At 41.9% G+C, this 144,179-nt stretch overlaps 2 protein-coding genes across 3 annotated transcripts; one reads left to right on the top strand and one right to left on the bottom strand.

Moving 5' to 3' along the window:
- The first annotated feature begins 29,706 nt into the window (after nucleotides 1-29,706).
- On the top strand, nucleotides 29,707-55,857 carry CST7 (cystatin F). Its single transcript, XM_089669832.1, has 4 exons — nucleotides 29,707-29,843; nucleotides 41,983-42,143; nucleotides 42,236-42,352; nucleotides 54,096-55,857. The coding sequence occupies exons 1-4, from the start codon at nucleotides 29,774-29,776 to the stop codon at nucleotides 54,216-54,218; spliced, it is 471 nt and encodes a 156-aa protein (XP_089525958.1). The 5' UTR covers nucleotides 29,707-29,773; the 3' UTR covers nucleotides 54,219-55,857.
- Nucleotides 55,858-64,140: 8,283 nt separating this feature from the next.
- APMAP (adipocyte plasma membrane associated protein) lies at nucleotides 64,141-142,161 on the bottom strand. Of its 2 annotated transcripts, none has more exons than XM_089669780.1 (9): nucleotides 141,998-142,161; nucleotides 122,959-123,075; nucleotides 118,339-118,454; nucleotides 114,025-114,117; nucleotides 96,510-96,626; nucleotides 91,935-92,109; nucleotides 89,864-89,998; nucleotides 81,861-82,053; nucleotides 64,141-68,838 (listed from the first exon to the last, which is right to left on the bottom strand). In XM_089669780.1, exons 1-9 carry the CDS (start codon nucleotides 142,087-142,089, stop codon nucleotides 68,629-68,631), a joined length of 1,248 nt encoding a protein of 415 aa, XP_089525906.1. In that variant the 5' UTR covers nucleotides 142,090-142,161; the 3' UTR covers nucleotides 64,141-68,628. The 2 variants fall into 2 exon arrangements, with proteins under 2 accessions (XP_089525906.1, XP_089525907.1); XM_089669781.1 differs by lacking the exon at nucleotides 141,998-142,161 and adding an exon at nucleotides 132,825-133,011.
- Between the last annotated feature and the right edge of the window lie 2,018 nt (nucleotides 142,162-144,179).

Here is a 144,179-nt window from a genome sequence, read left to right as displayed (position 1 = left end):
CTGCCTGGCTCTCTCTCTCACCTCTTGAATCTCCTGGCTCAGTGCTCCTTCAACTCTCCCGAGTCCCATCCAATCATTCCTGGCCCACCGTCACGTGATCACTGCATGCCTCTAACAGCTGATCACTCTACCCCCTATCAACCGGAGCTGTAACATGTGAAGTGAGTCAGGGGGGTGCTCTACCCTGCACTGGGAGCCAGGTACCTATCGGTGTCACACAGCAGTAAGTATTTTACATGTGTGGGGACACTGAGAGTACCTGTTATGGTGATCAGGAAGGACCATTATGTGTGCAGTGTTCAGCAGACAATGTACAGGGCTAGGAGATCAGACAGTACCAAGGGTGGAGCAGTCGCTAACATCGCCATTCTCCTGTAGTACATCTGCAGTCTCCACCTGTCAACTATATCATGACTGCAGTCTCTGACCATCCCTAATGATGTGCAGTATCCTCTAGCAACCAATCAGTGAGTGGTAAGGATGTGCAGTAACCTCTAGCAACCAATCAGTGAGTGTGGACTTGTTCTTAATGTTTACATTACTAAAGTTTTTTTTAGATAAGTCTATGTGTGTGTGTTTGTTTTGGGGGATGTTGGGGTGGAGAACAATATTGTAATGGGGGGGGGCAAGAAAATGTTTGCCCAGGGTCCAATCAATATTAAAGATGGCCCTGGCTGAGTGTTGTGGTGCTGACCATGGGGGTGCTGGTGGGGTGTTGGGATACCCAATTTTACTGTTGCCTAGGGCTGCACAATACACCACTGTTCATTATGGGCTGACTTTTACATTCTTTTGTGTGGTATGCTATATAGATCTGACCCCTGTACTCTATACATTATGTTATGTATTTATTTCTTCAGTGGCTGCTTATTGCCATGCAGTTTACAGCAAATTAAATGCTTATTTCAAGTTGAAGAAAAGTCTGTTCTTGAATATGTTATATTCTTGTTATGTTATGTTATATTATATGTTATATCTATTCTTGAATATGTTCTGTAGTATAATGCTACTAAAAGGAGTATGACTATCCTGCTCAGACTGGGCAGAAAAAAAAACAGAACAGAGCTTTTATAATTTTAGGATGTTGCCATTACAATTCATAGTCTTTTTTACTGAGTCAGTGTGGCTCACAGGGTATCCCTGTTCAAATAAGTGGGAAAGTACATAACTTCCATCGTTGACAAGGAAGCAGAAGTCCGTGGCATGGGGTTCATGCAACTGTGTGTATTGCAGTAAATTTTAACTTTATTTTTAGTTGCTTCATTTATATTGGTTCATAAGCCTAGCTGCATATATTACCTTAGCAAAAAAAAGAAAAGAAAAGCTCAAACGATTGTTTTTTAAGTAATGCATTCTGTTCTTATTCCTTACTGCTGATTAATGTCAGGAAACTTGAACAGTGACTTCAAAACAAGGTTTCTTCTCACTTTTATTGAACTTCTTAAAGCTATGGAAACGTCATGTCACCTCCCACACTCGAAGGGAAGAGACAGTTCAGAGCACTGAAGAATCTACAACAGTCAGAACATTGCATAAATGTACCATTAAAAAATTGAATAGGAGCTCCAAGAGAAACTATTCCAAAGCAGCAAGCTTGCCCCCTGCAGGTTTTCAATTTACACATTAACGCGTCTTTTAATACCACATGAAAGTATTCAGATTTTAATTGAAAACTGTATTCTCTGTAATCACCAACTGGATTAAATTTGAATACATTAATTTAGAAGGAGCTGATATACAGTAGATTAACCTGTACTAGTTGCACATTTTCAGAAACAATATAAAATACTATATCTTCTCTATATGATATTGGATTATTTGCTTCTGGAGTACAGTTTTTGGCACAGCTTCTATTGTTTTTGTCAATTTAACATATTGAAAAGAGGATTGTAAGCTTTTATCACACAAGGGTAATTTGTATCCATTTTCCAGTGTTTGTTGCTGTGATATTGTATTTAGTTTAATATCACTTAAAGGATAGGTTCACCTTTCGTAACATGTTACACCCATATTCAGGCTGTAACGTGTAGCATGTTACGATCTAACCAGTTCACTGTCCCTCAGACCGTTGGAGTGCCGGACTATAGTATGAAAAAAAAACTATGAACAAATGCGGACACAGTACAGGAGATGACCAGAGGCTGCAGACACAGTACAGGAGATGACCAGAGGCTGCAGACACAGTACAGGAGATGACCAGAGACTGAAGACATAGTACAGGAGATGACCAGAGACTGAAGACATAGTACAGGAGATGACCAGAGACTGCGGACATAGTACAGGAGATGACCAGAGACTGAGGACATAGTACAGGAGATGACCAGAGACTGCGGACAGTACAGGAGATGACCAGAGACTGGACACAGTACAGGAGATGACCAGAGACTGCGGACATAGTACAGGAGATCACTAGAGACTGCGGACACAGTACATGAGATGACCAGAGACTGCGGACACAGTACAGGAGATGACCAGAGACTGCGGACACAGTACATGAGATCACCAGAGACTGGAGACATAGTACAGGAGATCACCAGAGACTGTTGACATAGTACAGGAGATGACCAGAGACTGCGAACATAGTACAGGACATCACCAGAGACTGCGGACATAGTACAGGACATCACCAGAGACTGCGGACATAGTACAGGAGATCACCAGAGACTGTGGACATAGTACAGGAGATCACCAGAGACTGTGGACATAGTACAGGAGATGACCAGAGACTGTGGACATAGTACATGTGATGACCAGAGACTGCGGACATACAACGGCGGCGGGAATACTGGGCCGGCCGTTCCATAAGACGTACAAACATTTCCCCCAAGTGTGTCTTATGGAGTGAAATATACGGTAAATGCAGGACACCTTGTTGGGTCAGATCTGGGTACAATGTAAAGAGAGAGAGGGGAGGGGGAGATAAGGAGAGGAGAGAGAGAGGGGGGGAGAGAGAGGAGGGGAGAGAGAGGTGGGAGGGAGGGAGAGAGGAGGGGGGAGAGAGAGGAGGGGGGAGAGAGAAAGAGGAAGGGGGAGAGAGGAGGGGGGAGAGAGAAAGAGAGGAGGGGGGAGAGAGGAGGAGGGAGAGAGAAAGAGAGGAGGGGGGAGAGAGGAGGAGGGGAGAGAAAGAGGAGGGGGGAGAGAGACAGAGAGGAGGGGGAGAGAGGAGGGGGGAGAGAGAGGAGGGGAGAGAGGGGAAAGAGAGGAGGGGGTGGGAGGAGGAGAGAGAGAGGAGGGGGAGGGGGAGAGAGGAGGGAGGGATAGAGAGGAGGGGGGGAGAGAGGAGGGAGAGAGAGAGACCGAGAGAGAGAGAGGGGGGGAGAGAGGAAGGGAGAGAGAGAGAAAGGGGGGAGAGAATGGGTGAAAGTTCTGTGAATCCCGAGTGAAAAAGTTGGTAAGTAGACCCCTGTGGGTCACATGTACCTGTAGATTGGGATGCATGCACTTTTCACTGTGATTCCAGCCTGACACAAACATGCAGTGTGCTCCAGTGGCGGTTTTCTGTAAATCTAAGCATTGATGAGCAGGGAGGCCCCTGACACTTGGCAGCCCCTGTGATCGTCTCACACGTAACAGTCCCTTAAGCTCCTCCCAATTACACTGGCCGCTCTGTCACCGAAGCAGCGGCTCGCACATGACAGCGCCCCGAAAAGACCACGCCCCTTATTTAACTTATCGCTCGCCCTCCCCACCCCATCCTCTCACTAGCCCCGCCTACTGCCATCTCTTAGTAACCCCTGTTCTAGAATTGCTGATCCCGCCCTCCTGCCTCCCGCTCTGGTTTGGGCCCCTTTTGCAGCAATTACTGCCTCAATGTGGCATGGCATGGAAGCTATCAGTCTGTGGCACTTTTGACGTGTTATGGAAGACCAGGATGCTTCAACAGTGGCCTTCAGCTCTTCTGCATTGTTCGGTCTCATGTCTCTCGTCTTTCTCTTGGCAATGCCCCATAGATTCTCTATGGGGTTCAGGTGAGGCGAGTTTGCTGGCCAATCAAGCACAGTAATCCCACGGTCATTGAACCAGGTTTTGGTGCTTTTGGCAGTGTGGGCATGTGCCAAGTCCTGCTGGAAAATGAAGTCAGCATCCCCATAAAGCTCATCTGCGGAAGGAAGCATGAAGTGCTCCAAAATCTCCTGGTAGATGGCTGCATTGACCCTGGACTTAATGAAGCATAGTGGACCAACACCAGCAGATGACATGGCTCCCCAAATCAACACAGACTGTGGAAACTTCACACTGGACTTCAAGCATCTTGCAGTGTGTCCCTCTCCATTCTTCCTCCATACCCTGGGTCCTTGGTTTCCAAATGAGATGCAAACGTTGCTCTTATCAGAAAAGAGGACTTTGGACCACTGAGCAACAGACCAGATCTGTTTTTCTTTAGCCCACGTAAGACGCTTCTGACGCTGTTTGTTGTTCAGGAGCGGCTTGACAAGAGGAATACGACATTTGAAGCCCATGTCCAGAATCCATCTCTGTGTGGTGGCTCTTGTTGCACTGACTCCAGCCTCAGTCCACTCCTTGTGAAAGTCCCCAACACTTTTGAATGGCCTTTTCCTGACAATCCTCTCCAGGCTGCGGTCATCCCTGCTGCTTGTGCACCTTTTGCTTCCACACTTTTCTCTTCCTCATAACTTTCTATTAATGTGCTTTGATACAGCACTTTGGGAACATCCAACTTCTTTTGCAATTGCCTTTTGAGGCTTTCCCTCCTTATGGAGGGTGTCAATGATGGTTTTCTGCACAATTGTCAGGTCAGCAGTCTTTCCCATGATTGTGATTCCTACTGAACCAGACTGAGAGACCATTTAAAGCCTCAGGAACCCTTTGCAGGTGTTATGGCTTAATTAGCTGATTAGAGTGGGACACTTTGAGCCGAGAATATTGCACCTTTTCACAATATTCTAATTTTCTGGGATTGTGGATTTGGGGTTTTCATGAGCTGTAAGCACAATTATGACAAATCACAGCTTGGACTATCTTGCTTTGCATGTAATGAGTCTATTAGTTTCACCTTTTAAGTTGCATTACTGAAATAAATGAACTTTTGCACGATATTCTAATTTTTTTAGTTTCACCTGTACAACCTGACTGATCCTAACTAAATTAGGAGCAGGAATAATGAGCATAGCACAATAACTGTGTGGATGAAACAACAACATAGTATAAGGATAAAAGTATTGCTCCCTAGAAGGAGGCCCTTCATCAGCAACATGGAGTCTTTGTTCTTGCAGGGAAGATAGCTGTCCTGGGACCTGCAGAACAGTAAATAAGTAAATAATATAAGAATAAGTAAATGGTTGTCTAACCTTCACAACTACTACCTGGGCCCTGTAAATGGCCCGGCCTTTATTCCACTCACTTTTTATGTCCTGAAAGAGGGGCCAGGCTCCTTCCAAGTGAGGCCCTCTCAGGTGTCTGGGTACATGCATGGTCCCAGATCAAGTCCTCTTCCCATTGTGCTCGGGATTCCTCAACCAGATCCATGATGTCTTGAGGGACAAAGGGGTAATCAAGCCCCCACTCTACAGCCACTCTTCTCCCACTGCAGATGGGAGAAGCGGGACAGGTTTCTCTTGTCCCCCAACCCCGATTGCACACAGGATTGCGGTGAACGAATGACCCATTCCTGCACTTTAGTATCTCTGGCCCTGGGGCTTTTGAAGGAATCATGACAGGCTCTGACCTACAGGATCATCAAGCAGAATCTGGTGTGTAAGAAGGTTCTGACAGTCCCTTTCAGTGAATCCAGCTCTACTGTGGTACCCCCCCCCCCAGTCCCATTCTTCCTCTGTTTCCTCCAGGGACCATCCCTCCTGCTCAATCTCTAGGGGGCCAAACCTTATTAGCAGTCTGAGTGACTCCACATCTACCTGAGGACTGGTCATCCCTGCAGCTAGGCTCCTTGCAGGTAGAGAGGTAAGGGAAAGTAAGCGAGGATGGCTGGTCTGGGGCATGGACAGGTTCCTGCTGATCAGCATCTGTTAGCACTGGCCCTCCGTCACCTTCTAGCAGGCAAGACATGGCAGTGTGTGGCCCTTCTCCATTGTAAGGAGCAGTGATGGTGGCAGGGGAGTTGCAGTCCTGGGACTCAATAAAAATAAAACAGTGTAATATTACTTAAAGTATTATGTAAATGGGTGATTACAAAACACAAAATAAATTAAATAAACATCCCCTGAATATAAACATCGGGGAAAAAAACACACACATATATAGATAATAGTGTCATGCGTGAATTCCCTCATAAGGGAATATCCAGTGCATAGGGTGACAAATACAACCCTAGATCAATACTGTGAAAAAAACACAATAGTGCACAATATTAGTGAACAAATAGTTTGTTCACTTGTCCAAAGTCTGAAAAATAAATGCGAGTCCTGGGACTCAACCCCGCTCTGTATAGCAGACTCTGAACATCCTCTGGCTTTCTCGTGCAGAGTTCCATTTGCAGATTTACACTGTAGTTAAGGAGCACCAGATCGCTAGGCAGCAGTTTGTTCAGAGGTTCTCCACAGTGTCCGCACCTGACCCAAGCTCCGATCCGGGCAGTCGGACTTTTGCACTCAGGGCAGACTAGACATACCTTCTCAGTGCCCTCAAGTATCCCTAGAGCATGCAGCCGCGATGCTCAAAGTGGACTCCTGTGTCCACCAGTGTAAGTTCAGGCTAGTAAACGTTGGAGTACACCGAATACGCCATCCATCTTTCTCTGCTCAGGCTCTCTCTCCACTTGGTGGGTGTAGAGGGCAGTTCTTAGGGCAGGTGTCTGGGCATGAACTTGGGCGTGCATATAGGCATGACCATGCCCCTTCTCACGACTTGTCGGCACCAGCCAGACTGCCGTATAGGGACTTTCCCGCCACTAGATTAACCCCCAATGTTCCGGCTTGGGATGTATGTACTGGACTGCAGATACAGTGATGGCTGTATCCAGATGGCAGGGCATAGACAGTTTGCTGCCTGGCAATGGACATTGATTTCCAGCCACCGTTGAATAGCTTGATAGTGCTGGCAGTATGAGTGTTGGAGACGATGCTACTCTGCGGCGGGTTCCAGGGGCAACAATGGGGCATGAAGCACACCCCCACCTGAGTGCAAGGTCAATATTATAGTCACTGAATTCAATTAACACAAAACAATCAAGCATTTGTAATCCATGTTTTGGCAGATCTTTCCAGTCGACAGGAAGATCACGGTTATGGCACAGTCATTTGTTAGCACCACCTGTTGAGCAACGTGCAGATTGGTATGCAGCAATAAACCGTCCTGGTTGCTCTGGGTGACGGCAAGCACATACACGGTAAACAATTCACTGTCACATGCAGTCACGTAGTCTCTGTTGGTAGCCACCTGGGATGCAGCATAAAGACTCTTAGATAGGTCCGGCATGGTTGGCTAAGTTCCGTGGCACACTTTTTTTCTCTGGCTTGCCTGTTGCTAGCGGTAACGGCAGGAAGGTTACCATAGGCTAACCCCAGATTTATGAGCCCCCACATGTAGCACAACCCGTTAGGGGTTGAGGATGAATATAGTCCCCCTATAGTCCTACACAGCCAGGCAATCTGCACACAAGCTTACATTCAGAGTCAGAAATCAGTCCTTGAGTTTTTGTTTTGTTGTTTATTGAGGTGATCTAGAACTGGGATACGGTAAGGGGGTATAGGATGCCCAAGGAAACCAATACCTGAGGACAAACTTCCTGAAACTATTCACAAGCTTCTGTTCTGCAACACAGTCTCTGTTGGAGAGCTAGCCAGCATATCCTTGATGTATCACTCCAGACCCTAGATAAAATTCTTCTCTTCACCCAGCAATCTGGAGATTTTCCTGAGCAAGGGATCTGGCTCCTGTTCCTTTAAATAGCTGAACAGTAACAAGTAGGGGGCTAATCTGGTTTCCCACCAGAGTGCTCCTTCCCCTATCCGCCCAGGAGGTGCATGTGTACTCAGTCAGATGCTCTCTTGTACCACTTGTGGGTTGGCTGCTGCCACCAGGCCTATCAGCTGGGCTGCTCCTTCCCTGCTGTACAGGTGGTCCTTGCTCAGGGAGCAAGTTTTACTCCTTTCCAATAATCAATAAAATGCAGCACTTGATATTGCAGATAAAAATGACATAAATAAATGAATAAGTAAAAGTCTTAAAGAGTGCAACGTGGCAATCGTGGTTTTTTAGATGGCTGTTAAATTATCGTGACTTCGTGGTTTGTGAGAAGTGAGTATACAATGCAGTAACCAGATAGCACAAGGTTTTGTGCGTTGGAGTAAATAAGACCTACTCCAAAGGTACTCTGGGAACCGGAACTCTGCAAACAGGTGAAGTCGTCAGGTGGGGTTGAGTCACCAGATGTCATCAGACCAGCGCAGATTTCCTCATTCCAGTATAATGTGTGATCATCACATTGGATACATCATGCAGTATGGATTTCAGCCACCAGGGGGGATCATGTACTTTAGTGTAAGTCTCCTACCATGGAGCACCTTAAGGGAGGGGGGCTCACGATTTCCAAAAAATGAGCCCAGAGAGAGAGAAAACTCCAATAGTGTAGTATTTATTATAACAGAAGGAGTTACAATTGCAAGCAGGTACAAAATGGAAAAAAGAACTGACACTTACATCCAGAGGTAATAAGGTTAGCATATAGGTCAATAATCCTTGTACAGGGGGAACCCACAGATTCGTTTCGAGTACATACTCGTTTTCAGGGGGCACTCAAAACGCATCAGTGAGACCGCCCTGTACAAGGATTATTGACCTATATGCTAACCTTATTACCTCTGGATGTAAGTGTCAGTTTACCTGCTTGCAATTGTAACTCCTTCTGTTATAATAAATACTACACTATTGGAGTTTTCTCTCTCTCTGGGCTCATTTTTTGGAAATCGTGAGCCCCCCTCCCTTAAGGTGCTCCATGGTAGAAGACTTACACTAAAGTACATGATCCCCCCGGTGGCTGAAATCCATACTGCATGATGTATCCAATGGAATGATCACACATTATACTGGAATGAGGAAATCTGCGCTGGTCTGATGACATCTGGTGACTCAACCCCACCTGATGACTTCACCTGTTTGCAGAGTTCCGGTTCCCAGAGTACCTTTGGAGTAGTTCTTATTTACTCCAACGCACAAAACCTTGTGCTATCTGGCTAGTGCATTGTATACTCACTTCTCACAAACCACGGAAGTCACGATAATTTAACAGCCATCTAAAGAACCACGATTACCACGTTGCACTCTTTAAGACTTTTACTTATTCATTTATTTATGTCATTTTTATCTGCAATATCAAGCACTGCATTTTATTGATTATTGTACATTCCATTAGAGGATTCAGATATTTCCTCCTTTTCTGCTGGCGGTTGATTTTATATATTTACTCTATGTTACCCAGCGCTTGTATATCCATTGTTTTTTTCCTCCTTTCCAGCTCGAGGCTCACAGGCAGGCCCCATTTCACTTGGCCTCCTAGTAGCCTCCTTCCTCACAGTGTTACATCTTCCTCTCTCCTCTCCCACACGCCACACTACTGCTACTGAGCCGGCTCCAACAATTTTAAAGGAGTCCCAACCCCTTGCCAAACCTTCCATTGGGGACTGGCTGAGGACCCTCAAGAGTGCAGCCAGTCACTCCTCAAATCCACCCACTGCCTCCAAGGCCTTCCTCCAAAAGCCTCAGAGCAGAGGGAAATTCTAGAGGAGCTGGCCTGCATAGCCCGTCAGCCCTGACCACAATTTTACTCCTCTGGCTATTTTACCTGAGCTGCTACTCAGCTCCTGTCTACCCTTTAGGATCTAGCTCCCCCTAGCTAAATTAGGAGGCTGCTACACTGAAACGGCCAGGACAGTGCTCTGCATGGAATTTTATCGGTTTGCTTGGCTTTGGCTCTTACCCTGCTGGCCAGAGAAGAATGGTACAGCATAACATCAGCATCTCAGTAGAAAGTGAAATTAAACTGATTATAAATATATATTTCTGTAGTCCAGCACCTGGCTATATCTTCATATTTCTACACTATTTCAAACAGTACTTTTATGGGCGTTTTCCATGTATGATATTGTCAATATGTACGATATTGTCTGACTTCTGTCTAGAAGTCTATTTGCCATCCTTAGTTCTCCGCAGTACAGAGCAGAAAACCAATAGAGAAGTGCAAAAAGTGACACTAGACAATATCCTTATTCTAAACGAATGTGAGCTATTTATATGAAATAATGTCTGACTTTTTTTTTAAAACATACTCTGTAAACCTCTCCATTTCTTCCTCACTTCTGTTGTTTGGAATGAGCAGTGCATGTTAGGTGAGGACATGTGCACTGCTCTATGCACACTACAAATCCCATAGTCCATAGTCTCAAGTACTTCTCCAGAGTGGGCAAGAAGTGAGACCATGGAGAATGAGCCTAGCCACCCTCTAACAGGAAGTCAGACAAGAGCAGCAAAAAAAAAGGAATTTGGTGAGTTGGAGGCAGCTGAGAGCAATAAAGAAAACATCCTCTGCAAGCCCAAAGCCTCTCCTTTTCCCTCTCATTTCCTTTTGTTAGAAATGATCACACACTTTAGTTACAGTCATGTGTGGCTGCTCTATGCACACTACAAATCCCATACTCCTTCTCAGGAGCAAGCAAGAAGGGGTGGATGCATTCCTACATGCAGCAGGACCATGGGGAATGAACGTAGCCACCCTTTAACAGGAAGTCAGATCACAGCAGCAAAAAAAAGGAATTTGGAGAGTTGGAGGAGGCTGAGAGGAATAGAAAGTACATTTTTTAAATCAGAAATATATACTTAAATAGCATCTATATTTTTAAAATAAGAGTTCAGTGTCACTAAAGGCCTTTTACTCTAAAATGACATATATTTTTCAGGGTGCTGGAAGACTGTCAGAAGGGCTAATTTCTTATAGGTTTCTGACCAACCTACACTTGAAGCGAACCAGTTGTACATGGTGCAGGAATATACATAACTTCAAAATAGAAAAAGAGGGGTGGGACTTTATAGATACCAATAATCAAAAACTATTGTAATAAATATACATAGCTTTATTAACAAAGTTTAAAAAAGTTATCATACTGTACATAAAGCAATAAATAACCCTGTACATCAATGGTTATGGTATCTAGCAATCAGATAAAGTACAAGGGAGGAAGTCACAGCTAATTTCATAAGACGGCTGAAAAAAATCTACCAAAAATAAAAATGAATACAGCATATTAGGACAGCTATACATTATAAGAATATGAAAAAAAGGAAAAGTTCACAGCAGCTATACGCTCTAGATGTCACCAATAGGTCATCAAACACCAGGACTTCTGTGATCGTTTAGATAGCGTCAAACAGAGCCACAGTAACAACAGCACTGATTGTACAGCAAGAAGGCAGCCTAATAAGGCAGCATTTGAGGTCAGCTGGTCGTCAATGACCAATCACAGCGATAGAGTGCTTAATCTAAATATACAGCTGGGTAATACAGGGAGGCTCCTTGGATGGGAATAACCTCCCAGGGTCGTCCCTACCTGCCCAATGAGAGATGCTGCCATGTACATCCAGGAACGCCGGTCACATTCACCGCCATTCGTGGGGGTGATGATTTATGAAATGTCACTTCTGGCGTGCCAGATGTCACTTCCATCGCAAGCTGCAGAGATGGAAGGATAAAGCAACACGGCCATCTAGGGTAAGGGCAAAGCAAAGCACCAGCACGACCAAGGAGCCATCATGCTTCCCAAGGAGCAATCACCCAGAGGCCAAAGATGGAAACAGGCCTACGGAGGACAAGATAAAAGGCAACCCCCATATCCCAGATGAACCAGGCATGGGAGCTGCACATGCTGGGCACTCAAACGAACCTCACGATGGGGCCTTAACAGAAAAAAGGGGACCTGCATGTATCTTTACAAATAGCAATGAATATTTAAATAGTAATACATCAAAAACCAAAGTGACAGTAAATCGATTTTCCAGTCACCAAGTATAAGTATAAACACAGGGCTGCCCTACATTATAACATACAAAAAAAAGAAAAACACAACCATTTACATTAAATATCTGGATATTTTTGGTCTGAAGCTCAAAATGTTGTTAAGGCCAGGATGTTGTGTGGCCCTTAGTTTATGAATCCATCAGGATTCACGTTGTAAAACGGACTTCTTTCAACCTCCACCTCTGGCATCAAGAAAAGCTTGTTCCAAAATCCAGAAGCGTAAACCAGCCATATGATAATTATGGCTGCGGACAACATGTCGACCAATGGGGAGTAAATGTTGCCCGCAGCAGTGGCAGTTAAGTGCTCCTCGATCCTTCTTCATAGTTCACTAATGGTTTTGTCAATATAAAATGACCCACAGGAACAGGTCATAATATATATGAGAAATTAGATGAGTCATCAGATAACAAAATCATTCGCTCCCACTCCCCCAAGTACAGGTTAGCATATGATGGTGCACAGCAAGTCCCCATCACCACTTCCTGTACCAGGAGGAAGTGGGAGTCATTGAAACTGAAGACTTTATGGTACACAATTAAAGAAACCTACAATGCCAACTCAAAAAGATCCATTGAATGTTGATTGCTTTGACTGAAAAAGTTTTTGATAACCTGAAGACCTTTCTCATGGGGAATTGAGCAATATAAGGACTCCACGGCAATGGTAACCAGAATTGCCCCATGGAGAACTGGGATATTTAGTAAGTTGAAGGAAATGTATCTTATCCTTAACATAAGATGGAAGACTTAAAACAAAGGGTCTAAGAAATTGATGTACCCATTTGCTTGCATTCTCATTAAGACTCTGATTGCCGGATATAATCAGATGACCAGGAGGAAAAGGGGTCTGCTAATGGACTTTGGGGAGGGCGTAGAAAGAAGGGATTCTGGGAAATAAATTATAAATAAATTCCCTAGTCGATTTGGAAATCAGACCTTCATTCAGTGCATCAGTAATCAGGGACCAAATTTTTTTGTTATACTGGTCAGCCCAGGGCAGGGGTATTGAAACATATCAATCTTTATTTCTTAGAATATCATAGCACATTTTCATGTAATCATAATTCATAATAACTATATTTCCACCTTTATCTGCTTGTTCAATTACAAGAGAACTATTGTTCAGAAGATTGGTCTATAACTGGCCTTCACAGGAAGGAGCACATGGTTATAGACAGTTATAGACTGGGGCAGTGGCCATTTTTTGTACTGTTGAATTGTTGGTCGAGGGGAGCACTGGACACCTTAGCTGCCATTGTGCTACGTGCTGGGTGTCCAGTGCGCTCCTGTACCTTTAAAGATGGGTGGGCTCCCTCAGGTCCATCTGCCCTTGGTATATCCATTAAATACATGTGCTTTTACTATGGGGGCTCTTAAAATTGGAGAGTCAGGAACTACAAAATACTGGGGTGCCATTACGAGGCTCTGTAGCTTACACATGTTTGCAAATATGTGCTAACTAAACCCCTGTTTTTAACAGTTTGTTTTCAAGCTGGCTGGCAAGTTAAAGCTGGGAATTTTTCTTTTTTGTTGTTTGACAAGCGTCGCCCTTCCATGTGCTCCTTGCTGTGAAGGCCAGTTATAGACTGGGACAGTGGCCATTTTTTGCTCCATCTTCTTTGTCAGCTTCTGTATCACACATGCCTTTCTTTTTTTTTTAATACTTGTAATACAGATAGAGGATTAAAGCAGACAGCCATCTTTTTTTAATTAGGCAATTAGCACATATCATTGAGCCATTCTGAGGAGATCTCAAATGTGCAATTCGTGCAAGATGACCAAAGACTTTGCATGACCCAGAGGCATTTTGCCAAGATGAATGAGCAGCTATACCACCTGCAAGAATTCAAGGCTTCATAGACAACTATTACAAGACTGCATGCTTTCATTTATGCTAAAGGGGGCATAACAGTATTACAAACTAAGGGTATGCAGACATATGAACAGGGGTCATTTCATTTGTTTACTTGTTGTCATGTTTTGTTTCATGATTTTGCTTTTCTGGCATGACCTACAGTTGAATATGCATTCCATAGGAAATAAAAGAATTGTGTTTTGCGTGCTCACTCATGTTTTCTTTAAAAATGGTACATACTGTATATTACCAATTCTCCAAGGGAATGCAAACTTCTGAACACAACTGTTTGTGGCACACTGCCTCATCAAGGTCCCTTTAACTCATATCTAATATGTAACAGAACACCTACCTTCATAGAAAGGCTGGAGTCCTAGACTGAAGACATGTTTCCTCCGGGTACTCCGGTTTCCTCCCACATGCCAAAGACTTGTTGGTAGGTTAGTTGGATCCTGTCTAAATTGGCCCTAGTATGTGTATGAATGAATGTACATTAGGGACCTTAGACTGTACGCCCCTTGAGGGTTAGGGACTAATGTGAATGCACAATATATATGTAAAGCGCTGCGTAGATTGACAGCGCTATGTAAGTACCTATAATAAATAATTAAAATAAATAAATGTTTCATGAGACTGCTAAAGATCACTGCTGTCACAGGCCATTTACAAGTCAATGCTTCCACAATAACCCCCTCATAAAAAATTACTTGTGTTACATCTGATATTTTTCTCAGCTAGATTCATTACGAAAAATTAGAATAAAAAATATAGAGGAAGGAATAGACAGCAGAGAATATTAAAATAAATACATTAAACCATTTAACAATTAGAATCCAGTCTAAGAAATGTCAAAGGGCCAAAGAGCTATATGTGGCCCTAGATTTCAGGTTGGGCAATATGGAACATTTCAGAAATATCATCTTTATAGAGGCTGTAAACCCCCCTATCCTCTTACATGACCTATGGGATCTACTATTAGAGTATGGTCTAGACTCTGGGTGCTTCCCCTGTCTCACAAATGGTCCCTGCATATTCCCCTCTGGAACAACCCAAATCTCCAACATCTCTGTCAGCTCCCAGAGGTGATTATTTGGTCATTAAGGGGGATTAAGATCCTGTGAGACTTGTTTCTAGATGATAAATTTCCTTCTTCTCATACCTTGAAATTGAGATATTCCGTTCTAATAGACTCCTATTCCGCTATATTCAGGTATAACATTCCTACACTGCTCAGTTTTATTTTTCCTCTTTTAGATTAGGGACAATGAGCACAGAATCCATCCTGAGAAGTAAGTCCTTAACTAAATTTCATTCAACTTAGTATAAGGCTATTCATCAGCCTACATTGCAAGGCCTAGCTAAATGTAGGTAAAAACGGTTTCTGGACTTCCCCACCTTGGATAACAATGATTGGAATGACTGGATGATCCTTGATTTCGGCTAGACATTGACATACCGTTTAAAATTGTTCATCATTATTATCTTACTCCAGACAGGGTGGGAAGATTTTTCATTTACCTAGTCTACGGAGTGTTGGAGGTGGTCTTCTCTCTGTACAGACTTTGTCTGTATCTTATGGACTTGTACAGCTATTCATGACTATTGGGCACAGCTTCTGAGCTCCATTTTTACAGTCTTGGCAGTCAGGGTACCAAAGGGGTTTGGTTACTGTTTGTTGTTTGTTGGGCCTTGTAGAGTCCCTGTCTGTCAGGGCTCCGGGTATGACCAGAGGTATGTGAACTGACGCAGGGAAACGCAGGCTTCAGATATGTTATAAACAATATAATTTATTAATACGAACAATACAAAACGCAGTTCAATACTAAAACATAAACAAAGTGCAAACGAACCAAACCAAACCACCCACAGATAACAATACATACAATGCAAGCGTAGTCAGGCAGGCCGGGTCAATAACAATCGGGCAGGTAGGAACAGGAGGAGCAGGCAGAGAGTAGTCAGGTCACGAGCCGGGTACAGCAACTAACGGGCAGGTAGGTACAGGGGGTCAGGCAGAGAATGGTCGGGGTCACAAGCCAGGGATCAAACAGGAGAAGTCAGCAGAGGTCAGGATCAAGCAGGGTCGGCAACAAGTCAGTCAGGCAGGAACAGGAACAGGAATGCAGGTAACAAGATACAGGGGCCCATGGAAAAACACACACCAAGGCACAGACTGCAGGTCTGGCCATCCCTTAAATACACCTCCGTAATCAGCTTCAGGTGTTTGGCTGACTGCAGGGTTGAGTCTCTGATTGCTGAGAGCACCCGCTGGCCAGCCCTGGTACTGCAGCCCACAAGGCAGGTGAGTCCCACCATTACTGGCAGGTCCATTCCTGACACTGTCTGTTGGAAGAGCAACCAGAACTTTGCTTAGTATTTTACATTTTTACGCCTTTACTAGAAATCTTCTCTACCATGACTAGATAAATGAAAATCGATAGTGAATAATGCTCATCTCTTGTATAGAGCCACGTAGAACAGCAGAGGATGCCCTTCCAAACTTGGTAAAGTGTGGTCCCCATGGCTTGCGAACCCCAATACTGCGATTGGGACTTGACTCTCTCATTGGAAGGTAGGTCACTGCTCTACAAGTTGGGGTCTTTCTATAAACGTCACCTTTTCTAAATTACGTTGGATTGCACTGGGTCTTCCTTCGGTAGCTTCCCATGGGACTTGTCCTCTATTGTTGGAGGGCTTGATGTTTGCTCTGTGGTGTTCCTTGCTTTGTGTGCTTACAATGAGTTGCCTATTCTGTATAGCTCCCTGTTTTGTGTGATTTTTAAGGAAGTAATGCATCATCACTTTCACCGTTAGTAATTTAATGAGGGTGCCAGGTGGTGGCGTACAGTTTTTGTTACTTTCTCTGCCTTTTGTAGCCATGTATTGAAGTATTGAATCTTTTCTATGTTTTTTTTGGAAAACTCAATAAAGTAGAATTTATTTTAAAAAAAATCTAGATATATACTGTATGTGTGTGTATATATATTATATATATATATATATATATATATATATATATATATATATATATATATATATATATACACACACACACACACACACAGTATCACACAGAAGTAAGTACACCCCTCACATTTTTGTACATATTTTATTATATGCTTTCATGTGACATCACTGAAGAATTACAATTTGCTACAATGTAAAGTAGTGAATGTACAGCTTGTATAACAGTGTCAATTTGCTGTTCCCTCAAAATAAATCAACACACAGCCAATAATGTCTAAACCGCTGGCAACAAAAGTGAGTACATCCCTAAGTGAAAATTTTCACATTGGGCCCAATTGGCCATTTTCCCTTCCCATGGTCCTGAGATTCGTTAGTGTTACAAGGTCTCAGGTGTGAATGGGGAGCAGGTGTGTTAAATTTGGTGTTATCACTCTCACGCTCTCATTCTGGTCACTGGAAGTTCAACATGGCACCTCATGGCAAAGAACTCTCTGAGGATCTGAAAAAAAGAATTGTTGCTCTACATAAAGATGACCTAGGCTATAAGAAGATTGCCAAGACCCTGAAACTGAGCTTGCAGCATGGTGGCCAAGATCATACAGTGGTTTAACAGGACAAGTTCCACTCAGAACAGGCCTCGCCATAGTCGACCAAAGAAGTTGAGTGCACATGCTCAGCATCATATCCAGAGGTTGTCTTTGGGAAATAGATGTATGAGTGCTGCCAGCATTGCTGCAGAGGTTGAAGAGGTGGGGGGTCAGCCTGTCAGTGCTCAGACCATACGCCGCACACTGCATCATATTGGTCTGCATGGCCATCATCCCAGAAGGAAGCCTCTTCCAAAGATGATGCTCAAGAAAGCCCGCAAACAGTTTGCTGGAGACAAGCAGACTAAGAACATGGATTACTGGAACCATGTCCTGTGGTCTGATGAGACCAAGATAAACTTATTTGGTTCAGATAGTGTCAAGCGTGTGCGGAAGCAACCAGGTGAGGAGTACAAAGACAAGTGTGTCTTGCCTACAGTCAAGCATGGTGGTGGGAGTGTCATGGTCTGGGGCTGCATGAGTGTTGCCAGCACTGGGGAGCTACAGTTCATTGAGGGAGCCATGAATGTCAACATGTACTGTGACATACTGAAGCAGAGCCTGATCCCCTTCCTTTCAGAGACTGGGTCGCAGGGCAGTATTCCAACATGATAATGACCCCAAACACACCTCCAAGACAACCACTGCCTTGCTAAAGAAGCTGAGGGTAAATGTGATGGACTGGTCAAACATGTCTCCAGACCTAAACCCTATTGAGCATCTGTGGGGCATCCTCAAACGGGAGGTGGAGGAGAGCAAGGTCTCTATCATCTACCAGCTCCGTGATGTCGTCATGGAGGAGTGGAAGAGGACTCCAGTGGCAACCTGGTGAACTTCATGCCCAACAGGGTTAAGGAAGTGCTGGAAAATAATTGACACTTTTGGCCCAATTTGGACATTTTCACTTAAGGGTGTACTCAATTTTGTTGCCAGCGGTTTAGACATTAATGGCTGTGTGTTGAATCATTTTGAGGGGACAGCAAATTTACACTGTTATACAAGCTGTACACTCACTACTTTACATTGTAGCAAAGTGTCATTTCTTAAGTGTTGTCGCATGAAAAGATATAATAAAATATTTACAAAATTGTGAGGGGTGTACTCACTTCTGTGAGATACTGTGTATATACAGTGGGGCAAAAAAGTATTTAGTCAGTCACCAATTGTGCAAGTTCTCCCACTTAAAAAGATGAGAGAGGCCTGTAATTGGCATCATAGGTAGACCTCAACTATGAGAGACAAAATGAGAAAAAAAATCCAGACAATCACATTGGCTGATTTGGAAAAAATTTATTTGCAAATTATGGTGGAAAATAAGTATTTGGTCACCTACAAACAAGCAAGATTTCTGACTCTCACAGACCTGTACCTTCTTCTTTAAGAGGCTCCTCTGTCCTGCACTCATTACCTGTATCAATGGCACCTGTTTGAACTTGTTATCAGTATAAAAGACACCTGTCCACATCCTCAAACAGTCACACTCCAAAATCCACTATGGTGAAGACAAAAGAGCTGTCAAAGGACGCCAGAAACAAAATTGTAGACCTGCACCAGGCTGGGAAGACTGAATCTGCAATAGGCAAGCAGCTTGTTGTGAACAAATCAACTGTGGGAGCAATAATTAGAAAATGGAAGACATACAAGAACACTGATAATCTCCCTCGATCTGGGGCTCCATGCAAGATCTCACCCCGTGGGGTCAAAATGATCACAAGAACGGTGAGCAAAAATCCCAGGACCACACGGGGGGACCTAGTGAATGACCTGCAGAGAGCTGGGACCAACGTAACAAAGGCTACCATCAGTAACACACTACGCCGCCAGGGACTCAGATCCTGCAGTGCCAGACGTGTCCCCCTGCTGAAGCCAGTACATGTCAGGGCCCATCTGAAGTTTGCTAGATAGCATTTGGATGATCCAGAAGAGGTCTGGGAGAACGTCATATGGTCAGATGAAACCAAAATAGAACTGTTTGGTAGAAACACAACTCGTCGTGTTTGGAGGAGAGAGAATGCTGAGTTGCATCTAAAGAACACCATACCTACTGTGAAGCATGGGGGTGGCAACATCATGCTTTGGGGCTGTTTCTCCGCAAAGGGACCAGAACGACTGATCCATGTACAGGACAGAATGACTGGGGCCATGTATCGCGAGATTTTGAGTGCAAACCTCCTTCCATCAGCAAGGGCATTGAAGATGAAACGTGGCTGGGTCTTCCAACATGACAATGATCCCAGGCAACGAAGGAGTGGCTTCGTAAGAAGCATTTCAAGGTCCTGGAGTGGCCTAGCCAGTCTCCAGATCTCAACCCCATAGAAAACCTTTGGAGGGAGTTGAAAGTCCGTATTGCCCAGCGACAGCCCCAAAACATCACTGCTCTAGAGGAGATCTGCATGGAGGAATGGGCCAACATACCAGCTACAGTGTATGCCAACCTTGTGAAGACTTACAGGAAACGTTTGACCTCTGTCATTGCCAACAAAGGATATATAACAAAGTATTTACATGAACTTTTCATATTGACCAAATACTTATTTTCCACCATAATTTGCAAATTAATTCTTTCCAAATCAGCCAATGTGATTGTCTGGATTTTTTTTTCTCATTTTGTCTCTCATAGTTGAGGTCTACCTATGATGTCAATTACAGGACTCTCTCATCTTTTTAAGTGGGAGAACTTGCACAATTGGTGGCTGACTAAATACTTTTTTGCCCCACTGTATATACAGACGAGCTGAACCTGTTGTAGCTGCAAAGGGTGGGCCAACTCAATTTTGAACCCTATGGACTAAGACTGGGATGCGATTAAACTTTATGTGTGTATAAAGGTAGGCATCCCAACACTTTTCGCAATATAGTGTATATATATATATATATATATATATATATTTACTGTATATTAGGGATGACCAATACCAATACTGGTATCAGTGCCGATACCGAGTATTTTCATGAATAATCATACTCGTGAAAATACTCCCTGTAGCAATCGTGCACACAGAGATGGACGCGGTTATCCATTTTGCTCCAAACCCCTCCATCTTGCATCTCTCTCTCCCAAATCAGATTCCTCCGATATCCCCCCTCCCTCTCTGTTGAGTGACATGTGGTCTGTTTGATGCAGAGATCACAGGCAGCAAACTCATTGGGAGGGCGTCATGGCTATAAACCCCAATTTAGCTGTTGCCCATATGTCTGTGAGACTCTTGCTTGGAAAGGGATTGTAAAGCCATAAACCAAGTCCCTCGCTGAGCCTCAAAGACATTCCAGATAAGCAATAAAGCAGACATCACATTCAAGACCCACTTTCCCCTATGATTACATATCTTGGAATATGAGAGACTTACATAAAAACCAGGCAGATATTCAACCCCGTCACTTTAATACAAGTCGTCTGATATATTACACCTCCTATCTGACATATGCAGGAAAGCAGAAAATGATATCTCCTTAACCATCACAACTGGTATGTCATATTTCATATGTAGACATTCAGAAGAAGATTCTGCGTATTAATCTATTCGTGGATAGAATGTTATATGTATCCAGGGTAAGTTATGAACCATGACATCAACTGGGAGGGTTTTTGGTCATAGCTTGGGTCTCCGCCTGCAACACCTGCCCAAATGAGGCGATTGGTTCTCTGCTTCAGGGAGACACCCTGCTGAGTTCCTAGAAAAAGATAATCTAAGCTGAGTTGAGCTAGTTGAAGATTCTCCATTTTAACATTGGAACTAACTTTAGGAGATAAGGCATCCTTTTGGCTCAGGAAACGTGATCTGCTTAAACCAAGGCTGACGGCAAGTACTTTATCCCTCTAAACCTCTTTCTGTTATCTCTTTGCTGTGTTATTGCTCTCTGTATATTTATATATATATATATTGGCTACATCTTTTTCTGTAAATATTTTTATTGCACACTTTTGACCTTTTAGTAATAAATCTTACTTTCTGAAAGTGTTGAACTGTTTCTAAAGCTCTTTAATGCAAACTAAGAACCCCTGCCTCTGAAGAGCGCTACTTTGTGTTTTAAACTTTGGTATATCTCTGCCTGTGGTGACAGTGGTATACCGACGCTTATGCAAACATCATAGTGTTATTGCTGATATTGCCGAGTTTCCTCCTTCTCTGTACAAAAAGGAGGTGGTGGCAGTGTGAAGGGTTAATTGCGTAATTAACCTGACCCAGTAACAATCGCTCTCAGGCTGCGGTACATAGATTGTGGTTCATTAGCTGGAAAATCTTTGTGCAGGGTGCAGCTGAGCGTGGCAGTGTTACACACGTGACAGCGTGGTTTGGCTAGTCCTTAGGTCATGAGTTTGGTGAGAAGGGCTGGGATCTGACGCCGCGATCGTCACACTCCCAATACCTTAACTGATACTTTGCGGTGCGATTTGTGTTGATGGACGTAAATTGCACTGCAAAGATTGGCATGCGATTTGAAGAAGAATGTGATTCCTGTCCAAATCAAGTGTGGTTTCCCTACTGCTCCTGTGTGAACCCAGGCTTGTAATAGCCCAAATTCATACAGAAGGAAGGGAAACCTCCCTGCAGGCATCCCATGCTGAGTCTCAGTGGTAGGAGAGGAGAGAAAGCGTCGAGGATTTTAAATCCCTGCTGCTTTCTTTCCTCTCCTTGCAGGGATGGCAGAGGTCAACACTGTCACATGGATTTCAAATTCCCAGACCCGTGAAGTGGCTTTTTATCCTCTCCCTGCAGCAATGACATTTTGGGCTAGATGGCATCTGATTGGTCAGCACTGTCCATGTGACAGTGCTGCTGACCAATCAAAAGTCCTCTAGCCAAACTGTCATCCCTGCAAGGAGAGGAATGAAAGAGGAGCGGATTTCAAATCCCCGCTGTTTTCTCTCCTCTCCTACCACTGAGAATATGGAGCATCTGCCTCCATAGTATACATCCCCACTCACCCACTCTCTGCTGTGGGAAACCTCCCTGCACCTCTCCTGTGTAAACACAGGCTATGACAAGCCTGGGTTCACACAGGAGCAGTGGAGAAACCGCATGTGATTTGGACAGGAATCGTATTCATTCGTATATGCATGCTATTCCTTGTAGTGCAATTTGCATCCATTGATCGGTATCGGTGAGTACACTGTATGTGTGTATATATATATATATATATATATATATATATATATATATATATATATATATATATATATATACACTGTATATATATGAACCATCTTTGTATTAAGCCATTTGCTTGGAGTGTAGCTTTAATAACACATGCTCAGTTAATCTCTAAATGCAGAAGCACTGTCGTGCAGTTTATAGCAAGTAATCTTTGTCTCTTCAGAAGATCAAAAATTACTTTAAATATGTATCGCAAGCACAAAGCAGCCGGAGGCTTTTGCATGCACACTGTTCTCACTAGTTAAGTATTCATTTGATAACTCAATTACTGCTGTTGGCATTAGAGCCCAGCAGGCATTTCATTAACAATTCAATATGTAGGTCATTAGATCTTGCAAAGGCTTGATTTGACCTATGATGTGTCTGTGTTACAGTCCTAAATTGGAAATTACACTTTATGACAGTATTCATTTCACAAGGGGATAAAAATAGTGAAGGGTCTTTGGCAAATCTGATGCATCTTACATGCTAAAAGTGAAATCCTTTATTCCTTAAAGTTACAATGAGAAGGTCAACAAATAAAATAAATGACTTTAGAACAAGCAGGAGGCCAAGCATGCAATTGATGAAGGTTAAATAATGTTAGCTCAGCAATGAACACATTATAACCAGCCACAGATTTAAAGGAAAACTAAACCTATCAAACCTATCGATTTAACGGTTTCCCAAAACAGCTTCATTCAAGATATGCTGTGAATGATGACTGTCAAATTTGCCTGTGCTCTCAACAGAACTGTCAAGCCATCAAATGGTTGGTTCTAATTGATCACATGTGCAGCACCATGGCAACTGCAGAAGCTAAGATGACTGCTTCCTTGGCTGTATGATAATGATAGAAGGGTTTAGCTCCACTGTAAGATTGGTTTTCAGCAGCAAATGATGTAGCATCATCTCTAAAGCCTGAATTCTTGTAAACGCTCACATTGATATGCTTTGTTTCTGAGTACTAAGCTACATAACACAATGTGGCAAATCAGAGTTGGCCCCAGATAGTAACCAAAGTGCTGGCATTACAACCTTAAATTAGTGGAAAACCTTATTAGCAATGAAAAATAGAAATATATAGTATACAATAGTAAAATGTATAAAAAAAAGTATAATAAATACTGTATAGAAAAATGAATGTAAAAGTAAAACAACTAGCACCAAACCAACATTTAACAATGGAAATGGATTTGAAAAGGTATAAAGCTCAGAGAGTAAGATACAAAGCAGTCAGAAAGAATACATGGAAGATTAAGTGGCACCCTCCTAGGATAGAATGCTAGGCAAACTTAGTTGTTGGCTTGCCCTATAATCAGAGGAGCTGAGATTGATTGCCTGGGTCTGTTCATAGCTCCACATGCCTGATTGTTTCCCCTGGCCTTTGAGAAGAACCTTTCAGTTTAGGGCCAGAAATTCAAATGTCTAGGCTGGTGGTTTGCCATACTGTAGCCAATCCCTGGGGAGATTTACCCTGTAGGTGGTCAGAGAGATGATAAATTGACTGGAGCCCTGGTCAGACTGTTTTTCCTGGGAACTGGTCTGCAAGCTTTAGCAGGCTGTTTACCCCTGATGCACTTCTTGACTGGCTGCTGGTCTATTCTGCTATGGAAAGAAGCCTATTATCCTAGATTGTAAGCTCGAAAGAGCAGGGCCCTCGAACCTCTCATATATTGTCTTGTTACTGTATTTTCTCATGTACTGTCCCCCACTATATTGTACAGTGCTGAGCAAACTTTTTGGTGCTATATAAACACTGTATAATAATAATAATTAACTTGTCCTACCCTGGGATCTATTAGTAAATCCTAATCCCTGTCCTGCAGTCTATTCATGGTCCCCAGCTGTAAAGACTTGGACTGTTTCAGTCTGCTGGTTTGTGCTACCTATCTACTTTGCAGTCCCCAGATGCAAGGACTTGGACTATTTCAGTCTGTAATTGTCTGTGCTGAACTTTGTCTCATGGTCCCCTGCTGTGAGTGAAAGACTGTGTTACTGCTAATTAAAGAGAGGAGTGTCCTCTGAAGAATTGTGCTCAAGCTTTTAAATGTATCCCATTCCCCTTTGTCCTCCTCCTGTTACAAGTTTCCTCAGTAATAAATACTAAAAAGACATCCCCTAGACTGGAGTGAGTAGACTGTTGCTGTGTGCATTGTTGTCTCTGCACTGTTTTGGGAGAAAACCTTTTAAACCTAGAGCGGACCCTTAGGGGGTAGCGCTACATTATACTGAACTCCTTTGCAGTCCTTGATGGCAGAGTTTTGATATCACGGAGGCTGGAAAATCTGTCATGGTGAATGCTGAAAACCCCTGTAAGGGAAACCTTGTTGCCTAAGAATAGAAAGAGCAGAAAAACCCCAAAATGACAAGAGCACTACAGTACCAGGTAGAAAAGTAGACTGAGGTAGGCCAAGGTGTGGCAACCAGTTGATTAAGTGGTGTCAGAATAGTCAGAAGACTAAGGTTCACCAACCAGCAGTGTACCGGCACTATATATGCGAAAGGATAATCCATATCGAACACCATACAAATATTGGAGGTATTTTGGGAGTCCCTATTCCATAGCTTATAACCATAAGCAGAGAGCTGCTGGAGGGGAGATATTTCTTGAGAGGATGGATTCCTATATGACCAAAAAGCGCATCTGACCACCTTAATTGGTGTCAAAAGGTCTGGTGAGTGAGCAATCTTTACTTGCTCCTGCTGGCACGTGGTGAAGATTCAAGATTCAAGTCACTCTCTCTTTTTTGGTTCGGATCACAGTTTAAAGAAGTTGAAAGGACTGTCACCTTTATTCAAGCACAATTATACTTGTGGACTTTTTTACTTTTGGTTTATATGTTTTCTGTATAAATTATGGGAATACAGTTTACACTTTGAGATACCTATTTAAACTGGTTCTATTTAGGGACATGTAGCGAGTCCCCCAATAATTGCACATTTCACCTATCTGTATTTTATTTTTATGTAGCACCTACCTACTTATATCACACATTGTCACCAATGTGGGCATCCACTAAATTAGCGGCAGCTTCATACTTTATATGTAATTAATATTTTCTTTGTCACAGTAGGCACCTTAAATAATAATTTTTTAATTTTTATGATCAGATTTCATATCCACCCCCCCCCCCCCCCCCCTTCTAGCACAAGTCCTCTGTCCTCCCAAAGCACCCCCTAGCACATACAATATTCTCTTCCCCATCTCACTGCAAGTATTTATTTTTGTCAACTGGCCCCCTTCCCTCCTTGTGTTCCCCACCACGCAAGTGTAATCTATATTGTAATAATCACAGACCTCAGATTAGCACGGAACTTGCACAGCGGTGTCCCTCCTTCTCTTGTCTCTGTACAGGAAGACACCAGGGCCGAGGAGGAGGCTGTGGCTTCACTCTAGTCTGCACTGTCTAGCCAGCAGGCTGCTATACAGGATTGAGATCGCAGTGCATAAGACATTAAAAACCACACTAGCACACCCCAGCCGGGCAAGTCAGTGCTCCAGCAGGATTCAACCTGAATTCACTTGCAAGGTCCCACTTAATGCAGAAGGTATGAGAGTTACCACCCCCCCATCCTGGCGCCCTCAGGCAGTTGCCTGAGCTGCTTTATGGTGGCGCCGGCCCTGTTAGTGTGTGAAGTGTACCTTGGCTATCAGTAGCCCATGAGGTAATGCCAACGGTACTAGTTGTGAGGCACTATGGGTAGGGAAAGCTGGCTGCTGATCATGGGAAGCAGTGTGAGGAGCAATCTACATAAGATGTGATTGGTGAGGATTCAATTCCTGAAGGCTTCCACTTAGGGGTAAGCAGGGGAGAAGCGATGTTGAACTTATGTTGGGTCTCAGCTCTCACCTTTGTTACCTGTATTGAGCTGAAGAATGTGTCATCACCTTGGGATTAGGATGACTGTAGGTATGTAAAATATGTAATTAACTTGCTAAAAGTAAATGTTGGTGTATGTATTCTTCCTTCTCCTAACATCAAGATGGGAATGTCTCCTGGTAACTAAACTTGTACAAGTGCTGGCTGCAGTGTGGACATATTGTAAGACCTGTAGCAGGAATATGGAAGCACTGCTGGAGAATGCAGCATAGGTCTTGCCAGGTATCTCTGAGGGGCTAAGCTTATGCAAAGGGACGAGACATAGGAAATAATAAATCCTCACATATCCCCAGGAGTCCCAGGCAAGTGCTTAGGGGACCTTATTCTTGTATGGGCATGAATGAATTAACAAGTACATGTGCTGATCATGCAGCCCAGTGCGAGGAAGACCACCATTACACAATACTACCACAGATGTAAGGTATCTGATGCTTAGGCCCCAAAGCAAGCAGCAAGGCTAGCACGGTGGCTTAGTGGTTACCACTTCTCAGTTCAAATTCAACCAGGACACTGTCAAGGTCCTACCTTTCTTCAGAGCTTGTGCATCTCCATGAGCTGGCATCCATCTTGGTTTTCTGCAAAAAAAAAGCATGGTGGGAACCTTTATGCCTTCAGGCTTCTGCGGCTCCTCCTCAGAAGGGTGTGGTTGAGCACATTTAAACCTGCTGTCTGCAAGTGTGCTCTGCACTTGTGTCCTGTATGTTGCCCTGTTGCAAGCTCTTGTGTTGTTTCCTTTGCTCTCCTGGTAACCGACTCGGCTTGGACAAGACTACTCTTTGCGTTAACCCTTTATCTGACCTCCCGTTGCTGAACCCGGCCCGTGACCTGAGTATTCTTTGCCTACCGTCTAGTACTGTCTGCTCTGTTGTTATTGACCCGGCTTGTCTGACTACTCTACTCTTGTTCCCATCTAGCTCCCACCAGCTGTACGCCATTGGCGGCAGTCGTTATCGCAGCTGGGGTCACTCGGGGGCCGCGACCTGGTCTCAGGCTGCGTCAAGTCCATCCCCACCATCAGGGGCCCTGGTGAAGGGTAGCCTGGGGCTTAGACTCCGCGCCCTGAGGGACTCTGGTCTGTGGGTAGTGGCTGTTGTCAGTCGCAGCGTGACCGTACCATAGGCCTGCCTGCCCATTCCAGCGTTCCTGCCCTGACAGACACTATCTGCACGAAGTTGCTTTTTCCCCCTGTGCTTGTATGGGTTTCCTCTGGGTACTTCGGTTTCCTTCTACACTCCAAAGACATGCTAGTAAGTTAGTTGTCTTCTATCTAAAATGGGCTCTTGTATGATATTCTACTGACTGCACCCAAGATTACTGCCTCACCATCTGCCCCAGTAGCAGATAAAGTGATATAAAAATATAAATCAATCAATTAATACAAATAATACTATTAAAGTAGGCCTATAACAGGATAGATTATTTCATTATAAGTTCATGCTTACTAAGCACTGCAAGTGTAACAGTTACGAGAGATCACAGTATGCCTGACAATGTCTTGGCCTGCTTTTTTATCAAGAAGGTTGGTGCCATATTTGTTCAGGCATCATTCAAGATTAGCATCTATTTTCCCTTGAAAAAAGGGAGTTCTTTCTCCCAAAACGTGTTGACTTGATGTACTTGTTGCTATTCTTAATAAACGCCTCTTAATATACCATCAACTTGCATTCTTCTGGACATCGGGTGCTACTTCTTTTCTGTTATCCCAAGTATTTACTTTCTGGACGTAGTATCGTGTTACATATGCATTGTTGTTTGTTTGCCTTTAAAATTATTTTGTTGCTAGCTGACTCTTTAGCTAGAAGATGTTGTGTATAGCTAGTCCCACCCACTTATCAGTGTGTCTTTGATTTCTGTTCTGATCACATGTAAAGGCTGAAGCTAGACACACTATACATTTTGACCTATCAGATATTCATCTGTCAAGATCTGCACAAGTTTTCTGTTAAAGCTTTCTATGATCTGCAAGAGGTCATTTGGATTGAGTCACTGTCTGCCAACACTGCTGAGATTGTAAACTATGGCTATCTCACCACAATTGGATCAGTTATGGAAATTACACTTCAGAACTTAGATTGTGGAAGCAGGACACTGAGAGGCTAGCTTACAGATGACATAATCATGTAAATCCTGCTGCCTGGGTAGGTCTTGGCTGTGTTCACAAATGTCTGACACAGACCAGATCCTTGTTGCAGCCTTTTACCTTGTGACTTGCTACTGAGTATATTATTACTTCTGCCTGCAGCAGACTGATGACATTATCTCAACCTATGCAAGGCTACTGGAGGAGAGGTCAAGGGCTGATTTTTAATGATAGAAATGGATCTTTTTAGAAATATTATACTTCTGCTGCATGTTGTGCCATGTTATAATGTTTTCATTCAGGCTTGTAAACATACTGAAAGGTCCACTTTAGGTTCTGTTCACTCCACTGAGGTGTAACTGAGCGCTCTTTTTGGCACATTTCCACTAGTTCCCTCACGTTGTCCTGTGCATGAGTAATGTGCACAAACAAGGTGCCTGCACCATTTTAAAAATTGTGCCACACCAAAATGCATGGTACTGCAGTACTATGTGTTTTGGCACATGCAAACACGCATATATTTGCAAGATATGTGGAGGTGCCATTAGAAATTATGATACTGCCACATGCCTGCAAGGGGGCAGCACATTTTTGTGCATTGCAGGAAAATGCTCAATTTTGTGTGCACTCTTGCAACACACTGATGTGATAGAAGCCTTAAGGATGTATGTAGAAAATAAAATCATATGCTATTACAAAAGCTTTTTGTGCATATAATTGAGAAAGCCTAACATTATCTATTCTTAAAAATGTTCCCTCCCTCCAACCTATCCTGTCTAGCCTGTATAAAAAGATCTACTGTATATACTTATCTTTTTTTAAATTTTTTTTTCCTCTGGTTCAATAATGCGATCCCACTGCTCCAGCTTCCCTGTGTCAGAGAGCCAACAGCTGAGCCATGGGAGCTTATTAGTGATGTTGTGGCTCTCTGAAATCCCAGCTGCCATTGAGTGCTGAGCTGATGTTGCAGGATCATGTGAGCGGACCAGAGCAGAATTAAAATAGGTAAGTATACAGATCATTTTTAAGAATAGTTAGATTTAGGATTTTCTTCCACTTTAATGTAAGTGTATTGATGAGTAATATACATTCTATGACTGTGTGAAAGTGTGGTCTTTAGCAATGCACTGACTGCCAGCAACAGGAAGAGTGCAGTAAAAACCAAAAAAATCAGTAACCAAGAAGTTCACACTCACAGCTAGCTCTTCTTCCTGTAAAACATTTATCAGGTCTGATCACTGCTAAATTTTCACCATTATCTTCTCTTTGAACGCGACGACATGTCTGCTCTGCTGGGTTTGGTCATCTTGTTAATGTTAGATGCAAGAATTCAAGCTGGGACCAATGTTGGTAGGCATATAAATAATTTCTACTCATTTTTGTTTTCTCTAATGTTGCAGATTATGTGCATAAAATGGTTCGCATGCGGAGATATGTCCATTCTGGGGGTGCATTCTCAGTTTCATGCTTATTATATTTACATAACAGTTGTTTCTACTGGTTATGACATTAGTGCCATGTAAGTTACATAAATTACATTTAAGGGAAGATACACAGAACATCTATTTAAAGGGGTTAAACATGGCATTAGCAGAGACAGAAACCAGCCTAGCTGATTAATACTGCACAATATATCTGTGTTGCCTCTACTTTCTGAATATTTTTCTTTAAAGCTGACACCTAGGCAGATATACAGTAAATACACAAAGTAATGCAGCTATGTGTTCATTAACACATCATTAAATTTTTGTTTTAATGCAAGCAGTTTACGTACCTGAATGCTACTATCAGCCCTTTAGCATTTTTTTTTGCAGAACACAGACTGGAAAAGAGAAAAGCAGAACAAGCTTTATCAGTTGATGCCCTGACAAGGAGCATGCTAATAGGAGGAAAAGCAGAGTGACAGAGAGATAAGCTCATTACTGTGCTGTTTATCTTTCACAGCATGAGGGCTTACTCATGACAGCCTGGGCTGAGAGGAAGTGGGTTGATTATAGATATGATTCAATGCATATGTATTCGGTATAATTAAAACATGTTGGGCCTCCAATATGTACTGCTGTTCTGATCCATCCCCTTCCAATGTTCCCCAAGGACTACTCCTCTTCTCAACCCCCACTGCACCACATATCATATGTTTCCTCACCTTCCACTGTCCTCCCAGCCTCTTTTCTCTTCTGCCTCCAGTGTTTCCCTTGTACTGTACTAACCCCCCCTCCTTCAGAGTCCCCCCAGCACTGTTCTCCTCTGCCCCAAGCACCTCACCTCACTCTTCAGTGTTCTCCCCCAACACTTCTCTTCTTTTCTCCCTCCATCTTCTCCCTGTACAGTACCTCACCTTCCCTTCACTGTCCCCCTGGCACTGCCCCTCTTTTCTGTCTCCAGGCCCAACCTATACTGTATCTCACCTCTCCCTCCAGTTCCCCCAGCACTACCTCCAGCATGCCTATCCCTCTTCCTTTCCTTGAACTGTGCCCTACTTCTCCCTTCAGTGTTTCCTCTGCACTGTACCTCATCTCTCATGTCAATGTATCCCACACCTCTCCTCTCTTCTGCCTCCAGTTTTCTCTCTGTGCCACACTTTGTACTCCACCTGCCTCTTCAATGTCCCCCCAGCATTGCTCTTCTACTCTGCCTCCAGCTCCTCCTTGTACTTTGCATCACCTTTAAGTCCATTGTTTCCCCAGTGAGCTGCTCCTCTTTTGTCTCCAGTGTATTTCCACGGTACCAGTGGTACCATGCCTCACCCCCCTCTCCAGTGTCACCATCAGCACTGCTTCTCTCTTCTGTCTCCAGCACCCTCTTGAACTATAACACACCTCCTCTTCCCCTGTCCTCCCAACACTTCTAGTCTCTTTTGCCTTGTTTACTCTGTACAGCCTCCCACTAATGTCTCCAGTGTTTCCACTGTTCTGTACCTCAACGTCCCCTCCAGTGTTTCCCTTGTACTTTACCCCACCAACCCCTCCAGTGACCCTGACACTGTTTCACTGGTTTGAACCGCATCCAATCTGCATGACATGTGAAATAACATTGCTTCCTATGGTGCCTGTTCACATATGTCTAGTATACTGGCAGTGTGGATTCAGTGCAGATTGAAAAGTCCTGTACGATTTCTGAGCATTGCTCACTGGTTCAGGTGCAGATTACAGGCTATTGGCTTCTATAGGAACCATTTCTAAACTGCACATGTCACCAGTTGTGAACAGGATAAAATCCTAACCTTTCCTGAACCTGATGTAAACCTGATCTGAACCACTGAAAAACTACTGTATCAATTAGCTGTGAAACCTGAGCTTCAATCCGCACCGCACATATGAGAATCAGCAATCACTCCTCTGTCTCCAGTGTTCCCCCGGTACCATACCCCACCTCCCTCTCCAGTGATCCCAGCACTGCTTTTTTCTTCTCTCTTTAGACCGTGGTCACACTGGATGCGAATTGGCATGCGATTTGCATGCCATGCGACTAACAAATTGCATGTCAAATCGCAGCCTATTGTCCACAATTAGAGCGGTCATATCGGTGCGGTTCCGACTTGGTCAGAGCCACACCGATTTCAAAAGTAGTACATGCACTACTTTTGGTGAAATTTGCATAGACATCTGTATCATATATCTTACAAATCGCACCTGAAATTAGCATGTTCTCCGACTTTGAAATCGTGCAACTTCACTATAATTCGCACGATTTCAAAGTAGGGTTTGATGTGGCCGGGTGCTAGTGTTCCTCCTGTACTGTGCCTCAGTTGCAGAAGACGAAAAAAACGGTTTATTTCTGACACTTAATTATAGTTGTTAGTAATGCTATGGTGTAGCAAAATGTGGTTTCCTTTTGTGGTGAAGGGTCTTCTATTGATATATGCTATTTGCAGCAATCAAGTAGATCAGTTGATTTTATGTGCAGGCAGATCAGAGATGCAATGGGTGTGTTGTCGGTTTACTGGATATTTCTTTAGGAGACAAAGCAAAGGTCATTTTTTTAAATTATTACCAACAGAAGTGTAATAATAACATTCAATTTGCCTTATGGGTGAATTTTGTACATTGAGTTTTTTGTGTAAGCAATTTCCTTTAGCAGAAGCATGGTGTATTTTTATTGAGGCCTTAGTTTGTGGAATTATTGTAGTGTGTACCTTAAATAGATTTTTTTATGTGGCTTGCACATTATAACAGCATTGCATTTCCATGCATTTGTTATTGCAATAAAGGATAACTGTACTTTCAGATTGCTGTCTTATACTCACTTGTCCATACTCTTGACAGGCTGACACCATGTAGTTCCCTGGGAGTCACATAGCCATTGCTATGATCTCTCTCACTTCTTTCTTTTGCGCATGCGTGGGAAACATCTTATTCATTTCTATGGCAAGATCTTCTATCTTGCATCGCAACAATAGATGATATCCATAGAAACAAGGAAAAAAACTGAGGATAGTGACCAGTGACCTTTCTACATTTTCACAGATAAAGTTTATTAACAATAATATTACATTTACAATGAATGAAAAGTGAATACACCCACGCATAATCCTGGGGAGGAAATGGCATCTGACAGCATTCCATTACCAGCGGTAAGGAACTCCATACTGGATCTCCACTATATAAATACAACAGATCCCCTGAGCAACAAAGGTTGCTATGGCAGCATGTTTCAGGGGGCTTCAGCATGTTTCAGGGGGCTTCTATCTATTTATATATATATATATATATATATATATATATATATATATATATGTACAGTTGCAAGAAAAAGTATGTGAACCCCTTGGTATTACGTGGAGTTTTGCATGAATTGGGCATAAAATGTGCTCTAAACGTCATCTAAGTCACAACAATACAAGAACACAGTCTGCTGAACATAATACTACACAAACATTAGATGTTGCCATGGTTTAATTGCACATAACATGTAAACATTCACAGTGCAGGGAGGAAAAAGTATGTGAGGCCCTAGCTTAATGACTTATCCCAGAGCTAATTGGAGCCAGGAGTGAGCCAACCTTGACTCCAATCAGTGTGATGATATTGGATGTGTTGCTGACAGCTGTCCTGCCCTTAAAAAACACACACCTGTTTTGGGTTTACTGGTTTCAAGAAGCACTGTCGGATGTGAACCATGCCTCGCAGAAAAGAGCTCTCAGAAGACCTACGATCAAGAATTGTTGACTTGCATGAAGCTGGAAAGGGTTACAAAAGTATCTCCAAAAGCCTTGATGTTCATGTGTCCACGGTAAGAGAGACTGTCTACAAATGGAGAAAGTTTAGCACTGTTGCTACTCTCCGTAGGCGTGGTCGTCCTGTAAAAATGACTGCAAGAGCACAGCGCAGAATGCTGCATGAGGTAAAGAAGAATCCCAGAGTGTCAGCTAAAGACCTACAGAAATCTCTGGCACATGCTAACATTATTGTTGACACATCTACAATAAGGAAAACATTAAACAAGAATGGAGTACATGGGAGGACACCACGGAGGAAGCCATTGCTGTCCAAAAAGAATATTGCAGCACGTTTGAAGTTTGCAAAAGAGCACCTGGATGTTCCACAGCACTACTGGCAAAATATACTGTGGACAGATGAAACCAAGATTGAGTTGTTTGGGAAGAACACACAACACTATGTGTGGAGAAAAAAAGGCACAGCACACCAACATCAAAACCTCATCCCTACTGTAAAACATGGCGGAGGGAGCATCATGGTTTGGGGCTGCTTTGCTGCCTCAGGGCCTGGACAGATTGTTGTCATTGATTGGAAAATTAATTCCAGAGTTTATCAAGACATTTTGCAGGAAAAAGTACGACCATCTGTCCGCCAACTGAAGCTCTGCAGAGGATGGGTGATGCAACAGGACAATGACCCAAAGCATACAAGTAATTCAACAAAACAATGGCTGCAACAGCACAGAATACGCCTTCTGGAGTAGCCCAGTCAGAGTCCTGACCTCAACCCCATTGAAATGCTGTGGCATTACCTTAAGAGAGCAATTCACACCAGACATCCCAAGAATATTGCTACACTGAAACAGTTTTGTGAAGAGGAGTGGTCCACAATTACTCCAGATCGTTGTGCAGGTCTGATCTGCAACTACAGGAAACGTTTGGTTGAGGTTATTGCTGCCAAAGGAGGGTCAACCAGTTATTAAGTCCAAAGGTTCACATACTTTTCCTCCCTGCACTGTGAATGTTTACATGTTATGTGCAATTAAACCATGGCAACATCTAATGTTTGTGTAGTATTATGTTCAGCAGACTGTGTTCTTGTATTGTTGTGACTTAGATGACGTTCAGAGCACATTTTATGCCCAATTCATGCAAAACTCCACGTAATCCCAAGGGGTTCACATACGTTTTCTTGCAACTGTGTATATATATATATATATATATATATATAGTGACAGTAGGCAGGTAAAAATCACCTGGTTGCGTCCAGTATGGCAGGTACATTTGTCCGAGATTCAGGCTCTATGTGGATTTGTTCCACTAGGGGGAAGTGCTGAGCCCTTCAGCAGTGAGGTAATGAGTCCAGCTGAAGCAAGTGGGCTCATTAGGGCCTTTATAAAACTTCCCAGCCTGCGAAGGGAGTTGCTCCATCCTGGAACCAGTTCTGTGCCTGAGTAGACTGGGGAGCGGCATATCTGTCTGTGCAGTGAGACAAACGCCTGTGTGGCTTTCCTCTAAATAACAGGGAGATAGGGACTGGGTGCAGCACAAGGCTGGAGATAGGGACTGGGTGCACCTAGTCAATAGCGAGGGAAGCTGTGTGTATAGTAAGTGGCCAAGTTGGCAAGGATTTATTTTCATGTTTCTTTTTGTTTTGATGTTTTTCCTCTTGTAAATAGTGTAAATAAACCGCAACTTTATTTTATCACCTAAACCGTTGTTTTGCTGTGCCTGTTTTGTATTGTGAACTCGTCCAGGGAGTCACACACACCTGCTGCCGAGCTAACCCCGTTACAATATATATATATCTCAATGAACACAAAAACAATTTCCAAAATTTTGACAACACTGAGTTTTAAAGAACATTTGTTTAGCTCTTTACATGAAAGTAAGGTTAATAATATAACATACACCATACCAGTGCCATGCTTCCCTTAAAAGACAATCAAATGTGTACTTCAAAAAATCATATGAACAATCCAAAAAATTCCACAATAGTGCAGTCCAACAAAAAGTCCTATTAATACATTATATCGCCAAAGGTATTGGGACACCCCTCCAAATCATTGGATTCAGGAGTTACAATCAATTCCATGGCCATTGGTGTATAAAATCAAGCACCTGGCATGCAGAGTGCTTCTACAAACATTTGTGAAAGAATGGGTCACTCTCAGGAGCTTAGTGAGTTAAAGCGTGGTGCCAAGATAGGTTGCCACCTGTGTAATAAGTCCATCCGTTAAATTTCCTTACTACTAAATATTCCACGGTCAACTGTTAGTGGTATTATAACAAAGTGGAAGCAACTAGGAACAAAAGTAACTCCATGGTAAATGACAGAGAGGGGTCAGCACATGCTGAAATGCACAGTGCGCAGAAGTCACCAACTGTCTGTAGAGTCAATAGCTAAAGACCTACAAACTTTGTGTGGCCTTCAGATTAGCACAACAACAGTGTGTAGAGAGCTTCATGAAAAGGGTTTCCATGGCTGAGCAGCTGCATCCAAGCCTTACATCACCAAGTGCAATGCAAAGCATCGGATGCAGTAACGTAAAGCACGCTGCCACTGGACTTTAGAGCAGTGGAGACATGTACTGTAGGGTGTCCAATCACGCTTCTATGCCTGGCAATCCGATGGACATGTCTGGGTTTGGTAGTTGCCAAGAGAATGGTACTTGCCTGACTGCATTGTGACATGTTTGGTGGAGGGGGGATTATGGTGTGGGGTTGTTTTTCAGGGGTTGAGCTTGGCCCCTTAGTTTCAGTAAAGGGAACTCTTAAGGCATCAGCATTCCAAGACATTTGAACATTTTCCTGCTCCCAGCTTTCTGGGAACAGTTTGGGGATGGCCCCTTCCTGTTCCAACATGACTCCGCACCAGTGCACAACACATGGTCCATAAAGACATGGATAAGCGAGTTTAGGGTGGAGGAACATTACTAGCCTTGAAGCTATTTGTGATTATAATGTAGAAATTAAACATTTTATTTTATACAAAAATGTTTTGATAATTTCCCTTTTATTTTAGTCTATCAAGATCTCAATTGCTTTTGTATGTTTTTTTTATATTAGAAAAACAAATGCCCAAAATAATCTGTTGTTTCTGTCCACACTTGGAACACATGCTGTGTCTGTGCCCCTCTTCCCTAAACCTCAACCATTAACAGAAAAAATGCTGAGGAAGAAACTTGGTGTTCAAAAAGCTGTTTTTTGGTTTTTTTTAATGCTCACTTGTGTTTGACAGAACCCATTAAAAGTAAGCTTCCACTTTATATACTGTGGTGACTGCAAAGCCTTTAATTCTGGAGTCATCGGGGATAAATCGACAATATCAAACTACTTTACAGCAAATGATGTGGTTACTACAGAATGCAAAGACTGAAGAAATTGTACTTGTCAATGTCTCATTCACTTGTCTGTGAGAGACAGTGGTTACTGACCTGTAGACTTTTAATTTCTCCTCCAGCTAATTTTAATTTGTATTACTGCCATTAGCAAAAGAAGCATTAGGGTGCCCAGTGACTGTGGGCAAGGACCAATTATTTTAGTCTTCTGCAAGAAGACACTGCATTACATACCAGTATTGCTTGTGAAATCATTTTATTTTCTTTGCAAGTGTAGTGCTAACATCTTGAGGGCTGCTGAGTTTTTGGGTCCCTCTAAGCTCTGCACAGTCAGGTAACACGCATTTTCCACACTTTCATCCACAGTCAGTAAACAGCTCGTGAGCTTTTTTGTTGTTGTTTAATTAGGAGTTAACAACTCAGATAGGGTCTAGGGGTATATGGCATGCCCAATGGAACTGTAACAACTCGGAGGACAACTTCTTAGACACGAAAAGGCAAAAATCGTCATACAGTCTTTGCAAGGAGCACTTGGTCTCCTTAAATGAACCTCCTCAGACCCCAAATAAAAATCTCCTCATCCATCTGGCTGTCTTGGCAATGTCCCTGAGCAAGGGATTTTGAGACATACAAATTAAGTAGTCCCAGGAAGAACTAGCTTGGTATGGCACCTGACCGTCATCTCCCTTCTTTGACCCAGGGGGTGTAAAAGTACTCATACTGTCCTGTTCCTGTAGCTTAATGGTTGAAGCTACTTTTAGGCCTTACACTGGGCTGGCTCCTTTCCTGTTGATAGGCTGTCCCTCCCCAGTAGACTGTGGGACAGTGGAGGTCCTTCTGCCTAGCTTCAGCCTGCAGGCAGACCCCCTCCTCTGGGGCCCTCTGCCAGGCTTCACATCAGCAGCACTTCCGCAACTCCATCTTCCACCCGACTCTCCTGCTGACCAGGCTCTCTACAGGCTTGTCTGCAATAATAATAAAGAGATGAAGCAGCAACATAAAAACATAAACAATCAGAAACCTCATATCAGAGGAGAAAAAATTTTAAAAAAGAGAAAGTAAACAGATGGCTTCCAATTTCACAATAAAAATACAATCTTGTAGAAGCAACACATTCTAAGTCTGCAGTTTCCTTTGGAAACATAACTTGTGTAAGCACATATGTTAGCAAGGTACTATGCAGCAGCACATAGAGAGCAAAAAAAAAGTTTCTCTCCTACTTAAGGGCTGACCTAGCCACCATGCCAGGCCTCCTGCCTGGAGATTGGCCAGATTCCCCTAAGTATGAAGATTAGCCCGTCCTCACCCCCACCCACTGCTTCTAGAAATTTTGTTTCTAGAGCAATGGGAGGTATCAGAGAACTGACCTGCAGAGCCCTTACGCTTTATCCTGAAGTAACTTCGCTGACTCAAACCCAGGCTTCTAGTAAGCCTCTAACTAAACACAAAAAAACCTATGTACACTGGAGGGTGTTACACACATACTCCATTTGATTCTAGTGATATTACATACGACTTTAAGTCCAAGGAGAGCTGTGTGACAAAATCTTGAATTTCTTTACAAGAAATAGGATCACAATGAGGGATCCTGTCCCATGGATTGAGTGACATTCTATACAGGGATAAAGCTGTATTTCTGATATAATTGGTTGTTTTTTGAAACCCCAGTTTTGGCATTGCTGTTCAGAATATAGGGGCATTTCACTAAGCTGAGGTTGTTTTAGAAGTGTTTGTTATCTCATCTTATAATTTTCTCATCAAAACATTTAGTTGATATTTTATAATCTTGCCTATGTCTGCAATATAGTTTTCCTAAAATATTTATTGTAAGCTATCTCACTAAAGAGATTTCCCTTTTGGCTCCTTTCACATCGGTGGACTCCGCCAAGCAGATTCACCTGGTCAGCGGAGGGTCTGTCTGCTGATCTCCGCTGAGCAAGCGGATGACAGGTCCTTGTCTACTCCACTACTGCAGAGTGGACATTTACACAACCCCCTATCCTCTGTGGGCAGTCAGATGTAAATGGACCACCTGCCCGTTCACATCCGAATGTCATCTGATCCGCTAAGCAGATGGGGAGTATATCCCCATCCATCTGTTTTTAGCAGCTCAGTTGAAGGAGGGTGTAAATGGACACATGTCCATTTTCATGTGCCGCTCCATAGAGAACAATGGATGGTCCAGTCGGGTCCGCTTGAACATTTCTGACCCTGGGATACAACAGTAAGTGAGAGGACATTTTTGGAAAGTGAAAGTGGAAAGTTCTGATGACATTTGTCATCAGAATTGGCATGCCCTTTTGGAAGATATTCCCTCTATTTTTGTTCTGGTGACAACTGTATTTTATTCTCACTAATAAGGCTACAAAATACTCTGACATTTCCCGACTCTATCCATATGTAGGATTGCCTTACCCTTAGGCATGGTGGAGGACCCCCTGCTGGCTTGGAGGGCAAGCATTTCAAACCTCGTGTATGGAAAGGAAACTTTATTTACATAAAATCAGATGAAAAGCCAAACTAACCGTATGGAAACTTTCAGGAGATACTTTAGCATTAGTTTTCCTTAAACAGGAATATCAATTGCATTGTTCAGAATATTCATAGGCCCTGATTCATCAAATGCCAGTAAACTCAATAGTGTTCCTTCTGTAGAAATCCCTGCACTGCATGCTAATTGACACTTGATTTAAAAGAGAAGTGCGGGATTTAATACAAATTAACTTTCATACACAACTAGGTGGATGCAGCATTGATCCAATGCTGCATCTGTCCCCTGCCACCTCTACACCAAGATCTGAGTGATCAAGGACAACTGACTGCTCAGTTCTCGTGTCTGCAGTGAGCAGAGAGCAGTGACTGTGAGTCGACGCTTTGTGCCCTGTCCCTGCAGTCAGCGGTGTTATTTTGGTTTTGTGCTGCCCTAGACAAGACTAAAATCAGGCACTCCCCGCATCTAAATTTGTCCCACCCCTTTCTGTTTAAGATACACTCCTTCATCTGTAAACTTCACCCCTTCTTTAGGCTCCACCTCTTCCTATTAAAGCTCCACCTCTTATTTTATTTCATTATCAGTGTCATTTGGAGGAATAGTGCCCCATCATTGGTATCAGTGGAAGAATAGTGCCCCATCACTGGTGTCAGTGGGAGGAATAGTGCCCCATCACTGGTGTCAGTGGGAGGAATAGTGCCCCATCACTAGTGTCAGTGGGAGGAATAGTGCCTCATCACTGGTGTCAATGGGAGGAATAGTGCCCCATCATTGGTGTCAGTGGGAGGAATAGTGCCCCATCATTGATGTCAGTGAGAGGAATAGTGCCCCATCATTGGTGTCAGTGGGAGGAATAGTGCCCCATCATTGGTGTCAGTAAGAGGAATAGTGCCCAAATCATTGGTGTCAATGGGAGGAATAGCGCCCCATCATTGGTGTAAGTAAGAGGAATAGTGCCCAAATCATTGGTGTCAATGGGAGGAATAGTGCCCCATCATTGGTGTCAATGGGAGGAATAGTGCCCCATCATTGGTGTCAGTGGGAGGAACAGTGCCCAATCATTGGTGTCAGTGGGAGGAATCATGCCCCATCATTGGTGTCAGTGGGAGGAATAGTGCCCAATCATTGGTGTCAGTGGGAGGAATAGTGCCCAATCATAGTCAGTGAATGGGGCACTATTCCTCCCACACTGACACTAATGATGGGGCACTATTACTCCCACTGACACCAATGATGCTTACATTGCTGACCCCTCCTCCAACCAGGGCTCCCTCCCTCTCCCATCCACAGCCAGCACACCTGGCTACAGTAGCATCATCTGCTCTGCCCAGATCCCCGCCGCACGAGACAGACACTTACCTTACCGATCTGCTGTCTTCCTTCTCTGGCTGCTCTCCTCCTCTTCACCATCTCCCTCACTGCGATCAGCTTCATCGATCCTTGTGCTGCCGCTCGGCTCCTCCTCTCTGCCTGTGTGCTTTCCCTAAGCTACAGGTCCTGTGGTCGATCACTGGAAAGGAGGAGGAGCTTGCAGAGGGAGGGACAGGCTGCCATAGGCTACCCAGTGATCAAAGGGGTGTGGCCAGATGAGAGGGGCGGCATGTCATCTCGCCCATATCGCGATCCAGGATCATCCACCAGGGAGATGAAGACAGGTAAGACACATAACAGCAGCCCCTGTCCTAAGTGTCCGTTCCATAGGAAAGGGGAGGGTGGCGCTGCCACGCTGACCCCCTGAAAAGTGCCACCCTAGGCAAGCGCCTTGGTTGCCTTGCTGCAAATGCGCCCTGGACTGCAGTACTCACTGGAGCGCCAGACTGTAGAACGCCCAGGGGAGGCTGGATCAGTCTTCCAGCAGGATGCTGAGAAGCTGAGCAAGCTGCCGGACTAGCATATGGGCTGATCCTGACATTGTCAAGATCCCTGCAGAGCCTGGACCAGCTCTATGACGTCAGCTGATAGCAAACTTTAGCCTGCTGTTGGCCAAATCAGGGTCACAGGAGTGCAAAACTAAGAGCACTCCTGTGACCCACAGGAGAAGTATGGTCAAAATAACTTTGTCCATACTTCTCCTTTAAAGAAAGGTTTGCATGTACTACTGAACTATATTTACAAATCTTACTTTAGTAATTTCCCAGGTTACCATTCATTTTAACCAAGCTCTGGGCTCAAAATGCACAACTGGTCAGTACTCATTGTGCATCCTAATATGTGTCCCCAACCTACCAATCATTCCCCCACCCTGAGACACCTGCCTGGGCTGCATTGCAAAATATTGAAGTATATAAGTAGTAATACTTCAGTTGTCCTGATCTTTACATATTGATCTAAGGGTTAAGTATGAATTTACATGTCATGTTTTGTTATCTCCTTCCACCAAAATAAAAATATTGATATTGACAACATTTACAACCCATTTAAAATAAAATCACAACCACTACCTATGTGCTCAATTGTATTACTGCTTTGTCACCATCCAGTATATTGTTTTTGTTATAGACATGCTCCCCACTACATTGGACCCTGGGTTTCCTAAAAATGCCAGCACGAATGACCCAGAAGTCAAGAAAGCAGCAAGGATAACTGTGTATGCATACAACAACATGTCCAATGATGCTTTCCTATTTAAAGATCTGGAGATAGAGAAAGCTATGATACAGGTGAGAAAACTGGATTGTTACTTTAGTGAGGTGTAAGACTGAATAAATATGTAATCAGAAAACAAAGTCAATATATGCTTTTTATTCTGTAGGTTGTGAAAGGTATAAAATACACACTGAAGATTAAACTAGCAAGGACAGTTTGTTACAAGAGCATGAAGGATGTTTTGGATGAGTGTGACTTCCAATCAAGAAAACCATTGAAACAGGTATGCTATTATCCTTTAGATGGGTATATAAATCAGAGACGTGAAATGGCTCATTAAGGTAATGATTGGCATAACAATATTTTTTTATCTATCTGTATTGGGCCTTCTTCTCACTGACCACAAATGTAAGGAGCATTGTTCCTACCAAGAACCAATGTAAGGAGCATTCTTCCCGCTGATCACCACTGTAAGAGGCATTTTTCCAATTAACCACCATTGTAATGGGGCACTTCATTTACTATCAGTGTAATGGGGCCCTTCTTTCACTGACCATAACTGTAAAAGGGCCCATCTCCCACTGACCACCAATGTTTGGTGGTCCTTCTCCCATTGACCACCAATCCACAGGATTCCTTTTCTACTGGCTGTTAATGTAAGGGGACACTTCACTCAGTACCAAGCTAAGGATCTCTTTTCCACTGAAGGGAGCATTTTCCCAGTGACCACCAATGAAACAATACAATTTTCTGCCCTCCTGCTAGCCAAATTTACTATTTAAATACATTGTTACTGCTAAAAAATATTCTGTCATAAACTGTGATTGTCAAATAGTTAAGTATGCCAAATTCTTTAGTCCTTTAATAATTATTATGTCAACTTGCTATTGATGCTAATTCCGTGACAGCAGCGGTGACAGAAGAAAGTGCCAGTTCACATACACTATATTGCCAAAAGTATTGGGCGGCCCTCCAAATCATTGCATTCAGGTGTTCTAATCACCTCCATGGCCACAGATGTATAAAATCAAGCATCTAGACATGCAGACTGCTTCTACAAACAGTTTTGAAAGAATGGGTCTCTCTCAGGAGCTCAATGAATTCAAGCGTTGTACTGTGATAGGTTACCACCTGTGCAATAAGTCCATCCATGAAATTTCCTTACTACTATATATTCCACGGTCAACTGTTAGTGGTATTATAACAAAGTGGAAGCAACTGGGGACAAAAGTAACTCCATGGTAAATGACAGAGCGGGGTCAGTGCATTCTGAAACGCACAGTGCGCAGAAGTCGCCAACTGTCTGCAGAGTCAATAGTTAAAGACCTCCAAACTTCGTGTGGCCTTCAGATTAGCACAACAGTGCGTAGAGAGCTTCATGGAATGGGTTTCCATGGCCGAGCAGCTGCATCCAAGCCTTACATCACCAAGTGCAATGGAAAGCGTTGGATGCAGTGGTGTGAAGCACACCGCCAATGGACTTTAGAGTAGTGGAGACTGTCTTGAGTGAAGAATCATGCTTCTCTGTCTGGAAATCTGATGGATGTGTCTGAGTTTGGCGACTGCCAGGAGAACAGTTGCTTAAGTGCATTGTTGCAAGTGTAAAGTTTGGTGGAGGGGGTTTATGGTGTGGGGTTGTTTTTGTGCTTTGCCCCTTAGTTCCAGTGAAGGCAACTCTTAAAGCATCAGCATACAAGACATTTTGCACAATTTCATGCTCCCAACTTTGTGAGAGCAATTTGTGGATGGCTTCTTCCTGTTCCCACATGACTGAGCACCAAGTGCACATAGCAAGGTCCATAAAGACATGGATGAGTTAGTTTTGGGTGGAGGAACTTGACTGGCCTGCACAGAGTCCTGACCTCAATCAGATAGAACACCTTTGGGATGAATTAGAGTGGAGACTGTGAGCCAGGCCTTCTCGTCCGACATCAATGCCTGACCTCACAAATGCGCTTCTGAAAAAGACATACTCCTAAACCTTGTGGACAGCCTTCCTAGAACAGTCGAAGCTGTTATGGCTGCAAAGGCTGGGCCAACTCAGTATTGAACCCTACAGATTAAGACTGGGATGCCCTTAAAATTCATGTTCGTGTAAAGACAGGCATCCCAATACTTCTGGCAATATACTGTAGTGCAGGGCTTGAAACTTCCACTCGCCTGCTCGCCAATAGCGAGTGGAAATTATGGTGGGGGCGGGTGTGTCCCCCAGGGCCGTCTTGCTGAGCAGGTTCGGAGCTCAGGCCAGATCTGTCATTGGCACTGGGAGGTGTCAGACTGCTCAATAGCTGATCGCAGTGAAAGCAAAGCAAGGAGTGTGTGCTGTGCTCTCTGCCTCCCCCTAGAGTGCAGTACCCATATCTGTGAGTGAACAACGAAGTACTGCAACTTTTTATGGGGGGGGGGTGTACGTGTACATGTGTGTATCTGTACATGTGTCTGTGTGTATGTACATGTATGTGTGTGTGTGTACATGTCTGTGTGTGTGCATGTATGTGTGTATGTACGTACATGTGTCTGTGTACATGTGTCTGTGTATGTATGTACATGTGTCTGTGTATGTACATGTGTCTTTGCAAGTGTATTTCTGTGTATGTACATGTCTGTGTGTGTGTGTACAGGTGTCTCTGTTTGTGTTTGTTGGTGGCGAGTAACTCTAAGGCCTGGCTAGTAGCTCAGGACTTGAAATTTTAAGCCCTGCTGTAGTGTATATATACGGATTGGATGCGGTTTGAACCGCATCCAATACGCATGACATGTGAAATAACATTGTTTTCTATGGTGCCTGTTCACATATGTCCGGTGCTTCAATCTGCAACCCACATGTGTGAATCAGCTAAAAGGCGAGCTGTTGACTGTCAGTATCACCCCCCTCCTCCTGTCAGTGGAGCGATGTGGTGTACTCAGCGGAGGAAAGAGCAGACTTTGTCTCTACAGATTGGCCTCACTCAAGTCTTCTCACCACCTTCTCTTATACACATACATGGCCTCTGAGAACTGGGACCCAGCCCGCCGCCACCCATTCTGATTCTTCCCCTCCTCCCTCAATGGCCAAAGTGGTGGGCCAATAGGCTGCCAAGGGAGGAGAGGATCTTGGGACATGTAGTCCCAGAAAACAGGGAGCCTGTGGGATTTTATGGGGCATGGACTACAGCCCCCAGCAGGTTCCAGCAACAGAAAGAGAGAACCATTGAGCCTAGGAAGAAGAAGGGGAAAGATGTAAGCTGCCAACGAAGAAAGGAAAGAGAACCATGGTGCTACGGCTACAGGGGATAAAGTGAGGAGATAGAGGGAGACCAAGCCCCCCCCATCTGCTGGTGTGCGGGTATCGCTGTCTTAGCAGAGGCCCTTCCATCCAGCAAACTCCATCACCGAGTGCAGATCTACAGCCACAGGCTCCTCATCAGCAGACATCGCTGAGTCCCTGGGTCATCAGGTTGCCAATCGGCATGCTTAATTGCGCTGCAGCCCTTCAAGAGCCTGTTCCAGGACACACTTCCTCCAAGAGCCTTGATATCTTCAAGATTGGTGAGCAGACTGAGGTCCACCTTACTCTTTATATTCAAATATTATTTATTGAAAGGTTTTTGAAACATACAGAAAAGATGAACAGGTAAATGAGAATATCAAGTTCACTTAGGAAATCGTAGTACATACAAATATAGATATGGGTGAAGGGTCCCCACCAATAGGCCGGGGATATTATATAGTCCAGGTGTTACATGAGAGGTATGCTCGGTGTCGAGTGAACTTTCTCAAAGTAACTAGGTTTTAATTAAGGAGAAGATAGGAATTGGAAAAAAGGGGGGGGGGACAGAAGGGGGCGGCACAAAAGAATACTCGTTTTGTTATGTATATGTAAGATCAGATCAAAATAGTAATCATTTTACAGAGCAGTTTGGGTGTTTTAACCATCGAGACCATTGAGCTGTAAATTTGTGGGAAGATGAGTTGTGGGAGGCTATTCTTCTTTCCATTTCACATTGCAGATTTAAGTCTTGAAAGAGGCGAGACAGGAGGGGAGTAGTATTAGAGCGCCAAAGTCTGGTAATGTTGATTTTTGCAGCTGCTAGAGTATGTAGAATAATGGTCCGTGAATTTACGGGGAATTTATCTATGCCAATATGCAGGAGGGCTAAAGCGGGGTTTGGAGTAATTGACGTATTCGTAATTGAAGATAATATGTGAAAAACTTTGTTCCAGTAAGACTTAATTGACTTACAGTTCCAAAGTATATGGAAAAGTGAGCCGGTCTCTCCGAAATGTCTCCAGCAAGCTTGCGAGTGTTGTGGGTAAAATAATGATAGTTTAGTAGGGGTCATATACCATTCGTGTAGGATTTTTAAATACGTTTCCCAGTGGGAGGAACATTTCGAAGCTTTGTAAGTGATGCTAAATGTTTTTTCCCATAAATTAGGGGAAAAGGATTGATGTAATTTTTTCTCCCAGTTGGTTAAGGAAGATGTGTACGTTGTAAATTGCTTTTCAATTAGAAGGGTGTAGAATGCGGAAATTCCTTTCCTTGGGTAGGTGGTTCTATGAAAGAAATGATTGACCGGTGCAGGGATTTCCAAGGTAAGTGGGATTTTAGTTTTACAGAGCGCATGGGCTATGCAGATATAGGTAAATTGTTCGTTGTCCGGAAGGTGGAATTTATTTTGGGTGACGTAAAAGGAATCTAGTGTATCAGAGGTGTATATGTCTTGAATATGGAGTATGCCAAGGGCCGTCCATGTTTTTAAGTTTAAATTGGGAATGAGGTGGAGAAGAGATGTTAGTGGGGTGAGAATTTGGACATTGTGGTTCCCCGCTTTGTTATATTCAATAAAGTCATACCAGGCTGTTAAGGAGGCCTTGATACATGGATGTTTGTGGTTTGTTTGAGTATAAGCGGTGCGGGGTAGGAACAACGTGTCTGTTTAGACGTGTGGGTGGTACAAAGATGTTTCCATTGTGGTCCATATTTTCTCAGGGGAAGGGTGCCACCAGAAGAAGAGCTGGTCCAGTAGGACAGCTTGGTAGTAGGATTTCACGTGTGGAAGGCCTGCTCCCCCTCTGGAGGTAGGGCGTATTAGTAGATTCGTAGTGCATCTAGGCTTTTTTAAGTTCCATAAGAATTTATTTAGAATCGCCTGGAGTTTGGTGAAAAAAGAATAGGGGACTGGGATAGGTAGTGTTCGAAAGACGTAAAGTATTTTAGGAAGTATACACATTTTTAGGGTCGCTATTCTACCTAACGTCGATAGGGTAGAAGTGCGAAGGCTTTTGAGATCTTGTGGGATAGATTCGAGGAGCGGTCTGTAATTAACTGTGTAGAGTTGGCTAGTGTTAGCAGTGAGTTTAATTCCCAAATATGGGATGCTGTAGTTTTCCCAAGTAAAGGGGAACTGTTTAGAGAGTAATTCTTGGGTTATAGGTGGTGTGAATAGATTTAATATTGATGATTTAGGTTCATTAAGTTTATAGTATGAAACCGCAGAATAATCACTAATATGTGTACGTATCATCTGAAGAGATTTATATGGATTCGTGACTATCAGTATGATGTCATCTGCGAAGAGACTAATTTTGTGTTCCGTAGATTGGTAATCAACTCCTGTGAACTTTGGGTCGTTTCTGAGCTTGGTTGCTAGTGGTTCTATTAGTAAGGCAAAGATTAAGGGGGATAAGGGGCACCCTTGTCTGGTTCCATTGGATATGGAGAAGGGTTGTGAGAGTGTGCCGTTAGTTAAGACTCTGGCAGATGGGTGGGAGTAAAGGGCGAGAATCGCCGATAGTATCCAACCAGTAAGGCCAAATTTTTGTAGTGTGTCATGAATTGCCAGTGAATCCTGTCGAAAGCCTTTTCCGCATCTAGTGACAAAAGGAGAGAGGGACGTCTATCAGTTTCTAGGTGGTGCAGAAGAGATATTATTCGTTTGGTAGCATCAGGGGCCTGTCTACCGGGTATAAAACCAACTTGATCTGGGTGTATCAGTTTAGGCAGATAAGGGAGCAGTCTTTGGGCAATTAATTTGGCGTATATTTTAATGTCTGTGTTGATTAACGAGATCGGCCTGTAATTTTGAGTGAGTTGCGGGTCCTTACCCGGTTTCAGGATAGTGGTAATTATTGACTGCAACATGTCAGAAGGGAATTTACCGTTAGATGCAGCGTGATTATAAAGGGCAGATAAGTGCGGCGTAAGGTCGGGTGCAAATGTTTTGTAGAATTCATTAGTGAATCCATCATTTCCTGGCGATTTGTTTAAGGGTAAAGTAGAAATAATTTTTTCAATTTCTGCAAATGAGAATGGCGCAGATAGAGATTCAAGTTGTGAGGGGGTGATATGGGCGAGATTGGAGTTATGCAGGAAACTTTCAATGGTGGAGGTCGTGGGTTGAGTGGTATTAAGGTCGTCTTTTATATTATAGAGCTTTTGATAGTATGTTGCGAAAGCATTGGCTATATCTTGCGGGTTCGTAAGAGGTGAGCGCGTGGTTGGGTGTTGTAGCATAGAAATTTTGGTCTTAAGTCGTTTTTGTTTAATGGTCTTAGCAAGAAGAGAACTTGCTTTATTTCCTAATGCATAAAATTTAGTCTTCGTTTTTTGAAGATTGGTATCGTATGAGTGGAGTAAAAGGTTGCGCAGTTTGTTTCTTTCTTGGGTTAGGGTCGCAGAAGTGGAGGAGTTGGGGTTAATTTTGTTGAGTTCTTCATTAAGTTTAATGGAAGTTAAGAGTTGGTCAATTTGTTGGGAGCGCTGTTTTTTTATACGTGAGTTTAATTGTATGAGGATACCTCTCATGTAGGCCTTATATGTTTGCCAGAGTGTGGTGATTGAGATGTCCGGAGTGGTGTTGGTATCAAAAAATAGATTGTGAGCTGCTGAAATATGCTTCTGGTTATCCGGGAATTTTAGGAGTGACGAATTAAGTCTCCAGATCGGCGGAAGTGCCGAGCGTCTATCATCATCTAAGGATAAGCTGATTGGAGCATGATCTGACCAAGAAATTATGCCAATGTTCGATGAGGTCGCTTGTTGCAGTGTCCATTTATCGGTGATAAACATATCTATCCTTGAGTAGGAAAGGTGTGCAGGGGAGTAGTAAGTGTAATCTCTCTCGGAGCCATGGTGGCATCTCCAAATGTCATATAAGTCGTGGTCATGTAGAAATTGATTGAAGGAGTATTTAGTAGGATGTTTCTTAGAAGAAGAATCAACCAGTGGGTTGCTCATAACGTTGAGATCTCCGCCAATTATGAGTCTGCCTTGTTTCTGGGAAGAGATAGTTTTGTAGAGTTTCCGATAAAATTGTAATTGGTTGGTGTTCGGGACATAGACATTTACCAGTGTGTGAGGTATGTCATTAATCTGACAGATAAGGATGTGAAAACGTCCAAGTGGGTCAACTGTTTGTGAAATAATGCGGAAAGGGAGGGAATCGCTAACGGCTGTGATGACTCCATTTTTCTTCTTGGGGTTGGTTGACATAAATACTTGTGAGAAGTGGTGAAGGTGTAGCTTGGGTACTTTTTCAGTAGCAAAATGGGTTTCCTGTATGAAGAAAATGTCAGCTTGAGATTTCCGGGATTCTTTAAGGAGTAGTGATCTCTTAAAAGGGGAGTTTAGGCCTCTGACGTTGAGAGATGTTATATTAATCATTTGTAAGCATTTATGCGTTGAAAGTATAGCGTCGGGATGTTGTTTAGGAAGATCAAGATTCGGTAATTTCCCAGGAATGAGAGTTTGTAGTATACTTGCGATAACAGTATGACTCGAATAGCGGCTATGGAACTGTGGTTCCCTGTAGATTCTAAGAATGCGAGTGTAGAAGTAAGGAAGAGTAGTCGATGGTGCCGTAGAAAAGGGGAAGTGGAGACAAACAAGGTAATAAAAATAGTTCTGCAGAAAAAGCAGGTAGGCCAAGTAGCCAACATCGCTACTTTAGAATTGGGGGTTATAGATGGGCTGTGACCACGGAGAGGGTCATGCCAAACAAAAATATGTAGAACAGTCATTTTCAAATGAGGGCCGATCGCCAGACATTTGGACATTAATCATAGGCCCCTTAGGGGGTAGGACAGGTGTCTGCATCTGGAATGTGTCATGTGATCGCTCAGGTTGCTTCCATGTGTTGGACAGAATTAGGAGTATTATCCTGTGTATCTGTAGGAAGAATGTTCCAGGTTTTAAGCAGATCAATGCCTGTTTCCAGGTTTTGGACTGTGAATATTCTGCCTTGTCGCCGCACTATTAGTTTGGTTGGGAAACCCCATTGGTATGGTATACCATGATTCCTTAGGGCCTTGGTGATGGGAATCATTTTTTTCCTATTGAGGAGCATGGCTTTGGACAGGTCCGCATATAGGCGGAGATTTGCGTGAGATGGTGGGAGAGGAGGCATGCTTCTGACCGCTTGCATTATTCTTTCCTTAACATGGTAGAAATGCACTCTGATTAGTACATCTCTGGGGATTGAAGCTGATAAAAATGCTGGCTTGGGTAACCTGTGGGCTCGGTCAATCGCGAGCTCTATGTCCGGGAGCGATGGGAGGAGTAGTTTGATGTATTGTTGTATGAATGGAAGTAGATTCTCGCTCGTTACTGATTCAGGGATCCCTCTAATTTTAATGTTGTTGCGTCGCGAGCGATCTTCCAAGTCAGCTAATTTTAAGTTAATTTGTTCGATGTCAGACGAGTGATCCGCATGTGCGTCAATCAAATCGTTGTGGGCCGTTATTATGTCACCCAAGCTGTTTTCAATATGGCCTATTCTGCGTTCTTGGAGCTGTACTGCGTTAGAGATTTGGTTTATAGATGTAAATATGTCGTTTTGGAGGGATTGGCGCAAGGACGTCAGCATGTTCCTCATTGTCACCTCTGTGAGCGGTTGGTCGGTGGCAGGGAATGCCCCTATGTCAGGGAGGTCTATAGTAGGGGATGGAGGCAGGCAATTTATGGCTTGATAGGGAGAGTCCTGGTCCTGGTCCAGACGGGGTCTGGATTTTGCAGGGCTGCTAGTCGTAGGGGACAAGGGGGGTGACAACTCACCAGGGTCCCCTGGATATAGCGATGCCTGAAGCCTCGGGTCCCTGTGCTGGGCTCTGCAGTCCTCCTCCTCCTCGTGTCTGCTGTCTCCTCTCCTATTGCTGCTGCGGGCGCCATCTTGGATTCCCAGGGCAGGGAAGAAACGAGTGAGTTTCCCGGGGTTATCCGGGGCTCTCCTCCTGCGGGGCATGGCTGCTGAAGTGCGGGCAGGTGTCCGGAAGATCATGGGGTGATTTATTACCCCCGGAGCCGGTGAGTGCCGGTTTACTGCTGGCGGGTGGACGGAGCGGGTCTCAATACGCTTCCATCGCGTAGCCGGCCGCGCATGCGCCCCCCACCTTACTCTTTAATACTCCACTCTTCATGCAGACACCATTATCCCCCCTAATCCACCTAAAGGCCCGTTGCTGGGAACTACCTTGTCTACTCTATTCACTTTGCTGGTTGCCATTGCACCGTAATACCTTCATAGCTAGCTGAAGACCACAGACACCCTTACCTCAAGGACTCCTCCACTCAAAGGATTTAACCTGCAAAGTCTGTCACTGGTTAATCCTTTTTCTTCCTAGTGTAGTGACTGTTTATCTTAAAGGGGAACTCTTACCCAGGTTTCACATATAGTGCTTTGTCATTTGTTTGTTTGGCTGTGGCATCAGGGCTTAGAGGAAGCTGACTGATGACAGATCTTTCCTTCCTCGTCTTGCTCCTGGGATCATAGGTCCATCTAGGATCCGTTGGCCCTATAGTCAGGTCCATTGTTACGGTCATTTATTGCATATCTTTGCAACTCTGTTTAATGCTAAACCCTACAATTTGGCGAGTACCCACAGTTTACAATTTTCAGCACCTGTTGACTTTATTATCTTTTGTAAAATATTATGCTGCAAAGCTATTCCTTTTGGTGTTGTTAGCACTTGTGTTTGCAGATATCTCATTTACCAGGTGTGTAAGAGGGACTGAGGCTGTTCTTGGAGTTGGGGCATAGAACAGGGAACCCAAAATTACCAAGCAGCACCTTCGGGGGTAGCGCTACACTAATATAGTAATATATAAGTAAGATATAGTAATTATTAATTGGAGTTCCCTGAGATCTGAAAAGGTTCCTCCCTGGTGAACAGGATGAAAATGGCTGTTAGATTTTATGGGGAGTATTTATAAAAAAACTTTGCAGAACTACTTGTCCTGTTAAACTGATGTACATTTGTTCTGTGTGAATGGGGGCAATTGTGTGAAATAGGACATTGTTCTTTTCATTTTTTGCACACCTGACATTATGATATAAAGAAGAGTATTAGTCTAAATTAGCTGTAGCATTGTCCTGCTGTGATCCTTCCCTGTGATATAGCGCTCCACCAAGCATACTACACTTCCATATTTAGAAATTCCATACAAAGATGCACTAAAGAGATTAAGATTTGATAAATGCACCAGTTGTCTTCTTGGTCATTGGTTTTCTCCCTGCATCCTCTGGCCACATGCACCCTACTATTGGCCCATCACTGTGATGGACAGCTCAATAACCCAATGTTAACATGTAAAAGGAAGGAGGGACAGAACCAAAGCCTGTGGCCTGGAAAGTGGTCAGTATTTGTGGGTTTTAAAATATTCACCACATTTTATTTCCATAAAGGACAGGATTGGATTAATTGTTTGCAACCTACTATGAAAAGTACCAGATGTACTTTGTCTCCATTAGTACTGTGTTTGGCAATTTTAGGTATCACTACTTACTTTGTTCTGCAATCAGCATTATTCCTCAGTGTTATGAACTATATACATATACAACCCTATATCCTTCCTCAATAAGGTCCACCAACATATTATAATAAGAGTTGGTGGCTGGTTGGGGTCCCGAACCTTTTTCAGAAGATGATCAGCAGTTTTTGCATTGTTCTTAACCACTCCAATACTGGGCACTTTCAGCCCCTTCCTATCCAGGCCAAATTTCAGCACTGTTGCAGTTTTACATTGGCGCTTCCCACTGGTACCATCTCTAGCAGAATGGGTTGTGGAAATGGACTCCATCATGCATCTCCAACACCTGGTTGCTGCAGAATATGATAAATTGGACCAATATTCTTTTACTTAGGCTGCTTGGATGGTGTTCCATCAATCCAAGATTGATTTCCTAATATTGCTCTTTCTACAGTTTAGTTGTGACAGGAGTGGGAAGAGATCAGTACTCCCCCATTCCCTACTTACACCCCCCTCCAACCCCTTCACTTTTTTTCTCTTTTATTTCCGTCTTCTCTTGTTCACCTATTTTCAATTTATCAATGTGCCGACACACCTACCAACATTCTTTTCTAGCTGTTATATTAACAGTATTGGAGACCTCTATCCCTTTCCTTTTTCTATTCTCAACTATGTATTATCAACTATGTTGTATTTGCATTTCATGTTTTGTTATAAGACAATGTACTGATACAACACAATACTGTAATACTGGTTTGTTTTAGAACATCATCCACAAAGTTTGGATTGTTCACTGAATTTATTGTGTGGTATACCTTTTGTTTTGGTTTTATTTATTTTTTTACAAAATTCAAATTTGATTAGATTGAACGCCCAAAAAATATGCATTTGATTCAAAGGATGGTAAATGGATTATACCGTAATATCTTTTTGGGTCATTATGGGTTTGCTTAAAATAATGTACAGCCAAAATATATTCTCTCAGTCTGTTCTGAAGGGGAGATTCCCCTTCACTTCCTTTATCAGGCACACAACAGAAAGTAAACGCAAATCTCTTGAAACAGGAAATCTGTTCTTAGTTGTCATTGGAAATAGTGAAGCCCCTGCATTTTGTATCACCTTTTTGTTTCAGCGACAATAATTTTCAGTCCAATAGAGATAGTGAATCTCCACGGGTACACAGCAGTAAAAGTCTAGCAGAGGTTTTAACCTTCCCTACTACATCAAAAAACTAAAATTAAAAGTGTTGCCTAGAAATAATACACTTTAATCTTTCATTAAATTTTCTTTCTCTGTTTAGATTTTCACATGCTACTCAGAAGTGTGGAAGATTAGCTGGCAGCATATTGAAAAAGTATCCATCCTGGAATGTTCACAAGATGCAACTTCTCTCAGACCTCCAAACTACAGACCTTTTCCTTAGAGTTTTTCTGTCCGTTTTGATAACATAACCAAAGAAATGTTTAGTGTACATGTGTTAAAATTTCATTAATGGGTTTAAGTTAAGTGATAATTCTCTTCGTCATATAAAGTATACTGTATATACGGTACATACAAATGAATCAGCATGGCAAAAGCTTGTGTTCACTACAATTCAGTTTCTGGGTTAGGAACTTGTGCAGGAATTAGAACACATTGGGGTGGATTTATTAGGGGCTAATAGACTGTGCACTTTGCAAATGTAGTTGCTCCAGAGACTAGTAAATGAGATGAAGCTGGAGGAACTGCATTTGCAGAATACACACTATACAGCATATGCCTTTAGTAAACCCACCCTATTGTTTTTAGCACAGATCCATGAGCATGCAGTCCAGATCTTGATGATTCTGACAATAGCCAGTCAATGGGGGTGGCGCAAGACAGTTTAAAGAGCATACATTGGCCTTTGCATTTTGTATTAAAGTTTATAACATTTTTGTACCTAGTGTGGCACACAGGCCTGTTGTCAAATGCACATCCAAATAATAAACACAAATACTCTTGCACTTGGAGGTGAACTTGATGTAGCTGTGGATCCGTAATGGAGATCCTGGATGTTGCAAGCCTTGCTGCCCTCAGAGGACTGGGGGAGTCCAAACCACTAGATACAAAGAAAACAGAGGGTGCACCGGCCTGGTGCATTACCTAAATAACATTTATTGATAAAAGTAGCAGTTAGTGATATACTCACAAACAACAATGGTAAAAAGGCTCATCATACAGAACAGCAAGGTCCAGTCCACCTGATGTGGTAACCCCCACAGGAACACAGGACCTCCAACAGTCTAACGCATTTCGTGGACTTGCCCCTTTTTCAGAGCCTCAGAGCTTCAATAAATGTTATTTAGGTAATGCACTAGGCCGGTGCGCCCTCTGTTTGTTTTCTTCATGTCAAATGCACATGTTGCCAGTAGAATCAAATACACCAAATATTTTGTATATATACACATATAGCATGTGGACACTGCAAAAAGTAAAAATGACTCAGTAATTACACAAGATACACTCCCAAAGCAACTAGGCAGAGTTCAATTTAGTATTTGGTTGAGGATTAGTTCCAGTTTAGTTGCTTTGAGTTTTACACATATTCATTTGCCTTACTTTATAGGCCTGATTGCAAAATGTCAGTGAGCCTTAGATTCCTGGGTTGGGGTTGGAGTCCAGGAGAGAAGGCTAATGGTGGCTTGCTTCATTCACGGTAGATGACAATACATTACAATACATGGGGAAAAACAATGATAGTACAGAACCCTGGTCTGCCCTCCCCTGCCCCTACACACATCTTCTCTCATCTTTACTCCAGGCTTTCAACAACATGCAGCATATCTTTTTGCTCTGGCTATTGAGTGTGCCCATTGGCAGAAGAATGTGCTGTATGCTGGATTTTCTGGAGGCTATGAGCCAAAACTGGATTATTCCCCGCTATGCCTTTTTGATAAAGTACTTTTTGTTATGTATTAACTTTCCTAAATGAAATGTTGGCAAAGAAAAATATATATTGTATCTGTGAACTCTATGACTGCATTGCTTCAACTAACAAGGTTATTCTGACATTTTATTAAAGTGGAACCTTAGTCAGAAAATTAAGTCTTGCCAGATCACTTAATGCTGGCCCCATTGCAGGTATAACTACTGTATGCAGAACATTAAATATAAGAGCCTATACAGTTTAAAATCCAGCAATACCCCTCCAGTCTCATCCTGCTCTGCACATGCTCAGTTGTTCTCTATTTTTAAGGACTGTGCCTAAAACCAGAACCACTAGAGGCCAATCTGCTGACAGCCTAAAGATTTACTGCTACTCAGGGCTCTGTAAGGGCATTCTCCCTGTGGGAGGGGCAAAACGCATCGATGCACTTCCGGTCTGCCGTCCTGTGTCAATTCCGGTGAGTGGAACGCACACCGAGTAGTGGTGAGTTCCAAGCGGCCATCTTTGATGTTTGTTGGAGCTACATTCTGTCATCCTCTGCAGAAAGGCTGTGAGGTTTCTGAATATGACTGTGGATGCTATGGGAATTATGTTAGCCAGTGGAGGCAATACATTAATGCTTTTACTTATGTCTTGAACTGTGAGTGGCCTGGTATTATTACTAGTACTGCACGGGGTATTAGCAGTATTACGCTATATTTTTTTCTCTCGTGCACTGCTGTGGAGCTGGTTTGGAAGGAAAAATCAGGAGTGAGTGGAAGGAGAATCTCAAGCCCTATATAGTGGAAAGGAGTCTTGGAGGCTGTAGAGGGGGTTTAGGATCCCTAAAATCCTAAAAGGTGTATTACTCAACATCATCTGGTGAGTGCGGTTGATGTTGGTTTCACACTGGTGGATGGTGGAAGCACATTTTTTTTTTTTTAGGAGAAGGACTTCTTTATTAGTTTTTTATACACTAAAGTATTTGGGAAAAAGGACTTTTCATTTATATATTTTTTTGGACACTTTATCATTACTTTTTATTATTTTTTGTTTGCATATTTTTTATGATTTTCAATTTATTATTCACTGTCTCTGTGATAGCCTGGAGGCAGATTTGGCATATTTAGGTCTGGGGTCTGCCTGGACCAGTAAGTCCCTCAGGGACCTTCCATGTTTATGAACCAACAATGGTGGGTTCTTCAAACCTTTCACCAGAGTGTCATCAGCTTTAAGAATATTGAGGTTACATGTGGCTACACATCTAATATGGTCAGATTCACAACTGAACTTGTGTATGAACAGTGGTCTATCCCCAGTCTTTGAGGTTCTACAACAATCCGTGGTGGCTCTAATCAGGGCCTGGTCAAGTACAGGCATAGGATACCCTGTTCAACAATTTTTTAATATATAATCTCACGTTGTCGGTTTCTCTCATCTTCTTTGGAACAGATTCTCTTTTGAACTGGGAAATAGGTAAACTGTTTAGGAGGTGCCTGGGATGCGCACTCCAGTAATGGAGAAAGGTATTTCTGTCAGTTGGTTTTGTAAAGATTGTAGTGTTAAGTGACCCACTATCATTCAAGATCATCACATCAAGGTAGCAACCGATCTCTAAAGTGTGAATAGGCCCGAAAGGTATCTGAGCACTGTATACTACATGGTAATTATAAGCACCCATGCTATACCGTTTTTGATTTAGTGATACCTTTTTGCACTCTAAAGAGACAAAGGCAGATTCTCTATACAAGCAAGGTGAAATTTGGTATTTTCTATGGAAAAACAGGCTGAACTTGGTCTGAAAATTTAGCAATTTAGAAAATATTTGCAAGTGATAATGTGCAATTGCAATTCTCAGGCACTGATTTTAATGTTTAGACTTTTGTTTCAAATATCAATCCGTGCATTGGCTACCTAACACATATATGCAATCTAAGGTTAATTTAAGGTAGAGGCAAATTAACCTATCAGTATGTTCTTAGACGATTGAGAGAAACAGAGAATCAGAAGGAATCCCCACCTCAAACGAAAGGATGATTTATTTTAAAAAAAACAGACGACTGGTACAATGGAGCTGTTGCCGACAGCAACCATTCATGTTCCATTTATCATTTTATGGAAAAATAGCTGAACAAGATATTCAATTGGTTGTGAAACCTCCAGTGTTTGTCTCTCATCAGATGAAAATGATTTCATTCCAGCAGTAACTTCACATTTGATGGGTCAACATATAAAATAAATTGAAAGGTAATTTATTTCAAAATCAATAGAAACTGCATACATGTGTGTAGCTGGAACTGTCTGCAGTGAAACTCTTCACAGCTGGCTTTTCCAGCTTTGATATGCAGTATGTGATTAAACACACTTAAAAAACTTACAGTGCTGTAAAAAAGAAATTGCCCCCTTCCTGTTTATTTATTTATTTGCATATTTGTCACACTTAAATTATTCAGTTTATCAAACACATTTTAATATTCCACAAAGATAACCCGAGTAAATACAAAATGCAGTTTTTAAATGATGATTTCATTTATTAAGGGAAAAAAGCTGTCCAAACCTGTCTGGCTCTTTGTGTAAAAGTAATTGCCCCCTAAACCCAATAACTGGTTGTGCCATCCTTGGTGGCAACAGCTGCAAACAAGATAGCTGGCAATGAGTCTTTCACATCGCTGTGGAGGAATTCTGGCCCACTCTTCTTTGCAGAATTGTTTTAATTCAGCCACAATGGAGGGTTTCAAGCATGAATAACCTGTTTAAGGTCATGCTACAGCATCTCAATTGGATTTAAGTCCGTACTTTGACTAGGCCACTCCAAAACCTTCATTTTTTTTTTGAGTCATTCAGAGGTGGACTTTCTGGTTTGTTTCGGATCATTATCCTGCTGCATAACCCAAGGGCGTTTGAGGTAACAAACTAATGTTCAGACATTCTCCTTCAGGATTTTCTGGTACAGCGCAGAATTAATGGTTCCATCAATTATGGCAAGTCTTCCAGCTCCTGCAGCTGCAAAGCAGCCCCAGACCATCACACTACCACTACCAGGTTTGACTGTTGGTATGATGTTCTTTTTATGAAATGCTATGTTCGTTTTATGCCAGATGTAACAAGATACACACTTTCCAAAAAGTTCAACTTTTGTCTCATCAGTCCACAGAATATTTGCCCAAAAGTCTTGGGGATAATCAAGATTTTTTTTGGCAAATGCAAGATGAGCCTTTGTGTTCCTTTTGGTCAGCAGTGGCTTTTGCCTTCAAACTCTCCCACAAATGTCATTTTTGCCCAGTATCTTTCTTTTTGTTGAATAATGAACACTGACCTTAACTGAGGCAAGTGAGGCCTGCAGTTCTTTTATGACCTCCTGGATGAGTCGTCGTTATGCTCTTGGAGTAATTTTGATAGACTGGCCACTCCTGGGTAGGTTCACCACTGTTCCACGTTTTCTCCATGTGTGGATAATGGCTCTCACCTTAGAAATGGCTTTGTAACCCTTTCCAGGCTGACACGTCAATTACTTTGTTTCTCATCTGTTCTTGAATGTCTTTAGATTGCGTTATGATGTGTTGCTTTTTTGAGATCTTTTAGTGTGCTTCACCTTGTCAGACAGCTTCTAGTTAAGTGATTTCTTGATTCAACCATTTTGGCAGTAATTAGGCCTGTGGCAAGTAAAATTGAACTCAGCTTTCCAAAAAATGTAGTTAATCACAGTTCATTCATGACTAACCAAGGAAGGGAAGGGGGGGGGGGAGGAATTACTTTTTCACATAGGGCCCAGCAGGTTTGGGCAGCTTTATTTCCTGTTAATAAATTAAATCATTGGTTAAAAACTAGAAACAAGTTGTGTAGCGAGCGCTTACTGTAATAAGGATATGAAAAAAGAGCCGCTAGAACACCAAAAAGGCAACCAACATAACCTTCCAAGATAATATATAGACAAAAAGGTGCAGCACTAATAATGAAAAAGGTGAAATATCAGCATACACTCGATTATAAGAGTAGAAAAAATGAGGACATGAGATCATATATTCGTCACAAATATAAGTTCGATGTTCAATCAAGTGTCCAAAAACATGTAAAAGGATGTAATGTGCCAATTCTGCCAGGTCTCCTTATCAAGGTGAATGATCCAAAAGTGAGCAGGAAATAAGTTAAATGCGCACTCACCAGAAGTGCGTTTAAAATACAGATGAAAGAAGTATCCTCTCTCCAGGTACATCTAAGTTCTCCACACTCAGGTAAAGCTGCGCTCACTAGTTCTCACTGGTCATCCATCCTGGTCAGGTTCCGTGGTACATCCGACACTTATACACCTCTGGAGTCCCTCCTTAAACTGGTGCTGTGAAAGGGTGGCGCTCATAAAGAGCCCAATAAGGGACATCACATAGCGTGATACTGCATAAACACTTTATTCCAGAAGTAGCATAAAATAGGATAGGATACGGACCGCAATCATAGAATAGATGTCCAGGTGCTGTAGCCCCTTGACGCGTTTCGTGCTAAGCACGTTCTCAAAGGGTGCCTTGAGAACGTCATTTCTACCAAAAACAGTGATTGATCAGGTTAGTGATGTCTGACTGCTAATATTTTGAACACAACTGTATACGAGCACATAGAAACTGATCTTATCTCTGCCTTACAGAACAGGCAGGAAAACATCTACAACTGACAAACGATCACTTTTATCTTAGGAAAAAAAAATAATTCAATGCTAGTAAAATAATTAGGTAGGATTTGTTAATTAGCATCCCTAATAAGTTACTAACTCAAGACAAATTGTATACCCCACGTTGCTATGTAATAATCATAGTGTTTTCAACTTTTTCATTTTACAATGAAATTATTGTGAAGGAAGATAGAAGATTATAATAGACTGAAAAATAATTCTCCCCTCCAAAATAAATGGGTCACTAGACTGCTAAGTATGGTCAAATGTGGCTCTTTCTACATTTCCTGCCTTGCCTAGAATGTTTCTAAGCCATAACTGAAGCATTCACACCTTCACACTTAATGAAGACAAGAAACTCCGAACGTTAAGCAGGGTATACACACACAGCTTTTTTTATTTCTTTCATTCAGCCAGTGTGTTGAATGAAAAGCAATGGACAGATCCCTGCATCTACGCAAGTGATGTGGATGCAGTGATCTCACCCACTGCCCTATTTGTTCTGACTGTGCGGACTCCCTCCCCTGCCAGAATACACAGATCAGCACTGCAAATGCTGATTAAATGCTGGTTTTCCAGTAAGATCAGCTTCTGTTGAACACAGAGGGCAACACATACATCAAAAATCGTCAGGTTCCTGCTAAAATGACCAAATTTTTGTGCGTGTATACCTAGCTTTTGCTGCAATAAGTTAGGTATGCTGATACATCTGCCACAATGGGTCTTGTGTGAACCACTTCCTTTTAAATAAAAGCAGTAAGTTGTCCTAAGGCATGCCCTTTCTATGCACTTGTGATTTCATCTTACACCAACAACTCTCTTGTCTACAGCAACTTGTCTACAGCCTGCATTATAGCAAAAAAAAAAAAAAAAGAACAAATAGCAGTGTACATGGCACCAACAGTGAACTCAGCACTTTACAACATGAGGGCAGACAATACAGTTACAATACAAATTCAATACAGGAGGAATCAGAGGGCCCTGCTCATTAAAGCTTGCAATCAAAAAGGAAGGGTTAAGAGATAAAAAAAAAAAGGTAACTGTGGGGCGTGAATTGATGGAGAAAATAAAAGTACAGTTGGTAGGTGGAGGCAGAATAGGCTTCTCTAAAGAGATGGGTTTTCAGGGATCGCCTAAAAGTGGACAGAGTAGGAAATAGGCAGACAGATTAATGTAGGGAGTTCTATAGGATAGAAGAGGTTGTCTTTAACAAGCAGAATTTAGCCATTTTTTTTTTCTAATGCAGATTAAAAAAAGAAATATGTTTTTACTGAGACATTTCCACTCACACTAGACAGAGACAGATATTTCCCCAAGAATGACTGACGGGATAGCTGGCCTTTTCCACACAAATGTTGCATACAGAGTTAATCCCTCTAATATTCCAGTATTGTGTGTTCTGCTTCTTCAACCTTTTGCATGGAGGAGTTAAACTGGCCATATGCTTATTGAAATTTGGCCAGTTTAGCAGGGGGTAACTGTTAGCTGGCTGAACAAAGAAAAACTAAGAGGCACACGTGTAGTAAAAAAAAACCAATTCAAAGCTTGAGTTTTGTATATTCTATTTATTGAAGCATGTTCAGTACATGGTATTTTGGGGTAAACTCCTGTGTTAAATAGATAGGTGATAAAGAGCTCCTTTAAAATGTGTCACTGTGCTCATGTTGCTTTAGTAATTGGATAATATAAGAGGAGCTCCAGTTTCTGGTGAAAAAAATAAAAGTCAGCAGCTACAAAAACCGTAGCTGCTGACTTTTAAAAACAGCTACTCATCCAGCAGTGTCCTCACCTGTGTCCCCGGTGCCAGCATCTTAAGTGTGGGCACCTGGCTGTGACAGCTTGCGGCTTCACAGCCGAGTGCCCACTGTGCGTGCGTAAGCAGCACTGCATCTTGTGAATGGTCCCGCAGCCTTCTTGGACCGGTCACATGTCCCGGAAGACTATGTGTGTGTATTGGGGTGGAGAACTTCCTGTCCAAATCGGGTACCCACTGCTCCCACCCCACTTTCCTAAGGTGCCAATTCTTAGCAGGGAGTGGAACCTCCCATTTTGGGTGGAGCTCCGCTTTAAGTGTATCTCTAGGCAAAACTATTTTCTGGATAGAGCAGGAAATCAAGAGGAGCCCTGTATGTTTTTTTCCCACTCTTTGTCCCGATGACCACTATAACTGAGTCAGTGACTAATGGAAAAACCAAGATATTACAGTTGGCTTCCGACCAGAAGAGCTTGAGGGCACCAGTGAGAAAGTATTTCCTTTCACATTTGAAAGATTTACACTCACTTCCTGTTTTGTTCAAAGGACATGAAGTAAAGAACGATCTCCCTGTTGAATACTGCAATAGAAACCTATTAAAGGCTTTATTCATTCCATTCTCTTTCTGAAACTAAATAAAAACATATTTGGCTAAAGTTACACTTCAAAAAATCCAGATTCCCATTTTTATAGACATTGTTACTAACCATGGGTGGGTTTGGAAATCCAGTACGGAGATTTTGCTCTTTGTGCCATACAGGAATGGTGGTCCTACTGTCTGTCAAAAAGTGAAATATAATTTTTAGGTAAACCTGGCAAAGGCTACTCCCATATTTCTACCCTGATGAGTATTTTTTTTTTTTAACTAAACTCCTGCGAAAGTAAAAATGCTCTCTTGCGACGGGACCACCCACACACTGCAAGGGTTGAATGTTTGGTTAGGTGTAAGAAACAAGAAAAGCAGTTTTACTTACCCTATCCTTTGTTTATGCAGGCTCCCTCCGCACTGCAAGACTAATCTCTGCAGTTTCTTCTTCCCTATAATCTGGCGGTCACAGGTCCTCCTCTGGCATTATCAAATAGCCCTGCATTGGACATGTGGACACTGAAGAACAGTCCACCAAAGGAGCAGGGGGGAGAACTTGCTGATGTGGAAGTGGGGGATCGAATAAAACTGGTTTCCATTTCCTAGTCCTAAACAAGCATTTAACCCTTGAAGTTTAGGGGCAACCCCACTGCCAGGCAGCATTCTTACTTTCAATGCAGTTGGGAAATAATGTGTACTAAACCAAAAACAATATAAACAATGAATAATTTTATTAAAGAAATATACTCACAAGAGTAGCGATACAACAGGCATAAAATTAACCATAGTCCACACAGGGTTACAGGTCATATGCAAATTCCATACAAAGGGGAGATAAAAGCTAACGTGTTTTGAAGGGTGATCCCTTCTTCATCAGAGCTGGGTTTGACAGATAACAAAACCCCAATTCGGGAGAGTTCCCAAAGCTAAGAGGCATTCAGCCACTGAGTTTCAGTATTTCAGCCTGTTTAGTCTGAAATAGGCAGGCTGAAATACTGACACTCAGTGGCTGAATGCCTCCTAGCTATAGGAAATCTGCCGAATTGAGGTTTTCTTATCTGTCAAATCCAGCTCTTATGAAGAAAGGATCACCCTTCGAAACGCGTTAGGTTTTATCTCCCCTTTGGATGGAATTTGCATGTGACCTGTAACCCTGTGTAGACTATGGTTATTTTATGCCTGTTTTATTGCTATTCTTGTGAGTATATTTCTTTAATAAAATTATTCATTGTTTACTGAGGTAATGCGCAAGGTTGGTGCGCTCTCTTTTATCCTCTTCTACAATTTTATCAAGCTTTCCCAGCTTCATGATAGAGCTGCACAACCTTTGATCAGCATTGGATGAACACACTATTCGTTAAATAATCTTCCTTTGGTCTGAGTCCTTGAGTGCAGGAGATAGTGGATGTGTGTTGACTGTTCGAAAAACAATATACTCAGAATAAAGGAAAGATCAAAATTCCAGTGTAGTTTCACTTTATTAAACAGTTTGCAAATCATTCCAATAGCACTTTATATAGATATTCCAAGAATAATTCAGGAATCAACAAAAATGTAATTGGTTAACATTATGTAGATGCACATGACAGCTATACATGACATAAATTATCTAATATATAGAAAACAATGTTAAGATTATTTAATAATTAGGTACACAGTAGAGAGGTGTTAGTAACTCACCTTACATGGGGCAGACAAATGAAAGAAGAGTTCTGATTGGTTGCTGAACACCACTGCTTGTCTGCATGTTAGAAAATAAACACCTATTTCTGGAAAGTAGATGAATATAAAAGTACTAGTGCAAATGACCACAATGTAAAGCAGGATTGCCACTGAATATAGTAAGTTGGTAGTTCCTTCTCTCAGGAAGCGATCTTACAAAATTAACAGTCTTGTGTTGTAATGCATGGCTACATATGTCTGTGGCAACATGGTATATACTCCATGGAGCAACGTTCTGCATACTGTGGTTAAGGCATGAACGCCAAGGGTTATTTAAAAAACATAAATAAATAAATGCCTATAGATTTCAGTAGAAGTTTTCTTGTATTTGACAACCAGCATTAGAAAACTGAAAGTGGGAATCTAATCTGATTTTTTTTTTCATAAATCACTCAGCATTTTTTTACCTAAATGTCCTTAAACACTGAGCTATCCCTTAACTCTTTATGTCCTTTCAAAACTTAACCCATACTTTACCATTAACCCTCCCCTGAACACTTAAAGTGAAAGTCCCTGCCACTATGGCTTAATCCCTGCCTGCACTCTCCTTACCTCCAAGCATTTATATTGGTCCATTACTGTGATAGGTTGCCTTGGTGGCCATCATAATAATTGTTTAGGAGGCAGAATGGGCAAAGAAAAAACTTAAATATGAATTTTAATGCCTAAACCCAAACCACAACCCTCACTAATTTAACCAAACCACTGCCCCATCTCTAAATTAAACATAGCAGCAGGACATTTTTTTTCACATGAAACATCTCCTTTAAAAAGTACCAGTCCTGCAAAAATATTTGAACACTGACAATATCTGTGACTTTTTTAGTTATAGATGCTATTAAATTATACACCAGATTATCACTATTCATCATTTCCAAACACTATATACAAGTGGCTAAAATAGTGTATTGTACCTTAGCCAATGGTTCACACATATGTGATTTTTGTTGCGTTACCAAGCACACAGATTCACATGACAGTGCACATAAAATCTGTTCCTATGGTGCTGGTTCACATAGATGCCATTCCAGTGGACTGCGTTTTGTCTGCATTTGAAAAAAAGTTCCTGTGCGAGTTTTATTTGATGCATTTGAAATTTACAGCCCATGGTGTGTAATGACATTTGGAGCAAAGTGCTCATATATCAGATGCGATTCTGATGAGTGTTTGTATAGCAGTGGAGGAGATGCTGTTCTGCCTGTTTTGAAAAATCGCATGTGGTAAATTTGCATTAAAAACACAAGGGTATACACAAACAATCACATCCTTGAATCACACTGCAATTTCAACACGTATATATGGGAACCCAGGCTAAAGTGAAATTAAATCAGGAGCTTTCATCTTTTCCCGGTCTTCTTTCCATGTTTGGTCTGTTAAGCCACTTGAATGGCTGGGCCATGACGACGTCACTGTGAGTCACATTATTATGGCACAAAGGGGTGCTGTAAATGTATGCTGAACTGCAAATGTGTGGCTCAGTGCAAATTACTATGGAGTGGAAGGGAGATGCATTTATGACAGAAGAGACTAATAGGATTGTGATCCTTTCCCCAGTCAGGAAGTTTGGTGGGTTTTTTTTTTTTTTTTGCCACCCAACAAGACCTCATATTTGCAAACAATTAGATCAACTCAGACACTGCCTGTAGAAATGCAAAAGTTAGTAACCAATCAACAATGGGCATGGGTAAGCATGGAAGTGCTTACTAATGCTCACAAAGATGTTCCAAAATGGGAAAAGAATACAAGTTTCATTCCTCATAGACTGGTGTTCAGTTGGGGAGCAGCAACTTTGAGGTGGCCGAACAATATGAACGCATGGGCACCACCCAGGTGTACGGGGGGCCCATAATAATCCTGCATTATATATACTTACTTTGCAAGGACAGTCACAGGCTTTTACTAAGCTGTCCTGGGTTCTGAGCCTTGGTCTGATATGATGTAATCACCTGGAATGGACAGTAGGGGAAGACTGGCAGAGATTGAAGCACAGCAGCCATAAAATGCTTAGTCTTAGATGATTCTTGCTGAACCACTGCAGAGCACAAGGCACAGCACAGGAAACTGCCAGAGGAAGGTAGAAGGGGGAGACTTCATTACGGATTGTATGTTTAGCCCTCTGACAGCATGCTTGAACAGATATGATCTGTGCCAGCAGCTTCCCTGTACTCATCTGCTTGAGGAAACTGCTTCTGCATTGTAGACTACTGTCCCCTGTACTGTGCCCTACTAACCTCCACACTGTGCCCTCCTGACCCACCACAAAGTGCTCTACTGACCCCTGCAGTGTGGCCACTTGTGCCACCCACACTGTGCCCTATTACCCACTGTATTGTTTCCTAGTGGCATGATCTTGTTCCTTAGACTTGATTCTCCATTTTCCAGCAGGATATACTGCACGCAGTGGTGCACTCATATGCCAATGTAAACTAAATATAGGTCTTTAACCGTGCCCTTTAGTACTCTTTATAGAAGACGCCAAAGACAGTTGAAGCCACAGAGACGTTTGACCTAATTAACGTTACAGCCACACCAGGGTGAGAGTATATGTCCCAGAAAGCTCCTAGACAGCATGGAAGACTTGACAGGGGAACTAAGACCTGCCCCAGTACACCCAAAAAAAGAGAAAGTAAAATTTATTTTCATTGAGCACATTTTCTGAGTTCTTATTGCAAAATGTACTTTATGGTATTTTTTGGTGTGATTTTTATAAGCTTTTATTCTTGCTTTTCTATATTCTTGTTACTCTATCAATATTGTGATTTGTAGATTAGCCACTGGAGCAAGCAAACAATCAATTTGCAATAAGTTGATCTCTTCTCCTAATAAGGCCCCTTTCACGTTGGCTGGATATGTTTTTTTTCTCAGCACGGAATCTGTCTGCTGATCCCCTACTGAGCTGAGTGAAGCAACAGCATGACAGGTCCCTGTCCAGTCCGCTTATGCAGAGTGGACATGGACACAGTCCGCCCTGCTCTATGAGCAGTCTGATGTAAACAGACCAGCTGTCCATTTACATCTGACTGCCCTCCAATCTAATCTGGCGAGACGGAGGGGAATGCATCCCCTTTCGTTTCTTTTTTTTTGCAGGATTGGGTGTAGGGAGGTGTAAATGTGTACATCCGCTGCTCCATACAGGAGAATGGAGGGTCCGCCTGAAAAATGTACAGACAGGTCCGATTGGGCGCCTTGTATGATCGGTGCCTAATGGTTTAAACTAGGTATTTGCTAGACAGAGAGTTCATTGCTTTCAATGTGTTGGTCAGCTCAGACTTGTTCTGTGAGAAGAAGCAGTTAAGCATAACAACTGTCTAGCACTTCCAGGAAAGTAGCAGAGCTTGTATATGTAATGTTACAATATGTGTGTTCCCATGCACATATATAAATTGCAGGCTATACATTTGTTAAACCATTAAGACACACTGATAATATTTATGTTAAAGAAATGATGTCACCTTGCCTCTTCAGGTTCAAGTGTCAGTTTCTGTGTAACCCCCCCCAAACACACACACTTTATACTTACCTCTCCAGCACTCCTCAACTACCTCATCTGTGGCCGCCATAGCACCTCCTTTACCTTTCAAACATTCCAAATGGTCCATCATATCTGTGTATGTGGGAACATGTGACCTCCTCCAATGACATCATTGCTCTCTCTAAACTCCCACTGGGCATTTTGGCGGCAATTGCAACAGAGCAAGGAACAACAGATACACTGATGTAGTAAGTATAAAGTAGTTGTTGGTTAGGGCTTTACACAGACTGAATGGCAAGGTGAAAGGGTCTCTGGAGCCTGATATCTACACCTATATCTAAAAATATAATCAGAGGACTTTGCATTCCCTTTAAAGGAAACCTGCCATGGGAGAAACAACATACTGAACTAAATTCCATTAAAGCATTGATATGCACTGATATGGAAGAACATCTGAAAATGAAAAACCTTTCAACAATGCAAGTAATGCTTGGCAAGCTAACTGTACACAGGCTGCACTGAATAACTGACTGTCTAAATGTATATAAACCATTGAGGAATTGTTGGGTTCATATTTTATATAAAAAAAAAAAAAATCTACTTTACTGTCAACAAAAGTATTTTACAAAATCAGAGTGAGCTTCTACAACAAATACAGAGATGCCCAGAGCAGCTGACATGGTTTTTGCTCTCTCTTTACAGTATTTCAGTCCGGTTCTGGTCCTTCAGCTACAAAGGGTCTGATAAGCCACTTCAGACATCATTAAGGTTCAGTCTACAGATAAAAGGAGACCGGAAAGATCCCAGGTATAAATAACCATCATGTTCATGAGCCTCACTGATATAAGTAGCCACCTCACCACTGGGATCGTGAAAACTTCTTTTGTAGGATCCTTTCTCACCAAGCTCTACAACCAGACTGTATCTTGGAACAAACTTCATCACAGTATCTTGACTGAAAATCTGAATGAGCAAAAACATGTTATTAAAAAGTAATTCAACATGTTCTAGGAGTATTTAATAACAATGGTATAAAAACAGTTGAAGTCTGGCTATAGAAAAGAGAAATATATACCAAAATGGAGCCAATTTCTTTAATAGTAATTGCAAAAAAAGATGAATATAAAGTCTAAAGCCATTAACTCCTTTAGGCATGGCAGCACTCCTACAGTGCTATGTTACTCTCATCAGTGGATTGGTTGTTTTTCTTGGCATCCTCTAGGTGTAAAAATTCTGTTGCACATTTTGGGTCATTGATTTCTGAAGATTGTGATGTAAATATACATATGTAACATATTTGTAGCAGACTGCCCATAAAAAAAATGACAGTGGTAATGTGCAAAACTGAGTGAGACATACTATTTTTTTTTTTTTAACTGTTCCTCTGGTTTTCTGCAGTAAATCTCAAATTATAAAGATGTTAAAAAGACCTTACAGGTTACCTGTGACAAACTATTCTACTAGATGACTGGTTACCATCATAGGTTACCTAAGATTAAACAAAAATTTCTTGCAGTACTATAAAGGATGTGGGACTTTAGATGTGCTGACTGCATTAGTGTTTGCTTTTCCAGCTAAGAAAATTTTCAACAAGTACAGAAAAAAGGGCTTGGCAGTAAAATCCATTTCCTGGAGCAGAAAGAAGAAGGGAGTGTGCTATATGATATTCAGGGAAACTGATAAGTCAAAAGTCCTATTTACTTATTCGTACAGTACAGGACATAGGACTTTAGTCTTTAACCATGGAAAGTACTAACTGACTGCTTAAAAGAAGCTGTGATTGCAAGGTAGAATCTCACAGAGAGCAATGTTTTAAGACAATGAAAAGACAATGAAAAGAAATCCCCCCCACCCACCGATGCAATCCCTGTTACATTTTTGAGTGAAACGGAATGTAGTTGGCCGAAAACAGACCTTTAACTGATTTAGTTAGCAGTATTCCTAAGTAAGATATACTGGACTCGTCCCAAGCAAAGGGTAATTGATTCTGTAATATATTTCGAGTGATACCATCTAGACCTAGATCCAATATTACAGATTTACTCTCATTGACTTTGTAGTATGATACTCTACTGAACCATTTTAGAGTACGGTATACCTCAGTCAAAAGAGTAAGATGGGTCGGAAATGAAAAGTATAAAGTCATCAGCAAACAGACTGATTTTGTGAGTGCTATTACCAATAGAGAAGCCTTTTATGTAGGGGTTAGAACGTATATGTTCCGCTAGGGGTTCCATAAGAAGATTAAAAATGAATGGCGATAATGGGCATCCTTGCCTTGCTCCATTAGTTATGTGAGAGGAACGTGATAACATGTTTGAAGTGTAGACTTTAGCTGATGGTGTAGAATAGAGGGCTAGAATTGTGCTGAGGATAGGGCCCTGAAATACAAATTTGAGTAGTACCTAATGGAGATAATTCCAATGAACCCTGTCGAATGCCTTCTCCATGTCCAGAGAAAGAAGCAGAGAAGGCGTTCGAGAGATCTCAGCGTGATATACAAGGTTTATCAATTGTCTGGTTGCGTCCGAGGTTTGACAAAGTTTTGTGAAGCCGGATTGGTCACAATGTATCAGATGGGGAAGAATATTATTCAATCTGGTTGCTATTAGTTTAGCATAGATTTTCAAATCAAGATTCAATAATGAGATTGGCCTGAAGTTTTGCGGAGAGGCAGGTTCCTTCCCTGGTTTTGGTAATCTAATTATGAGAGCTTAAAGCATTTCTGGGGGAAATGATGAAGAAGAGACAGCGATGTTGTAAATTAAACACAAATGAGGGGTTAGAACAGAAAGAAATTGTTTGTAATATTCCCCCTGTCAGGCCATCAGGCCCCCGGAGATTTACCAGTTGGAAGAGTTTGAATTGTGGAGATTATTTCTTGTTGGGTGAATGGGGCATTAAGAGAGTTAAATTGTGTTTCAGATAAGGTAGGGAGTTTGATTTTTTTCAAGAAAAATTTTAATTTCGGCTAAAGAGGGTTGGTGTGTGGAATCGTCCAGATTGATATTGTAAAGTGAACTGTAATAGGAACTAAAGGCGTCTGCAATGTGTTGCGGGTTGAAGATTTTGTTATTTGAGGTGGTGTCATAAGAAATGGTATTCTTGATTTAATTCTGTGACCTTTAATTTTACGAGATAATGCTTTCCCTGCCTTATTAGAGGTGGAGTAGAAGGTGGCTTGCAAATTACATTGCATATGTTCGAAGGAATCTAATAGGAGAGGTCTAAGTTCCTGACATAACAATATTAATTTTGTTTTAAGAGTGTGGGTGGGCTGTGCTTTATTCTGGTTTTCAATATTTCTTATAGAGTTTAATAAGAAATCTAGATGTTGTGACAGCTTGCGTTTTTTCCTAGATTCCATTTGTATTAACAAACCTCTAATAAATGCTTTGTGTGAGTTCCATACCACAAAAGGGTCAGGGACTGAATTTGAAATTTGAGTAAAAAATTCAGAAAAATGATTCGAGAGCTTTGTTGCATACTCTGGATGTTGCAATAAGAAATGATTGGCTCTACACACAAAAGGTATTCAGTTGTGAGGGAACGTCTTTAAGCGAGATTGTGATAGGTGCATGGTCCGACCATGTTATGGTATGGATCTCAGACTTATGTACTTTTTGCAATAGCCATTTGTCAATAAGAAAAAGATCAATCCTGGAGTAAGAATTATGACAAGGAGAGAAATAGGTATAGTCACGTTCGCTGGCATGGTGACATCTTCAATTGCCGAATAGACCATTGGCGTGCAGAAAGAATTGTAGATGTGGAATGGCGTTTAGATGTGGCAGATGAATCCAACACGCTGTCCGGTACAATGCAAGTCTCCACAAACGAGTAGATGACCCTGTTGAACTTTTCAATCTTGACGGATAGTTTAGGTGAGGAAGGCGATGGGTTTGTCGTTAGGTGCGTATATGTTCAGCAAGGTATATGGAACGTTGTTAATCATGCAGATCAGAATAAGAAATCGACCATTAGGATCGAGTCTTGATGATGTAACGTGAATGAGAACAAATCCTTAACCGCTATCATGACCCCTCTTTATTTAGCAGTGAAACAGGCATTGTAAACATGGGGTAAATTCTTGTTTTGGCAATATGGTTGGGCTGAGCGGGAAAAATTAGTTTCTTGTACGCATAAGATGTCACACTTGTGGTCTTGTGCAGATTTCCACAGGAAGTTCCGTTTTGCAGGGTGGTTCAAACCTCTGGCATTTATAGGTAAGATTGAGAGTGGCATTGTGAACAATTTGAAGAGTCAAATCAGGATACCAGGGAATAATTTACAGGGTGCTTAGTACCGAAAAAACGTGTGGTCGATGGCAACTGCAAGACGATGGTAACTAGGAGTTTGAGTTCTACGCACTTACGATCTTTAATTCACTGGAAAGTAGCAAGGAACTGAGTGTGAAAGTCAGTGGATAACTTGAAGAAAAGCAGATAACCGTTTAACAAAACAAGAAGGGTAGAAACTATATAGCAGGAGCACAGATTAGTAGAAAATGAGATGCTACAGATCATTCGGGGTAAAATTTACTGAAACAGTAACTTTGAGCCGTAGGCCAAAGGGATATCAATATAGTACAAATGGTAGCCTCAGTGTGAAATCACGGACGATGTCTGCATCTACCAGGTTGCGGTTGCCCAGGGTGAGGTAAAGCTGGAGATGAGGCTGGAATGTTGGACTCCAGGGGTGGATCTAAGATGATTCCCCAAGTATGCAGGAGGTACATTCCTTTATGGAGGGAGTTGATGGTGTGCGCATTGCCATTATGCGTGATCAGAAGGGTGGCTGGATGCCGCTATTTGTATGGAATCTTATGATTCTGAAGTAACCGAATTCAATAGTCGTCGGAGTTCTAAAGTATGTTTGGAGAGATCAGAAAACATCTAGAGATCCTCAAAAGGTGTAGGTAGTGCAGTCATGGATCTAACGGAAGAAAGCAATTGCTCTTTTGTCTGGAAGAAATGCACCCTTATTAATACAACTCTAGGTATCCAGTCCGCTAAATACAGTGCTTTAAGAATGCGGTAAATACAGTCACTCGTGCGTTCAATGGGTGCAGCATCAGGGAGAATGATGGACATCAAAATTGCGAGCATATGCGTGTCAATCAGATTGAAGTATGGATTCTGATATTCCCCTCAGTTTGACGTTGCTACACCTGGACCTGTGTTCAAGGTCCGCGAGTTTAGCCATAAACGTGAATTGTCGTCCTTAGTTTCTTCATATGCGTCTATTAGGTCATTAATGGTTTCTATACATTCACCCATTTTATTCTCTACATATTGCATTCTCCAATGTTATTTAAATCAGATGAAAATTTGCAGAAAAGAGAAGAGAATTCTGAGATTAATGAGGATTGTAGGGAAATTACAGGCTGACCTGAGGTAGGGAAAGCGACTATAGATGAGTGTAAGGCTGAATGGGAATATGAAGGGTTAAGCTCCTGGTATTGTGCTGTTGAGGCTGATGCATCTGAGGAAGGGGACTCTAGCCTCATGCGGGCTTTTGCTGGGCTGCAAGAGCCTGGGTTGTGTGCATTAAACTGCCTGGAGGAAGGCTGTGTACCTGGCACTGCAGAGGTTTCCTGGTTGGCATCTGGGAGATCAGTGTAGGAGGTAGCAGCGGTAGCAGAGGAAGCAGCGGCGCCATCTTGGCTGCATTCTTGTCTATCTGCTGTCTGCAGGAAGAACTCCGTGAGCTGCATTCTTCCTTCCTTTTCCTAAACATCACTGCTCAGTGCCGTTCTGGAGTCACTGCAGTCAGGAAGAGGACCGGGATGTATGTGAGAGGCTGTCAGTCGCGGGTGTAATCCCTCTGTGCGGCGGAGCTCAAGGCTTAGGCTGCCATCTTCGTTGCTGGAAAGCCACGCCCCCCACAATTTTTTTCTTTAAAAATACATTTTAGTGAATTCAAAAAAAAGTATACCTTTTTTTTTGTAAAATATGAAAGAGGATGTTACAGTGAGTAAATAGATACCCAACATATCACGCTTTAAAATTGCACGCGCTTGTGGATTGGCGACAAACTATGATGCTTAAAATCTCCATAGCCGACGCTTTAAAAATTTTAGTTACCGGTTTAGAGTTACAGAGGAGATCTAGCACTAGAATTATTGCTCTCACTCTAATGTTCGTGGCGATACCTCACGTATGTGCGGCAAGCACTGTTTTTCTTATTGATTTTATTTTTTATTTTTACACTCTCCCTTTATTTTTTTTTATCTCTTTTATTCTTATTACAAGGAATGTAAACATCCCCAGTAACATAAAAAAGCATGGCAGGTCCTCTTTAAGGAGAAAAAGGTCAAAAAGACCCCAAATCCTTCCTTTACCTTTAAAAGCAAAAGATTTAAAAAAAAAAAAAAAAAGATTTTTGATCTTTTTCTTCAAGAAAGAAAAAAATTGTTTACATCTGCCACGGCCTGGATGTGACATCATGACGTCGCTCCAGCCCTCCATAATCATAGAGGCGATTAGAGACAATAAAGTCTCTCATCACCTCTGTCTGCCACTGTCAGAATGTTTCTTGGGCGCACCTTTTTTAACAGTAAGCCCAAGAAACATGAGCGAGCAGCGGAAAGGTCCCCTCCAGCCGCTAAGGAAAGTGTTCCAGTGGCCTAATAAGAAAGCCGGCAGTTGGCTGAAAAGAGAGATACCGGGGTTATGGCTGATATCCTCAGCCATAATCCTGGTAAACCGCTTAAAAACCGCAACTTATATATACGTATTATGGTCGCCAAGTGGTTTTAAAGTTTGTTAAAAGTTTGTTAAAAAACGGTGGAGTGGAGGTCACATATTTTCTGTCCAGTAGAGCTCTACTCTGCAGCCATTTATTGTTTGGTACCTTAAAGCTCACTAAAATAAAAAAAAAGTTGGAGTGGTGGTCACGTTTCCTGTCCAGAGTGGAGCTCCAGTCTGCAACCAGGCACCTTTGAAACGTATACACAGGAAATATGTAACACGAAACATGTGAACTCCACTTTCTTGACTTGTGTCCATTGGTCCTTTGTTACATTAAAGTTCATTAAATTAAAAAAAGGGGGGAGTGGAGGTCACGTTTCCTGTCGTAAATGGAGCTCCATCCTGCAGCTAGACCCCTCTCATTTAGTTTGTTGATAAATATCAACGCCAGAAGATCTTTGGTGCCTCTTTGATGGCTGATGTAGACCATGGCTGTGGCATTGTCTGACTGAATTCTTGGGGGGAGGCTTCACAATTAGGAGATCCAGCAAAGAATTTACAACTGAACTGCTCTGAGTTCCAGGATGTTGATGGGCTTTCTCTGACGACCAAGTTCCCTGCACCAAGAGGACATCTCCACCCCAGTGACTATGAGAGCAAAGGGAGAGAAATTTGTCCCAGGTCAGCAAGTCCCTAATCTGCGAGTTGGTTTCAGTGATTACTTCCAAAGGTTGAGGATCCAACCAAATCGCTGCAAAGTCTGCACATATAGGACAGAGAGGCCTCGTCCATGAACAAGAGATTGTCCAGGTAACCCTCAACGTGAAAATCCATGGGATCATGCATAGGCCAAAGGAAAGGGTGACAAATCGGTAATGCTGACTGCCCAGAGCAAAATGCATGAAATGTTGATGAGAAGGAATGGTGGAAATGTGCAAGTAAGCATACCAAATGTCTACTAAAACCACAAGGTCTCCAGGAAGGAGGTATGTAAAGATTGATTTGACTAATTCCATGCAGAATTCCCTGTGATCTCCTTGATGTATTTACCCAAGGAGAGGTCAAATAGGTGTTCTTCCTCAAAGGGAAGACAGTCCAGTGCATCTCTTGCATGGAAGTTCTGCTGACCAGTATTTGAGCCACAGAATTCTCTGCATATGATCGGAGATAAGGATCATCCTGAAGATTTGTTTAATTGTGTCCGTCAGGCCATTCAAGTAGTACCTTAAGGTCACAGGCAAATTTTCTAGTTGGTAGTGAATGAAGGGATCCATTAAGATGGAGCTATGGTAACGGGCTGTTCTTAGTGCAGACTGAAGGCCTCTGGAAGAAGCAACTGCTGGTCACAAGTTAGGGTCTGCCTTAAAGTGGTTTGAAAGGCAAAAGGTTTTTTACCTTAATGCATTCTATGCATTAAGGCAAAAAACCTTCAACTAGATCTCACCAATCCCCTCCTAAGCACTTAAAATATGGAAAATGACAAAGGAATTCAGCATGAATTAGTTCACTAAAATTACAATATCTAAATTGAATATATGAAAAACTGCTGAAACGAGTTGTACATTGGAAAGACCAATAACTGTTTAACATACACAATATATTTCACGAAACTGTATTATTTCATGAGACACAACTTAACATGTTCCCGCCCGGCCTATAGCAAGTTGATGGCCAGGCGGTCTTCTCGTCCCTCTGAGTGGGTATCATATGACGTCCTTCACATCGCGCTGCCCGTGTGCGCCCCCTTGGGCACACAGCGCAGCAATCACAAACAAGCTGGGTCCCTTGGACACAGTGTTTCCCCGCTCAGGGTAAAGAGCCATTGAAATTGGCTTCTTACCACGTGATCGGCTGTGACCAATCACAGCTGATCATAAATATAAACAAACAGCGGTAACTCACTGTTCCTGTCTTTTCCTCCTCACACACCGATCCTGTGTGAGGAGGAGAACCCGGGAACAGTTAGTTAACAGTTAACCCCTTCGCAATCAGTGGACCCATCAGTGGACCTGCCAGTGCAGCCCATCAGTTGATCTGCCAGTGCAGCCCATCAGTGGATCTGCCAGTGCAGCCATTAGTGGATCTGCCAGTGCATCCCAACAGTGCATCTTTCAGTGCAGCCCATCAATGCAGCCATCAGTGGACCTGTCAGTTTAGCCCATCAGTGGACCTGTCAGTGTAGCCCATCAGTGGACCTGCCAGTGTAGCCCATCAGTGGACCTGTCAGTGTAGCCCATCAGTGGACCTCTCAGTGTAGCCCATCAGTGGACCTCTCAGTGTAGCTCATCAGTGGACCTGTCATGCAGAAAATGTATATTATATAGGGAGCACTTGTTAGAGCCGAACCTCTGTAGCTGTAGGCTAAAGGTGCCAGATGAATTTCAGGGATGGATGGGAGCCTCACTGCATGGTCCTGTCATGCAGCCCATCAGTGGACCTGTCATGCAGCCCATCAGTGGTCCTGTCATGCAGCCCATCAGTGGTCCTGTCATGCAGCCCATCAGTGGTCCTGTCAGTGCATTCACCAGTGCAGCCCATCAGTGTACCTGTCACCACAACCATCAGTGCAACCTAATTAGTGTATCCATCACAGAGTCGACATCACTGCCGCCCATCATCAGTGTACCCATCATAGCCACCCATCAGCAGTTTATCCGTCATACAGCCACAATCAGCAGAGCCGCAATGTCCAAAAAATATTTTACTAGTGGGGAGGCATATAAACTTCTCAGTATGATGGATGAGAGCAGTGGGGAGCTCTCACCTTCCGATTTGGAATACAAGCCAGTAGAAAGTAGTGGGTCAGTGACTGAATTGGAGGAGGTAGCAGTCCCTCCTAAAAGGATAAGGCGCTCTGAAGAGCAGGCAACCACAAGCAGTGCCATACACTCCCCAATGGTCAATCAGCGAACACCAATGGCGCTTGACCCCAGGATGAAAGGCCCAGTACCAGCACTTGAATATCCCACCAGACCCCAAGAATTAGGGCCCAAACATATCTTCCTGATGCCCTAGCAAACCCATTATGGCTGCCTTCCAGTTCAGGGTCAGCTTTAATCCTCCCTTTCACCGCACAGCCAGGTGTGCAGACCAATACTGAAAATTTTTCTGAAACTGATTTTCTTTTATTTGTTTTTTCCTGCCAATTTACTTCAAAACATTGTGGACCAGACAAGCCTTTTTTCCCAGCAATATATTGATAGCAATCCCAATACATCCTATGCCTGTTCTTTTCAATGGAGACATCTCCCAGTGGAGGAGTTAAAATTGTTTTTGGGCCTTACATTTAACATGGGCCTTACAAAAACAAAATGAATTACATGCCTACTGGTCCCACAACCCTATCCATCATATGCCCATTTATTGTGCTGTAATGTTCAGGTCATGCTATGATCTGATCATGCGATTCCTGCATCTCAGTGATAACTCACAGTGCCCTCCCCAAGATCATCCCAACTATGACAAACTATAAAAAAATCCGCCTCTTAATATATTCTTTTGCTAAGAATTTTGTGGAACTTTATGTCCCTGAGCAACACATTTGTGTGGATGAATCCCTTGCCCACTTCACTGGCCAGCTGGGTTTCAAGCAATACATTCCCTGTAAAAGGGCCAGGTATGGATTGAATCTGAACAAGTTCTGTGAAAGAACTACAGGATATGTGAATACCTTCTGTGTGTACGAAGGCAAAGAATCTCAGCTCCAGCCCCTTGAGTGCCCAATCTACATTGGCACAAGTGGTAAAACTGTATGGGAACTGGCATTCCCACTGTTCCAAAAATGTTATCATATCTACCTTTATAACTACTATACAAGTCTGCCCCTTTTCCGGCACCTGTACCGTAAGAAAACCTTGGCCTGCAGTACAACCCGAAAAAACAGAAAGGGCTCCCCACAAAGTTAAGTAACCACAAGGCTACAAAAGGGGGAATCAGCAAGTCTGAGATAAGATGAAGTGTTGCCCGTGGAGGGATAAGAAAGATGTGTACATTCTGTCCGCCATCCACGACACCTCGGTGGAAATTCACAGAAGATGCGGTCTCATCCAAAAACCTGAATGTATCCACGATTATAATCGTTTCATGGATTTAAATGATCAGATGCTACAGCCCTATTTATCAACAAGAAGGTCCCTTTTCTGGTATTAAAAAGTTTTAATTTATTTTTTCCATTTGTCCATTTACAATGTGTTTGTCATCTATCAAAAGTCAACAGAAAGACCCACCACCTTCCTCAAATATATGGAAGAAATCATCACTGCCCTGATCTATCAGCAAGGATTCCCCCCCAGAAAACATTTTCTCTAATTGTGTAAACAGACTTTGCGAGCACATTCCACCCACAGAATCAGGAAGAAAACAGAAAAAAAAACACTTTCAGGTATGCAGCCGAGGAGGAGTTAGGAGAGACACCAGTGTCCTCAATGTCTCTCCCAACCGGGCCTATGCATTAGAGACTGCTTCCGACATTATCACGTCACTAAAATATTGGTCCCCCTTATTTTTAACAGCCTGCCATTTCCCAGTTTCTGTGCTGATCATTTACCCACTGTCTTGATTGATCATGCCTCTGCCTTCCATGTTAACTGACTATGATCTGTTTACCAACTATGCCTCTGCCTGCAGTCTGGATTGTTTCTAAACCACTTTTCTGCCTTCCATCTGAACTGACTCTGGCCTGTTTACCGGAAATGCTTTTGCCTGCCGTCTGGATTGTTTCTAAACCAAGTTTCTGCCTTGACCTCAGCCTGTTAATTGACCATGTTTTTTGCCTGCCACGTGAACTGATCTTTTTCTCAGCTACTTTAGTAGTAGGATGCAAGATAACACAGGGGTCTCACATATGTGAAGGGTTTCAGAGTAGAGAAAAAGAGTTTTTGGTTTTCACTGGGTTTTGTAATTCCCGGATCAGGGTCTGTTAGCCCAGAGGCTTCGAAGAGATTGGGTGGGACAAAGCCTCTACCCCTGTGACCAGGTCTTACCTGACCGAGGCCCTAAACCTGATGTTCCTTTCTGATGCTTGGACTAATACTTTGGCTGTGCTCACCATATCTCTGCCTGCTGCCTGTAATGACCCAGGACTTTTTATGGACCATGTTCCTGCCTGCTGCCTGAACCAGTACATTGGCTGTGCTGACCATATCTCTGTCTGCTACCTGTAATGACCTAGTACTTTTTTGGACTATGTTCCTGTTTGCAGCCACATTTGACAGGTACATCTGACAGCCATAGTTTGGCTGTTGCTGACCACATATGTGCCTGCTTCCTGGAACAGTGCTCTCCTCTGCAGGCAACTGCTCTACTATATCCACAGGTAATCTTTTGTTTACCCTTTGTTTAGCTAGGCTGTGGAAAAGTCTCATGCATGTGTTATCGCCATAGTCACGAGAAGTAGCAGAATGTATTTTGGGGTGTAATTCTTGCTATGTCCATGCTGTGTTTTAGAAATATCTTATAAATTGACAACTTTGTGTAAAAAAATAAATTTTCATTTTCTGTCCACATTTTTCAAAAACTTGTGGAAAAAAATTACACGTTCAAAAGACTCATTATGCCTCATAAAATATACGTTGGGGTGTTTGCTTTCCAAAATCAGGTAATTCCATTGTCCTGGTGTTCCAGGACCTTCAAATGTGATAGGTAGTCAGGAAATTAGATGTGTAATTAATGCCCCTAGAACACTTGAAGTTGCTACTTGGATGTTCGGCCCCTGTATGTGGCCAGGCTGTGTAAAATTCTCACACATGTGGTATCGTCATATTCAGGAAGAGTAGCAGAATGTATTTTGGGGTGTAATTCTTGATATGTACATGCAATGTGTTAAAAAATATCTTAGAAATTGACACCTTTGTGTAAAAAAAAAAAAAATACGTTTTCATTTTCTTTACACATTTTTCAAAAAAATTACACAATCAAAAGACTCATTATGCCTCATAGAATATACGTTAGAGTATTTGTTTTCCAAAATTGAGTCATTTTGTGGGTAATTCCATTGTCTTTGTGCTCCAGGGCCTTCAAACATATCATAGGTAGTCAGGAAATTAAATGTGTAATTTATGCCCCTAGAACACCTGAAGGTGCTACTTAGATGTTTGGTCTTTGTATGTGGCCAGGCTGTGTAAAAGTCTTAAACATGTGGTATCGCCATACTCACGACAAGCAGCAAAATGTGTTTTGGGGTGTAATTTCTTCATTTTCCCAAGAATTGTGGGAAAAAAATGACAACTTAAAAAAACTCACCATGCATCTTACTAAATACCTTGGCCTGTTTACTTTCCAAAAAGGGGTCATTTTGGAGATATTTGTACTTTCCTTGCATGTCAGGGCCTCAAGTAATGAGTCGTCAGCGCATCAGGTGTGATCAATTTTGAATGATTGGTACCATAGCTTGTAGTTTGTATACTTTCATTTTCACACAGACTAAATAATATGTCCTGCTTTGGGTTATTTTTACCAAAGAAATGTAGCAGTATAATTTTTGACCTACATTTATGAAGAAAAATTACCTATTTGAAAAATTTTTTTTAACTAAAAACTAAAAAAAAAAAACTTTTTTTTTTTTTAATTTTCTCTCTTTTTTCATTTATATCACAAAAAATAAAAAAACCCAGTGTTGTTTAAATACCAAACCTCTATCTGTGTGAAAAAAAAAATGATAAATGTTTTGTTGAGCTACAGTGTAGCATGACTAATTGTCATTCAAAGCACTGAAAGCTGAAAATTGATCTGGGCAGGAAGGGGGTAAAAGTGCCCTGTATTGAAGTGGTTAAAAATATATTGATACAAAATCTATATGCATTACAGCTCTGTTTGTACATTAAAATGCTGTCCTCCATTTTTCAAAATGATCCTTACCTTTGACAATAATTCTACTGTGGGCTCCCCCTCTCCATCTTGCTGTTAGGTGTGCACGGACAAGTACACAGCTATTAGAACACGGCTTTTCTAACCACACATATGCTCTGTACTCTCTCTTACTAGCAGAATGCTGAGTTCAGCTGCTAAAGCATGAGAGAGCGAGCAGCGCATGTGTGGTTAGGCAAGTCAAGTCTTTGTAGCGGAATCTGTTAGTCAGGTGTTTAGGTCACACACCCAATAGTTGGTCTGTCTTGCCATCTAGGCAGGACAGAGAGAGGGAGCCCACAGTAGAAGCAGCGACAAAAATAAGGATGATTTTTAATAACAGGAAAGCATTTTAAAGTGCAGACAAATCGGTAACACAGTTTTTCAGTTCCATATACTGACCTCACAACTGGTATCAGGTCAAGTTACATTGGTTATATTTTCACATACCTTGAAAATGATCTTTTTAATCCAAGGTTTGTCAGCTAAGAAATCCATCATGGAAAATCCAGGGTTCAGTCTCACTGCAGACATGGCCACCCAATACCCTCCTGTACTACTAAGGCGAATATTATCTGGGAATCCAGGCATGTTGTCCACAAATGTATCTACACCACCTTTGGTGAGCCCAGAAACATAATACCTACACAAACAAAAACAACAAAGGAAATCCACGCTAATAAAATCTAAACAAACTAGATTTCAGCAGCTGGCATTCAGGATTTATATATAATTCTGCATAAACATAAACATCAGCACTAAATAGAATGCATAACATAGACAACATAAAAACAAATTGTGCAAAACTAATAAAAGTCTAAGTTACTCTAATTTGTCTAAAGAAGTCAAAGTATTACACCTGTGTGCTTCAACACCATTCAGCAGTGAGCTTCATATGCAAGCTCATCACTGACAAGTAAAAGGCTTCCCAGAGTAAAAACCTCACATACAGAGGTACATTGCACTCAGCATGTATTAGCCTGGGGCCATATCAGGGTACTTCTTCTCTCCATTTTTCAGCCAGGACACAGAAAAAAAAGGAACAGCATCTGACAAGCGGATTTTAAAAGCACCAGCATATCTTGGCTAGGACACCCTTGATCCTTTCATCAATATCAGACATCCCAAATATAACACATATCATAATGGGCAAAAGAAATCTGTGTAAAGACATAAAACCAAGTATAAATACAAGCTGGCAAAAAGAGACTTATATAGAAGCTGCTGCTCCCCAGGAGACAGCAATCATAGATGTCAGTGAGCACAGCAGCCTATACACAGTATGTTTTGCCCAATACGACACAAAAAAGATTTCCAAACTGTCACAACGCCTGAAGACATCTTATTGGACAACATTTTCGTGTGTAGTCTGATGTCTATAGCTGCTGTCTCCTGGTGAGCAGCAGCTTCTAGTTAAGTGTTTTTTTGCCAGCTTTTTTTCATACTTGATTTTATGTCTTTGCACCAGTAAACGTTGGGGTTTACTACACGATGCGTTTTCTCTTGCCCTTATATGTATTATAATCGGGGATGTCCGATACGGATGAGAGGAACAGGGGTGTCACAGCCAAGATGTGCTCATGCTTGTGAGATATGCTCATTAGATTCTATGGGGTTGATTTACTAAAAGCAAATAGACTATGCAAGAGCAGTTGCTTCAGAGCTTAGCAAATAGGTAGAAGCTCTACTGACTTCCATAATCCAATCATGTGCAAGCAAAATGCAGTTTTCTTCATTTTTTTTGCAGGTGATTGGGTATTCTTTGCAAAGTGCAGCTTATCCTCATTTACTAAGTTCTGGAGCAACTGCACTTTGCAAAGTGAAGAGTCTATTTGCCTTCGGTAAATCAACCCCAAAATCTTTATCTATATTCTAGCTGATAAAGTGAGAGGAAAAGTACCTTGATACAGTCCCAAGCTGATACATGCTGAGTGCAATATATCTTTGTATGTGAGATTTTTACTCTGGTAAGCCTTTTAAATGTCAACAATGGACTTGCACATTAGGATCATTGCTACATGGTGTTGAAGCACGAGGGTTTTATACCTGGAGTTTATTAGACAAGCTAGAGTAACCTGGCCTTTTATTAGTCTTGAACAATTTTTTATGTTGTTAATGTTACTATTGTGAAAGTGCTCCATTACATTTACTGGGAATACATAAAACATATTTAGGATTTTTTTTATTTTTTATATAAAAACGGTATTTAAGTAATTAAACAATTATTAAAGTGTTTGTAAAAGCTCAAGGTTTTTTACCTTCATGCATTCTATACATGTAGGTAAAAAACCTTCTGTGTGCAGAAGCCTCCCCAGCCCCCTAATGCTTACCAGTGCCCCATCATGATCCAGTGATGCGCACGAGTGCCTCGACTCTCCGCGGACTCTCACTCCTTACTGGCTGAGACAGTAGCAGGAGCACTGTCACAGCCAGTGAGCCAATGGAGAGAGAGAAGGGTGGGGCCGAGCTGCAGAGCATGTGTGAATGGACATGCAGATTAGTGGCTCGGGAGCAAGCCTGCTTGGGTGCCCCCACAGCAAGCTGCTTGCTCTTAGGGGCACTTGGCAGGAGGGAGAGGCCAGGAATGCCTGCAGGGAACTCGAGAAGATTGGGACTGCTCTGTGCAAAACAACAGCACACAGCAGGTAAGTATGACATGTTTGTTATTCTTGAAAAAAAAATATAATAATTATATATACATACATACATACATACATACACATACATACATACACACACACACATACATACATATACACATACATACATATACATACATACAGCTGAAACTCGAAAAATTAGAATATTGTGCAAAAGTTCATTTATTTCAGTAATGCAACTTAAAAGGTGAAACGAATATATGAGATAGACTCATTACATGCAAAGCAAGATAGTTCAAGCTGTGATTTGTCATAATTGTGATGATTATGGCTTACAGCTCATGAAAACCCCAAATCCACAATCTCAGAAAATGAGAATATTACATGCAATCAATAAAACAAGAATTGTACATAGAACAATATCGGACCTCTGAAAAGTATAAGCATGCATATGTACTCAGTACTTGGTTTGGGCCCCTTTTGCAACAATTACTGCCTCAATGCGGTGTGGCATGGAAGCTATCAGCCTGTGGCAATGCTGAGGTGTTACAGAAGACCAGGATGCTTCAATAGCGGCCTTCAGCTCTTCTGCATTGTTCGGTCTCATGTCTCTCATCTTTCTCTTGGCAATGCCCCATAGATTCTCTATGGGGTTCAGGTTAGGAGAGTTTGCTGGCCAATCAAGCACAGTAATCCCACAGTCATGGAACCAGGTTTTGGTGCTTTTGGCAGTGTGGACAGGTGCCAAGTCCTGCTGGAAAATGAAGTCAGCATCCCCATAAAGCTTGTCTGTGAAAGGAAGCATGAAGTGCTCCAAAATCTCCTGGTAGACAACTGCGTTGACCCTGGACTTAATGAAGCACAGTGGACCAACACCAGCAGATGACATGGCTCCCCAAATCAACACAGACTGTGGAAACTTCACACTGGACTTCAAGCATATTGCAGTGTGTGCCTCTCCATTTTTCCTCCATACTCTGGGTCCTTGGTTTCCAAATGAAATTCAAAAGTTGCTCTCATCAGAAAAGAGGACTTTGGACCACTGAGCAACAGACCAGGTCTGTTTTTCTTTAGCCCAGGTAAGACGCTTCTGATGTTGTTTGTTGTTCAGGAGTGGATTGACAAGAGGAATACGACATTTGAAGCCCATGTCCAGGATCAGTCTGTGTGTGGTGGCTCTTGATGCACTGACTCCAGCCTCAGTCCACTCCTTGTGAAAGTCCCCAACACTTTTGAATGGCCTTTTCCTGACAATCCTCTCCAGGCTGCGGTCATCCCTGCTGCTTGTGCACCTTTTTCTTCCACACTTTTCCCTTCCAAATAACTTTCTATTAATGTGCTTTGATACAGCACTTTGGGAACATCCAACTTCTTTTGCAATTACCTTTTGAGGCTTTCCCTCCTTATGGAGGGTGTCAATGATGGTTTTCTGCACAACTGTCAGGTCAGCAGTTTTTCCCATGATTGTGATTCCTAATGGACCAGACAGCGACCAATTAAAGGCTGACGAACCCTTTGCAGGTGTTATGGCTTAATTAGCTGATTAGAGTGGGACACTTTGAGCCTAGAATATTGCACCTTTTCACAATATTCTAATTTTCTGAGATTGTGGATTTGGGGTTTTCATGAGCTGTAAGCCATAATCATCACAATTATGACAAATCACGGCTTGAACTATCTTGCTTTGTATGTAATGTCTATCACATATATTAGTTTCACCTTTTAAGTTGTATTACTGAAATAAATGAGCTTTTGCGTGATATTCTAATTTTTCGAGTTTCACGTACGTACGTGTATATATATATATATATATATATATATATATATATATATATATATATACACATACATACATACATACACACACGCATACATTTACACATATACACATACACACACGAAGTGGTATAGTGTAGTACTGTATAGTGTAAGCTTGAGTTAACAGGCATTTGTTCACATCAGAACGGATTGTCTCCCCATAAAAATCAATAGGAAGAGTCTTAAACGGATGTCAAATGCAAGCTGAATGCACCTGAAAGCAAGCTGCATTTTGCCCTTGAAACAAGCCATAATGCTGGACTCAAACTTAAGTGATCCATTGCAGTGTGTTAACACAAGTTCTGGTAAGGCAGCCCTGTTATTATGAATAGGCTCTTAATGCACCATCATGAACAAAAAAAAATGTACATACCCATTCTTCAGCAATGCAGTGCACTACAACACACAGTGTACTGTAGGGCTTTCTGCCCTACTGTATAATGCATTGGGTTGCCATTCACAACAAATGACACTGCACAACACATGGGTAGGTGCATTGCCATGCGTTGTGGTAAACAGATGTTAACACATGCTTTTGCTGCAGAGCCTTAAAGTGTACCAAAGCTCAGAAACCAAGTGCCATCCAATTATCCAAGCACTGCTAGGGTGCAGTAAATAACGGTATCGCAGAAGAAGCACGCTTGTTGATATTTCTGTCCATGTGTTAAATCTTTATAGATTTATAGAGTTAGGACCACAGAAATTTAGGGTGACATGATGTGGCTATGTGGCTTACTGTCCTACAGAGACCAAAGCAACCTTTGCTGTTCACATGAAGGTAGTGGGAGACTGGACAGAAAGATTGTGCAGCCTGCTGACATCACGGTGCAGTCAAGGTTCAGAAATTCTTCCAATTTTCCAGCAGAGAAAAAAAACAAAAATTTACATTGATGGTCCCTTTGGAAGCCCTTCAGAAGAAGCCTTCAACTAAAAGGTCAGCCTCTGTGTCGCTGGAGGCATCAGTGTCACTCCATTTGCATCAATACTTAACCAGTTACTGAGGATGTGTATGTTTTTGAATGAGATATTGGCACTTACCCCTACCCTATCTGGAGAGGAGCCACTACCAGAGTGCTAACCCCCTGAGAGGGAGATTTGTTTGCGGTGAGAGCAGACCAGTGGAGAGGCTGCATACTTGAAGGATCTGAGGGTGTGATCCCACAAAACGCTTTGACCCTCAAAGGTCGAAGCTTTGCGGTGAGAGGCTAATCTAGCCGGTGGTTGGATTGTTCTTTGACAGCAGTTACCCACTATCACTTGTTATCAGCACGAGTGTCATCTTGAATTGGATAAAGTGATATTATCCACATCGTATTGGACTTTTTGAGCACGGATCAGACGTTGTAGTTTGATCTAATTTGTGTATTGTTGCACAGTATTTGCACGAATATTGGACACTGTTTTTTTTTTGTTTTATGTATTTTCATTACACTGATTTGAGATATTTATACATATTGTACCTTATTGGGGGTACACGTTCTTTGTTATATTTTGTGGCACTTTTAGATATTTATTGTATATATATATATATATATATATATATATATATATATATATGCACTAGGTCTTTGCATGTTTATGCTTTTTATTGAGTTTGCAGTGGTTTAGACCTATTCTTGTTTTTTCTAGACTATTATTCACCATCACTTTTTGGTTCAGCTGTAAAACACAATATTTGTGGTATTACATAACGTGTCACATTGCATGATTGTGTATTATCTCACAGGTAATTTCATCTATTAATATTTTTATTGTGGCACTTAGTGAGCATTCTTTTAGTTTATTTCACATGTTTTTCATTTTACACAGTGTGTCACTATTCACATGTGTATTTTATTTGTTTAATTTATATGTATTTATGTGAGTAGCGCTACATTTTTATATTTATTTAAATATCTCCTAAATGTGCACCCTTTAGGAGATATTCTCGTGAGCAGCAGCGACAGAGCATGCGTTCTGAAGGAACAGCATTTCCAAGCTGTTTCTTCAGAGCTGTAGGCCGTGGCCGTAGCTCCCACACCCATGTGCGGGGTTGACGTAATCGCGGCTTCGACTATTCAAGTGGCTGCAACCCAGGAACCCGAAAGGAGACTGGGTAAAGATGAAAACCGCTGCAGCGGTGACGCCATTGGAGGGCTTCGCTCTTGGGTAAGTATTCAGAATGTGCTAGTATGTGATGCATACTAACACGTTGTGACATTACCTTGCAGGGGAAAATCTTTTTTTTTTTAGGGTAAAGTATGTACATAATATAAAGCATGTTTCTACTTCCTCTGCTCTTACTATCGATTACTATTAATATCTCCCTGTATTTGGCATACAGTGAAGGAAATAAGTATTTGATCTCCTGCTGATTTTGAATGTTTGCCCACTCACAAAGAAATGATCAGTCTAAAAATCAAATGGTAGGTGTATTGTAACACAGAGACAGAATAGCAACAAAAAATTCAAACGAAATGCATGTCTAACAAATTATGTACTGATTTGCATGTTCATGAGGGAAATAAGTATTTGATCCTCTACCATTTAGCAGGAGTTCTGGCTACCAGGTGCTTTCATACAGGTAACAAGCTGAGATTGGAAGCAGTCTCTTAAAGGGAGTACTGCTAATCTCATTTTATTACCTGTATAAAAGACAACTGTCCACAGGAGCAATCAAACAATCAGATTCCAAAGTCTCCACCATGGCAAAGACCAAAGAGCTGTCCAAGGATGTCAGGGACAAGATTGTAGACCTACACAAGGCTGGACTGGGCTACCAAACTATTGCCAAGCAGCTTGGTGAGAAGGTGACAACAGTTGGTGAAATGGAAGAAACACAAAACAACTGTCAGTCTTGCTAGGTCTGGTGCACCATGCAAGATCTTGTGGAGTGTCAATGATCATGAAAACAGTGAGCAATCATCCCAGAACTACATGTGAGGATCTTGTCAATGATCTCCAGGCAGCTGGGACCAAAGTCACCAAGAAAACAATTAGTGACACACTACACCAAAGAGGACTGAAATCCTGCAGTGCCCGCAAGGTCCCTCTGCTCAAGAAAGCTCATGTCCAGGCCCGCCTGAAGTTTGCCACTGAACATCTCAATGATGCAGAGGAGGACTGGTTGAAAGTGTTGTGGTCAGATCAGACCAACGTTGCACTCTTTCGCATCAACTCAATTCGCCATGTTTTAAGGAGGAATGCTGCCTATGACCCCAAGAACACCATCCCAACTGTCAAACATGGTGGTGGAAACATTCTGCTTTGGGGGTGTTTTTCTGCTAAGGGGACAGGACAACTGCACCACATCAAAGGGACGATGGACGAGGCAATTTACTGTCAAATCTTGGGTGAGAACCTTCTTCCCTGAGCCAGGGCATTGAAAATGGGTCGTGGATGGGTGTTCCAGCATGAAATTGACCCAAAACACACAGCCAAGGCAACAAAGGAGTGGCTCAGGAAGAAGCACATTAAGGTCCTGGAGTGGCCTAGCCAGTTTCCTGACCTTAATCCGATTAAAAATCTGTGGAGGGAGCTGAAAGTTTGAGTTGCCAAACGTCAGCGACCAAACCTTAATGACTTGGAGAGGATCTGCCAAGAGGAGTGGGCCAAAATCCCTCCTAAGATGTGTGCAAACCTGGTGGTCAACTACAGGAAACGTCTGACCTCTGTGATTGCCAACAAGGGATTTGCCATCAAGTACTAAGTCAAGTTTTGTGAAAATGATCAAATACTTATTTCCCTCATGAACATGCAAATCAGTGCATAATTTGTTAGACATGTATTTATTTTGAATTTGTTATTGCTATTCTGTCCCTCAGTGTTACAATACACCTACTATTCGATTTTTAGACTGATCATTTCTTTGTGAGTGGGCAAACATTCAAAATCAGCAGGATATCAAATACTTACTTCTTTCACTGTATGTTACAGTAGGAAACATGCTTTGCTCTCATAGGAGTTTCACACTAACCATATAAACAGTTTTGTTCTACTTCTAGTGCAGGTTTTTGGCAAGGGAATAGATGGCATCATGTGCTCAAAACAACATACCTCCTCACACGTGCCATAGTGGTTTCAGCAACAAGTACAAAATCCTCTGCAGGAGAAAGCTGAACGCCATTGGGAAACCGCAATCCAGCCATTAAAACTTTTACTTCCTTTGTCACGGTGTCAAACTCTAGCAAGCTGAAAATGACAAGCAATTATAGGATTATACTAATCTCCACGCTGTCATGTACATGAATGGACAAGCTTCATCGCTGTCAAAAGAACACCCATATTAACAGCCCTTATTTTAGCAAACACAATTGGGCATAATGTATTTTAAGCTGTATGACATTCTTAACAATTGCAAAGCATACTTAAACTTACTATATGCAACTTATTTCAAAATGGAGCAACATGCAATGACAATAGGATCACAGCTATGATAAATAAATGAAACTTTCAATTAGGCTTCACTGACACTGTGCTGACACCTGAGGGTTCCTGCACTTAGAAATGCCAAAGTGAAAGTCCACTGTTTAAATTGTTTTTATAACTACTGCAGTTGATAACTAACTGCTAGACAACTCAGATTCCCCAAGCTCGATAGTTCGTGAAGTGTAAACAAGTATCAGCACTTGAGTTTGCCATACAATATTGGAGTAATTACCTCTAGTTTTAAGTGAACCTGTGCTCTGCCCATTCAGAACAAAGCAACAGGTTTGCCTAACACCCAAGCTGTACATACTCACTTTTAATTCTCTTTACCCAAAATGAAAAGCTTACAAAAAGGGATAAGATCTCTTTCCCTACCCTCATGCGAGTGCTGGTGCTTGTCTCTTGGTGCTGTCACATGGGGGCAGAGAGAGAGATTCTTATGCATACCATTTTCTTTAGTAGTAGATATATCTCTTGGCTACGTTTGTGTGTGTATGTGTGTGTGTGTGTACGTGTGTGTGTGTACGTGTAATGTTAAAGCCTAACTCCATGTAAATTAACAAAATGCACCCACAGCACTGCAAGAGTTATTAGCTCATTATGTACTAGGAGATTGCAGAACAGGCTCTATCACTGATCTGATTCCTCACTCTAGCGCTGCAATCCTCCTCTACCCAAAGCTTCAGTCTATGGACAGAGAGTCCATGTTGTCACATACACCACGTTAACCTTGAATTGTAAGCTTAGGAGGCTGGAATGCACCCAGAGACAGAGCAGCTGCAGAAAACTGTTCACAGTGCTGGGAGGGGGGCCTGCTGGAGTGAGGAGTAAGGCAAGTATATTATCCCTGCTAAGTGAGCATGGGGCTACTGAGCATGGGGCTACTGCATATATGAATTTTGTAATTTTTCTGTTGTTTTATTCCACATGGGCAAAGCACAGCTCACATTAAGGTGCTGAAGAGCTGCAGTGCCACACTGAAATTATTTCCATGGTGGACTTAGTGGTAACTACTTTTTGACACCTAAGTAGGCTATGCATCTGAGATATGTCTACTTCTAATAACAACTGTTTTCACCATAAAGTGCAAAGATTTCTACAGCAGGTGCATTATCACAACAGCCAGGGGAATTAAATGCTGTACCACACAGATGTGGCTACATGCAGAATGATAAAAGTATGCACTTGTATCTTATAGCTTCTTCTCCTGGACACTGACTGCACACCTTTTAGCAAAGAAATATAAAATGGTTCTATACTGCACTGTCTGCAGGGCTCTTTGGACTGCCCTTGAAGTATCTTAGAAGCATTCTGTAGCCAGCAAAGTTAAAGAGTACAGGACACCTGCATTTATTGTATAAAGCAACTATTTCTTTAGTAAAAGATATGGAGCAAGTAAATGAAGTAAACACGCAAATTAATCTGTAGCCATTTACGGTTGAAAGTACAATAATACCAATGCATCTACTGCTTCTAGTAATGAAAGATTTCAAACAACCAACTGAATAATCAGAAAACATACCAGTAGGAAAATAAGCTTCTGCCTAATTTGGCTCTACTGTATGTTTGTGCAGGACTATGGTAGGGACATTATATTGCAAACTAATTTACAGTAAGGATAGAAGTAATTGACCTATCTACTATGTAAAAGCACTGTGGATTTTGCTGCACTATACTAAAAACAAAAAAAAACACTTACCGGCCATCGTCTGTGCCTTCCATAACTAGGAAGGAGTAATCCCTTCTCTGCCATTTACTGCTGGAATCAGTAAAGTAGACCTTTCTACCATCACTGGTCACAGTGAGGTCATTAACAAAGGACATTTTCTTTCCTTGAACTGGGATCCTGGAAGAAACCAGCCTCTCTACTTCACCTGTGCAAATAGAAAAATGGATCAGTTGATTTGTTCAGTGAAATCAACACTTCTTTAAAATACCTCAACATATGCAACTGATACTTTTGGAAGAAGAGTAAAGAGGGATTTTAAAAAGGTGCCATAATCACAACTTCAAAAATACGATAAAAAAATCAATAATTTTATCACAATGCAAAAAACATTAAAACAACACTTTACAGCATTGGACATAAACCACCACAAAATACCTATGTGGCTTGGAGATCTATGCAGTGAAATTCAGCTTTGAATGTTTTGCCAGAATTTTGACTTTCTCAGGAGACTTATGAAAACTGCAAAAGATGCCACTAGAAATGCCAAATAGTATTTATGAATACACCAGCAGTTATAGTAATAAAAATCATGATAGAAAAAGCAAAACAAAAAGCAATAATTCATGGGTCATTATGGTGCACAGAAGTGCTGAATAGTTGATAAGATGAACTCATACACTGAAAAAATAGGTTCTTGCACCGTTAGTCTCACCCTATCTCGCCAACTGTTGCACCCCGAGAATGACGTGACAAAAGCCGCACCTGCCACGTAGCGTTGTGCCCATAGTTCTAGCCCTAGTTATTCCTTTTGATGAATAGTGACTGTGGACCAACTGATCCTTTAAGGACTGCGATCTTCTGTAGGTAATCTCTGGGCGATTCAGCAGTAACCAGTTCAACTTGTGATTAAACAAGCACATTCAGTGCTCAAGTCCACAGTGTATAATCCATAGAGTTCACAAAGCCGGTGGATGGATGGCTGAAAAGGTGGATGAGAGAAAAACACACTCTATCCAGAAGCTCCTAGCCAGAGGATCTGGGTAATCCCTTACAAGCAAAGGAAACAAGAGCAGGGCGTCAGATTAGTGTATGGTTAGAAACACTTAAATACCATTTCTCACTTACATCTGAAAGACCTGTAGACCGCTCCAGGTGTCAGAGTGACAGTGCGATATACAGGTCTCAGCAATCTGGATGGACTGATAGGCCTGAAAGACACGAGCAGGGACCAGCTGCGAGATGGTAAAATCGGCGGCGTCTCTCTGCTCGAGCTTGAAAAAGGAGCCAGGACCTAGCAAGCGCGTTGAGGTCAGAAACCCCACCACCACAGCCTGTCACATTCTCCTGTCTACCTTCCGGTTAGTGCTGTGAGTGAGAGGAGAGACACCGCCGATTTACTATCCTGCAGCAGGTCCTTGCTTGTGCCCATCAGTCCATCCAGACTGCGGTGAGCTGTATATCGCATCACCACTCTGACACCAGGAGCAGTCTACAGATCTTTCAGATGTTAGTGAGAAATGGCATTTAAGTGTTGTTTTTAACCATACTAATCTGGCGCCATACTCTGTTTCCTTTGTGATCTCTGGGTGATTGCTGATATACTTAGACAATACATCATCCACTCGAAGTAAGTACCAATATTTCTGCATAATTTGACTAATCTGCCTTTGTGGGCCAGAATAACACGCAATTAATCTCATGTTTTGTGTACTGAGTTTGGTTCTCATACTGTGAATCAGACTGTCTCTATCCTGATTTTTGGCTTGATGATATGCCTTTTAAGTCACATTTTGCTGTACCCACATTTGACTAAGGGTCTTTGAAGTGCCTTAGCCTCAATTTCAAAATCTGCTACAGTTTCTTTTAAAAATGAAGGTACTGACTATATAGAATACTAGTGGACACCAAGGATGTCTGGTGAGAGCTAGTAGCATGTAAAATAGTATTCCAGAGGGCTTCCTATACAAAAGTACAGTGCATTGATAAAGTATTCATACCCCTTGAAATTTTCCAGATTTTGTCATGTTACAACCAAAAATGTAAATGTATTTTATTGGGATTTTACTGTATGTGATAGACCAACACAAAGTGGCACATAATTGGGAAGTGAAAGGAAAATTATAAATGGTTTTCAAAATTGTTTACAAATAAATATCTGAAAAGTGTAGCGTGCATTTGTAGTCAGCCTCCCTGATTAATGCTCTCCTTGCCCGGCCTGTCAGTTTAGGTGGACGGCCATGTCTTGGTAGGTTTGCAGTTGTGCCACACTCTTTCTATTTTTGGATGATGGATTGAACAGTACTCCATGAGATGTTCAAATCTTAAGATATTTTTTTATAACCTAACCCTGTTTTAAACTTCTCCACAACTTTATCCCTGTCTGTTGTGTTCCTTGGCCTTCATGATGCTGTTCTCTAACAAACCTCTGAGGGCTTCACAGAACAGCTGTATTTATACTTAAATTCACACAGGTGGTTCCAATAGATTTTAGTTAGGGGTATCAGAGTAAAGGGGGCTGAATACGAATGCAAGCCACACTTTTCAGATATTTATTTGTAAAAAAATATTTATCATTTTCCTTCCTTTTCACAATTATGTGCCAATTTGTGTTGGTCTATCACATAAAATACCAAAAAATACAATATATTTACGTTTTTGGTTGTAACAGGACAAAATGTGTAACATTTCAAGGTATGTGAATACTTTTTCAAGGCACTGTAGAGCCAAAACTACCATCAACGTTGACAAAAATCTATATATCGAGGAAACTAATCATTTGTTGGTGGCAATTCATTGTAAATTTTAGATCACAGCTGTTACATTTGAGTATCTCCTAAAAAGCATTCAACTCATCCCAAGAACCAGTCCAAATCAAGAAGACATCATCAATGAATGTGCTCCAAACTAACACCTTAATCAAACTATCCTGGAGATCCTCCCTGAAAAATAGGTCACGCTCCCACCGCCCCCCATGTACAGGTTTGCGTATGATGGGGCATACTTGGTCCCCATCGCAACTCCCTGCACCTGGAGGTAGTGGGAGTGCCCAAACAAAGATGTTGTTGGTCAAAATAATTTGGAGCAGATCAAGAATGAATTGATTATAGGGTTCAGCTGGAATTCCCCGGTCCGAAATTAAGTCCTCCACAATTCAAACCCCCATATCACAGGTGATTGAGTTGTAGCGGGCCCTTAAATCCACTGCCACCAACCATGCTCCTTCTGGGATAGAAATCCCATCTAGAGCTCTGAGTAGATCAATTGTATCCTGAGTAGAGGAAGTAAGTGTTCTTACATGGGGACGCAAGTAATCATATACCAGCTGACTAGCTGGTTCTGTCAGACAACTTATCCCTGAGACTAAGGTTCTTCCTGGGGGCTGGGTCATGTTTTTAATCGATCTTGGGTAAAGCACACAGGGTGGGAGTTCTTGGAGACCTCACATTTAGATATTCCCAAGTTTTTTTTTAATCTATAATACCACTATGGTATGCCCTGCCAATTAAGGTTCTATATTTACTCACCACCCGAACGACACATACATCAGATATTTCTCTATACCATTCACAGTTCCATCTAGGGGGGTGGATCTGTTTGCCCCTTCTGGCCTTCCCACTTCCCTGAGGTTCCATTCCTTTATTTCCACCCTGAGGGTTTCCTTTCCTTGGTCCTCATGAGATCCAGTGGTTTGACCTATTGTGCTTAGTTATACCAGCCCCAAGCTATGCTCTGGTAGTGGGAAGTTCCAAGATGGTACAGTTTGTGCCATCCCGTGTGCCTGTGACATCACTTCTGCTGGGTGGGCGCATGCACAATGGTGCCAGTGGGCGTCTGCATCCCACCGGTGATGTCAGACGCCGTTGGGATGGCAGGGGTTTTTAAAGCCCAACATGTGGAGGATGGGCCGTCGCAATTAGCTGCCATTGGGATGGTCTGTTAAGGAAGGTCTTCATTTACTGATGTACCAAGTAGGAACATTTACACTCCTTTATTTCATGGACTGGGACAAATCATTATTTGTAGGAGCTCATTACCTTAGCCCTTCTTTGTTTCTACTTTTTTTGAGTTTCATATAGAAGCAGGATTGATCCCCCTCTCTACTCAGTGGGCAAAAGTCCATGTCTTGTAGGGTGCCCCCCCCGGCAGGCACAAAGTGTAATCCAAGCTTTGCAGGAGTTCTAAAACACATCCAGCTTTAGGAGGGGTAATATAGTGAAATGGCCTATGTTCTTTTTCTAAAGCGGACACTTCCTAAATGTTGCTGTGTAGACACAAATAGGTTTTTTTTTTTACTTGACCATTCGCATGTGATACTATACGGGGTTTTCCCCTCCTATGGCCACTGATATTCATTTATAGTGAGACTAATGGTTCAAGAGCCTATTATTTCTAATAATCAGTTCATCTTTTCAACTATTCAGCATTTCTGCACACCCAGGTAAGATAACCCTCCTTAATGACCCATAGATTGCTTTGTATATTGTTTTTTCTGTCATTAATTCTTTTACTATATCTGCTGCTGTATTCACAAAGGGAAGTGGTGCCCTTGATCCTGTTACACTTAGGAATCTTTGTATCAATATGTAATATATATTTATAGAATACCTGTAACAGAATTCACTTTGAATATTCCCTGATAAGCATCTGCAACAAAAAGAGTTCCATTAGGGCCAGCTCTAAGTCCCAAAGGTCTTCCACAGTTTGGTTCATTGTCTCTTGTTCCTGAGAAAAAAAAAAAAAAAACACACAAAAACAAGGTTTTATTAAATACTACTATAAACGCGAAGTATAACATTAGCAAGAAACCCCTGAATGTAGGTGGAAGTGTGATAATGTGCTTTAGCCAAGGGAATAACTGATATGTACTGGATTTCCCTTTACTCAACATTGGAAGTCTTGTTGTACTAAATTTTCTGAAAGTGGCATAGCAATCTTGCATCTTTAATGCATTATCTTATGTCAGTTTTTTTACTCCACAGACATCCAATACTAATAAATAACATTCCGCTGCCTGAAATGTCTGAGACCACAGAACAGTTTGTATTCTTAAGCACACATTAAAGCTGAACTTCATTATTTTCTTTAACCACTGGCCCTCCAGAGGATTTACTCCCCTTCCTGACCAGGTCATTTTTTGTGTTACGGCGCTGTGTTACCTTAACTGACAATTGCGTGGTCATGCAACACTGCAGCCAAATGAAATTTACGTCCTGTTTTTCCCACAAATATAGCTTTCTTTTGGTGGTATTTGATTGGCTGTGCATTATTTAATTTTTTTGCATTATAAAAATAAAAAAATAGACCAAGAATTTTGAGAAAAAAAAAATATTTTTGACTTTTTGCTATTATGTCCAGTAAAAACAAAAATAATATGCAATCTTAATTTTAGGCCAAAATGTATTCTGCTACATGTCTTTGCTAAAAAAAAAATCCCAATACATGTAAATTAATTGGTTTATGTGAAAGTTATAGCGTTTAAAAATGCTGGCATATGTACTGGGATTTTTTAAATAATTTTTACTAGCAATGGCGTCAATCAGCAACTTATAGTGGGACAGCGGCGGGCATTCTGACACTGGGGGGAATTGACTTGGTGTCACTGACATCCCCAGTGACATCAATACAGTGATCAATGTTAATAAAAAGCACTGACACTGTACTAGTGGCACTAGGCAGGAAGGGGTTAACATGTGGGCCGATCAAAGGGTTAACTGTGTGCTGTTTTACGGTGTGCTGTGTGTGTGCTTCACTGTAAGCACATTGCAATGCATGGCTCTGCTATGCAAAGCCATGCATAGCAGCGTGCAGGAGCTGACAGGGGAGAGAACTGTATTGTTTACATACAGTTCTCTCCCTCTGTCGGTAATGCTCCTCGATCACCAGCAAGTAATCACTGGTTGAGACCTGGTGATTGACAGCCGAGGCTGCGAATAGCGGCCCACCCGGAAATGCAAAATCACGTATATATACACATGATTTTGCGCACCCGTGCTGCCCTGTATTACTTCTATAGGGCGGACGGGAAGCAGTTAAATACCCCTGCAGTACAATCGTTAAATGCTCATTACATCTAGGGGTAGAGGAATAAGTTGCAATGCTTACCTTACTCCTTGCTTCGGCAGGCTCCCTCCATGTGTGTGACTGGTCCCCCAAAGCCTCTTTTCCAAGGCAGACCATAATTTATGCAATTTTCTTTCCTTCCACAATGGGTGGAAAGAAAGAAAACTGCTCAATTGCCCTATCAACACTAAGTGTTGATGGTGGAATTCCTCCCACAGAGCTATTGTGTTCTGCCGACAGGGAGATTTCCCTGCCAGCAGAACACAATGATTAGTGTTGCTGGCTATAGCCAGAAAAACCTGACAGGCTGGTTGTACAGAAGTCGATTGATAGTTCGACTTTTGTACAACCAGGGTGCCCATGCATGGATCAAAATTCCGCCAGTCCCTGCTGAACCAGTTGAATTTGGATCAATGTATGGCCAGTTTAACCACTTCCAGACCGGACACTTTTACCCCCTTCCTGACCAGGGCAATTTTCAGCTTTTAGCGCTATCACACTTTGAATGACAATTGCGCGGTCATGCAACACTGTACCCAAATGAATTTTTTACCATTTTTTTTTTAGATAAATAAAGCTTTATTTTGGTGGTATTTATTCACCACTGGGATTTGTATTTTTTTTGCTATGTAAATGAAATGTCCAAAAATTTTGAAAAAAGGTGTTTTTTTTATAAAATTTTGCAAATAAATAATATTTCATCATAAATCTTAGCCAAAATTTATTCCGTTATCTTTTTAGTAAAAAAAAAAAATCCAAATTAGTTTATAAGCAAAAATTATAATTTTTAAACATTTTTTTTACATTTTTATTTTATTTTTTTATATTATTATTTTTTATTTTTATTTTTTTTTGCATAGTCACCCTAGCAGTACAGTGTCACCATGGTGACACTGTACTACTTGTGAGGGGTGATGAAGATTTTTTTTCTTTTTTTACACTGATTGCTTTTACACCCATATAGGATGTAAAAGCAATCATTTCTCTTTCTCTCTGTGTGCATTCTTGCACTCATTGAAAAGAACTGAGTGAGCTGTGATTGGTCACAGCTTGTCACATGGTACAAGGCTTTTGTGAATAGCCTTGTACCATGTGACCTCTGTAATCATTCACAGATTTCACACGTAGTAAGCAATGATGTCAGAAGTGACATCGTGCTTACTACTTTGCATGTGATCACTGATTGGCCAATCAGTGATCACATGATCGGGACCTCGTACAGAGGTCCCGTCCGACGATCGGTGTTTCACTGTGTCCAGAGGACACAGCGGGCACCGGATCGCGGTGCTGCACGCTCCCAGGGAGCGCGCACAAGCAGGGTGCGGGGAGGCCGTTTATAGACGGCCACCCGACCCTGCAGTGCCACCGTCCGGCCGTTTATATACAACGGCCGGTCGGGAAGTGGTTAAGGCTCTCCAGCAGGCATTTACTCCAACAGTCCTGCATAGTATGTAAAGTCAGTAAGGGCCCTCCCACAACCCAGAGCAATGGAGAGAAGAGAAGACCGCTGGACCAAGGAATAAGGTAATTAGCTTATCCCTCTACTCCCTAGACTCAATGAGCAGTTAAATACTGAAAGGGTATTTTTTTTTTACAAAATTCTGCAGTTCAGCCGTACCCCCTTTGCGGTCAATGATATAAGGCTTTTTTCAGCAGCAGCAGGGGTAATTACACACACTACCAGCTGCTACAGCAGGAACATGTGTATAGTTGTTAAGTCGATCATCTCCTGATTGCTTCCACAGCCACTGGAATGTATTGCCCCTCACTATGTATTTTGGGCTTCAATGTCCCACCTGCAGGCCAGGGACAGAGCTAAAGATGGGTAAAGTGGAGGGAACTTGGCGAACATTTGTGAATGAACTCGGAAGCTACTTTTATTATATCACTTCCCTGGTTCAGAGCTGTAATTCCCCGAATGCTGTGGCACAATATCCTCTTGATCAGCTTCATTGGGGCCCATAGGTGACCACTGATGTTTCCTTAAAGAGGACCTGTCTACAGCAATATTGCTATCACAAGGGGGATATTGCTCCCCTATACGATAGCAATAAAGTTAGTTATAAAAAGTTTAAACAAAATTCAAAAGAACAAAATAAAAAAAAAAAAAGAAAAAAGAAAAACATATTTAGAGCCCCCCTGTATATACAGACACACGGCAGCAATCTTTGAAAAAATGTCTAGTGGGCTACACGTTACACATCACCTTGCATGCCAGAGGGAGAACAATACGTCTAGGGCCATCATTCATGGTCATCTCAAAACTGATCACCTGTAAAAGCCTTTAAGTCCATCACCTATGGAAAATTTGGGGCACTGAATGTTGTTGCGGTTTCACATGTGCAAGCATGACATGTTGGGTATCTACTCACTCAATGCAAACTCATCTTATATATTTTGCAACAAAAACTGGGTAATATATTGTGTTTGTGATTGATAAACAGTTGCATTAGTATCATGAGACATTAAAAAATGCATCCACCATCATTTTTTCTCCAGGATCTCGATCTTCATAAAATATATGTTTGGGGGTTTTAATTAATCTCCAGGCCTAAAAAAGGCTTTTTACCAAATGTGATAAAAAAATGCAAAAACTGCTCTGCCAGCTAAAGGGTTAGAGCTCATGTCGGGGCAAAATAAAAACCGCATTTGCAGTACATCTTTGCAATGCATGCACATTTTCCCAGGTTTCATCCCTTTAAAAGGTCCCTGCAAGTACAGAAAAATACCTGTTGAAATGTCAAAAATACACTCAGCTCCCAATATCCTGTTGTGGACTGACAACACATGCCATTTGTTGTGCTGAAACAGTGAGGAATTATGTCAGCCCTGACCGGTTTTCTTTCGATAAACTGCTGAATCTCTCCCTTTTTCCTCATTTTCACAACAGAGAGATTCAAAGCTGTCTATTGTACCCTTGTTTCGTTCCTGTGTTATCTCGTGGAGTCCTTGTTCTTATCTTGAACTACAAGAACAATTACTTGATCAACAGGTATTTTTCTTCTTTAACTATGCCATTGTATGCATTTTAGTAAATATGTTTCATATGTCAGAACTCCAGGAATTAATCACTATTTAAAACTGTCTACCCTTGTGGATTTCTCTCTTTTATTTACAATTTACATTTTTATTGAGTGCCTTATTCAGGGCTTTTTCTCTCAAAGAAGAGGTGCAGGAACTCCCCCCTTCTGAAATATTTCTGGTCTCCGCACCCTACCTATCTCTGAGCACCATCTCTTAGTTCCACCCCCTTCCCACCTCCCAGGGCCGCTTCTCATAGAGAATACACAGCAACATATAATTTTGTGGTGCTAAGTAATTTGTATGGAATTTAATAACAAGAAAAGTAGTAAAATAGATTCCCTGCAGCCAGCAGCAGCAGACTCCCCCAGCTACAATGAACCTCAGAAACAAAATACCAACCCAGCAACAATAGACCACCAATAGCAACAGCAGCTCTCCTAGCAGCCAGCATCAATAGATTCTCCAGCAGTCAGCAACAATAGACCCCTCCCTCCACAGGAGATCCCTTCAAGCAACAATTGATCCCCCATCAGCAATAATAGACCACCATGCAAAATTATATCCCCTCCAGAGACAATAGATTCCCCAGCAGCCAGCACTAATAAACCTTCTGGCACACACCAACACCCCTTGCCATTACATACATTCAGTGCAGGAGGTGGCGGAACTGCGTTCCCCCAAGTTCCTGCTGAAAAAAAGCCCTGGCCATATTCCTATACTCCCTGTGCATGGACAAGAGAGATGCAGCTTAGCTACAAAGCAGCTGCATTGCTTGCCCTTCTTCACCCTTGTCTATTCACAGGAAGTTTTGTATTTTGCAAATGTATTCATTTAATATAATACAAAGCTGTCCCTGACCAGATAAGAGGAGAGGAGAAGAGGGCAGTTGACTGCAGCTGCTGTGTAGCAAACCCAAAGGTCTCCTTGTCAGAGTGCAGGAAGTGCAGAGTGCAGGAAAGGGGTCGCTATATTTTCTGCACTCAGTAAAAATTTAAATTTTAAAAAGTGAGAACCTGATGCAGTGGCACAATCCTCATTGAACTTAATCAGCACAGCACATTTTAAATAGCAAGTCAATTTCTGCAGGAGTCTTTTAAAGATCATCAAGCAGCAAGTAATAGGGTTTACATGTACCTCATCTCCCACAGGTCTACATTACATAAAGCTAAAATAGCAATCTTCAGAATGTCCTTCCTAAGTACAATTTTAACAGAAAGCCTAGAACCTTGAGTCCTGGCTCAAACATTTGTATCCTCGAGGATAACTATCTGATCATATTTATTTATTTTTTATTATTCATGCAGGGAAATCTGTGAAACACTGAAGAAATGACACTTTGCAACATGTAAAGTAGTGAATGTACAGCTTGTATAACAGTGTAAATTTGCTGTCCCCTCAAAATAGCTCAACACACAGCCATTAATGTCTAAACCGCTGGCAACAAAAGGGAGTACACCCCTAAGTGAAAATAACCAAATTGGGCCCAATTAGCCATTTTCCCTCCCCGCTGTCATGTGACTCATTAGTGTTACAAGGTCAGGTGTGAATGGGGAGCAGGTGTGTTAAATTTGGGGTTATCGCTCTCACTCTCTCATACTGGTCACTGGAAGTTCAACGTGGCACCTCATGGCAAAGAACTCTCTGAGGATCTGAAAAAAAGAATTGTTGCTCTACATAAAGATGGACTAGGCTTTAAGAGGATTGCCAAGACCCTGAAACTGAGCTGCAGCACAGTGGCCAAGACCATACAGCGGTTTAACAGGACAGGTCCCACTCAGAACAGGCCTCGCCATGGTCGACCAAAGAGGTTGAGTGCATGTGCTCAGTGTCATATACAGAGGTTATCTTTGGGAAATAGACTGCCAGCATTGCTGCAGAGGTTGAAGGGGTGGGGGTCAGCCTGTCAGTGCTCAGACCATGCGCCATACACTGCATCAAATTGGTCTGCATGGCTGTCATCCCAGAAGGAAGCCTCTTCTAAAGATGATGCACAAGAAAGCCCACAAACAGTTTGCTAAAGACAAGCTGACTAAGGACATGGATTACTGGAACCATGTCCTGTGGTCTGATGAGACCAAGATAAACCTATTTGGTTCAGATGGTGTCAAGTGTGTGTGGCGGCAACCAGGTGAGACATACAAAGACAAGTGTGTCTTGCCTACAGTCAACATGGTGGTGGGAGTGTCATGATCTGGTGCTGCCGGCACTGGGGAGCTACAGTTCATTGAGGGAACTATGAATGCCAACAAGTACTGTGACATATTAAAGCAAAGCCTGATCCCCTCCCTTCGGAGGCTGGTGCCACAGCACAGTAATGCAACATGATAATGACCCCAAACACACCTCCAAAACGACCACTGCCTTGCTAAAGAAGCTGAGGGTAAAGGTGATGGACTGGCCAAGCATGTCTCCAGACATAAACCCTATTGACCATCTGTGGGGCATCCTCAAACGGAAGGTGGAGCGCAAGGTCTCTAACATCCACCAGCTCTGTGATGTCGTCATGGAGGAGTGGAAGAGGACTCCAGTGGCAACCTGTAAAGCTCTGGTGAACTCCATGCCCAAGAGGGTTAAGGCACTGCTGGAAAACAATGGTGGCCACACAAAATATTGACACTTTGTGCCCAATTTGGACTTTTTCACTTAGGGGTGTACTCATTTTTGTTGCCAACGGCTTAGACATTAATGGCTGTGTGTTGAGTTATTTTGAGGGGACAGCAAATTTATACAAACTGTACACTCACTACTTTACACTGTAGCAAATTGTCATTTCTTCAGTGATATAATAAAATATTTACAAAAATGTGAGGGATGTATTCACTTCTGTGAGATACTGTACATTGTTTATATTTACGCAATGTTTTTATTTTTTTCATACAGAACAAGCCTCAAAGACATAACCAAAATCAAAGTAAGTCTCTTAACATTTTGATGTCCAGCAATTTGTTAATCACTATTTTTATGCAAAAAATTCAAAGGCCAACAGCAAAGAAACACATTCTAATCACTGTGAAACTGTGTTATTTCCTCATATTATAAATGGCAACAGTAGCATGCAAAAACTAAAACCTTAAATGCCTATTATATCAGTAGGATAATTTTAACAAATTAAAGCACTTTGCTGAAGTTAAGCATTTTTTTTACAATAGACTTCGAACTTAATGTCAGTCATTCAGCAGCTCAACTCTATTGCACCAAAAGCACAATGTCAGCTGATATTACAGCATAATACCCTTGGGCCATGTCTTGTTAAAACATGCTAGAAAAGCACTTCAACCGAATGATCACACAGAGTGTAACTGTTTCTTGCAGTTTACTAAACAGGTGCAAAGTTAGAATCAATAATGCAAACAGGGTCAAAATGCCAAAGAGCATGCATACACTGCAGAATAATAAAAAAATTATGAAAGCTGCACAAACATGGACTCTTCGCAGCAATGTCTCTATGGCTCAGTCAGTTTATCCTTGTACAGATACTGTAGAAAGGGCTACAATGGTTGGAACAGTGGAAATAATGGGAGGTTTTAAAGTAGTTGTAAAGCCTTAACATTTTTTTACCTTTACAGGCTATCCCCTCTTCAGTCCATCATGAATTCCACTGTCAGACTTGTCTACCTTACCAACCATTCAGTGTCTTCTACTCCTCTCTGCCAAGCCCTTCCTTAGGCTGCCACTCACCCAACAAAAAATATTCAAAATACTAACAACACATAATGCCATCCACATCTCGGCCCCGAGCTATATCTCTATCATAGTCTTAATATACCAAACAAATTGTTCTTTGTTCCTTGCAAGACCTCCTGCTTCATAGCTCCCTTATCACCTCCTCATGCTTGCCTCCAGGACTTTTCTCATCCTAAAGGAACTCCATACCCCTACAAATCTGTCGAGAAGCCTATTCCACCTCCACCTAACAGTATTTCAGCTTTCTCCATCAGCTCATCCCTCAAAGTTATCAACTTTTATATCACTTGACCCTCCCTTAGATTGCAAGCGCTAATGAGAAGGGCCCTCTGATTCCTCCTGTATTGAATTGTATTGTAACTGTACTGTCTACCCTCATGTTGTAAAGCGCTGCACAAACTGTTGGTGCTATATAAATCCTGTATAATAATAATTATACCTTAATCTATTCCCTGCATTAATGTAAGAAATGTTTCACTATGTGTATCACCCGCTCACTTCCCTTATATTTACTTGATCCTGGTCGCAATCCAGCGCTGTGCCTGTCTGTAGTGGCTCTCTTCTCCCAGCTCTCACAAGCTTTGCTGAGAGCAGTGGGAGGCATTGGCTCCCGCTGCTGTCAGTCAGATCCTGTGATAAGGGATCAGGGGGGCAGGGCTGAGCCTTGCTGTCTCTGTCTATAGCCGCAGGCAGTGTGGCTCGGGTTCGAGCCCAAAGAAAGCAGCTTCTTAATGGTGGCAGACCTAGAAAATGAGTCAGGAGCACTGGCAGGGTAAGCGGGAAGAGGAGGATCGGCTGCTTTGGTCAATACTAGTGCAAAGAAGAAGTATAACATGTTTGTTATTTTTTTTTTTTTTTTAAAATAACGGACTTCACAAATGCTTTCACTACCCTAAAAGTGACTGGAATAATGGCACCTCTGAAATTTATAAACCTATTACAGGACATTCATTATAATATAGTTTATAGATCCCCCAACTAGAAATGTTGCTCTGCTGGATCACACCATGCGGAGCGTTACTAATGTTCCTATAAAATAACATCTGGGTAGCAGTGACCATAACATGATTTCATTTACTATAAGCTGTAAATAACAAGCGCATGCTTGCAAGATAAAAAACATTTTTTTTTTTTTTAAGAGTGCAAGTTGTCCAAGGCTGAGGGCTGCTCTCCAAGCTTTAGACTGGAAAGGAATATTGTCATTAAAGAACAGAAATAGGAATGTTTCAAATCGACCGTATGCAAACACACTACAAAATATATTCCCAAAGGCAATACATTTAAAAGGCAAATATAAAATGTATGTGGCTCACTTCCAAAGTTTAAAAAGACATAAGAATAAAAATTAATGCCATCATAATTTGAAAGTTACAAAAATATAACAGAATATGTAACAAGGAAAACAATGCCTAGTACACACAAGATGAGACTATGTCGGAAGAATGATCGTCCGTTTTCTTTTTGCATGGTAGTCTCCATATTGGAAATGAAGAGCTTACTCAACTTACAAAAATTCTGGTATGACAGAATAGAATTTCGGAAGTGATGTCATGTATTGTATTTTCAGACGACTACTGTACTGATTAAATGAAAATCGTACAATCGAACAACAATTTTTGCGCTTGTCCATTCAGTTAGTTATTCAGTCACATGAACTGTCATGATCGGCTCTTAAAAGCTGTATATGAAAATTTTCATATGATTTTCTTATTGTGTGTATGGGCCTTAAGACTGCAAAATGACAGGTTGCAAAGGAGTAGGGCACCCCCCCCCCAAAAAAAATTATTCAACTATATTAATAGTGGAAAGGTCAAATCTGAGTATATGGGCTCTTTACAAGATAACTTAGAGTTGGTGACTGGAGACAAAGAGAAGGCAAATGTATTAACCGCTTACCGACCACCCCATAGCATATGTACTGCTACAGGGCGACCGCGCTGTGCAAAATCACATAATTATACATGACTTTGCATTTCCGGATGGGGGTGCGTGCGCTGCCCTACCTGTGCTGCTATTAGCTCCTGGGGGTGTCAATCATCGGGTCCCAGCCGAGACTCAGCAATTGTTGGCAAAGCTGAGAGGGGAGAGATCTGTGTGTAAACAACACAGGAATCTCTACTGTCAGCATGTGCACAGTGCTTTCTATCTCTCTGCACAGCAGAGAGATAGAATGCAGCAGGTCTCCTTAGTAAAACGCAACACAGTACACAGTCTAATCACTCCCTAAGACAGTTAATCTTTTAATCGCCCCAGATGTTAACCCCTTCCTGCCCAGTGTCATTAGCACAGTGTCAGTGATTTTTATTAGCACTGATCACTGTACTAGTGTCACTGGAGATGTCAGTAGCAGTTAATCAGTTCCCATCTAGTGTCAAAATGTCTGCCTCAGTCCCGCTATAAGTCACTGATTGCTGCCTTTACTATTATAAAAAAAATAAAGAAATACAAATTCCAGTATATATACACACCGCTATTTGTAGATACTATAACTTTCATGTAAACCAATTAATATATACTTACTGGGATTTTTTTAGCAAAGACATGCTAAATCTCTTACATTTTGGCCTAAATTTATGAAGAAATTTAATTTTTTTTTATTGGATATGTTTTATAGCAAAAAAATCAAAAATATATATATATTTTTTTTAAATTGTCAGTCTTTTTATTATTTATTGCGCAAAGGTAATCAAATACCACTGAAAAAAATCTCTATTTGTGGGGAAAAAAAATGACAAACATCATTTACGTACAGAGTTGCATGACTGCGCATCTGTCAGATAAAGTAACGCAGCACTGTATCGCAAAAAATGGCTTGGTCGGGGGGGCTTTATATTCTGGAGAGCTTAAATACCTTCGTCACCTCTGTGTATACAAAGGACATTGGGGGAACTCAAGTCCATAATGGGGATAGTACTTAGCAGGACTTTCAAATAGCCTTAAAAAGAACAATGGCTCAAAACTGATATAGTCCAGAAACATTTAGACAAAACAAAGGTGAATGAAGCACCTGGACCCTATAGCGAACTCATGTGTCTTCAAAGAGATGAGCTCTATTCTGAAGCCATTGTTTCTAATTTTTAGAGACTCGTTAATGATTGGGTTAGTACCCCTAGACTGGCGCAAGGCCAATGTGGTGCCTATATTTAAAAAGGGATCAGAGTCTTTTCCAAGTAACTACAAACTGGTTAGCTTAACATCATACATTCTCAGAGGATAACTGGGGAAGTCAATGACAGAGAAGGCCCTGGGTGTTCTGGTAGATCATAGACTTAAAATGATCCTGCAGCCTTCTGGGACCTATGATGTGTCCCACAAAGCCGCGGCAGAAGGAGGGGGAGGCCAAACTTTCGTTCGCATCGCCAAGGAGAACTGATCGGAAGTAGGAACGGGTACCTGTCAAAACCTACTACCTGCTCCCCCACTCCAAAAAAGTGCAAACAAGCGGAACAGTTGGAGGGATCCAAGACCCTGCAAGGACAAAAGGCCACCCTACTAGTACTTTAGTACTCTAGTAATAATCAGATAGAGGCTCCCCACAGTAGCTGGTCCTTCCCAAGAACCACGCTTTTAGTCTCACTGCAAAGCTGACCCTGCCTCTCTGAGATGCTGAGGGAGGGAAGCACAAAAATGTATCTTCCCTCGCTTGACATGTTCATGAACCCAGGAGACTGTAGGAAAAGAAGTTAAAAGGAGCATGTGCTCACAGCTGAGCAAGGAGAATAAATGGGCATCTGCTACAATGGTATTAGAAGCTAGCAAGTAGAACAAAACACTTATTCTATATGGGTAGGCTGTTCAAAAGGGCATTTCCTCTTATTGTGTTCTATGGTTGATTATATTCTACTCTCTTTCTCATTCAATGTAACAGTCTGCTGTATGACAAAAGCCTCAGATATGTCACCCATCAAAGCATTACATTTAGAAAAACAAATATCTAAGACAAACGAGCGCTAGATCTGTGTAGTGGAGCAGCTTAGCATAAAAGGGTGAAACCTCAGAAAACCTCTTGGGATGACATCAATATATAAGAAAACAAGCATGCAGCGCTCCTATATGATATGAGGTAAACAAAATACCAAACACATGTATGTTACTTCGAATTTAAGATATATGCATATAAATGTGCAAAATAGTGCATAGCGCATGTAGCTATATATCGCCGAGCATGGATAAATTCATGAATGGATTTCCAAAGTTACAACGTGAAGATGAGTGACAGTCTGTTTATAGCAAACATCAAAATATTCGTGACATCAGATGGTGAAGAAATGAGAATAATATGCACTAACCAGATAGCGCTATAAAAACGCATGTAGATGATGAAATCATCTAGGTGTGAGCATCTGGACCCAGGTGCTCTGATTATGGGAACATCTATCGCAGCATTACAACAGGATTTCCAAATGGCAGAGCTATGATTGAAGACCACCGGAGGGAGCCAGCAACCAGGATCTCTTCAGACCAGGTATCCCAAAGTATATAGTATGTTCGCCGACCACCAGGGGCAGAAAGAGCTCAGAAGAATATCCAATAGTTTCCTTGGGGAAAATTGGCTCAAGCAGAAAAGAGCCAAAGGACAAAAATATTCTTAAGAAAGCTGCCCTCAGTGACTTTCTATCCACGTGGACCCCTTATGTCTGGCCAGTGGGCCTTTGTTTGCATATCATGTGAGTTATATTTTATCATTTCTCTGATAATCCTGAATAAAGTAATGCTGCACTTAGATATTTTTGTCCATCACCTACATGCGTTTTTATAGCGCTATCTGGTTAGTGCATATTATTCTCATTTCTTCACCATCTGATGTCACGAATATTTTGATGTTTGCTATAAACAGACTGTCACTCATCTTCACGTTGTAACTTTGGAAATCCATTCATGAATTTATCCATGCTCGGCGATATATAGCTACATGCGCTATGCACTATTTTGCACATTTATATGCATATATCTTAAATTCGAAGTAACATACATGTGTTTGGTATTTTGTTTACCTCATATCATATAGGAGCGCTGCATGCTTGTTTTCTTATATATTGATGTCATTACATTTAGAAAGCTAAAAATGGAAGACAAAGCTATCGCAGGTTTTGACAGCAGGTGAGATTGATGTGTGTATGTGTGTTTGCTTAACTTAGATTACTTTTAACACTGCTCCCTTGCAAAAACACATATACCTTTTTGCTGCATTTTTACTGTGTTTTTGCCATGTTTCCGATGCGTTTTGCATCTGTGAAAAAACAAAAACCATGTGACTCAAAAATGCAACCGTGGGTGCGTTTGTGATGCATTTTTCTATTCATTTCAATAGGGAGGTGTGTTTTTGTTACTGCGCCAAACATGTACAAAAATGCAGCAAGCAGGACTTTCAAAAACGCAACAGACCCGCAACTGACCAGTGTGAAGAGTTTCATAGGATTTAAACATCATGCGCTTTTCTTCTACTTTTGTAATGCAGAAACAGAATAAAAACAGATCAGGTGTGAAAGCAGCCTTAATAATAAGGCCCCATGTATTCGGGACACTTCTGAACGATGGAAACTGACTGCTGGAAAACGTAGGTTAAAAAAACTCTTTTCAGCCATGTTTGCATACCGCGTTTATGAGCGTTTGCGATTGGAAGCGGTTTTTTAAGATAACCTCAGGATACCTTCCAAAATGCCCAGAAAGCACTGAAAAACAGTAAAAAATTAACTATTTCAGACATTTTGAGAGAAATAGACAGAGCAGAAGCAGAGAGAGCAGTATTTGCTGAGATTAGCGGTCTTTTTTTTTAATGTGGTGTTTGCATGTGTTCCAGCTCATTTATGTGCAGAAATTATTGCAGCAGTGTTGAACATATTTTTTTTTCATGCAAAACCTCAAAGTATGGTGTACCAGGTCCATTTGAGTACCGGGAAAACACTTTGCATGCATTTTTCATGGTGAAAAAAGGCTCTGGACAGCATCTGGAAATGGAAGAGTTAAAAAAAATTTGAAATGCCTATAAAGCGGTTAGCTGCGTTTACAAGCGTTTTGCGTTTGAAACGCTGATAAAATCTATTGCTGAATGCAAGTTTTCTGTGTTCAAAAAAACGACTGTAAACTCAACTGCCTGTAAACGACGATGTGTACATGGAAACATAGAAAAACATTAGGGTTTCGAGTTCAAGGGCTGCTGAAAAAAAAACCGCTGAACGCTGAACAGCTCCTAAAACATGAGTTCATCAGCTGCAGGGTACATGAGCCTTAAGAGTCATCTGGAGGCTAAATTTTATGAAGGTGTGGACTGGTAGCAGTCTGTGAACTGCAACTTACACATACCAGCTATGATTGTCATTTGATGCCAACTTACAATTTTGTTTGAAATTCTCAATACCTACTAACACTAGTGCACAAATATCAGTGCAGGCCCTGATAAAAACCTACATATTTTTAACAGTCCTCCCTCATAAGGCCCACACTGATCTTGTGATATTTTATTTTGCCCGTCAGGACGTGCTTGACGATATGTAAGGGGGTAAATTCCATTTCATTGTTTATGTCCGCTGGTGATTCTTATAAATGTTCCACATTGAAGCTCAGTCTAATGTATTTTGCACATCTTAGGCTTCAAAGTGCATATATTTAGGGCTTTTTGCCCATAACTGTAGCTGTGGTTTTATCTAATTTTGTAATCTGTGGTTTGAATATCACCTTTGTACTGATGGTAGTGAGTAAGCTCACACTCCTAAAATTTGTTACCACTCCCTTTTAACAATGTAAATACTAACATATCTACAGCATACATGATAACCTGTGTTGTGGCAAGACCATTCACAATTGTTCACGGTTTCTCAGCAATCATAATCTCCCAGGTGCAAGGTTAAGCTATGTTTCCATCTGTGACTATAAAATAAATTCAATTACAGCACATGGCTGCAATTATGCAGCACACAAATGAAAGCTGTTCATGTACCTCAGCCCCCCCCCCCAGTTATTCTGCTTCTAACTGGATTCCTAAAATTTGATTTGTTTCAGTAGTACAGTATATACATTAATAGGTTGCACAATGATGAGATGTAGCTCCACCTTCCTGCATTGAGAAAGACATTTAATGTGTGGTGAACAGTACTATTCTGAACCCCTGATGACATCATATTTGTGGAAACGCATTTGGGTGGAGACAGACATGCTTATGTCACCACGTATGTTGCTGCTGATCAGAACCTGGACTACTTGATTGAATAGCACTATCTAATAAGCGTGAGCGATGAGGAGTAAAATGAGTAACACTATTCAGAACAATGATGTATCACACATGAGTTGAAGAAATTAGTTTTCTTTCATAATATATACATTAATATGGAGAAAATAACGAACATGAGAGTCTAATTTTTACTACAGTAGGTTATTGTGCAAGAAAAGATGGTAACTGTTGTGGATATAAACTGTTGGATCTCAGTATCAGGTTATTTATTTTATTTGTTTTGCCTTTTTCATCTCTGATTAAAAATATATGAAAACCTCTCTTTGTAAAACAACCCATTGAGTTTAAAATAGAAATGAAAGGCAAAACATTTGTATATACCTATAAAAATATTATAAATACCCTTTTTCCCTATTTTTTTGTGATCACAAACAATCTGTTCTTAGCTGTATAAAAGAGCTTAAGGAGGAGAAACAGCAGTACACTGATCTTCCGATTGAATGGCTGTTTGGGGAAGGGGAGGATGTCAAGAAGGACAAGTCTGATCATTGGAGTGCAGGCTGAGTTCCAGCAGAGTCGGAACACTGTCCACGCTGTGCTCACATGCAGGGGCGCATTTGCCGTGAGGCAATCAAGGCGTATGCCTAGGGCGGCACTTTTCAGGGTGGCGGCGTGCCGCTGCCACCCCCTTCCACAGACGTGGCACTTAGGACAGGGGCTGTTATGCATCTTACCCGTGTCCCACTTCGATTTGATCCGATCCACGAAGGCGCTGCTGGAGGAGGGGTAGAGAGGGTGTCTGATGTCCTCATTTGCTGGGTGGATGATCATGGATCACAGATGCCAGTGCGATGTGGGTGGGAATTTTCCTTCTGGGTGACATGCCAACCTGCCCCTCTCTTATCTAGCCACACCCCGGGATCATAGGGCGGCCTATGGCAGCCTGTCCCTCCCTCTGCAAGCTCTGCCACCGCCACCAGATCTGTAGCCCAGGGAAAGCACACAGGCAGAGAGGAGGAGCCGAGCGGCAGCACGAGGAAGCTGACGGAGTCGGTGAAGAGGAGGAGAGCGGCCAGACAAGGAAGACAGCTGATCGGTAAGTGTCTGTGCTGTGCGGCCGGGATCTGGGGAGAGCAGACGGTGCTGCTGCAGCCAGGTATGCTGGCTGTGGATGGGAGAGGGAGGGAGCCCGGGCTAGAGGAAGGGTCAGCAATGTTACCATCATTGGTGTTAGTGGGAGTAATAGTGCTCCATCAGGGAGACCTAGGTTCCGTTAGAAAAAGAGGTGAGAATAGACAAAAGAAAGAGGGAGGAAAGAAGAGAGGAACAGGAGGGGGGTGGGACGCATGGACTTAGGCGGCTGTCAAGTTCGCCAAAGAGATGGTTGGATGTTGGTATGTGAGCCATGGGCTCCAGATTTTAAGAAATTTTGCTTGGGTATTAGTAAGAATACTAGTCAATTGCTCAATAATAAAAATGCCATAAAGTCGAGATTCAACTTCTGACAAATGGGTAAATTGTTTTGTTTTTTTTCCACGCCTTAGCAATTGTAAGTTTAGAAGCTAGTAGGACAAATTGGACCAACTGGAAATGATACTTGGTAATGCTCAAGGGTTTAAAATGTAAAAGCGCCAGCCAAGGGTCTGTAGCAAGCGTTCAATGTAAAGAATGCAACAGCAAGAAGACCCTGGTCCAGAAGTGGCCCAGCATGGGGCATGCCGTGTGGTCACTTTTTCATAGGAAAGCAGAGGGATTGGCAGGAACACCAGGAATTTCACACAAAGAAAGCAATACAAAGAGGACAGCATACTTTTTCATACAAATACATGGTACAGCAGGCACATATCAGCAATATGAAATTTTGGGTTTACATATTCTTTAAAACTCTGTATAGCCCCCACATGCTAGAAGTGAGGGAACTGTGTCAGTTCTCTGGTTCATTCAGTTGGGTTTGTAAATGTCAACAGTTTTCTTTCTGGTAAGGAAAAAAAAGATTGCCCAGAAAGTATGTTAAAGGAGTTTAAGGGTCTACCTGCCAGATGAAGATAAGAATATATAATATTCCTATGCAATATTTCTTATTTACCCAAGACAAAATACATTTTTTTTTTTTTACACATTGCTTTTCAATTCTGACCATAACAATTATAGAAAATATGTTGAAAAACCTATAGACAGCCTTACCACAGGGAGGTGTACCCAGTCTTGCAATGGTGTGGACTTTGTCATCTTCGATTTTCACAATCTGCCCATCAGCAGTACCAGTATACAGGACATCTAAAAGAAATGTTAATAAATACAAGAATATGGTTAAAGTCAAAACAATCTTTACAATTCCCTTCACTGAGAGTTCCAAGAATTCTCTCATTATAGCGTATGCATTCACAAATACCTTATTTTACTTTATTTCCTACGAACACTAAAGCAAACGATTTACAATGAGAGGTGTTGATGGATCTGAATGGGTTTTCAGGTATATGACTAACGTAACTAGGAACTAATAATCTGAGGTGGCAGATGAAAATATATCATCAATTATCCAGAAATTACCTACAAAGATGACTACATGTTGAAAACCGGGACAAAAATCTCTTAACTTCAGTATTATTAAATTTTTTAGAAGAGTCTGTGTGCCTCTTCAAACACCCCTAACTTATCACAACAGTTCTGAAATTCTGATAATGCAGAATTATAATTGCTAGAAAAAAAATAATTATCCTAAAAACCAAACATTTCTAGTAAAGGATCGGTTATTTCAACTTTAAGGATTCTGGAAAACTAAAGAGTAATTTCACCTAAAAACCTTAGTTTATGTTTCAGATATTAGGTTTTGGATATAATAGTGTTACATCATCTGTTGAGCTTTTATTGTTGATAGTCTTCTACTGGGGAAATTTCTCCTCAAATTCTCTACCAAAAAACACGAATTAAAAAGGAAATCTTCCCAAAGAAAGGAAAAACTGTAAAGTTTCTAACTCTTCTCTAGTCTGCCCTAGGCTAAAGGAAGGTTTTGGTGACCCCATTACAAGGGTAATATTTTTGCTGCCCACAAATGGGCTTTAAAGAATATGAAGGTAAATAGGCCTATGGTGGTAATATCCTGGAACAGAGTGGGGCCTCGCATCCAAAACTGTTTAGAATAACTGGAGAAAAAAAAGGAGGTATTACCGCTGGACTTTAGAGGTGCTCCAAGAAGTATCGCACAAGACACTATTATAAAATATAAGAGGTATATAACCTCCTTTGTAATCTTTATTAGTACACAACGATAAACACAAAGCAATTAAAAAACCTCAACACAGGAGCAGCAATTAGTCATACACAATAGTTTGATCCTATATTGTATTGTAATAGTCCTGAAGTATTGAATTGAATCAGATTCTATTCAGCAGTGGATAACTGTTTTTCTACATGTTTTGCAGAATATTATACCTGCTTCCTAAGGAGGACTAAAGCTGCTGACTGCAGATAAAGCATCCAAGACAATATATCAACAAATACCATTTAAAATATATGCATAATTAGTGTGAACTGTGGTAGAACTTCATACATACAGACAGCCTGTATGAAGATGGTACCAGCACAGAGACACCGGGAAATAGGGTCAGATTAGACAGGATGGAGACCGCCCAGTAGGTCATCCCGATATGCAGGAAATGTGTATCCCCCACGTGTAGATTTGGGGGGCATATAGCAAGGCCCACACCACAGCCCCAACAGGAAACACTCAACTTATAAAGGTAATACACATTAAACCCCATATTTGTCACTATCCATCACAAAAACAAGGGGAACGTGGAGATTATTTTTACACATAGTATACTATGCTCACCTAAACTAGACCACTTATACAGCTATGGATTCCATAAATCCAAAAACTTTAGTGCAACTCAAAAAGGAATAGAAGAACAATTAGGCGGGGCTCAGCCATAATGGTAACATGAGTGTGAGATCTTCCAGAGAAGAAATGGTGTATGATGACTTCTTATTAAGCTGGGAAATGGGTACATAGGATGAATTCCCCAAATCTGAAAAATATATACCAGCACACTCATAGTACAGAAAAGGCAGGAAAAAAAAGGAGGCAAAAATAGAAACAAATATAAATCATAACAAATAACAGGCTGTCACCAGTAAAAAAAAAAAAAGGGATAAAAGCTTACCCCTGCCTATTTCCAAGAAAGGCTGGTCACTTTTGCTGCATGCAGGTATGACCGCTCTCCCAGGGGTTCCGTGAAACAGGTCCCAGATATAAACTCCCCCTCCCCTGGAGTGCCATCGCCAGGTAATCAACGGCATGTGACGTCATCTCCAGCTGGAAATCACCATGGTGTGCATGAACGAGCGGTCAAAACGGCCACCAGGCATGTGTACCGCCCAGTTGGTATACTGGCAAACGTGGAATACACAGCACATGGAAAGCCAAGATGGTCGCCACGTATGTGCAGTGACGCTGGCAGAGAATCGTCAGTAGCAGTCCGCTGAGCACACGTCCCAACCCATCTACGCTGCTCAATAGGGAATGAAAGACAATCACCCAAATAGCCGGGAAAACCACCCGTCCATCGCCAATAGTGGAGCACGTAAAGGGGACCCTGCCCCCTAATGAAGTGAGACAGCACCACAAAAAGGGACAAAAAACCCCCCCAAATGATGACAATGCACCACCTCAGGGGGACATATACTAGTGAGGTCCTAACACCTGCAACAAAAGGTGTGGGGGACCCAAGTATCTCTGCACATCCCGATGACCAACTGTGGATGGGCTACATCCTCTGAAAGGAAAAAAAAAGGTGGAAATTTGTAATGACAAACCATCGAGTCTACATCACTGACCATTAAAGAAAAGATTTATACGAGAGCATCTCATTGAGGCCCAGCTTTATGTTTGCTGCCAGGCTTTATGTTTGCTGCCAACCTTTCTATCCAAAATGTTTCTTTTTGAAGAACCAACCTGTCCCAATCTCTTCCTCCTGGATACCTCTTTACCATATCTAGGCCCATGAACTGAAATATGAGAGATCAAAATTGTGCTTCATACCAAAAAGTATTGGGACATCCCTCCAATTCATTGTATTCAGGTGTTTCAATCACCTCCATGGCCAAAGGTGTATAAAATCAAGCACCTAGGCATGCAGACTGCTTCTACAAATATTTGTGAAAGAACGGGTCACTCTCAGGAGCTCAGTGAATTCAAGCATGGGACTGTGATAAGCTGCCACCTGTGCAATAAGTCCATCCGTGAAAGTTCCTTGTTACTAAATATTAGACGGTCAACTGTTAGTGGTATCATAGCAAAGTGGAATCAACTGGGAACAACTGCAACTCACAAAGTGATAGGCCATGTTAAATGACAGAGCGGGGTCAGCACATGCTGAAGCCCACAGTGCGCAGAAGTTGCCAACTGTCTGCAGAGTCAATAGCTAAAGGCCTCCAAACTTCGTGTGGCCTTCAGATTAGCACAACAGTTCGTAGAGAGCTTCATAGAATGGGTTTCCATGGTCAAGCAGCTGCATCAAAGCCTTACATCACCAAGTGCAAGGCAAAGTGCCGAATGCAGTGGTGTAAAGCATGCCACCACAGGAGTCTAGAGCACTGGAGATGTATTCTCTGGAGTGACGAAACACGCTTCTCTGTTTGGCAATCCGATGGACATGCCTGGGTTTGGTGGTTGCCAGGAGAAAGGTACTTGCCTGACTGCATTCTGCCAAGTGTAAAGTTTGGTGGAGGGGGGATTATGATGCGGGGTTGTTTTTGACCCCTTAGTTCCAGTGATGGGAATTCTTATAATGTGTCAGCATACCAAGACATTTTAGACAATTTCATGCTCCCAACCTTGTGGAAACAGTTTGAGGATGGCCCCTTCCTGTTCCTACATGACTGCGCACCAGTGCACACAACAAGGTCCATAAAGACATGGATGAGTAAGTCAGGGGTAGAGGAACTTGACTGGCCTGTAGAGAGTCTTAACCTTACCTGATAGAATACCCTTGGGATGAATTAGAGCGGAGACTGTGAGCCAGGCATTCTAGTCCGACATCCGTGCCTGACCTCACAAATGCACTTCTGGAAGAATGGTCAAACATTCCCATAGATACACTCCTAAACCTTGTGGACGGCCTTCCCAGAATAGATGAAGCTGTTATAGCTGCAAAGGGTGGGCCAACTCAATATTGAACCCTAGGAACGAAGACTGGGATGCCATTAAAGTTCATGTGTGTGTAAAGGCAGGTGTCCAAATACTTTTGGGAATATAGTGTACACTTTAAGGTGACCATATGTCAACAGCATACTAAACCACGGGCCTCTGGTGATCTTTACTATGCAGCCCCATGAAGCAAACATCTTTCTACAAACTATCCTTTACAAAATTTCAGGACAAAGCCTTTTATGAATCCTCTACAAATGCTCGCCCCATTTTCATTCATTTTCAAGCTATGCCTGCCCCATATTGTTGATACCAAGAATAATGATCAAAAACCTAAAATGATAACTCACCACCAATATTTGCAATGGATTCTGGGCCTGCTAACTGGCCCTCATACAGGCGCTCAGCTTTTCTCAGCTTAAGGTTTGCCTCTAGGGCACCCATCATTAGAGGAGGAGTTTGGAAACTGAAAAAACACAAACAAAATAAATTGGCAAGAGGTAATTATAACAATCCTGTATTCAGTGTTTTGACGCTAAATTTCTATTTAGTTTTAGACATAGTCTTTTGACTAAAATGCCATTTTAGTTTAAGTTGTATTTTAGTCATCTAAATTGTTTTAGTGTTAGTCGTATTTCAGTCGACTACAATCTCTAGACATTTTAAATCGACTAAAATATCCTAAAATCTTCAGTACATTTTAGGTAACTGAAATAATTTTAGTCCACTAAAACCTAATGGGTTTAGTTAAAGTGTAATGCATTATTTAAGCATTTCTCTAGAATTTTCAAACTCATATGCACTCCTGAAGTAAAAATCTAATAACATATTGTTTATGATATTAAGGTTATTGAATATGCACTACAGACACAGATTTAGCCGTTGTGATATATAAGGTCTTTATAAACACAAGCAGGTAAATGTTCCTCCCTCAGGATTGACAAAATAATTGTTCAGGACAGATTTAGATCCAGTTCAGGAAAGGTTTAGATCAGGTTCAGGACAGGATTTTTCATACAGCTGCCAATTCTGTGACTAGAAAACAAACCGTGCTAAAATTGTATTCAAAACTGATGACGTGCGATTCAGAAGGTTCTCATAGAAGTTAATGAACCTGTAACTTGCATCTGAATCGCAGCACACTGCTCAGAAATTTGCACTAAAGTCGCACCTTGGGTGCACTGAATTTATGTGAACAGGCACAACAGAAATAGAATTTCACATGTCATGCAAATTAGATGCGGTTCAAATGCATCCAATTCGCACATATGTGAACTGGCCCTCATTTTCATTTAGTTATCATTCGTTACAGAAAATTGGATCTGCCTTTTGTCATAGTTTTCATCAATTGACGAACACTCGATTTGATTTTCGTCTAATTTTGATCATTGAAACATGCCACTGATGAAAAATATGATGAAAATATTCTAAATTAACACAGCCTGTACCACACAGAGGTGTATGAAGGCTGACTAAATTCAGTTTGTTTAAACAAGGGGGTGGAATATCTGAACTGGCATTCCTAATGTCAAGTGACATTACATTAGCAAATACTATCTGTTGTCTCATGAAGGTTTCAGCTTCATGAGACAACAGAGAGTAAACAGCAGTGAAAGTATGATCACGTTGCCAAATTATTTTTTTTTTACACCACTATACTCTGAAGAACACACACTCAGACTTTCTGATTGTGCATGTTTTTGTGTTTAGGCCTATAAAGAAGGTGGTGGTGGGAGGGACGGAGGGAGGAAGTGGGGCCTGACACTAGCAGGTATTTGGTAGAAAGCTGCTGCAAGTGACCAAAAGTGATCCAACAAGGCAAATGTTACCTCTACTGTGGTTGTCAGGTGCTGTCCACTGTTGCCCATATACCTTAGGCTGGCCATACATTATACAATTTTCTTATTACATTTCCTTCCTACAAATTCAAAGTGTTTAGGTTTGACCTAAAATTATGGTTTTGGGAATCTAAATGAAAATTGTACAAGAAAATTGTATAATGTGTGGCCAACCTAAGAGTAATCCAATCAAGCAAAGCAGATAATCAGACAATGCTCATCACGTCTATGGGTACATGTACACAACAAGTCAAACCAAATGTTTTAGCAGTGACATTTTCTAGCCCAAGCCAACGCTCTCTTTTTCGGACTGACAAATCATATACTCTATTTATCAGAGGCCTAATGGACACATTTGCTATAAAGTAGGAAATCAAAATCCATCTGTTTTTAGTGGTTGCTAGCAATTTGATACTGCCATTTTATATCTCTTATTACCCCCTGGGGAAATATTCCCACAAAATTCTGAGTTTTCCCAAATACCACAGCCAGTAAAAAGCCATAAAAAGGTATCACACTGCCCAGGTGGATTCTCTATAATGCAGAACAAGCCAAAAGACCTTTTTGCACATGATGATTCCCTTGTGTGTTTTGGATGGTGCAGACAGAAAAGATAGAAAATCTTTCTATAGGAGCCTTTGGGAAAAAAAAGAATCCGTGCCAGCCTTAAAGTGTTACTAATCCCAAGACCCTGCATTTACTATATCTGCTCTCTGACATGGAAATGCAATTATTATAGTAAATATAAACTGCTAATTACCTTTTCTCATCAGCAGTTAGAGCAGTCTTGTGACTTTTATCAGTGTTCAGCAGAGCACTGGTTAAAGCTTGTAGGAGGACTTTTCTTTCTGCTCTAGGAGGATGCAGAAACCCTGACCTCTGTCTGGACAGTGCTTATTGGCCCTGTGCTGATCACATGCACTCTCCCAAGGAAAAAAAAAAAAAAGTCTCTAACAATACACACTGAACTGAGCATGTGCAGAGTGTCTCCACACTATATGTCTTATAAGAGGATAAGAGGGGGACACTGGAAAAGGGGAGGATCAGAGAAGTCAGGATCAAACATCCTTTTTACACAATGCGGGGGATTAACCTCTTAGGTTACACAGTGAGTATAACAAGCATGCTTTACTGCATATACAGACTGATTTTACTGTTGCGGGTTTAGTAACACTTTAAAGCAGTATTAACCACTTCAGTATGGGCACTTTTATCCCCCTCCTGCCCGGGCAATTTGCAGCTTTTAATGCTGTTGCAAATGACAATTGCGTGGTCATGCAACACTATGTCTCAAAAAAATGATACAAATTTCATAGGAGTAGACACAGACAGAGCTTTCTTTTGGTGGCATTGCACCACCACTGGGTTTTTTTTCCCAAACAAATGAAAAAAGAGCAAACATTTTGAAAAAAAAAATGTTTTTTCTTTCTGTTATATAATTTTGCAAAAGTACTTTTTCTTCTTCACCGATGTGCTCTGATGAGGCTGCACTGATGGGTATCGATGATGTTGCACTGATGGGCACTAATGAGGCTGCACTGATAAGGTGGCATTGATATGCTGCACTGATGGGGCTGAACTGATAATTGTTGGTTATGTGTTATAGAAGACACTGGTAGTGATGAGGCAAAATTATGACTTTACTTGTGTGGCTTAAGTTACAAACATACAGAGCACATTGCAGCAGACATATTACAGACACATTAGTTCCTGAAGAGATGATAGAGAAGAAGAAAGTATCAGCAAGTTTTACACATACACAACTAGTAACCTTTAGTGTATAGTGCCATCTACTGGTCAAGTGATATTAACACAGAATACTGTATATAGTACATTATAGTACATGCTGTTGCATTCCCAACAATAATCAGGGCACTCATGATCAGTGTCCTGATTATCAGTGTTAACTGTGTACTGACAGTCTTGCCGGTAAATGGCTTTCATTTCCTCACACAGAGTGTGAGGAAATGACTGCAGATAACCGGCAAGCCTATTTACATGTGATCAGCTCTGATAGGACATTCAAAACAACATTCATTTTCGGCCGCCCTGAAAAGAAAATTTGAAGCAGGAAGAAATTTTTTCCCATACCAATTTCCAAAAGTGAATATGGTTTTTGATCGTGGAATTACATTCATCCCAAAATTGAATGTTAAAGGTGAATGAAATTTCTGTATTAAAATTTTTGAACAAATGTTTGTACAAACATTCATATGAAAATTCTCAAGTGGGGCCACATTTAAAGTTAGCGAAGTGAATGCTAATCTAAAAATCATAGATTAAAGTACAGGGGGTGGCAACTGTTACGTGCAGATTACATACTCCTCTCAGTACTTTTGTCTGCCACTTGAAGGTCAATGAACATTTTTGTGACATATTGTCACTTTGCCTACTTCCACATTTGTCAGGTTTTCCTGTCGACATGTATGGGTGCTGGAAGATTACAACTTGAGATGCATACAGGGCATTTCCAAGGCATGTTTAAATCTAATTGGTGGCTGTGAAAAGCCTCTTAAACTGGCCATACATGGATTAAAATTTGGCCAGTTCAGCAGGGACTGGCCAAATTTTGATCTATGTGTGGGCAGGCTGGTTGTTATGAAGCTGATCTATAGCCAGGTTGTCAGGTGTTTCCTGATCGATCAGTGCCACTGGCTATAGCCAGCAGCACTGATCAGTGTATTCTGACGGAGGAGGACATTTCCCCACAGTCAGAACACAATAGCACAGCAGGAAGGATTCCCACATCCACCTCAAATGTGTGTATGGGGGAATTGGGTCTTTTTTTTTGCTTATCCTGCTGGTTGAATGAAAAAAAATGAAGCACATACGGGCTACCTTAGTACTGAGATTTTCTGTGTTCCGGCAACATCAGCAGCTCTGCATTCTAAAATCCAAACTACAGACAAAAGGGAGAGGGGTGGACTACTGCTCCTGTAAATTCTTGATGAAAAAGAGGGCTGCTCAGCAGGTAGGCTATGTTTACTGTACAAGTCTCAGGGTTTCATTTGTAATTTTGAAATGAGTATCAATTCAACCCAACAATAAAATGTCTGCTGCCGTTGAAAACTTTAACATTCTGCCTTGTAGAATAAAGACAGAAGCAAAGGAAAAAGTATAATCTTGACTTACATTAACGTCTGAGGCTCTATGGGGCTCTCTAGAAGACAGACTGCTGCCAGTGAAGGTATGATCAGTGTCAAGGCCAAGCATGTGAAGGTGACACGGAACACTTTGCCACTGTATGTGCTGTGGATCAAAAATATCATTATTTACCACACAGGAACAAAGTAGGATAGACTTGAAAATTGCATTTTGATAAGCATGAAGAATGAAATGTAAAACACATTTATTAAACTAGCAACACAGTTCTGTTTACAATAAACTCAAATAGTAATAATAATTTAAAATGGTTATAAAGACTGAAGGTGTTTTACCTTCATGCATTCTATGCATGTAGTGTGAACTGGCCCTAAAAGATAAGCAGTAATATCTTCTTTTAAAAAAAAAAAAAAAAGAAGAGAAAGACAAATTGAAGCCCAACCCCAGTTAAAACAGGTATGCAACATGTGAATGTACTGAGAATTATGCTGACAGGGGGATAGGCATCTACAGCATGCTGGATTAATGCTTTTAGTATTTTCTGAGTCACAAACCATGAAACAAGTTTTCAAATCGCAGGTTCACACTTGAGCGTTTCTGAGTGCGTTTTCCAGTTTGCAGAAAAGCACTACAGTCTACTTAACATTATTTATTATAGATCTAGTTCACATCTGTGAGTTTTGTGTTTTTTGTACAATAGACTTCAATGAAGCATCAAAAACACAAGTGCTGCATTTTTTATGCATTTTGAGGGGTTTTTTTTATGCGACTTAGGATGTTTCCAACTTTGATACAACTATGGATGGCTGTGACCTTTATGCAACTTTTTATTTTGCTAATAAAAAAGTATGACAGTTTTCATCATGTAGTGTCACTTTGATGTGACTTTGAGGCTATTTTAGTGCCAAAGAGTGTAAAGTCACATCAAAGTAGTGCAGGAAACTAATGTATCCAAAGTCACATGTTAGGGTTATGGTTAAGGACAAATGTTAGGGTTAACATTTTATATTAGGGTTAGGGGTTAGGGTTAAGGTTAAATGTTAGGGTTAGTATTAAATGTTAGAGTTACAATGCTAACCCTAACATTCAACCCTAACCCTCGCCCTTAACCCTAACATGCGACTTTGGACACAAAGTTGCATGAAAGTCTCATCTGAATGTGACAGTTTTGGGGGACTTTGCAGGGGCACAACATGGTTGTTAAGGTCCAGTCCTTTTTTTCTTATTCGGCGCTGCACTATTTCAACTGGTAATTGCATGCAACTGGTCATGCAATGCTGTACCCAAACTAAATTTATGTCCTTTTTTTCCACACAAATAGAGCTTTTTTCGGTAGTATTTTATCACCTGTGGGCCTTTTATTTTTTCGTGCTCAAAAACACTAAAGTCGGAAACCATAATGGGTTTCCATGCGAATGGTCTGGCATGGTTTGAATTTGGGTGGGCGGTGACAAATTGTTGTGCACATAAATTGCTTTGATCCACAATCAATGCATACAGATCTTCCATGAAAAAACAGCTTCAAAAAAATCAAGGGGACTATTTAAATTTGCTGTTTCCACCTGATTCCAGGTTGGGCAGTGAAGGGAAGTACGGGTGTTGCAGAATTTGTGGGCTGCCAATCAGGCTTTGCAAGCACATCCGGAAGGATACTAGAGGCTCTATGGGCCTGTGTGCGAATTCTTGGTGGCTGCGGGGCACTACTTGTGCTCGCCACTGCACCATCTTGTACTGCACTTATGGAACTCGCCACGTCACCAACTGATACTGCAGTGCTGGTATGTGAAAGACCAAGATGTACTAGGCCGCTAGTGCTCGCCAGTTCACAAAAAAAGGTAGAACGGCACTAGCACTGGCACACTGCTGCATGAGAGTCAGCATGCAATTGTAACATCTCAGCAACCTGGGAATGGGGTCGGGTACGCCTGATCTTATCAGGGACCTCTTCTCCATCATCTGAGCTACCTGCTGTCTACAGGTTCGTATTCTGAGGCCGATTGTGTCAGTGAGTCTTCCCCTTTGTTCTCACCTGACATGCTTAGAATCCTGTAGGCCTCTTCACTAGAGTACCTTTCCACTGACATTTTGGCCACTAAATTTATAGGTACCTAGTGCGACTCATGGGAAAAAGAGCACCTGGCTGTCAGGGACTGCTTGAACCGCTACAAAAAAATTTACCGGCAAGTACTAACAGAGATCAGCCCTGATACTGCAAACCCTGCAGGTTTGTGTGTAATGTATCAAGTGACAGTGATCTACTGACACTGCACTTGCTGGGGGAGAAAGGGGGGCATAAGCATAGGGGCTAAACACAGGTGCTGGCAGGTGCCGGGGCTGATCCCACTAACACTGCGTTTTTGGGGACACTATACAAATGTGAACACTGGTATACTGCTGATCTGATCAAAAATATTGATCCGCACAGACACTATACTAGCAATGGAGGTTTATTGTGTATATGAGCGTGTTCCTGGCAATCAAGGGGTTAAATATGATTACTGGTGTACTGACGGGCAATCTGATGCTATCTGGGAGGGGTGCTAACTGACACTAATGCTATCTGATGGGTGGCGAATCAAGGAGTTAAATGTGTCCTAAAGTGTTCTGTGTGCAAGTGTGCTGCTTTTACTCACTGTGTTGATTCTTCTCTCTCTGGGACAGAATGTGCCCAGAGAGAAGATTTCATCACTTCCTGTACCTGTGTAACTGTAAACACAGGTACAGGAAGATCCCTGATAGGACAGGGATCGATCATCCAATATAGGCCGACCATCACTGGCCTAAATTGGATGATTGATCCCTTGGGGATCAAATCACGGCACCAGCAGTAGCGCGTGTGCGCCCCCCCCCAGCCTGCGAAAACCGCGGGACTGCAAATCATGTGATTTTGCACATCCGTGCCACCCTGTAGCAGTATTTCTGCTATAGGGAGGTTGGGAAGCAGTTAACAACCGATCGCTCATCAGCTGTCAGCAGGATTCCCCACTGGCAGCTAAATGTAAACAAAAGAATGTCGGCATTAAAAAAAATGTTTATTTAAAACATTTTTTTTAAAAAAGGCTCTTTGGTTCTGGTAGGGATTTTAAGGGGAACCCCGTGCCAAAAATGTTTAATTGCATCCAAATCACACCCATCCAAAGTCACTTAAAAGTCAATACTTTCCTATTGGCAACCCCCCCTTTGAAAACGCATCAAAATGTGTGTTAAAAAAAAAAATGCAAAAAACGCACCACAGCACGTGCCAAAAAAGCACATCAAATCGCAACATGCAGAGGCGTGAACCTAGCCTGACTCTGAATTTCCCAATCTGCAGTTTTGTTGCAGATAAGTGACAAAGTACAGAATCCACCAGATCAGAGAACGCCAAGCAATAAACACTTCATTCCTCATGCACACTGGGGTTTAACCACTTGACCTCCGAAAGGTTTTACTCCCTTCATGACCAGGGCAGTTTTTGCTATTCAGCACTGTGCTACATTGACCGGCAATTACGCAGTGATGCAACACTGTACGCAAATTACATTTTTATAATTTTTCACACAAATAGGGCTTTCTTTTGGTGTGTTTTTTTTATCATCACTGGGTTTTTCATTGTTTATTATACAAAATGAAAAAAAAAGACCAAGAATTTTGGAAAATAAAAATTACATTTCTATTAAAAAACATATCTAATTTCTTCATAAATGTGGGCCAAAATGTATTCTGCTACATGTCTTTGCTAAAACAAAAATCTTAATAAGAGTATATTGATTGGTTTGTGCGAAAGTTATAGCGTCAACAGACTATGGTACATACTGTATACTGGAATTTACACAACTATAGATGCTATACTGTAATGGCAGTGATCAGCGACTTATAGTGGGAATGTGATAGGGTGGCGGGCATTCTGCCACTAACAGATGCTATCTGGGAGAGTCGCTGACATGGACGTCACTAGTGACACTAATACAGTGATAATACTGGCTGAGAAGGGGTTAACAATGAGGTGCAATCAAGGGGTTAACCGTGTACATAATGTGTAATATGTGCTGCTTTTACTTTACTATCTGGCTATTTTTCCTCCCTGGTCTTCAGGGAGAAGTAACAGCCAGATCGCCGTTCCTATGCACACAAGAGTTGTCTGTGTTTGAAAACACAGAACTCTGTGTGTGATTGGACACAGCCGATCAGCTGGTGTCAGCCAAAAACAATGGCTGAAATCTGATGCCAAACTCGTGCTGTGTCCAATGACAGCACATGCATGCCCCAAACCAAGAAGTAAGGCCCGAAATGCAGGTATGGGATAGTCGCTGTTATGCGATCTGCTGCGGGTGTCAATTAAAAGTTAACAAAACCTCAAAAGCAGGTCGCAGAATGCAGTGCAGGTATGAACACTCATGCGATCCAATTGCAGTGCAGCAAAAAAAAAGTGCCTGCATCTTTTTCGTGCGGATGCGGTGCAATTTGAGCCATACAAAATGATGGGATCAAATCGTACCGCACAGAATCGCATGTGATTTCTACAAGAATGCAGTGCAACTCCTGTGCGAATCACATGCAATAGGACAGTGTGAACCGCGCCTTAACACATAACACAAGATGCTTGCTATTACCTGTGTTAGCCAGAAAACCTCCTCTATGCTCTGAAAATTGTTTCATTTCAATATTAGAAGCTTGACTTTCCCAACTAAGCCCCAACAGTAGCCATGAACTTTACAACCCTTACAGGCCAATACTCTCACACTCTCATGGATGATAGTTGTTAGGGCTTAGACCTGAAGTCAGGCCTAGGTAACACATTAACGTGGAACTTTAGTCAGAAAATGAAGCCATGCTATATCACTTCATACTGGCCCCTTTTGCAGGTATAGCTATTGTGAGGTGTAGCTGGGACAGAACACACGCAGAGAGCAGGAGTACACACAAGGCTTTTATTGAAAGACAGCGAGGAGCACATGACCGGTATAGCAGAGTTCTGGTAGACAAAGGGTAAATCCGTACACAGGCTGGGCACAGCAGGGAGACAGAGTTTTGGCAGGCAAAGGGGTTAAATCTGTAGCACAGGATTGGCACACAGCAGGGATGGCAGAACTCCAACAGACAAAGGGTTAAGTCCCTAACACAGTCTGGGCACAGCAGAGAGGCAGAACTCTGGCACGCAAAGAAGTTAAATTTGTAGCACAGGGTTGGCTCACAGCAGGGGTGGCAGAACTCCAGCAAAGGGTTAAGTCCTCAGCACAGGGTTGGCACACAGCAGGGATGGCAGAACTCCAGCAGAAAAGGGATTAAATCCGTAGCACAGGGTTGGCACACAGCAGGGATGGCAGAATTCCAGTAGACAAAGGGTTAAATTCTGAACACAGGGGTTGGCACACAGCAGAGAGGCAGGCCTCTGGCAGCAGTGGAGAGGGCTTGTGCTGGAGAGAGCTAGGGGCCAGTAGCAGTGACATGGCAGACAGACTCCTTGGAGGTCCAGGGGTCTTGGGATGGAGAAGGGGCTGTGGGGTCTGGCCGCAGCACAGGACCTTTCACAGCACGGCCGTAGGGGGAAGGAGAACAGTGAACAGGGGGAAAAGTGGCGGTACCCGGGCCTCACTCTGGCATTTATCTCCGGAGCATGATTCTATAACATTGGCAGAAAACACAAGCCCTGGCGTTGGTTTGCTGGGCCAACACGCCATGCCCACCTCAGCTCCAGCCACGCACAGGAAGCGTGGTCTTTGTCTCCAGCGAGCATGGAGCACAGGAACATCGGGGCCGCGCTGTGCTTGCCAAGATAAGGGAAGGGGGCGATCGGCGACGGGCATGTAGCCTGCATGTGGTAACTTCTCGAGCTCAGCCGAGGTGAGATGTTGAAGCGCTCAGTGGGCGGGGGGGCAGTTCCCTGGTACCCAGCACACAGATTATGTGGGCTAAATGCGGGTGCCGGGGCAGATGATGGGAGCAGTGGAGTGTGCAGGTATGGGGGGGGGGGGGGGGAGAAGGAGGAGCAGGGTAGCATGGGGTACTGTGACAGCTATGTAAAACAATAATAATATGTGCCTATACTGTATAACCACTTTAACACTGGGTACTTTCACACCCTTCCTACCCAGGCCAATTTTCAGCTTTCAGTGCGGTCGAATTACAATTGACCGGTCATGCAACACTGTACCCAAATGACATTTTTATAATTTTTTTGAAACACATAGAGCTTTCTTTTGGTGGTATTTGATTACCACAGGGGTTTATATTTTTTGCTAAACAAAAAAAAAAAAAAAAAAAAAAAAAAGACTACAAATTTTGAAAAAAAAAAAAAAAAAAAAAAACCTTTTTCTTCGTTTCTGTTATAAAATTTTGCAAATAAGTAATTTTTCTTCTCTGATGTGCGCTGATGAGGCTCTGATGAGGTTGCAGTGATAGGCACTCATAGGCAGCACTAATGGGCCCTGATACAGTGGAGAAAATAATTATCTGATCCCCTGCAGATTTTGTAAGTTTGCCCACTTACAAAGAAATTTAGGGTCTATACTTTTTATCATAGGTGTATTTTAACCGCCTCCCGCCCGCCATATAGCACAATGACGGGCGCATGATGGTTCTCTCATTCTAGGAGGACGTCATAGGACGTCCTCCCATTCTAACTGTGCATGCGCCGTTCCGGGAGCGCGCAGTGCGGCAAACGGCGGTGTGCTGTGTCCCTTGGACACAGCGGATCACCGATCGACGGAAAGAGCCGAAGATGTCAGCTCGGTCATGTGATCAGCTGTGCCCAACCACAGCGGATCACATGTAAACAGGGAAATGGTGGGTATCGGCATTTCTCTCCTCACGAGCTGTCACGCTGACAGCTCAAGAGGAGAGCAGAGCCGGTAATTGGCATTCCTCTGAGGGGACATGAACACAGATCATCAGAGCACTGATGATCAGTGTGCCCTGATGATCTGTGTAGCCCCAGCAGTGCCATCTGTCAGTGTCCATCAGTGCCAGCTCTCAGTGCTCATCCATGCCACCTGCCAATGCCCATCAGTGCCACATCAGTGCAACATTTCAGTGCCTACCAGTACACACCAATGCCCCATATCAGTGCCCATCTGAGCTGCCTTTGTGTCACCCATCAGTACCAGTCAGTGCCACCTATCAGTGCCAGTCAGTGCCGCCTATCAGTGCCACCTATCAGTGCCATATATGAGTGCTGCCTGTCAGTGCCCATCAGTGCCACCTACCAGTGCCTCCTCATCAGTGCAGCCTATCAGTGCCCATCACTGTAGCCTCATTAGCGCACATCAGTGAAGCAGAAAAATCACTTATTTACAAAATGTTATAACAAAAATTAAGAAAAACTTTTTTTCAAAATTTTCAGTGGTTTTTGGTTTGTTTAAGAAAAAATAAAAAAACCCAGAGGTGATTAAATACCAACAAAATTAATCTGTCACAAAAAAAATGATAAAAATTTAATATGGGTACAGTGTTGCATGACTGTGCAATTGTCATTCAAAGTGCGACAGCGCTGAAAGCTGGAAATTGGCCTGGGCAGGAAGGGGGTATAAGTGCCCTGTAGGCATGTGGTTAAATGATAGAGACAGAATATCAACCAAAAATCCAGAAAAAAAAACGATACAAATGTTATAAAATTGACTGGCAGTTCAGTAAGTAAAATAAATTTGATCCCGAAGCAAAGTGTGACTTAGTACTTGTTGGAGAAACCCTTGTTGGCAAGCACAGAGGTAAGACGTTTGTGTAGTTGGTTACCAGGTTTGCACACATCTCAGCAGGGATTTTGGTCCTCTCTTCTTTACATATCTTCTCTAAATCCTTAAAGGTTTCTTGACTGTCACTTGGGAACTCCCACCATAGATTTTCTATAGGATTAAGGTCTGGAGACTGGCAAGGCCACTCCATCACCTTAGTGTACTTTATCGTGAATAGGTCCTTTTTTGCCTTGGCGGTATGTTTTGGGTCACTGTCATGCTGGAAGACCCATCCACGACCCATCTTCAGTGTTTGGGCTGAGGGAAGAAGGTTCTCATCCAAGATTTTACAATACATGGCCCGGTCCATTGGCCCCTCAATGTGGCAAAGTCGGCCTGTACCTTTAGCAGAGAAACAGCCCCAATGCATATTTCCACCTCAGTGCTTGGCTGTAGGGATGGTGTTCTTCGGGTCATAATCAGCATTTTTGTTCCTCCCAACACGGTGAGTTGAGTTAGTGCCAAAAAGCTCAATTTTGGTCTCATCTGACCACAGCACTTTCTCCCAATCCTTCTCAGAATAATTTAGATGTTAATTTGCAAACTTCAGATGGACCTGTACATGTGCCTTCTTGAAGAGGGGGAACTTGTGGGCGCTGCAGGATTTCAATCCATGGCTGTGTATTGTGTTACCAATAGTATGTCTGGTGACTGTGGTCCCAACTGCCTTGAGATCATTCACAAGCCGCTAAATACCTTTTCTCATCAGCAGTATATAGCAATCTTGTGACTTCTATCAGCTTCTGGCTGGGCACTGGCCAATCTTGTAGAAGGAATTTTCATTCTCCTCTGACTGTCCTATGAGGCTGCATAACCCCTGGTCCTGCATGAGCCCTGGCCTGTCTGGACAGTGATGACTGGCCCTGTGGCAATCGCATGCACCCTCCTAAACAAAAACTAAAAAAACTCTCCGGCAATACATACACGAGCATGTGCAGAGCGTCTCCTAGGGCTCTGTACTATCAGCAGGTGGATTGGGGACAGTAAAAGAAGGGGAGGAGCAGAGAAGATATGATCAAACAGTCTTTTTACATAATGTGGAGGACTAACCCCACAGGTTCTACAGTGAGTAGAACAAGCATGCTTTACTGCATATACACACTGATTTTACTGTTTTGGGTTTTGTAACACTTTAAAATCCAGTAATACACTGTCTCACCCTGCTCTACACATACCCATTTTCTCTCTATTTTTTTTCACTGTGCCAAAAATGTAGAGGCCAATCTGCCGACAGCCTAAAGGTTTACTGCTGCTTAGAACTTTGGCCTTCAGCAAATTGGAGGATTCCAGCAAGAAGAAACAAGAAAAATGCTGGGGGCAATTTACAGCACACACTAATTTTGGTGGCATAATTATTAATGTGGAATGTATGTTTCAAGTTATAGAGCATTTCTTTTTATCAAGTTGTTATGGGTAAAGTTCTGCTTTAAAACTAGTTTCAGGAAGGCACACAAAAGGTGATTTTTCTAAGTAACACAGGTAATTTCTGAAATCTGGTGGAATCGGTATTTAATATGCCTTCCAGACAGCAGAAAATGTTCCTGAAATTAAATGTCAAATTTGCAACAGATTAAACCTAAGCTTTCCCCTGGTAGCCTTGTGCACCTTAACATATTGGGCCCAACAAACGGTTGATGGTTTGCCAAATATTTGGCACACAGAACATGGATTTATGGAATGCACCAAATAATTGTTCAAGCTGAAAGGTTTGAACGAGAAGATGCAACTAGTGCGTCAACTGTAAACAAAATCCCAAAGTGCTGGGGGAAAGTAGTATCATCTGCACTAAATACATAATTTTCCGAAAGTCATTTTGTCAATAATGTGCATAATTGAGGTGTGCAGCATTGCGCTGAAAGGATGATGGTGCAAGACAGTCAAGATCTTGGTTTTCAAGCCTAATGAACTATACATACTGCAACATAATAGTTTATGTGGAATGCATTGTTCTACAATCAGGTGTTCACTCAACACTCTGCATTCCTCAACAACAGCCAATCAGTTTATCAAGCCCACCATGTAAAACTTACTGAACTTTTGTTTCATGCAAAGTACCATGCCAAAAGCACAAGACAAAACAACGTTACCTCATAGCAGCAGTAAAACCTTCCTCCTTGTCCCAGTTACCTAGGACCAGCTTCTATGGATCACCCCCACCCACTACAAAGCCCAAATTTGAGTTCTCACCCATCTGTAGGACAGCTGTAAAGCGGATAGGTGCATAGCTTTGAGGGTGGTTTCTTCCTTCTCTCCTTGCAATCCATTGCTCCTCGATAATTTACCAGTGTTGGAAAACATCACTCTTCAGGACATTGTTATGACACACGCTGTAATCTCCATATATTCTTTGAATGAACTAAAGGGTTGGACTGACAAGACAGCAGCATGTGCAAGTGCAGCAAAGTATAAAATGATGATGTTTTTGTAGAGCGGCATAATAATCTGAGGATTTGGGGAGGAGCAGCAGACTGCATGAGACAGCAAAGAGACTCAGGAAGCTGCTTACAGTGTGGTGACATTTTCCCACTTGCCCAGGCACATTTCCCGAAACCAAGGAAAGGGAATTCCACAACCTTGTATTTAAATAAGCATAACACAGAAATGAAAGTACTGCATGTTATGTGACTTGACACCAATGTGCCATATTACATGTCTGTCTGTATATACCAACCCAAATCGTTTTTCATAGTAACAGCTAACATTTATTTCAATTAAGCTGTTTACGCGAGCTTTATAAAGCGAGAGCTCAGTCTTGAATGGCTCTGTACACAACAGCAGCCTCAACACACCTTCACTCATTCACTTTTGTTTTGTGCAGAACTCGCCTAGAGAGGTAAGGGGGTAAAAAAAAATTAAAATAAATGAAATTACTCTTTTAAAAAAAGTTATATTTTAAACTCATATGACCTCTGCTTTTTATCTTTTGAACTGTGCTCTTGAGTTGCACATTCAGAAAAGTTCCACAATGTACTCAGAGAAAAGTCAGAACAGTTGTGTGTAAATCCTGAGTCATTTCTATGATGAAAGAGTACTCATGTTTCTCAAAAGTCTATTGAAATGTGTGTGTCATTATGGTTCCTCCTATACCTGTCAGCAAACACTCATCACTACAATTAACACCAGGATTTGTGAGATGTAAATGAGTATTTTGACATATTCCTGCATGTCACGAACAAAGACGGAACCAATTATATTCATGTATCGGCATAACATGCACAGCTACATGTTGACATTTACCTTAGTGCTGAAAGCTTAAAGTGTCTAATGTCAGAATTAAAAATATAAATAAATAAAATGTTTGGATAGAATTTGGAAAGTTTGGCAACCCTGTCAGGTACGACAGGTTGTAGTCTGTGTCACTGCTGGGGAGATTCACTCTTTTTATTTGTCCAGGTGACTTCTGTCACTGGCATTGAAATTGAGGGAAACCCTGATAGTTTGAACTGATGTGGTGTGCGCTAAAAAAAAAAAAAAGTAGAACATTCTTAGTGCAGTCATGCAACACTATACCCATATGAAATTTTTATCATTTTTTGTGACAGATAAAACTTTATTTTGGTGGTATTTAATCACCTCTGGGTTTTTTATTTTTTCTTAAACAGACCAAAAACCATTGAAAATTGTGAAAAAAAAAAAAGTTTTTTTTTAGTTTTTGTTATAAAATTTTGTAAATAAGTGATTTTTCTCCTTCACTGATGTGTGCTAATGAGGCTGCAGTGATGGGCACTGATAGGCTGCACTGATGGACACTGATAGGTGGCACTGATGAGGATGCACTGGTAGGTGGCACTGATAGGTATTGACAGGCATCACTGATGGGCACTGAAAGGCAGCACTGATAGATGGCACTGATAGGTGGCACTGATGTGAACTGGTAGGCACTGATATGTGGCATTGATGGGCACTGGCACGAGGCACTGACACAAGGCACTGATGGAAACTGACAGGTGGCACTGCTGGTGCTACACTGATCATCAGGGCACACTGGTCATCAGTGCCCTGATGATCAGTGTACATGTCCCCTCCGCGGAAAGCTCTCCTCTCTTCTCGATCTGTCAGCGTGACAGCTCGAGAGGAGAGAAATGCTGATAACCGGCATTTCCCTGTTTACATGTGATCAGCTGTGATTGGACACAGCTGATCACATGACCGAGCCGACATCTTCAGCTCTTTCCATGATCGATGATCCGCTGTGTCTGAAGGACACAGCGCACCGCCGATCGCCGCGCTGCGCACTCCCTGAGCTGCGCATGCGTGGTGAGAATGGGAGGACGTCATATGACGTCCTCCCAGAACGAGAGAACCGCCTTGCATTCGTCATATTACTACATGGCGGGCGGGAGGTGGTTAAAATAATAAACATGTTATACTTACCTGCTCTATGCACAGAGCTCCCCAGAACCTCCTCTTCTAGGGTCCCACACTGGTGCTCTCAGCGCCTCCACACAACAGTTTACATGGACTTTGGTTGATCTAAGGTTGTATTGTTGCAGTTTATATGGACTTTGTTTGATCTAATGGGCCATTATTGGAGGTGTGATACATCATTTAGGTTTTGTCTTCAAGCAGTAACAGTCTTTTATAGAATACGTAAGTGTATTGGTTGGGCTTGATGGCCACTTGACAGGCTAATCTAAGACTACACCTCTTTTTTCATGCTTCATGATTACCCTCTTTTCTTTTTTTTTTCCCCTTAGTGTATACACTTATGCCACGCTTCTGATATCCCTATGTCTTTAAGAAAGTATTGAAGGGCATTCACCCATATGACTCTCCAACTGGCACTCACCGTGGGTTACCGCCATGCATTTTCAAAATTTGAGACGTCATGTAAGTGGTATAGATCATTGCCTACAACTTTGGAGTACGTTGTTATATGTATTATATGTATATATTATTTTGTTTGTTTTTTCAGTTAGGACATTCTTCTCTGCCTCTAAGAATACAAGGTCCCAAGGAAGCAAATAATGTGAACTGCATCGACTTCTTGGAATACATATGTCATATTGGTACAATGTTGTATGACCGCGCAATTGTCATTCACAGTGCGACAGCGCTGAAAGATGAAAATTGGCCTGGGCAGGAAGGGGGCTATAAGTGCCCAGTAGGCAAGTGGTTAAAGTACACCTCCAGTTTTTAATGAACTTTAAATAGTTCTTTTGGACCAAGCTAGTCCAAATGAACTATTACCTTCACTACCCGATGCAGCAACTGTCTGCACTGTATGAACTGTACAGAGCTGAAGTTACAAACAGTATACACCGCTGTTTTTAAGCAGTGAGATGTAGACTTCCTGTCCCATTCCTGGAGCAAAATAGAGTTGGGCTGAGTGCTTCTCATCCAGTCACAGGGAGATTTGTATTCTATGAATGAATACGCTTCCTCTGATTGGCTGAGGTGGATGGATAACATCATGATCTCCACTTCAGCCAATCAGAGGAAACTTTGTATTCATTCATAGCATAAAAAGCTTTCTGTGAAAGGTTAAGCAGTGCTCAGCCTGACTCCATTTTGTTCCAGGAGTAGGATGGGAAGTACACAGAAATATATACAATGTATACTGTAGGTGGCTGTGGCTACATGTAGCTCATGCAGCACACAGTCGCTGCATCTGTTAAAGTGGAACTAAAGGAAGAATACTCACCTCCCTAACACTGGTGCCGGCATCTTCTCCTGTGTGCCGGGTTTCAGAAATCTTCATTGGCTGGCGTGGGATGAAGTCATCAGTGCACACAGGATTGGCCAGGCCATGGCAAGCTGAACTGCGCATGTCTAGTATGGGAATCATCATGAGCAGGCAGGTAGGTAGACATTGCAGTAAAATACCTGCCTACTCACAGTGCATCACAGCAGAACTTTAGTTCCGCTTCAATGAAGATAATAGTTTGGTCCAAAATAACTACAGTGGGTATAGAAAATAATCACCCCCTTGAAAATAATCACTATTTTTGCTTTGCAGCCTGAAATGAAGACAGGCACAGTTTTAGTTTTATCCATCTGTATTTATCAGTGCAACTTATAACATCCAAGTGAAAGATAAAACACATACATGTCAGAAAACAATTTAAAAAATTCAAAAACAGAATCACCAAGTTGGAAAAAGGATAATTTCCTTGTGTCAGTATTTTGTTGAACCACCTTTTTCTTTAATCCTTTAGTCTGTTGGGATATATCTCTGCTAACTTTGCACATCTAATATTTGTAATATTTGCCCACTCATCTTTGCAGACCTGCTTAGGTTCAGTTAAATTTGATGGTGACCGTTTGTGGACTGCAATCTTCAAGCCATTCCACAGATTTTCAATGGGGTTTAAGTCTGGGCTCTGACTAGGCCATGCAAGGATATTCACCTTTTTCTCCTTCAACCACTGTGTGGTCATTTTTGCTGTGTGCTTTGGGTCATTGTCATGTTGGAAAGTAAATCATCTTCCCATTTACAACTTTCTGACGGAGGGCAGCAAAATTTCCTCAAGAATTTGACGGTATTTTGCTCCATCCATTTTTCCTTCTATCCTGACAAGTGCAGCAGTCTCTGTGGCAGAGAAACACCCACATAACATGACATTGCCACCTCCATGCTTCACTGTAGGATTGGTGTTATTTGGATGGTGGGCTGTATTGGATTTCTGCCAGACACATCGTTTAGTATTGAGGCCAAATAATTCAATTTAGTCTTGTCTGACCATAACACCTTTTTCCATGTGTTTTGGCAAAGCTCAGTCATGACTGCATGTGGCCTTTCTTGCAGAGTGGCTTTTATTCTTGTAACCCTCCCATACAAGCCACATTTGTGAATAATCTGTGATATTGTCGTCACATGCACACAATGATCACTTGACATAAATTCCTGAAACTGCTTCAGAGTTGCTGTAGATCTCTTTCTTGGTAGCCTCTCTGATCAGTTTCTTCCTGGCTCTTTCATCCAGTTTGGAGCAACGTCTTGATCCAGGGAGGGTCTGTGTTGTTAGTGGTGGTAAAGTCACTTTGTATATTTTTACCTACAGGTAAGCCTATAATAAAAACTTACCTGGAGGTAAAATTAATAACTCCTAAACGTACACCGTTTAGGAGATATTCTACAGAGCAGCAGCCAGTGACAATACCAGTGCATGCACTCATTCAAGCAACCGCAGCCAGAGACCCCAGAAGGAAGACAGGTGAAGATGGAAGCCTTCTACAGCGGGTTTTTAAAAATGATTTTACTATCGCTATAACAATAGACTTCACTGTGCTTCTAGGCATTGATAAAGCCTTTAAAATGTTTTTGTATCCATCTCTTGACTTGTGCCTGTCCACAACTTCATCCTGGAGATCTTCTGACAGTGCCTAGCCACCCATATTTGATTATTTGCACTACTGGCACTGAAATGCTCCAATTCATGCTCAGCTAATCAAAATGACCACACCTGATCACAGTTGAAAGTCTAATGGCTTTGTGTGCTACTGGGAAGATGATTAGCTATACCTGACTGAGTTTACAAGTCATTTTTAGGAGGGATCGATCCTTTTTCCAACTCAGTGATTCTGTTTTTGATTTTTTTTTTTTTGTTTTACATGTTGGTGTTTTATCTTTCACTTGGATGTTATAAGCTGCAAATACAGCTGGATAAAACAAAAACTGTGTCTGCATTCATTTCAGGCTGCAAAGCAACAAAATGTGATTATTTTAAAAGGGGGTTGATTCTTTTTTTTTTTTTCCCCAGGTACTTATACAGCGCTGTCAATTTACATATCTATTGTACATTCACATCAGTCCCTAACCCTCAAGGGGCATACAATCTAAGGTCCCTAACTCCCATCATACATACACATACTAGGGCCAATGTAGACAGGAGCCAATTAACCTACCGGCATGTCTTTGGATTTTCTATACCCACTGTCTTTGGCCTCATGCACATAGGATGTTTTGCAAACTCTCCTAGAAGCCTCTCCCCTGGTAGCAGTGCTTTATCAAAAAAAAAAAAAAAAAAAAAAAAAAAAAAGCTTGTAAAAGTTTAGGCACATCAAACAATTTGAATGAATTAATGCTCAAACGCTAAATGAGCCTAGGATTAATGAGCATTTACAATGGTCAAGCATTTTGTTTGCCAAAATGCTGCTGCTCCTGGACGCACTAGCAGTGGGGGTTTTTTCTGTCTCTAAAAGCCTACTAGGGGGTTATTTAATAAAACTGGAGAATGCAAAATCTGGTGCAGCTCTGAAACCAGTCAGCTTCCAGGTTTTATTACCAAAGCTTAATTGAACAAGCTGTAGTTAGAAGCTGACTGGCTACTATACAGAGCTGCACCAGATTCTGAGTGCACCAGTTTTAGTAATGCTACTTTAAACACTGATCGTGGCAAAAATGCATATGCGTGTGTTTTTGCCATGTTTTTACAGGACATGGTGCATTTTTTTTTCTTCAGAAAAAAAATTCAGAAAGCAGGATTTAAAAAAAAAATGCACCTGCCATGAGCTCGCAAAGGAGGTTACAGGAAGCCAGCAAGAAAAAAAAAAACCACAACACAGTAAGAAAAGATTTCATGAAATATAGATCACAGGACGTAGCTGATGTGTATGAACTATTTTTAGAGAATAGGGATCTCATAAATTGTCACTTTTTATCAGCTAAAACATACGATAAACAGGATCACCTTTAGGCTCCGTTCAAATCTAGGCATTTTGTATCACAGGCAGAATAACTGCTATTCTGTCTGCGATCCCAAAATCTGTGCAAAACTGGCAAATCGCACCAAGCTTGTTCAGATGCCATTTTCAAGGGCTCCTAAACTCAAGCTGGTTCAGATGCCATTTTCAAGGGCTCCTAAACTCAAAAACGCTTATCACACTCGTGTGATACTGCCGCGATTGTTGCGCAATAAATCGTGCTGCAATCGTGGAAAACCACATTGTGCAAAGCTTGTTGCCCAAAAAGGAGCTTCCTTTGGGGTGACAAGGTTTCTGCAATTGCAGCTCGATTTATCACACAACAATCGCGGCAGAATCGCAACACATTTTAGGTGCCATTGAAAATGAGTGGCACTGTCATTTTTGCACAGAGTTTTGGGATTGCAGGAAGAATTGCGGTGATTCTGCCCACAATACAAAACGTCAGGATGTGAATGGAGCCTACAGTGGATCCCGTTTAAGCATTTAAAAACATACATTTTAATGTTTGGAGTTGCATGTATGGCTCTGCACATCCTTATAGAGTTACATGGACAGTTTAGGGAGGACTACAACCCCCATGCTGCTTTACACGGGTGGAGATTATTTCTGCTTGTTCCTTCCTCAATTCAGGATCATCAACCACTCTAGACAAAGAGGTAGATGGCAGGGCGGGGGTAATTGAATACTGAAAACTTTTATACTTTTTTTTTGTTAAGGAGCCCATGACGTTACGCCGCCAGATCACGGAGGTCCAGCAGCCACCAAAAATACCCAGCTGGTTAGTGCTTACGGCAGCTTTCATGCTGCATACTACAAAATATGATCATGGGCGAAGGCTTTGTGGATTTGAGTAGTAATTGAATGTGTGTTCATGTTTTTATGAATTTTGCTCATTAATAAAACCATTTATAATTTTTGACATACTACACTATGGGCACCATTTTTTTGCTTTGTACTAAGCATTTAATCCCCCAGGACTCCAGGTGAACATCTCTAGTTCCAGAGGAAAGTGATCCATCACTGACTCCTACCGCAACCTACTTACTAAGGAGACTCCTAAGATGCCATCCCACTACCTAACCCCAGGGAAGAGTCTACATATTCCATGCAGCATCCTTTGCAGGATAAGAGGGAACCTCTGGTATACTTGATGAGATTATTGCACATCTGGTGAGTATGCAATTTTATTATTCTTTGCACATCGCCGAAACATATGCCTACCGGGATTATTATAGTCATCACCTTGAGTCACTACCTTGATTATACCTCTCCACCCATAATTGAACTTATATTATATACTTTGGACATTTTATCTGGTGCCCCTATAAAGTTTATTATTTTTAGCTTTAGGTGGTCATATCTATTCATATATTTAGCGCTGCACTTTTATTGTTATATCATTCAGAAGGTTTTATGGTTTCCTTTCAGTGCATTAGCTGCTTTTACTGTTTCGGTTTCTAGCGCTCGCTGAATTTCTACCTTTTAAAGGTGAGCTTAAAGTGGAGCGCCAGTCAAAATGTAAAAATAATAAAAGCCAGCAGCTGCAAAACTGTAGCTGCTGACTTTTAAAAAGCAGACATTCACCTGACCCTTGATTCAGCGATGTCCTCACTCACCAGCACTGGCATCTTAAGTGTGGGCACCAAGCTGTGACAGCTTGCAGCTTCACAGTCAGGTGCCCACTGCACATGCGCGAGTAGCGCTGTGCCTTGTGAATAGTCCTGCAGTCTTCTAGGACCTGTCACATGTCCCAGAAGACTACAAGGGAGGGAGGGGGAGGACAACTTCCGCTTTCAATCACCTAGGCGATCACAGCAAAGTGGGAACGGGTACCCATCAAACTCAAAATCTTAACGTGGAGCGGAGGACGAGGCCTCAAAGTGGAACTTCCCCTTTTGGGTGGAGCCCTGCTTTAAGACTAGATTCACACCTATGCAGTTTGCAGTTCCGTTTCTGCAGTGCGTTTTGCGGTGCATTATTGCAAATGCGTTTTTGATGCTTTTTTTTCCTTATTGTTAGGCAGATTAAAACACAAAACGCAGCAAAAATGCACTACATGCTTTTCTGCAGCGTTTCCATTGAAGTCTATAGCACCCAAAACGCAACTTTTTGCATTTAAAAAAGTCCCTGACCCTTTCCACCGGCGAAAACGCGTAGATGTGAACCTGTCTCATAGGAAATCATTGTAAATGGACTGTACTGCATTTCTGCAAAACGCTGTGGAAAACACTTAGGTGAGAACCTAGGGTTAGCTGAATCTGCTTTAGTGTTGTGTGTCAACATTCCTAAGGTGACAACGCTGCTCCTGCACACTCAGGGAGCGTTGTCACCTTAGGAGTGAAAACTGCAGGATTACCAGGTACAAAGAAAAGAAAGTCTGGTGAGAAACAACCACAAGAGCAAAGCCATGAAAATAAAAGGCTAAGCTACCACAAATTCAGTTTTGGGTTTGGATACACTATTAAATAAAAAGGTCTTTTTTTAGTTCTTGGTGCTACATGGTTGTTTATAGGTTTGGTTAATCCTCAGCAAAAGAACAGTAGCAGGTTTAACAGAATAATAATTAGTCAGGTTCGCACAACATCGGCATGCATAGGCAGAAGAAAGCAAGGCGCATGCGCAGTAAAAGAGCTGGCACGGTACTCGCCATATTAGGTATTGGCCAATGGCAGACAGTCTAAGCATTGCCCGCACTATCGTTTTATACTCGCCTGCTGCTTTCAGCTTCCTGCACGTAGCTGTCATCGGTGATCACCTGCGGCCGAATAGGCCTCCGTTGCCTCAGCCCATCTCCGTCCTCCATGCTCCCGCTTCCACCAAGGGCAACACAGACACAGCTGCAGCTAACGGGAGTGGGACGTCACGCCACAGCCAATAGGAAAATATCTTTCATCAGTCTCGGCCAATAGAAATGCAGCCCTGGGTTGGCCACAGTGCTGCTGAACTCTTTTACCTCAGAGGGAGTGCTCGAGGTGAAGAGTGACATTTCAGTCAGCATTAACCCTTCAGCTGCTGCGGGTTAGCCCACACATGGAACCACCAATGACAGTGTAAATGGATTCATTGTATCAATAAAACGCATATAGCATGACAGAAAGTTGCCAGACCTCCTAGTGTTTTATTAATAATATTCTTGAATAGTACAGGAATGAGAGGCCTGCTGAAATGGTCTATACAACCACCAAAGAAGTACAAACAAAGTCATGTAACCTATACAGAATGTAAACGTTAACCACTTGCCCTCCAGAGGATTTACCCCCATTCCTTACCAGAACATTTTTTGTGATACGGCACTATGTTACTTTAACTGGCAATTACACGGTCATGCAACGCTGTACCCAAATTAAATTTACGTCCTTTTTTTCCCCACGAATAGGGCTTTCTTTTGGTAGTATTTGATCGCCTGTGCGACTTTTATTTTTTGCACTATAGAAAAAAAAATAAAGACCGACAATTTTGAGGAAAAAAAACAATATTTTTGACTTTTTGCTATTAAACATGTTCAGTAAACAAATTTAAAAAATCAAATTTTGTCATAAATTTAGGCCAAAATGTATTCTGCTCCATGTCTTGGCTAAAAAAAATTCCAATGTGTGTAAATTAATTGGTTTACGTGAAAGTTATAGATTTACAAATGGAGGTATATATAGTGGAATTTATTTTTTCTACTAGTAATGGCGGTGATCAGCAACTTATAGCGGGACTGCGGCAGGCATTCTGACACTGGGGGGAACTGACTTGGTGTCACTGACATCCGCAGTGACACCAATACAGTGATCAGTGCTAATAAAAAGCACTAATACTGTACTAATGGCACTGGGCAGGAAGGGGTTAACAGCTGGGGCAATCAAAGGGTTAACTGTGTGCTGTTTCACATTATGTGCTGTGTGCGTGTTTCACTGTAAGCACACTGCTTTGTATGGCTCTGCTCTGCAAACTACCATATCAAATAAAACGATAGAACACATAATAAAGATAATTGTAGGTGCTTGTGAAACCCGGAAACTTTGCTACTTCACCTGTTTAACCACTTGCTGTCCGGCCGCTGTATATAAACAGCCGGACGGTGGCAGTCCAGGGGCAGGTTGCCGTTCATAAACAGCACCTGCCATTTTGGACTGTGCGTGCTCCCTGGGAGCGTGCAGTACTGTGATCCGGTGCCCGCTGTGTCCTCCGGACACAGTGGAACACCAATCGTCGTATGGGACCTCTGTGCGAGGTCCCGATTATGTGATCACTGATTGGCCAATCAGTGATCACGTGCAGAGTAGTAAGCAAGATGTCACTTCCTGACATCATTGCTTACTGCATGTGAAATCTGTGAATGATCACAGAGGTCACATGGTACAAGACTATTCACAACAGCCTTGTACCATGTGACAAGCTGTGACCAATCACAGCTCACACAGTATTTCTCAATTGCTGCAAGAATGCAGCCAGAGAGGAGAAATGATTGTTTTTACAGCCTTTATGACAGTATGTAAAAAAAACATAAATAATAATATAAAAAAATAAAATAAAAATGTAAAAAAAAATTTAAAATGATAATTTTTGGTTATAAACTAATTTGGGTTATTTTTTTTGCTAAAAAGATAACTGAATACATTTTGGCCAAGATTTATGATGAAATATTATTTATTTGCAAAATTTTATAAGAAAAACACTTTTTTTTTAAATGTTTGGACTTTTTAATTTATAAAGCAAAAAAAATAAAAATCCCTGTGGTGAATAAATACCACCAAAATAAAGCTTTATCTGTCTATAAAAAAAATGCTAAAAAATTCATATGGGTACAGTGTTGCATGACCGCGCAATTGTAATTCAAAGTGTGGTAGCACTGAAAGCTGAAAATTGGCCTGGACAGTTAGGGGGTGAAAGTGTCCGGACTTGAAG

The sequence above is a fragment of the Staurois parvus genome, unplaced genomic scaffold, assembly GCF_062004578.1.
Source record: "Staurois parvus isolate SC_StPar_1 unplaced genomic scaffold, SC_StPar_1.0 ptg000081l, whole genome shotgun sequence".
Taxonomy (NCBI): Eukaryota; Metazoa; Chordata; class Amphibia; order Anura; family Ranidae; genus Staurois; species Staurois parvus.
This window is presented reverse-complemented; position numbering and strand designations above follow the sequence as displayed.

Coding starts and splice junctions, on each gene's coding strand:
- APMAP (XM_089669780.1), bottom strand. CDS start 142,089: ATGGAGGACGGAGATGGGCTGAGGCAACGGAGGCCTATTCGGCCGCAG. Junction 123,076..141,997: donor CAGGAAGCTGAAAGCAGCAG/GCGAGTATAAAA, acceptor TTTGATCCACAG/CACATACAGTGGCAAAGTGT. Junction 82,054..89,863: donor ACTATGGCACGTGTGAGGAG/GTATGTTGTTTT, acceptor TTGTTTGTGTAG/GTATTATGTTTCTGGGCTCA.
- CST7 (XM_089669832.1), top strand. CDS start 29,774: ATGTCTGCTCTGCTGGGTTTGGTCATCTTGTTAATGTTAGATGCAAGA. Junction 42,144..42,235: donor TAGAGAAAGCTATGATACAG/GTGAGAAAACTG, acceptor TTTATTCTGTAG/GTTGTGAAAGGTATAAAATA. Junction 42,353..54,095: donor CAAGAAAACCATTGAAACAG/GTATGCTATTAT, acceptor TTCTCTGTTTAG/ATTTTCACATGCTACTCAGA.